Source organism: Malus domestica, chromosome 13 (assembly GCF_042453785.1).
Source record: "Malus domestica chromosome 13, GDT2T_hap1".
NCBI lineage: Eukaryota > Viridiplantae > Streptophyta > Magnoliopsida > Rosales > Rosaceae > Malus > Malus domestica.
The window spans coordinates 21,441,938-21,586,116 of record NC_091673.1 but is presented as its reverse complement, the minus strand read 5'-3'; the positions used below and the strand labels follow the sequence as shown (position 1 = coordinate 21,586,116).

The 144,179-nt window shown below is 38.9% G+C and overlaps 6 protein-coding genes, 1 non-coding gene and 2 pseudogenes across 7 annotated transcripts; 5 read left to right on the top strand and 4 right to left on the bottom strand.

Annotated features, from left to right (window-relative positions):
* Nucleotides 1–29,047: 29,047 nt before the first annotated feature.
* Nucleotides 29,048–30,967, top strand: LOC114820515 (ribosomal RNA-processing protein 14-C-like). Its single transcript, XM_029091372.2, has 2 exons — nucleotides 29,048–29,166; nucleotides 29,727–30,967. The coding sequence occupies exon 2, from the start codon at nucleotides 29,727–29,729 to the stop codon at nucleotides 30,783–30,785; it is 1,059 nt and encodes a 352-aa protein (XP_028947205.2). The 5' UTR covers nucleotides 29,048–29,166; the 3' UTR covers nucleotides 30,786–30,967.
* Nucleotides 30,968–31,734: 767 nt separating this feature from the next.
* On the bottom strand, nucleotides 31,735–33,426 carry LOC114820516 (membrane protein PM19L-like). Its single transcript, XM_029091373.2, has 3 exons — nucleotides 32,974–33,426; nucleotides 32,511–32,688; nucleotides 31,735–32,393 (listed from the first exon to the last, which is right to left on the bottom strand). The coding sequence occupies exons 1-3, from the start codon at nucleotides 33,101–33,103 to the stop codon at nucleotides 32,159–32,161; spliced, it is 543 nt and encodes a 180-aa protein (XP_028947206.1). The 5' UTR covers nucleotides 33,104–33,426; the 3' UTR covers nucleotides 31,735–32,158.
* A 4,553-nt stretch (nucleotides 33,427–37,979) lies between these two features.
* Nucleotides 37,980–39,087, top strand: LOC114820403 (uncharacterized). Its single transcript, XM_029091017.2, has 2 exons — nucleotides 37,980–38,228; nucleotides 38,467–39,087. The coding sequence occupies exons 1-2, from the start codon at nucleotides 37,980–37,982 to the stop codon at nucleotides 39,085–39,087; spliced, it is 870 nt and encodes a 289-aa protein (XP_028946850.2).
* A 1,939-nt stretch (nucleotides 39,088–41,026) lies between these two features.
* On the bottom strand, nucleotides 41,027–41,671 carry LOC114820402 (uncharacterized). The gene has a single exon (XM_029091016.2). The coding sequence runs from the start codon at nucleotides 41,669–41,671 to the stop codon at nucleotides 41,027–41,029; it is 645 nt and encodes a 214-aa protein (XP_028946849.2).
* A 24,484-nt stretch (nucleotides 41,672–66,155) lies between these two features.
* Nucleotides 66,156–72,821, top strand: LOC114820745 (histone-lysine N-methyltransferase family member SUVH9-like). The gene is made up of 2 exons (XM_029091982.2): nucleotides 66,156–68,762; nucleotides 72,389–72,821. The coding sequence occupies exon 1, from the start codon at nucleotides 66,661–66,663 to the stop codon at nucleotides 68,701–68,703; it is 2,043 nt and encodes a 680-aa protein (XP_028947815.2). The 5' UTR covers nucleotides 66,156–66,660; the 3' UTR covers nucleotides 68,704–68,762; nucleotides 72,389–72,821.
* Nucleotides 72,822–73,076: 255 nt separating this feature from the next.
* On the bottom strand, nucleotides 73,077–75,829 carry LOC114820746 (uncharacterized). Its single transcript, XM_029091983.2, has 4 exons — nucleotides 75,471–75,829; nucleotides 74,361–74,431; nucleotides 73,954–74,089; nucleotides 73,077–73,563 (listed from the first exon to the last, which is right to left on the bottom strand). Exons 1-4 carry the CDS (start codon nucleotides 75,625–75,627, stop codon nucleotides 73,478–73,480), a joined length of 450 nt encoding a protein of 149 aa, XP_028947816.1. The 5' UTR covers nucleotides 75,628–75,829; the 3' UTR covers nucleotides 73,077–73,477.
* A 1,788-nt stretch (nucleotides 75,830–77,617) lies between these two features.
* TRNAS-AGA (transfer RNA serine (anticodon AGA)) lies at nucleotides 77,618–77,699 on the bottom strand. Its single transcript has one exon. It is a non-coding gene; the product is annotated as a tRNA-Ser (tRNA).
* A 52-nt stretch (nucleotides 77,700–77,751) lies between these two features.
* On the top strand, nucleotides 77,752–90,819 carry LOC103403670 (glutamyl-tRNA(Gln) amidotransferase subunit B, chloroplastic/mitochondrial-like; annotated as a pseudogene).
* Nucleotides 90,820–92,412: 1,593 nt separating this feature from the next.
* Nucleotides 92,413–93,340, top strand: LOC114820399 (mitogen-activated protein kinase kinase 9-like; annotated as a pseudogene).
* Nucleotides 93,341–144,179: the final 50,839 nt, after the last annotated feature.

Sequence of the window (144,179 nt, the reverse complement as noted above, 5' to 3'; positions counted from 1 at the left end):
AGACTTCCGAGTATCAAGGTGCAGTAGCATATGGTAGAAGTCCCCCAAGTCTCTGGTCGAGGGAGTTGACGAATGAGAAGTCTCACAAAGGTTGCTCATAAGAAGTCTCAGCAGTCGGCAGAGCCTCAGAAAGAGTAGGCACCGGAGGGTGATCATTCGGAGCCTTAGTACTGGGCAGAACCCTAGAAGGATGAGGCACTGAAGGTTGATCATTTGGAGCTTCATTACACGATACAGCCCTAGAAGACGAAGGTAATAAACGCCTTAACAAACCCACAAACCTCTGATGATCAAGTAAAATCTGACTATCAGATTCCTGCAGCTGGTCAAGCTTCCTCTTTATGTTTGTAGCATAGTCATGTGCGAATCTGTGCAACTGTTTATTCTCATGATTGAGCCATTTGATCTCCTGTTTGAGACTTATCACTTCAGCCGCCAATGAATCAATTTGGCGGGTTTGAGCAGGCGTTGGGCCATATTAGACACAGAACCTGCACACTGAACACTGAGAGCCAGAGAATCCTTAACAGCCAACTCATCAGACCGTTTGGAAAGTAGTCTGTTATCTTTGGGAGTGAGAAGGTTCATGGCCACCACCGCAGCGGTCATATCATTCTTCATCATAGAGTCCCCAACGGTAAGATGACCAGTAGGGGATAAGAAGGATGGGCGTCATATGTTGTCTTGAGAAGGCATGGCTGCCTCTTCACCAAAGTTTAAGTCAAAACAACGGTCGGATGGGCCAAACATTCTCAGAAATGATGAATGAGAAATGAGGTGCAATAAATCTCTGAAGTAAGGGGAAAATTCCTACAAGCAATAACTCTCCGAATGTACTTCTTGCACACAATTGGTGCCCTTATAAAATAAAGGGCAACATGGTCGTTGGTTCAAAAATCAAAGAGGCACCACTCTCCGGATTCCGAAGATGCATCACTTTCCACACGCAACATCAGCTCCTCGGGTACCACAGATAACTTTGTCAAAGATCTCTGACAAAGTTTAGACATATAAATTTTGAAGGTCCAGCTACCCTACTATTACCCATAAAGGTAAAGGAACAACACCACTGCTTGATAACTATAAAGTCCCAATGTGTGTCAACCTCCGTGCTCCTTGGCAAGGCAGACGAGAAAACACTCCCAACAGGATTACGTGCTCAAAAATCAAAGAGGCACGGCCCTCCGAATCTTGAGAGCCCAACTCCCAACAGAATTACTTTCTCAAAAATTGAAGAGACACTGCTCTCCGAATCTCAAGAGTCAGACTCCCAACAGGATTGCTTTCTCAAAATTGAAGAGGCACCGCCCTCCGAATCTTAAGAGCCAGACTCCCAACAGGATTACTTTCTCAAAAATCGAAGAGACACTGCTCTCCGAATCTCTATAGCCAAACTCCCAACAGGATTGTTTTCTCAAAAATCAAAGAGGCACCATTCTCTGAATCTCGAGAGCCAGATCCCCGACAAGATTACTTGTTTGAAAACCGTAGAGGCACTGCTCTTCGAACTTCGAGAGCCAGATTTCCTTGTATAAAGCTATGACCAAGAAGGGTAAAGGAATAGCACTACTACTTGTTGTTAGGGAGACTTCTATATATGTCGACCTCCATCCTCCACAGCCAGGTAAACCTGCAAATAAAAACAATGCTCAACTTTTCTTCACATCCGAGAGGGCACTCTCGGCAGAGTCTCTCAAAATACTCAGCTTTTTTTCCTCCCGATAATACCTCTGCAAACAAGCCACACCAGAGCAAAAGTATCTCATATCATCAGGGTTAAAAGCAAAAGTATCCCATATGATGCTTTTTCCCTGTCTTTTCCTTTGGCCTTGTTCTTACCTGCAAGACAAGGAGAAAGAAAGCAATCAGTCAGCACTTGCAATCAAGCTTCCAGTCAGAAGCTGACTGCTTGGAACCTCTTGCCTAATTACTTACCTGGCATTACTCTCGAGTACTTATCTTCAACATCTTATACTTCCAGAAAAGATACCACATCTGCCTGAGGAACAGATAGGGCAAGTGAGAAGGATACAAGGAAGCATGTGGAGATAAGCGCAACAAAACATGTGCCGATTCATCTATTACTTCGTCAACAGCAAAAGTATCCTATATCATCAAGGTCGAACGCACTCTTGATTTGATGGACTTGTTTTGACCCTTAAATTCTTGAGTCAGCCTTTTACTCTAGAGGAAACCAGAAAACCCTCCAGCCCAGTTCAAGAATAAGTCTATGGAAAGTTACTTATTCAAAAGCAAAAGTATCTCATATCATCTCTTCTCCTTTTGCTTTTCCTTATCCTTGTTGCGGTTTACAACACAAGGAGAAGGAGAACAATCAACTGGAAGCCGAAGTCGAACCAACGATCCAGGTTGCTTGCTTGGAAGTCTGATTGCTTACCTTGTCTGTTACCTCTTTCGGCAAATCTCCTAGCTCGGCGACTTGGGAGACTCCTACTATAGGGTTTTGTATTGCACTTGACCAAGCCCGAAACTACAAGTAAGCTTCAAATGAAATTGATACATTACCTTGTGTATCTTCATCGGTTAAAGATACCACCCCTGGATGGAAGAAAAGTAATTCCAGAGAAGATGCCACATCTACGTATGAGACAGATAAGGCAATTAAAAATGATACCACATTTCGGTACTTAGAAGTTTCATGATTACTCAATGGCTTGGATCTTGCAAGTCCCCAACCGATGAGCTTCCCTCACTCGGGAACTTAGGGGAGCACTGTTTGTACCATACTTGACCAATCCCGAAACTACTGAGCACCGGTCAACGTTATACCGTCAAGGACCTAGAAGAGTTTTTCTCCAACCAGGAGGCCAATCATAGCGCAACAGGTGTCATCATCAGAAGCCAATCATAGGGCGACACGTGTCAACACCAGAAGCCAATCACAGCCCAACACGTGTCAATGTCAGAATGAAAATAGGAGCTCTCTTCTATAAATAGAGATCATTCTCTCACAATATTTCCTAATGTCATTTGTACTAAATCATTCAATAGTACTCACAAAAGGAGAGCTTGAACCTATGTACTTGTGTAAACCCTTCACAATTAATGAGAACTCCTCTACTCCGTGGACGTAGCCAATCTGGGTGAACCACGTACATCTTGTGTTTACTTCCCTGTCTCTATCCATTTACATACTTATCCACACTAGTGACCAAAGCAATCTAGCGAAGGTCACAAACTTAACACTTTCTATTGTACCAAAGTCCTCACTGATTTTGTGCATCAACAACTTCAAATATTTGACTTTCTTTTTGTCAATTTACTCATATAAATACATTTAAAACGTATAAGTCGCACATAGCACGCTGTAATTCAAAAAATGCCTTCTACACACGCGTGAGAGCGTGCATGAAGGCTAGTCTATATATAAAGGCAATGGAAAAGTGAATAGTGATTTTGATGTCACCAAGCTTCAACAAACAAAATTGGACAAAAATACCCCAAAGACAAAAAAACGTCAAAGGCATCCCAAAATAATGTATCAAATAAGGTAAGGGCATTTTTGTCATTTTAATAGTTTTTTTTAATAATGATTTTTTATGCTTTTTTTTTGTATTTTTTAAATTAGTACCTCACAATAGGCTAGCAATAGTGTGATTCAATTTCTCTATTTTTAAACACGTTCAAAACATCTTAAGAGGCGTGTAATGCCAGTTATAAAAAAGTATTTCGCACGCGGATAATAATCTGATTAAATTAGTTGTCAAATGATTTTTGTTTAACAAACAATATTATCTACACTAAGGGAGAGGGGGTGGGCTTACCCTTACCCTCACAATGGACTAGCAATAATATGTTTCAATCAGTTGTTCTATTTTTAAACACGTTCAAAACATATTAAGAGGCATGTAATGCCAGTTATAAAAAAAGGTCTTTCGCACGTGGATAATAATGTGATTAAATTAGTTGTCAAATGATTTTTTTTTTAACAAACGACATTATTTACACTAAGGAGGAGGGGGTGGACTTAGCCTCACAATGAGCTATCAATAATGTGATTCAAACAATTGCTTATTAAATATTATTATCTCTATTCTTAATGTAAATTCTATAGAGACCGATTTTATTATGTGAATTCAGCTGCTTTAATTAGTTTATGAGGGGTTTCTTCTAGCATGATCTAAGATTATTCATTTACTTCAAATATTTGACTTTCCTTTTGTCAATTTACGCATATAAATACATTTAAAATGTGTAAGTAGCAAGTAGCATGCCATGATTCAAAAAATGGCTTATGCACAAAAACTTCAAAGGCATCCCAAAATAATGTATCAACTAAGGCAAGGGCATTTTCATCATTTTAACAGTGCTTTTTTAATAATAATTTTTTTGTGTTTTTTTTTAAATTAGTACCTCACAATAGGCTAGCAATGATGTGATTCAATTTCTCGATTTTTAAACACGTTCAAAACATCTTAAGAGACGTGTAATGCCAGTTATAAAAAAAGTATTTTCACAATCAGATAATAATGTAATTAAATTAGTTGTCAAATGATTGTTTTTTTTTAACAAACGATATTATCTTCACTAAGGGAGAGGGGGTGGGCTTAGCCTCACAATGTGCTAGCAATAATGTGATTCAATCTGTTGTTTATTAAATATTATTTTCTCTATTTGTAAGCACGTTCAAAAAATCTTAAGAGAAGTGTAATGTCGGTTATAAAAAAGTTTTTCACACGCAGATAATAATATGATTAAATTAGTTGTCAAATGATTTTTTTTCTTTTTAACAAACGATATTATCTACACTAAGGAGGATGGGGTGGGCTTAGCTTCATAATGGGCTAGCAGTAATGTGATTCAATCAATTGCTTATTAAATATTATTTTCTCTATTCTTAATGTAAATTCTATATATACCGATTCTATTATATAAATTCAGTTTATTTAATTAGTTTATGAGGGGTTTTTTCTAGCATGATCTAAGATTATTCAGTTACTTCAAATAGTTGATTTTCCTTTTGTCAATTTATGCATAGAAATACATTTAAAACGTGTAAGTCGCGCGTAGCACGCCATGATTCAAAAAATGTTCACGCGCGTGCATGAAGACTAGTTTGTTATTATGTAATTCAGAATTAATATGGTATAGGATTTAAGATTTATATTTTCTATGCAACTATCCTTCACACACAAATTATCATTTTAGAATACTTGCTAAAAGAATAATACATCATTCTAAAATATCTATTCACGCACTCCTTGTTAATTTTTACCCATCAATCTTGTTTAATTTATGCGATCCAGCGACAAGAAGTTGAGAGAAATGTATGGATGGCTCCACCATTTAAAATACTCACTAAAGGACTGTAGGATAAGGGATGACAAATTAAGTTGGAAGTTTTTTAATTTATTTTTGTTTTCTTTCTATTATTGGTATACCTATATCATATTCCTAGATGCATGTAGAACATAAAGAAGACTCCATAATACAATGTCATTTGGTGGTGCGCTCAAAATATAAAACAGAAGGCAATAGTTCATGTGCTGCTGAAAGTTGCATTAGTATTATACATGTTATTGTCATTACAAAAAAAAAAAAAAAAACAGCCTTTTTCAGAGAAAAAGATTTTGTCACGCCAAATAAGGTTTCATCGCCTAATTATTAGCTTGATGGATATTCGGCGGCAAATTTGGTCGAGCAAAAGTCATTGTTCAAACGTTTGCCCGACGTTTAATAAAATTTTATTATGCAAATACCATTTGCTTGATGAAATTACCGACGATGATTTCGTCGCACCAAGTGCGTTGACCAACTTGAACCTATGAACCAAGCTTGCCCAACGACAGTATTCACTGTGAAAACCCATTGTTGAGCTGATATAGTATCCTAAATGACGACAATCTTATAATTTTGGCCAACGAATTTTCATTACTTCATTGGGCAAAACTATATTTTTCGGAAATAAAAACATATATAATATTTTGCCGACGAAACAGTCGTCGGGGCAAAGATTTTAAAGAGAAAAAAAAATACAAAATACATGCTCAATAAAATAATTCGTCAAACAAACGTTTTACTTTTTTTGTTTAAGAAATTCGTAATTTGAATTATATTTAATTTAAATAAAGGGTTTTTATATTAACACCCCACAAAATGTTGAATGCACCCCACATTAAAATTTAATATTAAATGACTTATTTACTCTACTATGCAATGACAATTTTGACCTTATTAGGTTTAAAAAAAAATAAAGATTTATAAATACACCCCAAATCACTTTTAACGTATTATTTATCTTCTCAACTATCAAACATGTTGATTAAGAAAAATTGTTTTTGACGAATGGAACACGAAATCGATGTTTCAGAAGCTTCACATGAGGTAAGACTTAATAGTTTTCATTGTTTTAGTGATTTCGATGACATCGATAATTATTTAATCTTGTGTTTGCTGCATTATTTAAACTTCTATATTCATATTCATCTTTTAGTGTTCATATGGTTAGATTCAATCCTTGAAAATTAAAAATGAGTGTTATAAGATTTGAGAAATGTGGGGTGTAAAGAAAATGTGGGGTGTATGTACAAAATATAAGATGTATATTGAGAATGTGGGGTGTGGGGTATTATGGGAAAGTAAGTGGGGTGTATTAAGATAATTTTTAAGTGAAAAAACAAATGTGGGGTGTATTAAGTTTGTGGGGTTTATTCAACAATTTGTGGGGTGTTAATATAATTAGCCTAAATAAATAACTTAATTTTAATTATATTAATTAAAAAAAATACAATATAAAAACAAATTCTTTAATGAAGTTTGTTTGTACCATACTTGACCAATCCCGAAACTACCGAGCACCGGCCAACGCTATACTGTCAAGGACCCAGAAGAGTTCCCCTCCGACCAGGAGGCCAATCACCACTCGACACGTGTCAAGATTAGAACCAATCATAACATGACACATGTCAATGTGACAAAGCTACAAGTTTTTCTATAAATAGGGGTCATTCCCCCACAATATTGCCTAATGCCATTTGTGTTAAATCATTCACAAGAACTCACTAAATTGAGAGCTTGATCCTTTGTACTTGTGTAAGCCCTTCACTACTAATAAGAACTCCTCTACTCCGTGGACGTAGCCAATCTGGGTGAACCACGTACATCCTGTGTTTGCTTCTCTGTCTCTATTCATTTACGTACTTATCCTCACTAGTGACCGAAGCAACCAAGCGAAGGTCATAAAACCTGACACTTTCTGTTGTACCAAAGTCCTCGCTGATTTTGTGCATCAACAAAGTTAAAACTGATACAAATATATGTAAAATATCCTAAACTAACTACTCCTGGGGTGGCTGGTGGGATGGCAGGAGAACGTCATTCAAGATGGCGGGAGAAGGTCATTCGGAAGATCAAGGAGGCGAATGCCAGAGGCTACCATTGCTTGCAACCATCTCTCGCATGTACAGTTGAAAGTAATTCTATTGTTGGTTCGCAACTTCTTCTCGAGCTTCTTCTCGCTGACTCATAGCCTCTAATTTCATCTCCAACTGCTATAGTCTGGAAAACGTCCCGCTTCCAGGTTAAGAGCTAGATGAAGAAGATCCCCCGAGGTTCGAACCCTACCCGCTCCTAGGCTGCGGAACTCCTAGCCTTTCTGTTGCCCAACCCTGTCCATCAATAACTATAGAGACACATCTGGATTAGGTGTTAGCTGCTCCATTGGGGTTTTTAGTTGTTTCTAAGAGATGTTACCTAGGTATTCGTCCTTCTTCTGCAACATAGAAACCTACAAAAGAGACAAAAGAGAAACCAACTAAGATTATCGGTCAAAATTATAAAATTTTCAAGTGAAATGAAATTTGAAATTGAAATTTTGAACAAAATACTTACATAAATGTGGGCAACCACTTGATTTCCGTAATTGGCATGTGTATCCCCCATGCATTGACTTCAGGGAAAAACGAAGCCTTCTCATGCTGTTCGTTAACCGGATAAATAAGGGCGAGCACCAAAGTGATAGAGGTACTGCTTTGCTTCCTTGTTAGCCTTATTTGCCCTCAATTTCAGCTATGAACTAAAAATTTAATTTAATTAAAAAAAATTACCAAAAATTCCTTTACCTAATCTCTGACAATTTGTTTTTGATGATTTTTGGCGCATACTATCTCGTACTATATTCAAACAAGTTTACCAGTTAGTTTGTGAAAATTAGTTTCATAGATTGTGTATCCCGTCAAAACAATACTAGAATTTATTTTGTTTGTACCATACTTGACCAATCCCGAAACTACTGAGCACCGGTCAACGTTATACCGTCAAGGACCCAGAAGAGTTTCCCTCCAACCAGGAGGCCAATCACAGCGCGACACATGTCGACATCAAAAGCCAATCATAGCACGACACGTGTCAACATCAGAAGCCAATCACAACACGACATGTGTCAATGTCAGAATGAAAATAGAAACTCTCTTCTATAAATAGAGATAATTCTCTCACAATATTTCCGAATGTCATATGTACTAAATCATTCACTAGTACTCACTAAAGGAGAGCTTGAACCTATGTACTTGTGCAAACCCTTCACAATTAATGAGAACTCCTCTATTCCGTGGACGTAGCCAATCTGGGTAAACCACGTACATCTTGTGTTTGCTTCCCTGTCTCTATCATTTACATACTTATCCACACTAGTGACTAGAGCAATCTAGCAAAGGTCACAAACTTAACACTTTCTGTTGTACCAAAGTCCTCACTGATTTTGTGTATCAACATTTGGCACCGTCTGTGGGAACGACACTTATTCCCACACTCTTCAGCTTTGTTAAGCTGGTTTCCACCATTCGTACACTCTTTTTTAACCAGGCATCCCTCTCCAATATGGGAAGCGAATGAAGCCACAACACACAGAATGACACCCTTCTTGCACCTAATGCGAAGCAACGAAAGAATGAAGGAAAAAAGGTTGCTCTTCAAGCTAAGGTCGATGAGCTAAAAGCTCAAAACAACAAGATAGCAATAAAGAATGAGGTCCTTCAGGAGCAATATGAGAAGCTCTTTGAGATGATCCACGAAACTAGGCGTACTCAAACACGCGAGCTCGTTTCCCCTATGGACATCAACCATCATCTGGGTGCCTCCCAACACGGAGGATCACCTTCATTCGACATGGGTATCCCTGATGAGGGGCAAGCTAATCATTAAAACATTGATCAACATGAGACTTCTATCAACCCAGCTGCTTCGACCTGAAGCAGGTGAAGTAGAAGAGGACACCTCCTGGCATAAGGGTTGGAAGGATCAAAAGCCGTTTATCGTGACTTCCGAGACTTCCTAAAGCAACGTCGAGAGAATCCCCTCCACATATGCTCGAAGATCAATGACCCAAGGGTTTCTGAAAGACTCGGTCCCCTCCCACGACCCAGGCCAGCTGCCAATCTAGGGAATGAACGACAAGTCCCAGAGGAACATAAAGGTACAAGGGACTCTGAGGTATCCCGACAAACTCGCCCTAGAAGTTAGTACGGCGAGTCCAAGGAAAAACCACATGCCCTTGCTCAAACTTTCCTACTTCCAAGAGGCGATTGAGACTTACGAAAGAAAATTCCAGTGGTACATAACTCCACTCAGGACCCCCTTGTCATATAGCTCATTGAGGAAGTAAACAAGTTGACGGCCGAACGTCAGGCCGAGATACCTGACTGGAACCAACCCAGGCCTAGCCCTCTCACAAGAAGGATCCTCAACACCCCCTTCAAGCGAAGACAAAACAAAGGCGTGGTTTACAACTCTATACTGGAATGGAGGATCCAATTGAACACCTTAACCTCTTTGAGTCCACCATGGCATATCGGATGCACACCGACGAAGAACGATGTCTTCTCTTCCCCTCCACCCTCTCTGGCGGAGCTCTAAACTGGTATTGCCGTCTTCCACCTGAGACAGTAGACTCATTTGAGGAATTGAGGAAACTGTTCATCTTTCAACACATCTTCTAGACCGATCACTTGCATTCTGCAGATGACTTGTACATTATTCACCAGAAGCCGGACGAGTCATTACGAGAGTATGCCGATCGCTTCAGCCATAAGTATTCTCGCTGCGCTGAGGCAGATGACAAGACCACCCTCAAGGCCTTCACAGTAGGCCTACGTGATTGTTTCTTCAAGTACATGATCAATGCCAACACTTGGAAGACTTACTCTGAGGTGATGGCACATGCTTACAACCACGCCTTCGCCGAAGCAAGAACATACCAAGGGAACCCTCATATGGTTAACCCCTATCAACAAATGGGAAGTGGAAGTCAAGTTCTACCAAGTGATGAGATATTGGCCATTCAGACACCCATTGCATCATCTCCTGCCTAATTTAGCTACTCGCTAAGTCACCAAACGTATCTGTCTTTTGGTAAGAGGAAGAATTTTTACTCTCAGCAAGCCCATTACAACAAGAGGGATAAAAGTTCGTATCAAGACAACTAGGGATGAACGTACCGTCGACTATTATGACAATGGGGCCAAGCCTCACTCTTTCAAAGTGGAGGACTAGGTACTGAAGGAAATGCTATTATAAGAAGGCATACACATTACAAATGTTTTGACTCTCAACCGTTTGAGATCTTTTGTCATACAAGCCATTCGACAAATATTTAAAAAAAAGGAAATTCAAACGACTTCTTATGAGTCTTTGGCGTTCCTAGCACTGGAACACTTGGTCTACGCTGACGTACCCTTATACTCCAACTTAGAGCTTCAACATGTGTACTTTGACACAAAGTATGTGATACTAAGTGTTACAACCAACATGGTTCACATATCAAAAGCATGGATCCCTTCATGCATAGCAAAACATTCATAAGCATCACTTATATCAATCAACATAAACATTATACATTCCAACACATTCATACATAAACATCATACATTCCAACACATTCATACATAAACATCACACATTCCAACACATCTATACATAAGCCAACTGTGCTTCGAAAGGGTTCAACATACTTTGTGTCTTCGACACTTGCTACAATGTGCCTCGACACCTTGCCCTTATTCTCACCAACCAAGTGATGAAATGTGAAGAAGGAACTCATCTTCATGCCACCAACCAGGTGATGAAATGTACAACCCGTACTCTCTTTCATGCCACCAACCAGGTGATGAAATGTACAACCTGTACTTTAATATCATTTGGCAACTTGCCACTCATGCCACCAACCAGGTGAAGAAGGAACTCATCCTCATGCCACCAACTAGGTGATGAAATGTACAACCCGTACTCTCCTTCATGCCACCAACCAGGTGATGAAATGTACAACCCGTACTCTAATATCATTTTGTAACTTGCCACTCATGCCACCAACCAAGTGAAGAAGGAACTCATCTTTTTGCCACCAACCAGGTGATGAAATGTACAACCCGTACTCTAATATCATTTGGCAACTTGCCACTCATGCCACCAACCAGGTGAAGAAAAAACTCATCTTTATGCCACAAACCAGGTGATGAAATGTACAACCCGTACTCTCCTTCATGCCACCAACCAGGTGATGAAATGTATAACCAGTACTCTAATATCATTTGGCAACTTGCCACTTATGCCACCAACCAGGTGAAGAAAGAACTGATCTTCATGCCATCAACCAGGTGATGAAATGTACAACCCATACTCTAATATCATTTGGCAACTTGCCATTCATGCCACCAACCAGGTGAAGAAGGAACTCATCCTCGTGCCACCAATTAGGTGATGAAATGTGATGAAAGGTGATGAAGGAACTCACCTTCATACCACCAACCAAGTGATGAAAGCAACTCACCATTCATTCCACCTACCAGAAGACGAGTGGTACAACTTGTACATGTGAACTCCTAGCATTCACAAATAATAAAAAACCCTCAAGCTTGACAACTCAACTAGGGGAGCACTTATGCCCAACAAGAGTTATAGTCACCAACAAAGTCTTATTGCAAGCCAACAACAACTTCAGTACATGGCATACGAAGATCAAGCTATTCAGCCCTCTTACATCTGCTTCAGACATTTCCCCTCTGTAACAATGCAAACACCACAATTCTCAAAAGCTTCACACACTCTTAATCAAGACAGTGTGAAGCAAACCCAATTTATGGTACCAACAAGAGCTTCATCAATGGAAGGCAACCACAATTCTCAAAAGCTACACACACTCTTGATCAAGATAGTGTGAAGTAAAACCAATTTATGGTGCCAACAATAGATTCATCAATGGAGGGCAACCACAATTCTCGAAAGCTTCAAACACTCTTGATCAAGACAGTGTGAAGCAAAACCAATTTATAGTGCCAACAAGAGCTTTATCAAAGGAGTTCAACCACAATTCTCAAAAGCTTCACACACTCTTGATCAAGACAGTGTGAAGCAAAACCAATTTATAGTGCCAACAAGAGCTTTATCAATGGAGGGCAACCACAATTCTCAAAAGCTTCACACACTCTTGATCAAGACAGTGTGAAGCTTCACCCATCACAAAAGCTTCAATACAAAAGCTTCACCTACAAAAGCTTCACACTATCTTGATCAAGATAGTGTGAAGCAAAATCAATTCATGGTACCCAACAAAGCTTCAACCTCAAAGCTTCACGTACAAAGCTTCACCTATAAAGCTTAAAATATATATATATATATATATATATATATTCGGAAATTCGAAAATTCAAAAATTCAAAATTCAAAAATTCAAAAAAAAAAAAATGCCTAGACATCCTATTCTTTGGGCCTAACAACTTTCATAACAAATATATATGAAGGATGAGTTTTGGGCTACCACTTAGAAAGGAAAATGGTGAAGTTTTGTTACTTTATAAACTTGGCTACTAGCAAGACACCTCCTTCGTCAACTCCCTCGACCGGAGACTTTGGGGACTCCTACCATATGCTACTGCACCTTGATACTCGTAAGTCTCATGACCACTCAGTGACTTGGATTTTTTCAAGTCTCCAACCGGGAAGTTTTCCTCACTAGGGAAATTATGGGAGCACTGCCTCAACCTACATGTTTCACTCATAAAGCTTCAACATACAAGATTTAACAAAAGGAAAAATTCAAAGAACTTAGTGAAGAAGGCATTGGTGTATTTAACACAATACGTTGAAATGAAGCAAAGCTTGTTTATTGATATCTCCGATAAGTTACAAATATGTACATATACATGAATCAAAATAAACAAATAAGAGGGAGCCTTCACAAAGGTTGCTCAGGAAAAGTCTCAACAGTCGGCAGAGCCCCAGAACGAAGAGGCATCAGAAGGTAATTATTCAGAGCCTCAGTACTAGGCAGAACCCCAGAAGGAGGAGGCACTGAAGCTTGATCATTTGGAGCTTCATTACGCGGTACAGCCCTAGAAGACAAAGGCAATAAATGCCTTTGGAACAAACCCACAAACCTCTGATGATCAAGTAAAATTTGACCATCAGATTCCTGCAGCTGGTCGAGCTTCCTCTTCATGTTTGTAGCATAGTCATGTGCGAGCCTGTGCAACTGTTTATTCTCATGCTTGGGCCATTTGATCTCATGTTTGAGACTTATCACTTCAGCCGCCAATGATTCAACTTGGCGGGTTCGAACAAATAGGCATTGGGCCATATTAGACACAGAACCTGCACACTAAACACTGACAGCCAGAGAATCCTTAACAGCCAACTCATCAGACCGTTTGGAAAATAGTCTGTTATCTTTGGAAGTGAGAAAGTTCATGGCCACCACCGCAGCGGTTATATCATTCTTCATCACAGAGTCCCCAACAGTAAGAGGACCAGTAGGGGATAAGAAGGATGGGTGCCATATGTTGTCTTAAGAAGGCATGGCTGCCTCTTCACCAAAGTTTAAGTCAAAACGACGGTCGGATGGGCCAAACCTTCTCAGAAATGATGAAGGAGAAATGAGGTGCAATAAATCTCTGAAGTAAGGGGAAAATTCCTACAAGCAATAACTCTTTAAATGTACTTCTTGCACACAATTGGTGCCCTTATAAAAGAAAGGGCAACAAGGCCATTGGTTCAAAAATCGAAGAGGCACCACTCTCCGGATTCCGAAAGGTTAACATTTTCCACACGCAACATCAGCTCCTCAGGTACCACAGATAACTTTGCCAAAGATCTCTGACAAAGTTTAGACACATAAATTTTGAAGGTTCAGCTACCTTACTATTACCCACAAGGGTAAAGGAACAACACCACTGCTTGATAACTAGAAAGTCTCAATGTGTGTCAACCTCCGTGCTCCGTGGCAAGGCATACTGGCAAAAATGCCCAACCTTTACTCACATCCGAGAAAACACTCCCAACAAGATTACTTGCTCAAAAATCGAAGAGGCACCGCCCTCCGAATCTCGTGAGCCAGACTCCTAACATGATTACTTTCTCAAAAATGGAAAAGACACTGCTCTTCGAATCTCAAGAGTCAGACTCCCAACAAGATTGCTTTCTCAAAAATTGAAGAGGCACCGCTCTCTAAATCTCGAGAGCCAGACTCCCAACAAGATTACGTGCTCAAAAATAAAAAAGGCACCGCCCTCCGAATCTCGAGAGCCAAACTCCCAACAGGATTACTTTCTCAAAAATCGAAGAGACACTGCTCTCCGAATCTCTATAGCCAAACTCCCAACAGGATTGCTTTCTCAAAAATCAAAGAGGCACCGTTCTCTGAATCTCGAGAGCCAGATCCCCGACAGGATTGCTTGTTCGAAAACCAAAGAGACACCGCTCTCCGAACTTCGAGAGCCAGATTTCCTTGGATAAAGCTGGTCTACAATCTTCACATGCAACATCAGCTTTCCAAATACCACAGACCACTTTTTCAAAGTGCTCTGACAAAGTTAAAACACGTGAAACTTGTAGCTCCCACTACATTGCTATGACCAAGAAGGGTAAAGGAATAACACTACTGCTTGTTGTTAGAGAGACTCTTATATATGTCGACCTTCATCCTTCACAGCCAGGCGAACCTGCAAATAAAAAAAATGCTCAACTTTTCTTCACATTCGAGAGGGCACTCTTAGCAGAGTTTCTCGAAATACTCAGCTTCTTTTTCTCCCGATAATACCTCTGCAAACAAGCCACACCAGAGCAATAGTATCTCATATCATCAGGGTTAAAAGCAAGAGTATCTCATATCATGCTTTTTCCCTATCTTTTCCTTTGGCCTTGTTCTTACCTGTAAGACAAAGAGAAAAAGAGCAATCAGTCAGCACTTGGAATCAAGCTTCCAGTCAGGAACTGACTGCCTGGAACCCCTTGCCTGATTACTTACTTGGCATTGCTCTCGAGTACTCATCTTCAACATCTTATGCTTCTAGAGAAGATATCACATCTGCCTGAGGAACAAATAGGGCAAGTGAGAATGATACAAGGAAGCATGTGGAGACAAGTGTAACAGAACACGTGCCGATACATCCACTACTTTGTCAACAGCAAAAGTATCTCATATCATCAGGGTCGAACGTACTCTAGATTTGATGGACTTGTTTTGACCCTCAAATTCTTGAGTCGGTCTTATACTCTGGAGGAAACCAGAAAACCCTCCAACCCAGTTCACGAATAAGCCTGTGGAAAGTTACTTCTTCAAAAGCAAAAGTATCTCATATCATCTCTTCTCCATTTGCTTCTCCTTATCCTTGGTGCTGTTTACAACACAAGAAGAATGAGAACAATCAACCGGAAGCCGAAGTCGAACCTCCGATCCTGGTTGCTTGCTTGGAAGTCTGATTACTTACCTTGTCTGTTACCTCTTTCGGCAAATCTCCTAACTTGGCGACTTGGGGGACTCCTACTATAAGGTTTGTATCGCACTTGACCAAGCTCGAAACTACAAGTAAGCTTCAAGTGAAATTGATACATTACCTTGTGCGTCTTCATCGGTTAAAGATACCACCCCTAGATGGAGGAAAAGTACTTCCGGAGAAGTGCCACATCTACATATGAGACAGATAAGGCAAGTGAAAATGATAACACACTTCGGTACTTAGAAGTTTCGTGATTACTCAATAGCTTGGATCTTGCAAGTCCCCAACCGAAGAGCTTCCTTCACTCGGGAACTTATGGGAGCACTGTTTGTACCATACTTGACCAATCCTGAAACTACTGAGCACCGGTCAACGTTATACCGTCAAGGACCCAGAAGAGTTTCCCTCAAACCAGAAGGCCAATCGCAGCGTGACACGTGTCGACATAAGAAGCCAATCATAGCGCGACACGTGTCAACATCAGAAGCCAATCACAACACGACACGTGTCAATGTCAGAATGAAACTAGAAACTCTCTTCTATAAATAGAGATCATTGTCTCACAATATTTTCGAATGTCATTTGTACTAAATCATTCACTAGTGTTCACTAAAAGAGAGCTTGAACCTATGTACTTGTGTAAACACTTCACAATTAATGAGAACTCCTCTACTCCGTGGACGTAACCAATCTGGGTGAACCACGTACATCTTGTGTTTGCTTCCCTGTCTCTATCATTTACATACTTATCCACATTAGTGACCGGAGCAATCTAGCGAAGGTCACAAACTTAACACTTTCTGTTGTACCAAAGTCCTCACTGATTTTGTGCATCAACATATTTTATACTTCTATTAAGTAGAACTTAATATTTTGTGGTAGCCACTAGTGTATATATTTGTAATTGATGATCGAGTCTATTCACTGTATTCCTCTAAGGTCAAGGAGTGTAGTTGTAAAAAATCATCAAAATCATAGCTAAAATAATTGTTTAATCGTGATGATACATTTCCAACCACTGAAAGATTTCGTATAGTTACCTAATCCTGGAAACTTGCATTTGGGTTATTTTTGGCATAAGTCATCTTAGAGTATATATCAACTACAATGACGGTTGAATTGTTGAAATTAATTTTGCAGACTATGAAAGTTATTGAAGGAATTGAATATGTCAAAATGTCCCTCACCTTTGCCAGATGAAGTCTTTCATTTTGCCCGACGAACTGTAACCCTAAATCCTAAACCTTAAATTATAAAATATATCTTGCCTAACAAACTTTTTCCGTCGGGAAAAAGTACGCGCCAATTATTGTCATTGGCGGAAAAAATTTGCCCAATGACGTTTAATTTGTTCCTCAAAATGTTCAATTGTCTAAAGTCTCTGGAAGAAAAAGAAAAAAAAAAACCCAAATGTTGATCATTTTTGCCCAACTAAACATTTTTTTCGTCGGGCAAAACTAATGTGCCTAATGAAACTTGATTTGTTGAGCAAATGGTAATTTCTAATAGTGTGTATGCAAGGCAAGTGCAGTTGATCATTAGAGCATCTCCAATGAAGACCTTAACTGGAGTTCCTACAACCGTATATTTCCTAAATATAAGGACAAAAGGCTTCCAATGAGTCAGAATAGAAGTCTTCAAAGTATCTATATATAGAAAGACTCGCTGGAAACCTCAAAAAAAAAAAAATCAAATATGAGGATTGTATACAGGGACTCAAAAAGTGGGTCTACTGTTGATTTGAGTGGGAAACAACCCCACCCACGTGGAAATGCCTTCTCTTTTTGAATTTTTTTTCTCTATCTGGGAATGATGTACAACATCTTCTCTTTTTGATTTTTTTTCTTTGGTTTTTTCTTTCAACGTTAGAGATAACTTTTTTATTTTTATCAACTGCCACAATACTCCAACGAAATGAACAATGATGTTTTAAAATTTTAGTCCCTTTATTTAGGGATTATACTATAAGGATTTCTCTTTGCAGAAAATATTCTTTTAGGACCCGAATATTCCTTTAAAATCTCTAAATGAGTCCTCAAAATTGATGGTGAAAGTCCCTAATATATATATATTGGTTTTTTGGTTCAACGGGAGTTCCGAATATTGGAGATACTCTTAAAAAGCCTTTTGTCTTGTTCTATTTTTCTTTGACCAGCGGCCACTTGAACACTGAGACTTGAGATGTTGATTAATGAAGGTAGGTAAACTTGATTAAGGTTAGTGCACGATGATATAATTCTGAACTTAATTAGTTCTTAGTTGTACCACAGAAACATTAACCTATCTGGATTTGCATATTTGACTTCAAGTCTACGGGCTGGGGTTGACCGTAGCTGTCTTGGCCGGTAAAAAGCAAGCAGAATAAATAGTTAATTAGAATTAAAGAAATAATGATCAGCTTTAGATATGAAACCATGGCAACATGGGTCAAACTGATTCTCAACTTGCCATCCTGCTTGTTCCTTTTGACCCCAAACCATGGCTTTCGGTGTTTCATGCAATAATTCAGTTACTATAGCAGCAGACCTTTTTTTTTTCTTTTTTTTTTTTTTATCAAACTATAAATATGTTAGATTAAATGTTAGATTAAGGAAGCGACAGAATTCGAGCTCACGCCGTGGTATAAGGGCAATACTTCTCTCCACCACTGTGATAGAGGGCTACTTGTTGCAGACCTAATTTCCCTAACCCTAACCCTAATTGTGTGTGCTCCTAAGGAAAAAGAAAAAACTTTAACTTGGTGAAATTTCTTTTTGAGCATTTTTGCTCACCACTTTAAGTACCACTATATTTATCATCGTTGGATGAGTTTGAATTTTGAGATTTGTGCATATCTACTACACAAATATTGAAATTCAAACTCATTTAATAGTGATAAATAGAGTGATGAGAATACACTATATTTTATGTTGGTGTGCAAAAATGTTCCCAATTCTAATTAATGCTTAGGTCATTTCCTCAATGCAATTTAAGCATACATTATATTTGAACAATAATTGGCTACTCAAGGATGAGTAGGAATTCCTACTCAAAATTTCTCAAAATTGTTCATTGTCAATTTATAGAATTTAATGTTTATAATCAGAACCGTTCATATTATAAATCACCATATAAAGATCGCCTCTACAAAAAATCAAATAAAACTAAGGTCGTTTAGTCATCAAACTATTTAAAAACAAATGAACGGTATTGGTAAAAGCATTATGAACCGTCTATGTATTTGTTACAATAGATTGACTAAACGACCTTAGTTTTAATTTATTTTTGCAGAAATGATCTTTACAATGTGATTCATAGTATGAACGGTTTTGATCATAAGCACAAAACTCCACAATTAAAACACAAGAATTTTGAGTAGAAGTTCCTACTCATCTTTGAGTAGCCAAGTATTGTTCCACTATATTTTATGTTGGTTAGCAAAAATACTCCAAATTCTAATTAATGCTTAGGTCATTTCCCCACTGCAGTTTAACCATTCATCAATCACCTTGCATTTCCTTTCCAACAAAAAAAATCACCATCTCTTTTTTTTTTCTTTGCAATTTGTAATCTAAAGTTATAAACTATATATTAATGAAACTCTTTTTGTCAATAAAAAAAGAGTGAAAAGACATTTTTGTCTTTTGACACAACAAAATTATGGACAATAAAGTAATTTTGCACAAACTAAATTTTACAATTTTTTTTTTCGAAAAGCATCACCTACATGTGATCCCAACAAATCTATAATTTAAAAAGTAAAAATAAAAACAAAAATTCATCCTCATTTTCATGTTCGCTCTTTGTCTCTTTGTCTCCCTCTCTCCTTCTCATTTCAAAAAACAAAACAAAAAAAAAATGTCCACACACACAAAGTGTGGGCACATGCTAGTTGTTAATGAAGACTGGAAAAAAAAGGTTGGAAAAGTAGAATTTCTGAGTTTTTTCTCCATTCAAAATCAAGGTGTACTAGAGATTTATTGGCATCACACAACTGTCATCACTCTTCTTTTATAAAAAAACATAATGAATAAAAATTCATACATACGAGTGCAAATAATCTTTTTGAATTGCCAATACAACTTCTATTTTTATTTTCTAAATTTAAACTGGATGTGGGGTGGGGAAATCTATCCCACCCCTACCACATAAAGAGAGCCCCACGAACTAGCTATGGAAAATTACCCTCTCACTTGTGCAAATGGTTTGAAGTAGAGATAAATTTCCGACCAATCAGATTGGAAACAAAGTTCAATTACCAACCAAAAACTTTGGAATCAAACTTATACTTTGTGATTTCTCATTTTTTCTCTCCATTTCTTCAAACTCAAAGGGTAATCCTTTGACATTTACACAAGGTAGGCAACAAACTCACAATACCACTTGTGAAACATCCAAGATTTAACTGGGATCAACAACTTACCATTAATATTGGGAAAGTGGGCATCATATATATAGCGTGGTGGGCAATATATAGGTCAATAATAGCCAATGCAAGGTTTTGGGACTTTTATTTTGCTATTTCAACTAAAAGTGGAGCTTGAAAGCGATATGCTCTAGTGGAATCAATCCATGGAACCTAAACGAACAATACATATACCAACTAATTACACAGTTGACGAACTAACTCGGTGTAATGGTAGCAATAGTAAAAGATGCCTTAAATTGAATCTCCCATTTTGTTGAGCACTTTACTTATTCCACTTCTGTCTTATTCTAGCTTAACTTTGAAACAGGTTTGAATTCTAAACTTAATTTACTTCTGCTTATATTCCTAGTGGTTTTAATTTTGAATCAGGCGCAAGCAGTGGCGAATGTACATCGAGACTAAAGTGGTCTTAAGAGGACTACTTAAAATCTAAGAAAATATACATGTGAAGGTCTTTCAATGACCTTTCGAGTGTTTGATATGAGTCCCTTTTGTGTCCACCAAATATTTAATGTAATACCTGCTAAGCATATCTCGGCAACACTCGATAGGTTGTGTTGAGTTTTGAATCGAATCCAATGTGTCCCTTGTTACTACCCAAAGGATAAGTCATAGGTGGAAATGACAAGATTGGGACTCATGACATTTTGTACCAAAAAAAAAAGCGTTGTGAAGGAGCATTACATCCTTTTTCAATTGGTCTACATTGGTCATTGTAGAGAATCTATGTCCTGTTTTCTGAACCAGGATCCTCTCCTGAGCAGTTCCCTAGGGATCCCGTAATCTTGTCCTTTCATTTTATATCGTGCGGTCAGTTTTCGTTAGATACTATTCATATTTGAATTTTAAAATTTAAATTTTAAATAACTTCTGACCGCACGATATACGATGAACGGACATGATTGCGGGATCCTTAAGGAACTGCTCAGGAGAGGATCCTGGTTCCTGTTTTCCATATCATTATTTCCTCCATAAATATAAAATTTATCTTGCCATTTCCAGCGGCTTGTTTGTTCACTCGCATCACTCAACAAATTCTCTTTATAGTGCTCATCAAATTGCTTCGGCATAAATCGATATTTGTTGACATGTGCATAGCATGGTTCGGCTGACAACAATAAGCCCACCAACTATTCGACGAAATGTCTCAGCGACTAAATTGATTTTTTTTTTTTGCGCGCTTTGCGCTCTAATTCTATTAAGAAACTTAGATCTTTAATGTTATGATCCCAATGTTCCAATATTGGATCCGCCATTGGATGCAAGCACACAATTTTTGTTTGAAAAAACAACATATCAAAAGCTTGTCATTCAAACTATATTGTTGTTGAAATTGAATCCCAAATAGAGGCTGTTTTGGGGGAAGTGAAATGTGCAATCACACAGGACCTCAAATTTGAAAGGCCCCAAAAACTTTTTCCATCTAAACTTATGTGTAATAATGCTATATCTTAAAAAGAATTGTTTTTATTAGCACTGCACTCATTATAAATGGAAAAATTTTCCTTCCTAAATAAAAAAAAAAATTGGATTGCGTAATGAGATATTTGGAGTGCCAATAACATCACCTTGAAATTTTTTTTTTTTCAATTTTACTATATAATAATGCTATATATTGAAATAAAACTTTAAAGTTATAGTTTTTGAAGTTTTTTTTTTATTTGGTTGTTTAAGATTGAGCTGTTTTTTATTATTTAGTGAAGGTTATGTATGTTGCTCTTTTTATTTATTATTCAATGACATTTGTAAACTTAGAATCAGTGAGTTATAAAGTTTGTTTTGATTGAACTTATTTTTTCTAGTATCAATAGATTGTCATACTTTTATTTTTGTCAAATGACATATTTTGTTAGATTAAATTAGATGTTAGATTAGTTACTGATGAGATATGAATCATGGCCGTCATGTAAGGGCCACTTGCATTTGTCATACTTTTGAAAGAAAAAAAAAAATCCTACCTTGGACACTTTTATAAATTCGCACAGAGCCCAAAAATCCCAAAACAGCATTGATTTCAAGTTCTGTTCTTTTATATTTTGCCCCCTCTCTTGTCTTTGGAGCCAACCCTTATCTTAATGCATCGACATCAAAAACTTTTGGAAGAAAAGGCTGATTAACTAAACTTCTTGTCCTAGATCAATCACAACACCATCAACTTCATTGCCACCTAATCCAACATATGTCAGGCTTTACTTTCAAACCCTAAAAGATGTCAACAAAAGCAGCAACACCATCCCTAAAAGATTAATTAAATAATTAATCTCTTAATCCAAATCTTTCAATAAGCATTAAAACAATTTGAGTGCATCTGTGTTCAAGTTCAAGCTAGCAACTACTTTAACCCCAATTACCTTTCTAACCTAAACTTTTTGACTATCTAGTATCTACGAATCAAAACACCAATTATGCTCTAATTCTGGTCAATCGGTCAGCCCTTTGGTTAGCTTATATATTGTATACCGCGCACGCTTGAGTAGGCATGCATTGCCATCACGGTCGTCAGTCGTCACCAAGTATTTACTTGTTAATGCAGCATCAAGCGTCATCTATATCTCTTAATTTTTCTGTACCTTGTTCTATTATTGTTTCCCCATAGAAGATAAGTCTTATATATATGTAATTGTATTCAAGCTGTCATCAACGTTGTATTTCATCTGGAGGACTTGTTGAACTCATTTTTTTTTTAATTTTGTTGATTGTAATTGATCAAGTGCCCTTCAACATCAAGCGCTATCAACGATAATTACTATTTAATTCAAATTATATTACACGTTGCTCATATATTATTCATTGATGATGTCGTTAATGTCAAGCACTAACTTTGTCTAATTAAATGGGATTAGTTTGGAGATTAGAGCTCTTTAGATTACACGAGAGTGAAATCTCACTTTAATATTTGTCCAGATCATCACTCAATGCTTGTGATTTAACATATATCTAATTTTTAAAACGTTAAATGGTTCTTTGAAATGTTTTTAAAAGGTTACGACTATAATTTGAAACTACCCCTAAAAATTTAGGTAGTTATCCGCACTTAACCTTAAAGAAAATTAGATGGAATTATAGAAATTTGAGACGGCATGTTTTAGTGTTTTGAACTATGAATATATGGTAATTTACATTATAGTAAGTTTCCTAAATTTTAGTTTTCGTACTTATAGTTCTTTTTTTTGCCTTCGCCCATGAGCGGTAGGTCTCGGGTTCGAGACTTTAGAGCAGCCTCTCCATAAATGGGGGTAAGGCTAGCCGACATTCACCTCTCCCAGACCCTGCGTAAAGCGGGAGCCTTGTGCACTGGGTACGACCTTTTGTCTCACTTTTATAACCACACATTGATTTCTATCACTTTCATACATCTATTAACTTGACCGTTAACTGATGGTATGACAAGACTTTGACCCATTAACTCATCCTCTATTGTGAGATAAGCTGAGAATAAAATGAGCTCACAAGAATTAATTTGAAGATAGTGTCTGCTGAGAAGGACTTACCAGGAACGCATGGGCGGAGCCACTAAGGGATTAGAGTGGTTTCAGGTCTATCATGACCATTGTATAAGAAATTTCTAGAAGCTTCAAGCCTACAATTGTAGAACCATGAGACATCAAAAAGAAGATGAATTGTCCTCATGAAGAATTTGAGTCAAACAATGTCGTGTCTTATATTTTTCTAACAATTTTGTTTGTTTCTTGTGGGTTAGTGAAACTCAGGGATGGAGTTTTAATATCGACTTTAATGTTATTTCAAGTATTTTGGTTCATTAACACGTAAGCCCCATGAAAGTATACCAGTATACAAAGGCAGATTCGCTCAAGGACCCGAGACCACATGGAAGGCCGAAGAAGCGTCTGTGAGGATCTTTGAAGACCACTCAACGTCTGGGCAGGTGGTGAAAGAGAGAAGATCACCATGGCTATGTAGATGTCGTGCAACAGAAGATTTGGAAATATCTAATTTTAGACAAAAAGAAACACAGAGAAGACTATCATGGCTTTATTGTTCTTGGATCTTGGTTCCGACGATGAAGAAAGACTTTCTCTCTCCATTTCCCATGTGACCAACTCCCCATTTTTCTTTTTCTTTTCCTTTTTAATTGTTTTCCAGTCAGGTTGTGTCACTTAGCATTTTAATTAACAAAACTTTTTATACCACATGTTTGACACCGTTATTTCTTTTAAAATTCACTATAAATTCGTACGACTTCTGAAAAGTATTTCATATAGTGTTAAGCCTGCCGCCTGACCAACGTCAATCGTATCTTGATTAGGATCACCTGATGTTAAATTCTAGATATAAGTTATTGTCGTTTATGGTGCCTCAGTGTTCCAATAAATTTGGCAGAATCTCATTAACACATTGTCTTGGCTTAATATGGCGCTTCATCATCAACTGCAAAGCTCCAAAAATTTAATGGTTGTGATATTTCTTTTTCATCACTGTTAAGCATATATGGAAATTATTGTCTCCACGTAGTAATTATTGTTAATAAGTTTAAAAATAACTTACAAACAATTGACATTGAGTGGCATGGCTGATTTGCTAGGGGAAGATGGAAAGGTGTTCACTTGAATTGGTTGGAGCTTTCAGTTGTTATATTGTGCTTGCTGTCAATTTTCTGCTGTTTGGTTTTCATGTTTCAAAATTTTTCCTTGGTGGTGGCTCTCTGATCGGTTTATGTTGCAATCATTCTAGTTTCAGATTTCATGGTTTCCACTGCACATAATATGATGATTTGTGCTGTCAAGTTTAATTTATTTCAGTAAATTTACCTTCCAATAGTTTTAAGTGCTCTAGTTTTCATTTCAATTTTCTTTTCTTATTTTCGGATTGATTTTCTTCTTTTAAGGGCTGGGTTCATATAGGGTTTTGGGGTGATTGAAATGTTATTTTTTATCCACTATTATTTTTAAAATAATTTTAATATGCTATTTTTTCATCATTATTATTTAAAAAAAAAAAATGCTATTCCCCAATAATGAAGTATCATCCGACGGTAATTTATCAATAATGAAATGGTCCTCCAAATATTCTGCTAATGTATGATTAAGCACTCCAATAACTACAATTAGTATTCAATCATCATCAGTTGCTAGCTTCTTACCTTTTAACTGGAAAGGGCATCCACACTTTATGGTTTTAGAATTCCTTCTATCGTCATCTTTATGTCTTTTTGGTGAATTCGGCTTACATATTGTCCATTTCTTTCACAACCCATTGTAAGTCTAGGGCTCATGCTACCTTTTCGCGCCTATCTACTATTATTATATATCTTTTAAGGTCTTTATCAACCATTCTACAAATGGACAAATTGTAATGAAAATTTTCATTAAAAAGTTGGTAGGGAGATAAGACACTGAGTGGGAATAACCATTCTAAAACTCTCCTTATCAAAACTAACTATTAACAAAATTCCATTTGTTAATTGAAAAAAGGTGACATGACCGAATTAACCATGTCAACAAAACTTAAAAATAACCAAAATAAAAGTTATTGGCAACATGTAAATTAAACACAAAATAATTTTACTGTTCTCCTTCAAAGCCTCACAGCCAAGTGCTAAGGTCCAAAAATGTCACGAGCAAGCCCAACCAAGTCTCGAGGCCCAATTGTCATGCAAGCTTTAAGTCAACCCTAAATAAATGCAAAGGTGCGGGATCGAGAAATGAATATATTCATAACCATGCCACGCTACGGTAATTAAGTCAGATATTTATATAAATCACGTCATACCCATGCATATTCGTCACGCTAAGCTTTGTCATGCTAATCTCTATTCACGCTAAAATAAGCCCAAGTCACATGCTCGAGCTTGTTAAGTGAATTATGGTGTGGATGGTTATGAAAGTTTACCGGGCCTATGTGGAGCTAAGATTATGGAAGATTTTGGGCTGCTTGGGGCCCAAAGATCCAAGCCCATAACTTTTGACATCTATGTAGGTAAGCTTGGGAGGGAATCCAAACTTAGTTTTCCCTTTTCCCTAAGGAGTTAACCAACTTAGTTAGAGAGAAACCAAATCCCCCAACCTTGTAATCACGTGAATGCCTAGGGAGAAAAAGGAGAAAGAAACCAAGCCACAATTAGAGATTCTTTGGGAATTAATCATTCAACTACAAATATAGGTCATGAGCTGGAGAAAGGATCCATCGTAACAGAGAGCCTAAAAAATCCCAGGAGGCATCAGTCTGTAATTTTAGTATTTTCCATAACCTTCCTCTAAGTATTCCAGCCATCAAAAACCTTATTACCACCCTAGGAAACCCATATTATCCAACCTAGAATACCATACAACCATGCAAACTCTCTCCCTTTCATGCTAATAGCTTCTACATCACACTTCTCTTGATCAAGTCATTATTTGCCTAATCATGCTATCTTCGAGTCATTAATCTAACATGGATATTTCTTAAGACATGCTCATTCTTTCGAGGTATTCCGGGGTTTGGTACGAAACCGAACCAATGGAGACAAGAGGATGTTCTCAAAGCCCAAGTCCACCTTGACCTAAAAGTCCCCCAACACCAGGTAACCATATCAGTTGCTCTCATTACCTCTTCCATGTTTCTCTTCCAAATAAAATAAACTTTTACTCTAAATAGTTATCCAGAAACAATCGCTAAAGATATGAACTGGCTCTTCAATGATGAAATCATTTGAAGGTCGTCACCCAAAAGTTTTAGCAACCATTTTATATTTTCTCTCGTTGTAAATTTTATTTTAAAAATGTTAATAAGCACATCAATAGAATGTGTACAATTGCTAGTAATAGTAAAACTAAGGCCTAATTAAATAAATAGTCCTCATGACAATAGGGTAGTTGGAAGGTAACCCTCGTGATAAAAGCATTAGGACTTAAACCTTATGGTGAAATCCGTTAGAATTTAATCACAAAAGCAAAATTTCCATTAACTCTTTGTTAACCCCTTTAGCCATGGCTCCACAGTCAACAACCAAGCTTCCTCCGCCGCCACTGTCAATTTCGAAGGGGCCAACCATAGTTTAGAATCAACTTATTGCCTCCATGTTTTCCACTTGGGATGCTAACGGTTGGAGAGGAACACAAGAAACAAAGGCTAAATCGCGAAAAAGGTCCCTGAGATTTGTATAACACATCACTTTGGTTCCTGAGATTTCAAATCAATAGAAGTGGTCCCTGAAATTGTCCACCATCCATCATTTTCGTCCTTCCATTAAAAACTCCGTTAAGTGTCCCGAAGCTTTTGGCTGAAAGTTTGGGCAATTTTCAAAGCTTCGTAATTCAATCGTTTTTTAACCAAATTTGACCCATAATATATCAAAATGAAGATAGGAAGGTGTAGAATAAGATTATACATATTTAGAAGCCTAGTGGTCACCGGAGATGGCCGGAAAATAGCCTCAAACTTGACTGGTCCGAGGGAAAACTGGAAAACTCGCCAGAAATTGGGTAAACTTTAAACGCTCATAACTTCTTCAATACTCAACTAAATAAAGTGATTCAAAAACAAAAATCATACTTCTCAATGAGACGAAGAAAATGGTATCTTTTTTAGTGGCTAAATCGCCTTAGTTTGGCCGGAAAACGGCTTGAAAGTGGTTGCCTTGGTCTCGAGTCGAGCCATTTTTCGGCCAAACCACAGTGAGTTAGCCATAAAAAAAGGTACCATTCTCTTTATCTCGTCGAGAAGTATGATTTTCATTTTTGAATCACTTGATTTCGTTGAGTATTGAAGAAGTTATGAACGTTTAAAGTTTACCTAGTTTTCGGCGAGTTTTGTAGTTTTTCCTCGAAACAGTCAACTTTGAGGCTATTTTCCAACCATGTCCGGTAAACATTGGGCTTCCAAATATGTATAATCTTATTCTATAATTTTCTATCTTCATTTTGATATATTATGGGTCGAATTTGGTTAAGAAACGATTGAGTTACGAAGCTTTGAAAATTGTCCAAACTTCCATCCAAGAGTTCCTGGATATTTAATGGAGTTTTTACCAAAATAATGGATGGTGGACAATCTCAAGGACCACTTCTATTAATTTGAAATCTCATAGACCAAAATTAGAAGTTATGTAAATTTCAAGAACCATTTTCACGATTTAGCCCAATAAAAAATAATTCAAATCTTTGTACATCTCTACCATATATCCTTGCTCTGAAATTGTAAGTTTTATTGGTGGAAAAAAAAACACACACACACACACACAGAAAAAGTCACATGAGCAAAAATGGAGCTGAGCTCTCTCGATTTTACTAAAGAACCAGATTTACTGTAGATTATTTTAATATATTAGTTTTAGTTGCGGTTGTAAATTTTTCAGTCGGAGATTTTTTAGGTTCTACTAATAAAGAAAAGATCTGGATTCAATTCATCTATTTATCAAATCAAGTCATTTGTTTAATATAGAAAAAAGGACAGATTTATTAAGTCAGTGTTCGAAGACTTTGATTACTGTTGCTCTCGAATAGGATCATTGGAATTAAAGCTTGTTCTTGGTTATATTGTGCTAGCATGTTTCGGGAACAACGTTGATGAGAAACTTGTTGAAGAGGTTGCACTATCTAACCCCTCTACTTAAAAAAAGAAATAAAGAAAGAAAGCTTAATTGAGAAACTAATGAATATTTTGATGTTGGACTTAATTTCTAATGGATGTCACCATAGGAGTTTAAATCCAAAACTTTTTACCACATGAGCTATCTTTCGAATACTATCATCATGAGAACCATTTATCTAACTAGGCGTAAATTAATTTAGTCCCAACATTATAACGATATACAGGTTTTCTTGTATCATACTGAAAATGTCTCTGCTTTCGAGAGGGAAAAAAAAAAACCCTCTGCTTATCAGGCCGTCGAAATGTCAGCAAAAACGGCCCAGTCCATTTCCATTATAAATAAAAATATGATTTTAGCCCACTAAAAGCCCATCCCTCTAGGGTTCTTTGTAGTTTTGTTTCTATGAATTAACCATTACGACCAAAAACAAAAAAAAAAAAAAAAAAAAAAAAAAGGCTTCAGCTACTGATTTCTGTATCGACGCCGCGGCATTCACCACGGTATCTTTCTCTTCATCTTCTTCTCTCGTACACCCACAGATTATTGTGCAACTTAGTTCTCTTGATTTTTATTTAGCTTAAAAGAACTTCAGTAATCTCGTTTTTTTTGCTTAAGTTTATGGGTTTAATTTGGTTTCGTGGATGGTTTAGGGCATTGGTATTTACTTGTCATAAGAACACAGTTATTTTAATTTTTTTAGTGATTTTGTTTGTATGCTCATAATGTAAACTGGCCTTATCAGATTGCATAGTTCCATTATGTTGTAATTTATTTCTTTTGCTGAATGCTGATTATTCTAACTGGATTTCTGTTTGATTTGTTTGAAATCTTACTGTTGCTGGGTTTTCATCAAATTTTATAAGCCGTTTTCTATTTTGCTTTGTTCATCATGGCAAATGAAAAGTTCTTAGGTAGTGGTTTGGTTGTATAGTGGGTGTGTGGTGGGAGGGAGAGGGAGACCCATAGTATTCTTTGTGCTGGTTTGATTCCTTCAGTTGGACATCCGTTCACAACGGTTATCTGGTGCTCACTATTTACCTCAATTTTGATCACTTTGCAGATGAAGAAAAAAAGAGGAAGTCATATCAGTGATTCCAATCCAATTCTCAATTTGAAGTCTATTATCCATCAGCATTCTCAATTCTTCGACATGTTAGTTGAGCTCATACCTGCTAGGTTCTATCTACCCGTTGATGATGATGATAAGCCATGGTTTCAAGGTCTCAGCAAGACTGCAAAAGCTTCAGCAAAGAAGGAATCAAAGGAAAACATTAAGAAAGCTCGAAGAGAACGGTTGGATCCAGAGAAGTCTTCTAAGACAACCCTTGATTTGCTAAAGCAAAGTTTGGAAAAGAAGTCAAACGATGAGAGTGATAGTGACGAAATAGAGATCAAGCCTGTGGTGCCTGGCCTGGAAGATGATGAATGTTCAGTGGAAGATGACGAACGTTCAGTGACATATGAACAACTCCAGCAACGGCTTCGTCGTAAACTTGATGAGTTTCGGGCTGGTCGGCATTGTGAAGGTTCAGAGAGAGCAAGGAAGAGGATTGAGCGAAGGGAAAGATATGAGAAGAAACGGAAGAGAGAAGCCGTATCTGATGGTAAGAAATCTACTGGTGATGATTCAGCGGCTAAAGTGGAGAAAGATGTTGCAGAGGCTGCAAAGGAGCTGACATTCGGTTATGTCAAACTTGGGGACGAAGATGAGCTTGGTAAGACAAATAAGAAGAAAAAATTGTCAAAGTTGCAGGAGCTTGAGAGGGCAAAACAGTTGCAAGAAGCCAAGAAAGATCCAGACAAGGGTGAGATAATCTCGCAGAAGCATTCTTGGAAAGCAGCAACAAGTAGAGCTGCTGGGATCAAGGTTCACGATGATCCAAAGTTGTTGAAACAAAGCATTCAGAAGGAGAAGAAGCGGCATCAGAAGAATGCCGAGAAATGGAAGGGAAGGGTTGAAACCACGGAGAAGATGAAAGCAGATAAACAGAAGAAGAGATCAGATAACATATCGCAGAAGAAGCAAGAGAAGATAAACAGGAAAATCGCGAAAAGAGAGAAAAAGCTCATGCGGCCAGGGTTTGAAGGTCGCAAGGAAGGTTTCATCACCCAAGGTTAAGCTTGGAATTGCGTTGTTGTCAGCTTATTTTCGAAAGAATTAGTCTAAACATCATGTAAAAGTCCAGGGGAAGTTGATTTGATGGGTTTCCCTTATCCTTCTCCTTAAGTTTTGATTCCCTTGTGCTTTGAAATAGTTGCTGCTTAAGAGCTGATTCTTAATAGATGAATGTGATTCGAGCATGGCAGTGTTGCTGAGTTTTAGCTAATTTTTCTTGCGAACAGATCTTTATTTATTGTTGCTTGAGCTTCTGGTATTCTCTTTGATTCTATATTACCACATTTTGGTTGAAGGAAAGGGATATAATTCTTCTGTTTCTGGGCTTAATCAAGTTTTTGAATACTTGCTAATACTCGTTTACCATTAACAACAAATTTAGAGGTATTCCAATTGATATCTGCTAAGATCATGAATTCAACATCGGAATATTTAAGGCACCTTGCTTTCGGAAGTTTACAACCAGGCAAACCATGGTAGCTTTCTTCTGAGAAAAAACTCAAGAACGTTGTAAAACTTTAGTAGCTCGGCTCACCCACACCCATCCCAATTAAGTTTAGTAGGCCATTACTCACTCCAATTTGTAGGCTACAAGACTTCGGAGCTTTTGATTTGTTGACTCACCCTCTCTCCCTCTTTACCTCACCCCCTCTCTCTTTTGGTCATGTGACAAGCACATGACGAGAGCCCAAAACAAGACAAAAATTAGTTATTAATTTAAATCAAATTTCCTAAACTAAATAATGTAGTTATTAATTAAGTGCTAATTAAAAATATTTATTTTAATAATGACACATTATTTGGTTTGCAAATTCAATTTAAAATTTTAAATCTCTAGCATTTCGTATTTAATTTTACTTCCTCATCACCTAGCTAGGAACCGAATCGGAATTCGCATTCAAAAACACCCAACACAAACCGATTTATATCAAAGAGGATGCTAAGCATGCACTAACTAAAACCATGCATACATTTACATATGATGTACACATACATAATGCTGAATATTGAACCAATTCCCACATTACAAGTCCGTACACACACGCACGCAAACCCACAGTTGGTCACCGCTTACATCCCTACCTATACAACCCACAAAAGGAATTGGATCCTCTCTCTCAGATCCTCCTGATAAAGACATTTTAATCCAACAGTTACAATTATTATAACTTTTAAAATATCCCTTATTTGTATTCGTTTTGTCCTAAGCTCAGGAGAGGATCCAATTCCCCCACAAAAAACCACAAAGTAAAATACTTAAAATTCCACATTAAATTATGAAGTACAAAACCTTCCCAGAAACGGAGAGGAAACAAGAGACGGTTCACTCCCTTCGCAAGTGGGAGTCTCACTGCTATATATGCTATCCATATGCCTTAAACAACCCTAGAAGCAGGGACTCCTCCGGTGGTGCCCTTGTGTATCGGATCCCGGCCAGTAACTGGGTAGTCGGTGTCACGGTAACCCGGGCCGTACTTGCTGCTGAAGACGCCCGCATGAAGCATCAAGAGGTACAAGAGCTGAGTGAACGTCAGGATTATTATGAAAGCCTCCAAGACCTTCAGTCTCCATCCTCTGTATCCTCCAATGTTTATTTCCTTGCATGCTAACCTGTTAACAAGCAACACAATTAATCATCCGACTAATTAACCACACGATGAGTCTATTAAACAACATTAAGCGTGCTTAAGTGCTATATATGTGATCGAGTCAGAGTTTGAGATTTACCCAAAGGCCAGTGCAGTGAGAGCCCATGCCACGATGGCGGATGATCCTGCTGCAGCTAAGCTATCACTCCTCCAAGATCTGATGTGGTTTGCTCCGGCCAGCTTTGATGCTGTGCCCATCACTCCAGCCAATATGGAGAATACCAAAAAGAACATAGTCGCACCATTTCCTCCAAAACCTGCCCAAATTTTTACAATATGAAATTCGAGGCTACTCAAAAACCACAAAAAAAAAAAAAAAACACAAAAAAATTGGGAGTCTGTGTTCTTGACAAGATGATATTCGAGGCTACTCTGAAAACACCTAACTACGACAAGGGAATTAGTTCAGAGACTAGAGCTAAGTTTTAAAGGGCTCATACTCTCCTAACTAACTGGTAAAATCTGCAGTAACTCGGAGTTAAAGTCACCATTAAACAAGAAAACCAACAAATCAAAGAGAGGCAGATGATGAAAAAACTTACTAGGGTGGTTAGTCTGGCCATTGATGAACTTGTTGAGACACCAACTAGCAAAACCGACAACGATCAAATACATGATCAAGTTGAGAAACAGCAATGGAGCTGCCACGTTCCTTCCCACAGTCTGAGCCATCTCGCCCTCAAATTCCACACAAACAGAAAAATCAGCAACAAATCAAACAGCTCTCTCGGTATTTCTTACAAAATATCACTGAGTGAACACACTTGGATAACGAAATTGTTTTGGTAAGAGCAAAGAGGCACTCTTTATAGAAGAGGCAACCGATGTCAATGGTGTTTTGACAGCCATGCGATACGTGTAAAGCAGTCAGATTTGCATGTGGATCATTGGTTTACAGGTGGTGCGACACGTGCCTTGATTTGCTCATTCTACTGCCCAAGAAACCCTTTTCCTTTGTGAGTTTCAAACTTTAAACAAACGGTGCATCATCCACAACACCAGAAATATCTTAAAGGCATGTCGGCTACACTGCATAGCCATGTCCAACACCCCTGTGGGCCCACGCATCAGCGGTGGAGATCATGATAACCATGAATCGACGGTTGTGATGCTGAGTATTTCAAAACAAAGCCGTTTGGGTCTGGGTTACTTTTAAGATCCTCATACTTCTCTGGTCATCATAAAAACTTGATGTTTATAGCCTTTGGACTTCTAGTATGTAAATATCTGGCAATTAATAGTGGCAAAAAGTTTATAAGATCGGATAGAGCTTTCATTTTCTAGTATGATTCTTGTTTCGTTCTAGGGACTGGAACATCTTTATTAAGTTGTTATCTTTAACTATATTCAAATTCCTTCGGAATTAAAAGACTGCTTTGATGAGAAATCTATAATCATTCAATTCCAAAAATGAAATGTGATAATATATAGACAATTTTTTTTTAAGAAAATCGATATCATTAACTGAGAACCATTACACCATTTTTTGGATGAGGAGATCCAAAATAACACTCGGAGGCTCCTCGATCCAGACTCCTCGAGTTCCAGTAGACACTACTACCTTTGTCAAGCAATGGGCAATACCATTATTATTCCTACAAATAGAAATAAACTTTGAAGCAGTAAAAGAAGCTGCACTAAATATAATATCTCCCACCAGCAAGTCCATAGTTGAAGCCCTATCCACACAAGAGTTGACAATGGACACTGCTTGAAACAAATCACTTTCGACTTGGACCTTGTGAATACCAAACTGTTGAGCCAAATCCACCCCATGTTTCATTGTTGGCAATTCTGCCTGAAGAGTCGAGGAAACATTGGGCAAAAAACATGCCATTGCAGCCACGAAACCACCATGCGCATCACGGACCACAGCTCAAGTTCCACCCACCCGTGCCTGCAGCTTTGTAGCGCCATCCACTTTCACACGCACCCAGTCCTCCGTCATCTCCCCGTCCATCAAACCGCCACCAACCCACTACCCAGCTTCCGTTGCCAGCTGCTGTACCACACGAGCACGATCATCCACCACCTAGAATTCCTGCATCCATGCCACGACTCTTTGGGCCACCAAACCAGGTGGCTCATTCTTACCGTTCCAAATACGATCATTCCTCGCTCGCCAAATATGCCAGACCAACATGCATATAACGTCAAAGACATATTGCTTAGTTTGTAGTACCCATAAGGACCACTCCTTAGCCGAACTACAAGGAACAGAATCAGCGAGAAAACTACATGGGGTCGCAAACCACATTGCTCTTGCAAAATGACACTCCTTGAGAACATGTACCTCTGACTCCGGGGCTCTATTACAGAAAACACATGTCAAGTCCGATGATACTCCTTTCTTCGATAAAGTCTCCTTTGTCGGGAGAATATTTTGACAAGCTCTCCACACCATATTCCGCACTTTCAACGAGACTTTGGCCTTCCCAATAGCCTTCCATACAGGAGTAAAAGGACTTCCTCCAGAAGCCGAAGAATATGCACTTAGTTCTTGTGGCTTAATGGACTCCCAAGCAACCCAATACGCACTCTTAACAGTGAAGATACCCCGATCATTAAAGTGCTAAATTAGCTTATCAGGCGGAAGCCGAAAACTAAGAGGTAAAGCAAGAATAAATTCCTTGTCTTCCTCCTCAAAAAGCTCATTCAGCACCGTGTCATTCCACATTTTCCTATCCACATCAATGAGGTCACAAACCTGCAACTCCTCCTGAGAGGAAGGCTGCAATGTTATGGGATGAAAAGTAGACAGTCAAGGCACCGATCTATCCTTCTAGACCTGCACCGATGCTCCATCCCCAATCAACCATCGCGTACCTTTCTCCAACACCACTCTAGCTTTAAGAATATTAAACCAACAATAGGAATAAGACGACAACACTGATGCATCCCAAAAGGAAGTATTGGGAAAATACTTAGCTTTCAACAATCTTGCTGTTAAGGAATCAAGGAATTAGGCAATTCGCCAACCTTGTTTCACTAACACCACCAAATTAAAAGTATAAAGATTCTAGAAACCTATACCACCTTCCGATTTTGCAATGTACAATTTATCCCATGATTTCCAATGGATCTTCCTCGAATCCGGATCACTCCCCCACCAAAAGCGAGCTATTAGTTGATGTAACTCATCATAAAAAGTCTTTGGAAGTAGAAAACAATTCATAGCATACGAAGGTAACGCTTGAGCCACCACTTTTATATGCAATTCACGTCCTACTCCACTTAAACACTTCCTTTTCCATCCACTCAACCGCTTATGAACTCGTACCTTTATATAAGAGAAGGTTTGGCATTTATTCTTCGCCACAAATGTAGGAAGATCCAAATAACGCTTATGCCGATCCACCAACTGTACTCCTAGGAAGCTAGCAAGCCTTTGTTGCTCTCGAACCCTCACATTCGCACTGAAAGCAATGTTACTTTTCTCCAAGTTTACTTCCTGCCCAGACGCTTGGGAGAACACATCCAAAATATGTTGGACCTCGACACATTCATCCAAATTAGCTTTACCAAACAAGAAACTATCATCAACAAACAATAAATGATGGATACTTGGTGCTCATTCACAAATGTGAATCCCACTAAGAGCACCTGTCTGCTCCTTATGCGTAAGAAGTGCCAACAAACCCTCAATGCACAAAAGGAATAAGTAAGGTGATAATGGATCCCCTTGACGGAGACCCCGGGATGGCTACACATACCCACATGCATCACCATTGACCAAAAACGAGTACGACACAGACGTCACACACATTATCACCACCGACACCTACTTACTGTCAAACCCCAACCTCAGCATCATAGCTTCCAAAAAAAACCACTCCACCCTATCATATGCCTTACTAAGGTTTAGTCTAAGAGCGAAAGAACTCTGATGCTATCAAATGACCAGGCACAAACGCACTCTGATGCCGGAAGATTATTAAGCTCAAATATTTCTTCAAGCTATTCGCAATCACCTTTACTCTGATCTTATAAATAACATTACACAAACTAATCGGACGCAACTGTGACATCTCCTGTGGCTAACTCACTTTGGGAATCAAGACAACATGAGTAAAACACACCTCCCGGAGCAGTATACCTGAAGTGTGAAAAGACCGGACTGCACTCACCATATCATGCTTAACCACATGCCAAAATTTCTGGAAAAATAGAGGTGACATACCATCCAGTCCCAGAGCTTTGGACGGGTGCATCTGGAAAAGGGCCACACGAATCTCCTCCTCTGAGTACGGCCTCAGTAAGTCCTCATTCATATCGGTAGTAACTTGTGGTGAACAAGCTCCCACAACCTCTTGCACCACACGGTCTAAGACGCCCTGAGACTGGAAAATATTCTGCCACTGTGTCCTCAATGCCAACCCTCGTATCCTGCCATACCCTAGTCGAATATCGCAACCCCTTAATATGATTCTTCTGTTTACGGTTAGACGCACGTAAATGAAAAAACTTCGTATTTATGTCCCCCTCCTGTAACCATTGGACCTGAGACTATGCCTTCAATAAGTCACCTCCCTTCCCAAAAGTAGATACAAACTCTCTATCAATTCACCCCTAGCTTCATGAACCGCAGTCGAATGAGGTTGCTCAAAGAGCACTCCTAACTTATCACGGACCTTTGCAATCTCTGCCTTCGTAGACCCAAATAGCTCATTTTTCCAAGCAAGCAAAGCGTACCTGGTGAACCGAATCATCTCGCACAATTGGAAGAGAGGAAGACCCACCACCAGTTTACTCCATGTCGAGCTAACAGTCTCCTCACAACTCTCATCCCGAAGCCACATCTCTTCGAACCTGAATCGTCTACCCCTCATTCTACTAGGCAACTCCATCGCACTCCTAATTTCCACTAAAATAGGAAGATGATCCAACTTCGAAGGATTGAGATGACACACCCTTGTCATGGGAAATAGATTAAGCCACGGTTAGGATGCGAGAACCCGATCAAGTCGACATCTAACCTCGTCCTCCCTGTTATCCATCTAAGTATACTCAGTCTCTACAAAGCCCAGATCAATTAACTGACACGCATGGATTGCCTCTCGGAATCCATCCATTTGGCTTTCCCTATGTTGATTACCACCCAATTGCTCTTCCACACTAAGGATTTCATTGAAATCCCTCATACATATCCACGGCAAGGGACTTCGTTGACCCAAACTCTTAAGTAATGCCCATGAAAGATGCCTATTTGATGTGACCGGATGACCATAAAATCCAGTTAATCTCCACTTCTGCTCTGCCCTGTGAACCCTACATTCCATTTCTATATGGTTCATTGAAAAAGATAATATCACAAGCTCCACCTCATTCATCCAAAAAACCGCCAACCCCCTAATCTCTCATTACTCGCCACTGCAAAAAGAATTATCAAACCCTAAACTACGTTGCTTCTGTAAAATCACACTCTCACTACATTTTGTCTCAGAAAGAAAGACAATAAGGGGACGATGTTATTGGGTAAGCCCCAACAAAGCCTGAACTGCATGAGAATCCCCTTTTGTTGGAATTGAAGTAGTGGAACATTCAGTTGATGAATGAGTTATTTTCCCAAGAGGAGTTGGATCTAATTGGTGGCATTCCTCTAAATCTACAGGATAGTGAGGACCGTAGGGTTTGGCACTACGAAGGAAATGGGAAATTCATTGTCCGGAGTGCATATCATGTTGTACGGGGGATAAATGTAGCAAATGGTGAAGGAGTAACTGGCTCATCATCTTCTTCTAGTATTGTTGGCGAGCAGTTTTGGAAAAAGCTGTGGAGTGCTTGTGTTCCGAGGAAGGTCAAGATTTGTGTGTGGCGTGCATGTGTTAACATTCTGCCCACGAGATTGAATCAATCTTTGTAAGCGAAGATTGATGACATATGAGGTATGTGTAGTTTGCGGAGGTTCGGTGGAATCAACATAACATGTTTTCAGAGCTTGTTATGTGGCTAGAGCGGTGTGGTTTTGAGGCCTGGGTGTTAGGGTGGATGGTGTGCAGGGAGAGTGTTTCATGAATTGGTTAGCTAATTTACAGCTTAATGGGCCTGCTTCGGGGTTTGATTTAGACTTAATGTTGAGTTGGGCTCTGTGGAAGCATAGAAATGAGAATCTTTGGACTAGCAAAGCACTACAACTACTTGACATTGTACTTCAGACGGAGGGCTGGATGCAAGAATTCCATAAGTGGCATAAGCCAGCGACAAAGAAGAAAAACCGGGAGGTTCAGAGATGGGGAAAACCTGCGGAGGGGTGGATTAAATGCAACTTTGATGGAGCTTGGAATAAGGGAAATAACCGAGGAGGTTTTGGGGTGGTGATTCGAAATCATTTGGGGAAGTGTCTTGCTGCTGCTGCTGCTGGTCTCGTTGAGAGGATTTTTTCAGCGGTGCATGTTGAGCTCTTTGCAGCTTGGAGAGCTGCAATTTTGGTCTGCTCTATTGGTACGGTGGAGAGGAAAGTTCAGTTTGAAGGTGACTCGGCGGTGGTGTTGGCTGCCATGCGGGGGAGTAAAGACGACCACTCAACCCTTGGTCTTATAATTAATGATCTTCGGTGTCTTCGCATGGAGTGGGTGGAGTCAATGGTTAGTCATATTCAACGGGAAGGGAACTCGGCAGCCCATCGACTTGCTCGGATGAGAATTAATAGTGTTTAGGAGGTAGTGTGGTTTGAGGAACCCCCATATTTGATCCAAGATATACTCCTTCAAGAGAGTGCGTAATTCTTTTCAATTGTTTATTTGAGGATAGTTCTCTTTTGTGCGGGACGCTCTTTTCCTTCGACTGGGTTGAAATCCCCAACAAGGTTTTTATCGAGGCCCATTATGCACACTATCCTCAGTTTGTACGAATTTGGTCTTACTTAATGAATATCGTACTTTTGATAAAAAAAAAATGGGATGAACATGAGGCGGAGGAAGAGAACAAAAAATACACACAGGCAATATAATAATCATATTGGTTTTAATTCCGGTTCAGTGGTATTTAGTTAACTGTTTGTATGAAATCATCATCATTTTTACTCTGATTCTAGACACATAAACATGCCATAAATGTATTAGTTCACATCCGTAGCTTGAGAAGGAGCAATTAACTTAATATCATTACTTAGGTGAAATAATATTGTATTTGTCTATTGTGTATATAGTCTAACAAGTTATGTTGCAACTTTTTAATATGACCCATTGAGCATGTTAAGTAATAGTCGTTCTTATCTATAAACCTACTTTAATAGTGTAACAAGACATCCGTGACTAGGGATGGGCAAAATACCCGCGGTTATAGGTAACCGTGGTTACCCGCCTATTTAAACTTTACGGTTACGGTTATGGGTAACCGTTTAGATAAATAAACGGTTATGGGTATAACTGTTTGCCCGTGAAATTTAAATAGATGGTTATGGATATTAACCGCGGTTATAAACGGGTAACCATTTACCTATTTATTTTATATATGTAAAGTTGAATATTTTAAAAATAAAATTATATATATGCGGCTGTTTGACAGGGGATGAGAAGTTGTGTTATTAACCCAACAATCACATCTCTTCAATTTGAATGTTGCATCTTTTGATTGTTGCCGAAAAGACATAATTCATGGTCAACAAGTGTAAACATTCTCCTAACCATATTCTCTATCGGACAAAACTTAGATCAATGTTGTTGACTATGGTGCATGGTTTATATATCTAATTATAATATAATGTAGCTCATTATATATATTATGTTAATACTTTACATTATGGGTTAAATAACCCAAGAATATTATCTTCTAAACAGTTTTCGTAACCCAAGAATACTTAGCAAATATTATATTACCTTTATTGGTAACAGTTAAAAATATCGTCCGTAAACTATTATTTCAATTATTGGAATGATATAAGGACTTAAAAAATTAAAATACGAAAATGTATGATGAATGTACTTATAACAGTGTTTAATTGTCAAAAAAAAAAAATTATGACAATTTTTTTTTAATTTTCAAGTTGTTAAAAAACATGTAGACGGGTGAAAAAGAGGTAATGGTAAAAAAAAAAAAGACAAACGGGTTAAAAAGAGTAAATAGGTAAACGGGTATAAACGGTTACGGTTAAATGGGTAAACGGTTATGGATATGGTTAACCGTTTATAAACGGTTATGGGTATGGGTATAACCATTTAGGCAATTACCCAACGGGTAAACGGTTATGGGTAAACAACCACGATTACCCGCCCGACATAACCGTTGCCCATCCTTATCCGTAACGTAGCAATCAACGTTGTTGCATTAATAACAATGTCATTTTGTAATTTGAGAATATTATGTAATATTAGACACTAAAATTTACAGTTATAATATTATTCTACATTCTGGTAATTTAAATGTTGAATCACATTGAAACTTTTTTTTTTTTTTTGGACAAAGAGGAACCATTCATAACAGCAAAAGCCAGCAGCCAAGCTACAAAACAAGGAAAGGAAAGATTACAGGAACCAAACAGCAAAAAGAGTCAACGAGGACTCACCCTAGAGTTAAGACTAGGAGAAGACAAAGCACGACACAACAGCGGGGCTAAGGTCCAATATGCACTTCTCCACAGTCTCAACTCCAGGGGAATTAAGGAGGGCAGGGGAGACCATCTTTGGACAAAATATGAACTAGAGAGGATGGGGGTCGAATGACCCAAACATCAGAACACATCCCTCTTTTACAATGCGACGCAACCCAATCGGCTGCACTATTCGCTTGACGAGGAACCCACCGCCAATAAATCGAGCAAAACTGAGTAGATAGATTCCGAATTTGGATTAGCAAGGGAAAAATGGTCCAATTGGCTTTCTTGAAATCATTGTTTAAGCTCCCGATAAGCTCCTTCGAGTCGGATTCAAAAACCACATCGCTAAAGTTACTATCCAATGCTGAACGAACGGCAAGAAGAGCAGCCTTAGCCTCCGTTTGAAGAGCTGAAGAAGAAAGGCAAGGGGAGGAAACCCCATTAAAAATCGACCCGTTTGATGAACGGAAGACAACGCCCAATCCAGATTGAAGGGAATTTCTTGACCAAGCACCATCAAAATTTGCCTTGATAACTCCAAGCGGGGGGGCTCTCAAGCATGGGGATGAGAGACAGTCAAATTCGGCAAAGGAGTACTGGGGTCTCCTTGAGACCCAGTGATCGTGAAAAACTCCGCCGCAGCCCGAGAAGCTTTCTCGGCTGTATACTCCGGGGAAGGAACATAACCATGAAAAATACAATGACATCTAGATTTCCAAATCTCCCAACATATGAAGGATGCCACGGTGTAAACCCAAGAGTGCGAGTTCGAATTAACGCCCACCGTCCTCTTAAGCGCAGACCACCACGCATCAAAAGAAGTGATGCTTGATCGGTCTAACCTGTAGTTTAGGGAGCTAGCAAACCAAACCCCAATCGTCCAAGGGCAGAGAAAGAGGACATGCTCCGCTGACTCAGGAAACTCTTTACACAGAGGACACAAAGGATTTTGGACAACCCTTCTATTGAAAAGGCCCAGCATCGTAGGTAAGCAATTAGTAGCCACACGCCAAAGAAATAATTTGATCTTGGGCAAAGATTTAATACTCCACAAAGACTTCCAGAAATCATTCCCAGCTTGGTGAGAACTCTGAGATTTGCCCCTACATAAGACTAGCTCCCTTGCCCTGGGGATATAAGAAAAATTATAACCACATTGAAACTTAATGTCATGTTGTAATAGCCTTAACGTGATAGTTGGCGTGGGGCCCAAAATGGAATAGTAATGAATCTCTAATATGATGATGTCCACACATAATATCTTACGTTCACACTGTAGTGTGACATCCACTTTGTAAAAACTAACGTTGTTAATGTAATAACAATAGTATTTTGTCAAAAAAATATTGACAATTATAGATTTTGACAATTATAGTGTAATATTATGTTTCTTCTAATTATAACATTGAATCACATTAAAACTTAATGCCTTGTTGTAACAGTCTACGATTAAATACTGTGGGCCCAAAATTAAACAACTCCTTGATGTTCAGTCAAAAGTATTTAACGGTCAAGATAGTTCACTAAACTTAATCAAGGGAACCATAGAATTTTCTCGAATGTTTTAGGTGGTATGTTAATTGTATAGAATCTCACTTTATTGATTTCAAATTTTACTTTTATTATATTTTCAACCAATCTATGTTTTACTGTCGGTGCCTTAAGCCGCATGTCGAACAAATGCAACACTACTATTAGGATTAATTTGGTTATGCATCAAATTAGTAGGATAACCAAGCTAAACGAATTTGTTTAATGACTGGTTCGATTATTTCCTTTCATAAGCAATGAAGAACATATTCCTCGGTAAAAGGCAAAAAAATAGTTCGTTTTGTACCCAACACATAGCTCCGATTAAGAATATATCCTATATACTCTTACATATATAGAAATTTGAACCAAATGTTGAACAAATGATACCATTGAAGTGAAGAAATTTTGAAAGTGATATGACTTATAGGAAGCTTTTAAGGGAAGAGATCCTTTTTTTTTTTATATGAAAATAAGATTAGTTGGGAGGTCTACATCAATTCGAACTTTAACAAATCGAACCCGTCTATTTTTTAAATTGCACCTCATATATTATCCTTGAGTTCAAAGAAATTGACAAACACTTTGTGTTCTAAAAAGCATTGAAATTTCATCATGATAATTAAAAAAACAAATTGTTTCAAATTGAGTTGAATTTTTGTAAGGATGATCTATGAATGGAGACTTATAAAATAGACGGTTTGGATCGTTGAAGTTCGATGTGAAATGGATTCCACAACTAATTCCCATTTAAAAAAAATTGGAATCCCTTTAGATAAAGGCCTGTGACTTAATTTTACATCGGTTTAGTGATGTAGTTTTTGGTATTAATATGTGAGATAAAATATGTTACTTTTATGGATTTTGAATTGCTTATGTGCATATGGTCTAATAGTTATAGGGTAGCTTTTGAGTTTCTACCCATACGTTTTGGATTCAAAACTCTTCCTTCTCCTAAATTAATGTAATTGTTTAGAACTATCACCCTCCCTTTAATAATAGTAAAAAAAAAAATGGTTAGATGCTTTTAGAATAGGCTGAATCTAACTACATATACATGTACATTGAATATGTCATCCTTCCAAGTCCCATTTGGTGGATGGATGAGATATGTTGTGATCAATTAAAATGGATTTGAGTTCAATTCGTTGTTCATTGTGTCAAAATTGAGATGAACATAATGTTGATGCACAAAATCAGTGAGGACTTTGGTACAATAGAAAGTGTTAAGTTTGTGACCTTCGCTAGATTGCTCCGGTCATAGTGTTAATAAGTATGTAAATGATAGAGACAGGGAAGCAAATACAAGATGTACGTGGTTCATCTAGATTGGCTACGTCCACGGAATATGGGAGTTCTCATTAATTGTGAAGGGTTTACACAAGTACATAGGTTTAAGCTCTCCTTTAGTGAGTACTAGTAAATGATTTAGTACAAATGACATTAGGAAATATTGTGAGAGAATGATCTCTATTTATAGAAGAGAGTTTCAAGTTTCATTCTGACATTGACACGTGTTGTGTTGTGATTGGCTTCTGATGTTGACATGTGTCGCGCTATGATTGGCTTCTGATGTCGACGCGTGTCGCGCTGTGATTGGCCTCCTGGTTGAAGGGAAACTCTTATAGGTCCTTGAAAGTATAACGTTGACCGATGCTTAGTAGTTTCGGGATTGGTCAAGTATGGTACAAACAGTGCCTCCCTAAGTTCCCAAGTGAGGGAAGCTCCTCGGTTGGGGACTTGCAAGATCCAAACCATTGAGTAATCACGAAACTTCTAAGTACTGAAGTGTGGTATCATTTTCACTTGCCTTATCTGTCTCATATGTAGATGTGACATCTTCTCTAGAAGTACTTTTCCTTCATCCAGGGGTGGTATCTTTAACCGATGAAGATGCACAAGGTAATGTATCAATTTCACTTGAAGCTTACTTGTAGTTTTGGACTTGGTCAAGTGCGATACAAACCCTATAGTAGGAGTCCCCCAAGTTGCCGAGCTAGGAGATTTGCCGAAGGAGGTAACAGACAAGGTAAGCAATCAGACTTTCAAGCAAGCAACCTGGATCGGAGGTTCGACTTTGACTTCCGGTTGATTGTTCTCCTTCTCCTTATGTCGTAAACAGCAACAAAGATAAGGAGAAGCAAATAGAGAAAAGATGATATGAGATACTTTTGCTTTTGAAGAAGTAACTTTCCACAGACTTATTCTTGAACTGGGCTGGAGGGTTTTCTGGTTTCCTCCAGAGTATAAGGTTTACTCAAGAATTTGAGGGTCAAAACAAGTCCATTAAATCAAGAGTGCGTTCGATCTTGATGATATGTGATACTTTTTCTATTGACAAAGTAATAGATGAATCGGCATGTGTTCTGTTGTGCTTTTCTCCACATGCTTCCTTGTATCCTTCTCATTTGCCCTATCTGTTCCTTAGGCAGATGTGGTATCTTTTCTGGAAGCATTTGAAGATGAGTACTCGAGAGCAATGCTAGGTAAGTAATCAGGCAAGGAGTTCCAGGTAGTCAGTTCCTGACTGGAAGCTTGATTCCAAGTGCTGACTGATTGCTCTCTTTGTCCTTATCTTGCAGGTAAGAACAAGGCCAAAGGAAAAGACAGGGAAAAAACATGATATGGGATACTCTTGCTTTTAAACCTGATGATATGAGATACTCTGGCTCTGGTGTGGCTTGTTTGCAGAGGTATTATCAGGGGGAAAATAAGCTGAGTATTTCGAAAGACTCTGCTGAGAGTGCCCTCTCAGATGTGAAGAAAAGTTGGGTATTTTTTTATTTGCAGATTTGCCTAGTTGTGGAGGATGAAGGTCGACATATATAGAAATTGTCCCAACAGCGAGTAGTAACGTTGTTCCTTTACCCTTCTCGATCATAGCAATGTAGTGGGAGCTGTAAGATTCACGTGTTTTAACTTTGTCAGAGCACTTTGAAAAAGTGGTCTGTGGTATCTGGAAAGCTGATGTTGCATGTGAAGATTGCAGATAAGCTTTATCCAAGGAAATCTGGCTCTCAAAGTTCAAAGATCAGTGTCTCTTCGATTTTCAAACAAGCAATCCTGTCGAGGACTTGGCTTTCGAGATTCGGAGAATGGTGCCTCTTTGATTTTTGAGAAAGCAATCCTATTGGGAGTCTAGCTCTCGAGATTTGGGGAGCGGTGCCTCTTCGATTTTTGAGCAAGTAATCATGTTGGGAGTGTTTTCTCGATGTGAGTAAAGGTTGGGCATTTTTGCCAGTTTGCCTTGCCACGAAGCACGGAGGTTAACACACACAGGGACTTTCCACTTATCAAGCAGTGGTGTTGTTCTTTTACCCTTGTGGGTAATGGTAGGGTAGCTAGACCTTCAAAATTTATGTGTCTAAACTTTGTCAGAGATCTTTGGTAAAGTTATATGTGGTACCCGAGGAGCTGATGTTACGTGTGGGGATTGTCGACATATTTTACTCAGGAAAATCTGCTTCTCAAAATTCGGAGAATGGTGCTTCTTCGATTTTTGAACCAACGGCCTTGTTGCCCTTTCTTTTTTAGGGGCACCAATTATGTGCAAGAAGTACGTTCAGAGAGTTATTGCTTGCATGAATTTTCCCCTTATTTTTGTACTTTAGAGATTTATTGCACCTCATTTCTCCTTCATCATTTCTGAGAATGTCTGGCCCATCCGACCGTCTTTTTTACTTGAACTTTGGTGAAGAGGCAGCCATGCATTCTCAAGACAACATATAACGCCCATTCTTCTTATCCCCTACTGGTCATCTTTCCGTTGGGGACTCTGTAATGAAGAATGATATGACCGCTGCGGTGGTGGCCATGAACCTTCTCACTCCTAAAGATAACAGACTATTTTCCAAACGGTCTGATGAGTTGGCTGTTAAGGATTCTCTGGCTCTAGTGTTCAGTGTGCAGGTTTTGTGTCTAATATGGCCCAACACCTATTTGCTCGAACCCGCCAAGTTGAATCATTGGTGGCTGAAGTGATAAGTCTCAAATAGGAAATCAGAGGGCTCAAGCATGAGAATAAATAGTTGCACAGGCTCGCACATGACTATGTTACAAACATGAAGAGGAAGCTTGACCAGCTGCAGGAATTTGATGGTCAGATTTTACTTGATCATCAGAGGTTTGTGGGTTTGTTCCAAAGGCATTTATTGCCTTCATCTTCTGGGGCTGTACCGCGTAATGAAGCTCCAAATGATCAACCTTCGGTGCCTCCTCCTTCTGGGGTTCTGCCTAGTACTGAGGTTACGAATAATCACCTTCCGGTGCATCCTCTTTATGGGTCTCTACCGACTGCTGAGACTTTTCCTGAGCAACCTTTATGAAGGCTCCCTCTTGTTTGTTTATTTTGATTCATGTCTATGTACATATTTGTAACTTATCGGAGATATCAATAAACAAGTTTTGCTTCATTTCAACGTATTGTGTTAAATACACCAAGGTTTTCTTCACTAAGTTCTTTGAATTTTTTCTTTTGTTGAAGCTTGTATGTTGAAGCTTTGAGAGTGAAGCATTTATGTTGAGGTTATGCTCCCTTAATTTCTCGAGTGAGCAAAACTTCTCGATTGGAGACTTGAAAAATCTAAGTCACTGAGTGGTCGTGAGACTTCCAAGTATAAAGGTGTAGTAGCATATGGTAGGAGTCCCCCAGTCTCCGGTAGAGGGAGTTGACGAATGAGGCATTTCCTTTCTAAGTGGTAACCCAAAACTTCTCATTCATATATATTTGTTATGAAAGTTGTTAAGCCCAAAGAAGAGGAGGCCTAGGCAATTTTTTTTTTCGAATTTTTGAATTTTCAAATTTCCGAATATATATATATATATATATATATATATATATTTAAGCTTTGTAGATGAAGCTTTGGTGTTGAAGCTTTGTAGGTGAAGTTTTGAGGTTGAAGCTTTGTTGGGTACCATGAATTGATTTTACTTCACACTATCTTGATCAAGATAGTGTGAAGCTTTTGTAGGTGAAGCTTTTGTGTTGAAGCTTTGTAGGTGAAGCTTTTGTGGGTGAAGCTTTTGTGGGTGAAGCTTTTGTGATGGGTGAAGCTTTTATGGGTGAAGCTTTTGTTGGTGAAGCTTTTGTAGGTGAAGTTTTTGTGGTGGGTGAAGCTTTTGTGGTGGGTGAAGTTTTTGTGGGTGAAGCTTTTGTTGGTGAAGCTTTTGTGGGTGAAGCTTTTGTAGGTGAAGCTTTTGTGGTGGGTGAAGCTTTTGTAGGTGAAGCTTTTGTGGTGGGTGAAGTTTTTGTGGGTGAAGCTTTTGTTGGTGAAGCTTTTATGGGTGAAGCTTTTGTAGGTGAAACTTTCGTGGTGGGTGAAGATTTTGTGGGTGAAGCATTTTTTGTGGGTGAAGCTTTTGTGTTGAAACTTTGTAGGTGAAGTTTTGGAGTTGAAGCTTTGTAGGTGAAGCTTTTGTGTTGAAGCTTTTGTAGGTGAAGCTTTGGAGTTGAAGCTTTATAAGTGAAGCTTTGGAGTTGAAGCTTTTGTTGGGTACCATGAATTGATTTTTCTTCACACTATCTTGATCAAGATAATGTGAAGCTTTTGAGAATTTGTAGTTGTCCTCCATTGATGAAGCTTTTGTTGGTGAAGCTTTTGTGGTGAAGCTTTGTTTGGTACCATGAATTGATTTTGCTTCACACTATCTTGATCAAGATAGTGTGAAGCTTTTGAGAATTTATAGTTGTCCACTATTGATGAAGCTTTGTTGAATTTCCCAATTTTTTTTTTTTTTTGGAAAACTAGAAATTTGTTGAATTTCCCTTTTTTTGTTTTTTTGGGGAAACTAGAAATTTGAAAATGTGGGAGAGACAACATATACAAATTTTTCTTCCACACTGTTGAGTAAGAGATTGTGATGCAAGCCACACCTTGTAGTAGTCGAAGGTTTGGACGAACCATATAAATTATATTTGCTTCGAACAGTCTTGATCAAGAGTGTGTGAAGCTTTCTACGAGTTGTAGTTACCCTTCATTGATGAAGCTTTTGTTGGCACCATAAATTGGTTTTGCTTCACACTGTCTTGATCAAGAGTATGTGAAGCTTTTGAGAATTACGGTTGCCCTCATTTGATGAAGCTCTTGTTGACACCATAAATTGGTTTTGCTTCACACTGTCTTGATCAAGAGTGTGTGAAGCTTTTGAGAATTGTGGTTGCCCTCCATTGATGAAGCTCTTATTGGCACTATAAATTGGTTTTGCTTCACACTGTCTTGATTAAGAGTGTGTGAAGCTTTTGAGAATTGTGGTTGCCCTCCATTGATGAAGCTTTTGTTGGCACCATAAATTGGTTTTGCTTCACACTGTCTTGATCAAGAGTGTGTGAAGCTTTTGAGAATTGTGGTTGAACTCCTTTGATGAAGCTCTTGTTGACACCATAAATTGGTTTTGCTTCACACTGTCTTGATCAAGAGTGTGTGAAGCTTTCTATGAGTTGTAGTGTTTGCATTGTTACATAGGGGAAATGTCCGAAGCAGATGCAAGAGGGCTGAATAGCTTGATCTTCGTATGCCATGCACTGAAGTTGTTGTTGGCTTGCAATATGACTTTGTTGGTAACTATAACTCTTGTTGGGCATAAGTGTTCCCTTAGTTGAGTTGTCAAGCTTGAAGGTTTTTTATTATTTATGAATGCTAGGAGTTCACATGTACAAGTTGTACCACTCGTCTTCTGGTAGGTGGAATGAATGGTGAGTTGATTTCATCCCTTGGTTGGTGGTACGAAGGTGAGTTCCTTCATCACCATTCATCACATTTCATCACCTGGTTGGTAGCACGAGGATGAGTTCCTTCTTCACCTGGTTGGTGGCATGAAGGAGAGTACGGGTTGTACATTTCATCACCTGGTTGGTGGCATGAAGATGAGTTCCTTCTTCACTTGGTTGGTGGCATGAGTGGCAAGTTGCCAAATGATATTAGAGTACGGGTTGTACATTTCATCACCTGGTTAGTGGCATGAAGGAGAGTATGGGTTGTACATTTCATCACCTGGTTGGTGGCATGAATGGCAAGTTGTCAAATGATATTAGAGCACGGGTTGTACATTTCATCACCTGGTTGGTGGCATGAAGATGAGTTCCTTCTTCACCTGGTTGGTGGTATGAGTGGCAAGTTGCCAAATGATATTAGAGTATGGGTTGTACATTTTATCACCTGGTTGGTGGCATGAATGAGAGTACGGGTTGTACATTTTATCACCTGGTCGGTGGCATGAAGGTGAGAATAAGGGCAAGGTGTCGAGGCATATTTTAGCAAGTGTCGAATGACACAAAGTATGTTGAACCCTTTCGAAGCACAGTTGGCTTATGTATGAATGTGTTGGAATGTATGATTGAACGAATATATTATAAAGCTGTTCGTTTATTTGTATAGTCTTGTTGACATAGACTTTGTTTCATGTTGGAAGCATTCATGTTGAAGTTTTGAATCCGAGTGTTTCATTGCTAGGAATGTAAGAGGATTAGGACCGAGTTGTCTAAATCACCTCTTTATTGAATTCATGCCAAATAGTCTTCGTTACATAGGATGCCGAATGGCTGAAGCTTAACACTTGTACAATGTGAGTTTACTTGTAATAGTATTTCAAGTGATCAGCGTTCCATAGATGGCCAAGGGTCTTGCCATCAGAGCTTTTAAGCTTGTAGGAGCCAGGGCGACTGATGCCAACAACTTCAAACGATCCATCCCAGTTTGGACTAAGTGTTCATTCACTCGGAACTCTGTCGCAGAGTAATCTTTTCTTCATTACCCAGTCCCCCACTTAGAAAGAACGAGGTTTGACCCTTGAATCATAGTAGTTGGAGATACGCTGCTTGTAGGTGACATTCCTCAAGTGAGCCTGGTTTCTGTGTTCCTCGACTAGATCTAAGTTGACGATAAGTTGTTTGTCATTTTCGCTTTGGACGTAGTTCTGGACTTGGAACGTTGCTTGCTTAAGCTCAACTAGGACAACTGCCTTTGTATCGAAGGCATGTAAGAATGGGGTTTCTCCTGTTGATGTCCGATACGAAGTGCGGTATGACCAAAGAACTTCGGGTACAAATTCTGGCCAACAACTTTTAGCCTTGTCCAAGCTGGTTTTCAAAGTTTGCTTGATTATTTTGTTGATGGCTTCAACTTGTCCATTAGATTGGGGATGAGCCGGGGAGAGGCAAAACATAAGTTGATGTTGAACTTAGAGCAGAACATCCTAAACTTATTGTTGTCTAACTGTCGCCCGTTGTCAGTGACTATCACATTGAGAATGCCGAATCTACAAAGGATGTTCTTCCATACGAAGTCTTCTATTTTTGCCTCAGTAATGGTTGCCAAGGGTTCTACTTCAGCCCATTTTGTGAAGTAGTTAACTGCAACGATTTCATAATGGACCTTACCCTTCCCTGCAGGCATTGAGCTGATCAAATCAAGTCCCCATTGGGCAAAGGGCTAAGGGCTGATCATAGGAGTGAGCGGCTCGGGAGGGGAGTGAGGAATAGTTGCGTCGCGTTGACACTTATCACATGAGCGAGATATTCTGATGGTATCTTGGTGAAGTGTTGTGTGCTAAGGATCGAGATCCAGCATGATCTCCGCATACTCCTTCATGTATTTCCCAAAGGACAATTTTTGCCTCTGAGGGCGTAAGGCATCTTAGGTATGGTAGGTTAAAACCTCGCTTGTAGAGTTGTTCATTAATGATCAAGTAACGGGTATCCTTGTATCGAATATGCTTAGCTTGGACTTTATCATTTGGAAGGGTGCCATGAGCAAGGAATCTATAAATCAGGGTAATCCAATTATCTTTCTGTTGTAAGTAGCACACTTCCATAGTCATGGTGTTTGGTGCTGCCAACAATTCGACCTGAATTTTTCTCCCAATCTTGTCTTTCACAGCTGAGGTAAGGTGAGTCAAAACATCTGCATGACTGTTTGCTACTTGAGGAATTTGGGTGATCTGGTAGTGGAAATGTTTGAGCAACAATTATGTTTGTGCCAGATATGCTGCCATGGAGCTATCCTTAGCATCAAAGTTGTTAGTGACCTGGTTAACCACCAATTGGGAGTCACTAAAGATATCAATTCGTTTAACCCTAAAATGTTTGGCCAAACGTAAGCCTGCTAGGAGGGCTTCATATTCGGCCTCATTGTTCGACGCTTTGAATTTGAAACGAAGAACATACTCCATTGCCACTTTGTCAGGGGTCGTAAGGACTAGTCCTGCTCCACAACCTTGTTGGTTGGACCATCAACATATAGATTCCATGCTGGGGCTGTTGGTTCTATTTTCTGAGCTTCCGAGGGTAATGAAACCATTTTTTTAGGTGTAAAAATAATGTCAACAGGATATGTGATGTCGGCAATGAAGTCTGCCACTGCTTGGCCCTTCTCATCTGGCTTTGGTTGGTAAGAGATGTTAAACTCACCCAATGTTATCGTCCATTTGATCATTCGCCCAGAAGTGTCAGGACTTTGGAATATCTGTCGAAGAGGATGATTGGTAAGCACGATGATGGAGAGTGCTTGGAAGTAAGGGCGAAGTTTTCAAGCAGACATGACCAATGCTAGAGTCAATTTCTCAATGTTGAAGTATCGTCTCTCCGCATCTTGTAAGGCCTTGCTAGCATAGTAGACAGGCCATTCGACATTACCATCCTTTTGAATGAGAACGGAACTTACTGCTGAAGCTGATACCGACAGATAGATAATGAGAGTGTCACCAACCTCAGGTTTGGAGAGCAAATAGGCTTTACTCATGTAGTCTTTGAGGTTCTTGAATGCCTCGGCACATTCATCAGTCCATGTAATGTACTTCTTACTTCCCTTAAGTTCTTGAAGAAAGAAGTACATCTGTTTGTGGCCTTAGAGATGAACCTAGTTAAGGCTGCCACCTTGCCAGTAAGGCTCTGGATGTCTTTTGAAGTTACCGGTTCCTTCATGTCGATGATTGCTTTGATCTTCTCGAGATTAGCCTCAATGCCTCGTTGGCTTATCATGCAGCCTAAGAATTTGCCAGAGTTTACGCCGAAGGCACATTTGTTGAGGTTCAACCTCATTCGATACCTCTTCAGAATGGTGAAAGTTTCAGATAGGTTGGTGATGTGTTGGTTAGCATGTTTGCTCTTGACTAGCATATCATCAACGTAAACTTCCATGCTCTTCCCAATTTGTTCGGCGAACATTGAATTGACCAGTCTCTGATAAGTCGCTCCTACATTCTTTAGGCCGAAGGACATGACTTTATAGCAATATAGTCCCATGTCAGTAGTGAAGGCTGTGTGTTCTTGGTCTAGAGGGTTCATGAGGATTTGGTTGTATCTTGAGTAAGCATCCAAGAAGCTCATAAGTTCACACCCTGCCGTAGAGTCTATAAGTCTGTCTATGAGAGGAAGAGGAAAGCTATCATTCGGGCATCCTTTGTTTAGGTTGGTGTAATCGACACACATTCTCCACAAGACTTTTTGGAGCAGGAGACTTTCTTTGGTCAGATTCTTCTTAACAAGGACAACATTTACAACTCACGTTAGATAATTGATTTCGCCTTTGAGTTTTTCAACTTCTGCCTTCATTGCCTCGTACCGTTCAGTGTCATAAGATCTTCGCTTCTATCTCACTGGCTTGGTCTTAGGGTGAATACTTAAGCGATGATAAATGATATCGAGCGAGATGCCTGGCATGTCCTCGTATGACCAGGCGAAGACCTTAATGTTCTTTTGTAAAAAAGAGATCAATGCCAACCGAATAGGTGGTGACAAGGTGGTGCCAATCTTCACCATGCGATCTGGATAATCTTTTGAGATAGAAACCTTCTCCATCTCTTCAGCGGGTTGTGCTTGTTGGGTGAAAGAGTCATCTTGAGGATCGTCAGGTTGACTGTTGCCACCGTGAAGATCCAAGTTGACTTCGTCCGGGCTAGTCTTTATGACTTGGTCATGTATAGAAAAGGTTTCCTTGGGCACAAGCAGATGTTATTGCTTGATCGAAGTGTTGTAACATGACCGTGCACTAAGTTGATCTCCTTTGATGTAACCATTACCATAAGGGGTTGGAAATTTCATCAACATATGTGTGGATACCATGGCCTTGAGATCATTGATGCATGTGCGTCCAAAGATGACATTGTATGTCGTTAGGCAATCAACCACCAGGAAGTTAATGGTAATGGTAGCTATGTAAGGGCCTGTACCAATGGTGAAAGGTAAATGTATGCTCCCTAAAAGTTGCACGATATCATCGGAGAAGCTTATCAGAGGAGAAATCGAGCGATCGAGCAAGTGTTCAGCTACATTAAGTGCCCTGAAAGCTTCAGCAAACATGATATTAACGAAAGCCCTCGTGTCTACCAGGATTCGTCGTACTTCAAAGTTAGCTATGTTAGCTTCCACGATCAGTGGGTAGTTGTGAGGATAGATGATACCTCTTTCTTCCTCAGGGTAGAAACATATTGGATCCCAGTTAGGCTTTTGATACTTGCCTCCCTTGCTGTCTTCCATGTGAAACATTTGGTGGCCAGACCTTAAAGCTCGTTCGCTGTTTTTCATGGCCCTATTGAAAGATTCAGATATGGGTGTGCCGCCGTTTATGGAATATATCACATTCACTTGGCGTTGGTTGAAGGGTGAAGAAGGAATCGATCAATTTTTCCTTCACGCGCCAAAGCTTCAATATGATCACGAAGGGTGATACATTTCTCGCCGTCATGGCCGTTATGCTCGTGGTAGCAGCAAGACGTGCCCATGTTCTTCGTGGGCTTGTAACCCGACTGCCTCGGCATTGGCTTTGGTATCAGGTGTGCTATGTTGGGGTAAATGGCCACGTATATGGCGTTCAAAGGTGTGTATGTCTCATACCTCGAGGTAGGGCCTATCCTAACACGTGCTTGGCCCACTGTGTTGACTGCTTGGAGGCAGGCATTATCGTGGCGATACCCTTGGTTATCGCGATAGTGTCCTTTACTCCTTTTACTAAAATGAGACTGGTAAGGATGGAAATCTTTCATTTTGCCCTGAGGTTGATATGTCTGTTAACTTGGCGAAGTATTAAGTAAGGTAGGGGGAGGCATCATTGCCGTTTGGAAGGTCGAGGTCTTCTCATTTGGTTGGATCTGGCTTCCACTCCCTACTTGTTGATAAAGGGTGGCTGTGGGGGGTTTCCCTTGATATGTCCTTGCCTCGGCGGATGCATGGTTATAAGCCTATGCCATCACCTCAGAGTAAGTCTTCTAAGTGTTGGTATTGATTATGTACTTGAAGAAACAATCACGTAGGCCTGCCGTGAAAGCTTTGAGGGCAGTCTTGTCGTCTGCCTCGGCACAACGGGAATACTCATGGCTGAAGCGGCCAACATACATACGTAATGAATCGTATGGCTTCTGACGAATAGTGTACAAGTCATCCGCAAAGTGCAAGCGATCGATCTGGAAAATATGTTGAGAAACAAACAGTTTCCTCAATTCCTCAAATGAGTCTATCGTCTCAGGTGGAAGACGGCAATACCAGTTTAAAGCTCCGCCAGAGAGGGTGAAGGGGAAGATAAGACATCGCTCTTCGTCGGTGTGCATCCGGTATACCATGGTGGACTCAAAGAGGTTAAGGTGTTCAATCAGGTCTTCATTTCCAGTATAGAGTTGCAAGTCAAGCTTCTGCTTTGTCTTTGCTTTGAGAGGGCTCCTTGTAAGAGGGGCCATGCCTAGGTTGGTTCCAATCAGGTATCTCAGCTTGTCGTTCGACCTTCAACTTGTTTACTTCCTTAAGGAGCCATAGGACAAGAGGGTCCTGAGTGGAGTCATGTACCACTGGAGCTTTCTTTCGTAAATCTCTATTTCCTCTTGGAAGTAGGAAGCTTTAATCAAGAGCATGTGATTTTTCCCTATACTCGCCGTACTGACTTCTAAGGTATGTCTATCGGAACATCTCTGAGTCCTCTATACCTTCGTGTTCCTCTAAGACTTGTTTCCCCTTCCCCAAATTGGTAGTTAGCCTGGGACATGGGAAGGGACCGAGTCTTTTAGAGACCCTTGGGTCATTGATCTTCGAGCTTACAAGGATGGGATTGTCTTGACATTGCTTTAGAAAGTCTCGGCAGTCGCAAAAGACGGCTTTCGATCATTCCACTCATTCTGTAAGGAGGTGCCTTCCTCCACTCCTCATGCTTCGAGTCGAAGCAACTGTGTTGAGAGAAGTCTCATGTTGGTTGCCATTTCGATGAGTAACTCGCTCTTCAACAGGAATACCCATGTCGAGGGCAAATAAACCTCCGTGTTGGGGGGCACCCAGTACCTTCGTGTTGGGGGGCACCCAGTTGATGGTTGACTTTCACAGGGGTGATGAGTTCGTGTGTTTTAGTATATTTAGCCTCGTGAAGCATCTCGAAGACCTTTTCATATTGCTCTTGGAGGATCTCATTCTTCATCGCTATCTTGTTGTTCTAAGCCTCCAGCTCATCGACTTTAGCCTGAAGAGCAAACTTTTTTTGTTCCTTTTTTCGTTGCTTCGCACCAGGTGCAAGAGGGGTGTCATTCTGTGTGTTGTGGCTTCCTTCGCTCCCTATGTTGGAAAGGGATGCCTAGTCAAAAGAGAGTGTACGAATGGTGGAAACCAGCTTAACAAAACTAAAGAGAGTGGGAATAAGTGTCGTTCCCACAGACGACGCCAAATGTTGATGCACAAAATCAGTAAGGACTTTGGTACAACAGAAAGTGTTAAGTTTGTGACATTCGCTAGATTGCTCCGGTCACTAGTGTGGATAAGTATGTAAATGATAGAGACAGGGAAGCAAACACAAGATGTACGTGGTTCACCCTGATTGGCTACGTCCGCGGAGTAGAGGAGTTCTCATTAATTATGAAGGGTTTACACAAGTACATAGGTTCAAGCTCTCCTTTAGTGAGTACTAGTGAATGATTTAGTACAAATGACATTAGAAAATATTGTGAGAGAATGATCTCTATTTATAGAAGAGAGTTTCTAGTTTCATTCTGACATTAACACGTGTCGTGTTGTGATTGGCTTCTGATGTTGACACGTGTCGTGCTATGATTGGCTTCTGATGTTGACACGTGTCGCGCTGTGATTGGCCTCCTGGTTGGAGGGAAACTCTTCTGGGTCCTTGACAGTATAACGTTGACCGGTGCTCAGTAGTTTCGGGATTGGTCAAGTATGGTACAAATGCATAACATAATGAGTAATGAATCCACAATAGAGTAAGTTATCTAACCTATTTTTATACATAGATTATAAGTTTCTGCTAATTCAATTGTATCTCTAAGATCCAATCTCATCCGGCCACCAAATGGACCAAAAAATATGGAATTTCAAGTTTACCATCAAATTATTTATAAGTTCGATAATAAAGCTTCAATGTCAAAGGTAATATGGTAATCGAACAAATACTTTTCACAACCAACAATTTTCTCTCAAAAGAGCACGCTTGACGATAAATTCCTACGCATGCATAGCATGTAGACATAATTCTAAAGCTTATTAATTGTTTTGCCTTTGAAATTGTTATTTAGTCCTATTTTATCTTTTAAACTTGATTTTGTCTCATTCTACTCTTGAAACTGTTGTAGGCCTATTTGACTGAACCATATTAAGGAGTAGAGAGAGATGGGGGCGGTGGAAGCAAGAGGGAGAAGAGAGAGATTTAATTGTGAGGTGTGTGTTGTATCATCTCATTGTACCTTTATTTATAGTAGTAGGATAGGTAAAAACCTTACCCTTTTAGGATTACATCTCTTAATAGCTAATCAACTCCTAATAGGAATATAAGAGATATTCCTAGATTTACTAGGATTTACACAATCACATTTCTATTCTAAATATAACTGCAACAGAAACAACCATTTTCGTCTTATTTATTTTCAATTCACAACATTTTTGTCCATTTCGTTACATAGACATTAAATTCAAAGGTAGTGTGGACATTTCATTTTTGACATACCTTTCAACATACAACCTGCCCGCTAATTTAATGTTTATTTGATAGAAGGAACAAAAATGGTTGAACTAAGACTAAATAAAATGAAGACGACAATTTCAGATCAATCGGACTTGATCAGCTTTTTCTCTCTTACTGCGAGCCCCTTCTCCCTAGAGTGAATCTGTGGGTGTGATTCAACAACTACCCAACCCAAAAACCATAACCTGTCCTCCCTCACACATAGATCTGTCGAACTTGACCAGCTCATTCTCCCTGGAGGGACACCGTGGGCGAGCTTCAACAACTACCCAACCTAAATCGCACCTCTAATTGGAGAAGCCTCATCAAGGTTGGACAAAAAACCATAACTTATCATCTCTTACCCAAAGCTTTGACGGATTTGATTAGTCACGGTCGTGAGCACAAAACCCTTATGTACTCTACCAGTCTTCATTTTCCTTTAATACCCACCATAATCACAAACCTACCAGATTTAATTCCCCAAACGGGTGTGAGTAAATCAGACCCTTGGGGTTCATGGGGTTTATCCCCTGGTAGCTGACCAAGAGGTTGCTAGCGGCAGAATTAAGAGAAACAGATCTGCAGGAACCGGCAAAAGGATGGGGGATGTGTTGCCCCAAACAACTCCAATAATAGATGAGGAAACATAAAGCGCACCTACCTGCGATTCGACAACTAAAAGCCCTAGGAATTCAATTTTCTTCCAACTGCCTTTATTGTGATGCTGGTTTACTTACAAAAGGCACATGTGAAAGCATTTGAGGAAAACAGAGGAAGTGCGATCTAACTACAATCTTACAAAATGAGTGTATTGTGTACCCATTGCACCTAACTGTGAGAACGAGACAACCAACATGAGAAGCTAGGAGACAAATGACTCATCAGGAAGTGGAGGAGCTCGTGGTCCACCTTAAGCAATCAATGGATTTGGCGTTAAGAGAACAAGGAATGAAATTGGTGGGTACGGCTCTAGTAGATAGGAATCTGAACAAATAGGGAGTTAAGAACATTCTCCGATCTGCTTGGAAAGAATTTGAGGAGGTGGACATCAAGTGGGTCAGGGATAATACTTATGTCATTACGGTCCAAGATGAAAGCATGGCAATAAAGATCCTAGCTCAGGTTACGTGGGCAGTGATGAAGCAAAACTTTTTTGTCAAGAAGTGGCCCCCGGAACTCGCCTTGGAGGAAGTCAAGATAGAGGTTGTTCCATTTTGGGTCCAAATTAGGGGGGTCCTTCTAAGCCTCACTTCGGAATCAAATGTCAAACTCCTAATGGTGAATGCGGGGGAGTTCATTGAGCTGGAGGACCATGACAAAGCTTGTGGATTTCTAAGGGTTAAACTCAATATCAATACTTCGAATCCTCTAATCAATGGATGATGGTTGAAAAAGGAGAACAACAAAGATACGTGGGTGGAATTTCGTTATGAACGCCTACAAGATTACTGTTATAGATATAGACGTATAGGCCATGCAAACATTAAGTACTTTTTTTAGCCAAGCAAGGGATGTGTAGTAGGCTATGGAGAGTGGACCAAAGCAGGGCCGACCAGGGACGAGGTGGAGACCATAAGACCATAAGACATGCGGGTGCAGTGAGATTTGGTTCACTGCCTAGTTCACAAGGAAACTTCAACGATACTAGATCAGGTGGACATGGGGAAGATAATAGCAATGTTACAGTCCCCGATTACATTGAGACAACACCTCTATAACATCATGGGAGAAATAAATGACACAGGAGGCCATACACGGTGGCTGGGACAGGGAACCCTTGGCAGCAGTGGATCGTGTTGATTGGGAAATGGCAAGCCTCTTGGGACATTGGGCAATAGAGATACTCGCAATCACCCAACATAACTCTACAAAGGCAAATAAGGAACAGATAGACGATTAGAATTGAAGAAATCGACACTATGTAGAGTGAAGAAGAATGGGGTAATAGAAATGAGGAGACTCGAAGGTAGGAAATGGCAGCCACCTATACCCAATAGGCCGAAGCCAGTCATGAGAAAAGAAAAGTGGATATACAGAGTATGGAAATGGTGCAGTCTCTACAAAAGAAAGTAGAGCCTTGGTAACAAAGAGGAAAAAAAAGGAAAGATGACAAAGAAACTGAGAGGTATGAGTATCAATGAGCGATGTTTGATGGTAGAATGAGCTATATATGAAGATGAGGAATTATAGGAAGTCTCAATCGAGTACCAAGACATGTGGGAGTATATAAATGAGGTCTCTACAGTATAGAATAATGCAATACTGGCTAAAAGAATGAGTAAAGTGGCTCGGGGTGGTGGTGGCGGCTGGCTCACAACAACGGTACATTTGCCATGATACACCTATTCTAGAACTGCCAAGGTCTTGGGTCAGACACGGTAGTTCGGGCCTTTCATGGGCAAATAAGGAAACTCAATCCCTCTATGATCTTTCTATCGGAGACAAAAATGAAAGATCATAGAATTGATGGAGTAAGGAGGCGTATGGGATTTTCAAATGGGTTTAATGTGTCACCAATTGGGAAAGCGGGTGGATTAAGTATGTGGTGGGACGAATCGGTGGAGATGGAAATTATCTATTCCTCAAACACATAATCAACGCTCGAATAAGGGATGAGGGTGCACATCCTTGGGTGCTGGTTACTGGAGTTTACGGAACATCATATAAAAGTGAAAAGGAAGAGTTTTGGGGATGAATGAATACTCACTTCACACCTTTAAGTATTCCTTAGCTATGCGAATGGGACTTCAATGAATTCATTTGGGAGTTGGAGAAATCGGGCGGAACATAGGTGTTATATAATCGACCCTGATACCTAGAGGAATTCATGAACTCCTCGAATTTGCTGGATCTGGACTTCAATGGTCCAGCCTTTACATCGAGAGGCATGAGAAACGGGACGTTGGTGGATGAGCGTTTGGATATGGGACAGATTAATAGGTAGTGGCAAGACCTATGGCCAAACACTACGATTACTCACGAGATGGTTTTGGGATCAGATCATTGCCTAATTATTATCCAAATCGAACCAGGATGTAGGAGGGGTAGGAAAGTGTTTCGGTTCGAACCTTCTTGGGCAAAGGAGGAAGAGTGCAAAGAGGTGGTGAAAAAGTGCTGGGAACGAAATGAAGAAGGGAGTGTCCTGGTGAGATGGTTGGAAAAGGTTAACGACTGTCGCTCTTAACTTATTAGGTGGAGTCATAACAAATTTAAATTGAGGGGCCGACAGATAAAGGATTTTATGGGTCAACTGGGGGTATTACAAAAATCTGGGGGAATTACAAAAACTCTAGGGAGCAAATATTGAGGAGATAAAGGAAAAGTCAAGAATGATTGATGGATTATGGGCGCAAGAGGAAAGCAGCAAAGGTCTCGGGTGAAGTGGTTATATGAATGAGATACAAACACTAAGTTCTTTCACCAATCCACGTTACAATGTCGCATGAGGAATAAGGTTATAAAAATTAAAGATGAAAATGGTGATTGGGTGGAGAACCCCAGTCGGGTCCGAATGCTGGTAGATGAGCATTTTATCAACACTTTCAGGTCCGGAGGGAGTCAGAACTGGGGGACAATACTTGACAGCTTAACCTCGATTGTGACAGAGGAGATGAATGCAACGTTTACAACACTATCTTGGAGGAGAAGATAAAGGATGCAGCACTACAAATGGAGGGAGGGGAGGGCTCAAAACTCCAGGTCCGGACAGATTTCAGGAGGTTTTCTACCAAGCATTTTAGGAGAATATTATGGGAGATGTGAACGACCTGGTCCGATCATTGACACATGGGCAGGACAACCCAAGCAAAATAAACTCCACCCACATTGTGTTGATTCCAAAGGTGCAAAACCTGGAGGCGGTGACGTAATTTTGGCCTATAAGTCTTTGCAACTACTCCTACAAGGTATTATCTAAAGTTCTGGCGAATAGGTTAAAACCTATTTTGTCGGACCTTATCTCTCCTATGCAGAATGCATTTATTGCAGGTAGACAAATATAAGACAATATTGGTATTGCCCATGAGGTGTTTCATTTTCTCAAAGTCTAGAAAACAAAGTACAAGTTTGAGCTTGGTATCAAACTTGATATGCAAAAAACTTATGACAGGGTGGAATGGGACTTCCTAGATGCAGTCATGGAGAAGATGAGGTTTAGTGTTATGTGGAGGAAGTTAATCATGGGTTATGTGACTTCGGTGAATTTCGTCGTTATCCTCAACAGGCAACCAGGAAACAAGTTCGCTCTATGTCCACTGAGTTGGGTAAGATTATGGGCATGCCAGTGGTGGAGAACCCGGACACTTATCTGGGGGGTACCTGGGTTCGTTTGAAGAAATAGGGACTTACTTATGTGAAAGGTCGACTTTTGGAGAAATTACAAGGCTGGAAGCAAAGTACCTTATCAAAAGCGGGGAAGGAAGTGATGATCAAGGCCGTAACCCAATCCATTCCCCGCGTATCCAATGAATATCTTCAAGTTTCCAGTGGTGGTGTGTAAGGAAATGGATGCTATGATTGCTAAATTTTGGTGGGAGAATGGTGGGGTGAGGCGGAAAACACACTGGGTTTCTAAGAAGACCTATGTCTTCCAAAACATATGAGAGGTATGGGTTTCAGAAACTTTCAGGAATTTAACGTTGCTATCCTTGCTAAGCAGTGTTGGCATTTGATAAATGAGCCAAACTCGCTGTGGGCTAGGGTGATGAAGACTCGTTATTTTTCAAACTGCTCATTTTTTTTATGTAAAAAAAGAGGTTGTGCCTCTTGGGCCTAGACAAGCCTACTTGTGGGAAGGGAGTTGGTATTGCAAGGGGCTCACTGGCAGATTATGGGAATGAATGAGGTGCGTGTTTGGGTTGATAGGTGGCTCTCCTACTTACAGGTGGGACATCCTACTCCAACCAGAGGGGCCGCGGTGACTAGAAGCACTCGGGTCAGCTTTCTAATTTGCCCGATATCTCGAGAATGAGATATTGACTTTCTTCATCCTTTCCCCTCGATGGAGGAACGCACGGCAATCAGGGAAACTCCAATTGGAAACCCTCGGAAGAAGGATAGATTGGTTTGGGCGGTGAACATAAATGGCACTGTTTAAGAGACGATCTTCCCCCACCCTAACCTACCCAATCTGCCATTGTCAAGATGAAACTACTGAGCATCTCTTACTCCTCTGCCTTTGGGTCGAGACCATTTGGTTTGGTAGTGCGCTGAATTACAAAGTTGACCGAGGAGGCATTTGTAATTGGGTAAAGTGGCTGCATTATGTCTTCACATTTAACATGGGATCTACGGCGAATGGTGACTGGGTGTAAGCGTATGTGGCCATCTTTTGTTGGTATATTTGGAAATCCCAATGTGATTTTGTATTCAACCAAGTACCTATCAACCCAACAAAAATGCTACTGGCAATCTCCAACTTAGTAGGTGAGTTTGCTGATGCTTGGACAATCCCTGAAGCCACAAGGATGGTGGACCCATGACTAGAAAGGCAAGTGATCAGTTGGACTTCTCTAACCTCCACATTTGCAAAAGTGAATGTTGGTGCAAGTTGGTCCAGGTTGACTAAATTAGGTTTTGTTGGAGTGATGACGTGGGCATCGGGGAGGGGGGAATTTATTGCAGCGGCTAGGTACCCTATCACGGCTCTCAGTGTCGCAATGGCGGAAACATTAGCACTGCTTCATGGATGCAAGTTAGGGGCCTCTTTGGGTCTTAGCTTGGTAATCTTTGAATCTGATTCACTTGAGTTGATCTTGTGCCTTTCAAATTTGATAGAAAATGGCAGTTGGGAGGCTTTCCCTATCTTGGCGAAAGTTATGGAATTGGGGGAGGCTTTTCCAGAACTGTAGCTGGTCTTGGGTTCCAAGATCAGCCAATATGGTGGCGGATTCTCTTGCGTCAGTTTGTAATCCGGATATGTGCAATGTCGTGTGGGTCGATTGACCCCCATCTTTATTGGTGTATGATCTGAACAACGACGGTTTACCTTGTCCTCATTAGTTTTGTTTCGGCAGTGTAGGGGGCGACACCTTCGCATGGTTGCAGTGTCCTCTTTATTGTACCCCTCTACACTGTGTTAGTTACTGCTTATGTGCTTGCCTCTGTGTAGGCTTTCAGTGTATGTTTTCTAGCATCTCTGCCTTGGAATAGAATTCCCAGTTTACCAAAAAAAAAAACAGTTCTTTCGAGGGGCATCAATTAATGTTAATTGTAAATCTACTTTAATGCAAGTGGAACCCAAATTTGTGATGTTGTGATACATAAAATATATTTAAAAAATGTAATATTAATTCAAACTAGTTGCCTTCTTCAAAGAACTTAAAACACATTAATCATAAAAACAACTGTTGATTAAAAATAAATAAATAAATAGAACATTATTTATAAGTGCAACGTTTTATATTCGATTTTAGCCAAATACAAATTGAACCACATTATTGCTAACCCTTGGTGATGCTAAGCGCATCCCTTTCCCTTAATGTAGATAATATCGTTTGTTCATAAATTAAAGAAAAGGACAATGTTAGTTCAATTTTTTGCTTTCATATGACATTAATCATTACATATATGAAAGAGAACTTCAAAGTGTAAATTGAAAAACAGCTTAAAATTTTCTAACGGTTGGAGTGGAGAAATTTTGAGACTGTTGGGTTCGATATTTTTGTTTGGATTAAAGTAGTAAACGGTTGCTACTTAGTACCACAGTCTTGTGATATTTATCTTCACTTGTAAATGAGATGTCTTATATTTTATTCTCGTCAAAAGAATAATTTGAACAATATTATTGATATCTCATTGCGAAACTAAGCGCATCCTCTCTTTTTAGTACAAATAATATTGTTTGTTAAAAGAAAAAATATTAAATGGTTGATATTATTATGTGAGACAAAAAATGATAGTAAATGATGTAAACTATTTTGGAATAAAGATGAACAGATTCCACTTTTTTCTATAATTTTTTTATTTCTTTCCTTTTGTCTTCAAACTTGAGAAAACAAGTTACCTTGGAATAAAGTCGATAAAGATCAACAGATTCCACTTTTTCTATAATTTTTTTTATTTCTTTTTCCTTTTGTCTTCGAACTTGAGAAAACACCGAATGGGCCTTTAAACTTTAACACGTGGTCTTGTTTTGGGCATGCATGCCTTTTGATGCATTTTCCTGTCAAAAAAGTGAACTCCGCTATTACTAAAACCCCTCATTTTTTATGAGACTGACTAATATATTTTCCTTTGTGAAAATATATTGTTCAACACACTCATAACAAAATGTCCAAAGTGTAAAAAGATTATAAAGGTTTAGTACATTTCACAATATTGAGTTTTGGAGTTGGGTTCAAAATGAGCCCCAAAATTTCCAAATTTTGACATTGCAACCGACGTTTGATATTTAACTAGTTCACACATTTTCTTTAGATGGAAGTGATTTTCACACTTTCATTTTATCACCTTACATTCCTTTTGTATTTATCTTCAAATTGAATAAAACAGAAAAAGAATTAAAAGGTCAAATAAAAAAAATGAGTGCAAAGTGAGAAAACGAGTGTGTAAAATCATTATTCATCTCTAAAGCAACCTTGATATATTCTTTGTGGTATGCTTGATGGATTTTTTTTTTGGGGGGGGGGGGGTCTTGCACATTTCTATGCATTATTAAATAAGGGACAACATGCGACGATGAGCTCGTTTTATGTAAGTCTTTCTTCTCATATTAACACATCAATATGTAACAGTCAACATGACTGTCAACCTAACAAAATGTGTAAATTGAATAAATGTCAAAGTGACGACTTCTAAGACCATCTCCAATCCTGACCTAAAACCTAAAAATATTTAGCCCAGAAAATTTAGGTTTTAGCCCAGAAACAGCTTTTCTACTCCAACCCTTTTGGCCTAAAATTTTAGCCCCAGATTATCAAAAAAATGAATTAAGGCTAATTTTTTTTTAAATTAACTTTAAAAAAAAATTATGTAGACTATCCTAAATTAATTTTATGAACATTTTAACCTAAAAATATTTAAATTCCGATAAATTTTTAAAAATCACTAAATCAATACATGAAAATCATGATAAACCACATCAACTTAAAAAAAAAATTATTCTAGCCATTGGAAAAAAAATATTTAAATTCCGATAAATTTTAAGATTATTCTAGCAATTGGATTTAAATTTGGACCGTTAGATCTTTTTTTTACCGTTAAATTTGATTATATTCGATTTAAGCCGTTGGATTCAATAAATATATAAATATAAAAAAAATTTGAATGTGGACCGTTGGATTAACCAACGGTCCAATTACCACCACCACCCGATGAAGAAAAGCAGCTGTTGGCTACAGGACAAGGCCCACTTTTCACTCTCATCCGTGGGTCCCAACAGCTTTTGTGGGCTAAATTTGTGACCTATATTTACCTTCATTTTAAGTTTTAGGTTTTAGGTTTGGTTTAGGTTTTGGGTTGGAGTGGATTTGGGGGGGGAAGGGGAAAATTTAGGTTATAAGCCACCATTGTAGATGGTCTAATGTGAGAAAGTTATGATCTCGTGAATAGTATTCATTTTGAAATTGACCACAAACTTAAAGGGCATGTATAATACTTAATTCAACATTTAATATTGATAACTTGGTTCGATTTAGATGATAATTACAAATTTTGGCCATATTTTATTTTATAATTTCAATCCTAAATTTAAAAAGGGTAACATATAATAGTATAATTAAATATCCACAACAAACTTTTTCTCTTGAAAATCCACAATTTTTCTCTATTATGTGGTAATTTATCCTATTTACGATAATTTTTTACACGTGCATAATATGCTCTGATATTGATAGATCTAACACAGTAGCACCCATCAATATAATGATGTAACACATGAACTCAGCCCATATTGCTTGTTGGAATCGTCCATCCATGCTGTCCTAAGCATTAGCAATCGGTAGCAAGCATCCAATGCTCTAAGACCATTTCCAAAAAAATTTAATTTTTAGGGTGTGAGGGGCAATTCCGTCCAAAAATAGTAAAGTTGCATACAATTTGCTACCAAAAATGGACGCGAAAATTTGACACACCTTTTGTCAAAATTTTCATTTCAAAATCCGCCATGAAAGTAGCTCCTCCAAATTTCTCAGCAGAACCCTAAACCAAGAAAAGGCACACCCACCACCGCAACCGCAAACTTCCATGCCCAACCTCCACAGCCACTACACTCTCCTCCCACTCAGACCCACTTCATTTCTGCTGACGAAATGGGCTCTCTCATCCCAATTTTAGACCTCAATAACCTCCCAGAATCCGCCGCCGGCTCTACCCCAAACACTACCATCTCCGCCGTATCCATGAAAGTCCCCAAAATCGAACCGAAGCTCGAACCTTTCGACGAACCACTCGATACCCACCTGCCCCAACTGCCTCCAGAACCCTTCATTTCCACTCCTACCCCCAACTCTCTCACCAATTCCCAAATTAACCCTTTCTCCGACCAGAACCACACCCCCGTATCTGATTCCTCCGCCGCACCCTCCGACCAGGAGAATGTATACTCGGAGTTCCATCGAATTTCCGAGCTTTTCCGAACTGCTTTTGCTAAAGGGCTCCAGAGTATCGGCGACGGCGAGGTCGAAGTATTGGACCCGGATGCGCGAGCAATTGTGCCCGTTCCTCAAGAAACCCAGATATCAGAGGCCGTCGTCGCGCGAAGGAAATACCCCAAGCGGTCCTCCGAGCTCGTCCGGGTGACCGATCTCAACATCGAGGACCAGAGGTACTTCCGTGACGTGGTGCGGAAAACCCGAATGCTTTACGACTCGATTCGGATACTGTCAGTGGCGGCGGAGGAGAAGCGGAACCCAGGAAACGGGAAGCGAGTCCGCGGCGACTTGCAGGCCGCCACGGCGCTCAGGGATCGTGGGTTGTGGCTCAATCGCGATAAAAGAATCGTGGGTTCGATTCCTGGGGTGTACGTTGGCGATCTCTTCTTTTTCCGCATGGAGTTGTGTGTGGTGGGTTTACATGGCCAAGTCCAAGCTGGCATCGACTATCTTCCAGCGAGTCAGAGCTCGAATCACGAGCCAATTGCAACCAGCATTATTGTTTCGGGTGGCTATGAGGACGACGAGGATGCTGGCGATGTGATTATCTACACCGGTCATGGAGGACAGGACAAGTTTAATAAACAATGTGCTCATCAGAAGCTGGAAGGTGGGAATTTGGCATTGGAGAGGAGCATGCATTATGGGATTGAAGTGAGAGTCATCCGAGGAATCAAATGCCAAGGTGGTATTTCACATAAGGTTTATGTTTATGATGGCTTGTATAGAATATTTGACTGTTGGTTTGATGTGGGGAAGTCGGGGTTTGGTGTTTATAAGTTTAAACTTCTGAGAATGGAAGGGCAAGGCGAGATGGGTAGCGCCATTCTTAAGTTTGCGGCTAGCCTTAGGGCCAGCCCATTGTCTGTGAGGCAGTCCGGGTATCTCAGTCTGGATATTTCTAATAAGAAGGAGAATGTTCCAGTTTTTCTGTTCAATGACATTGATTCTGACCAGGACCCCATGTATTATGAATACCTTGCGGCAACTGTGTTTCCAACACAAGTATTTCATCAGTCCGGGAAGGGGACCGGGTGTGATTGTGTTGACGGTTGTTTTGGTAACTGCTTTTGTGCTTTGAAAAATGGAGGCGAGTTTGCCTATGATGACAATGGGTGTCTTTTGAGAGGGAAGCCTGTGGTTTTTGAGTGCGGGCCCTTCTGCCATTGTCCCCCGACATGCCGGAATCGTGTCACTCAAAAAGGTATGAGAAATAGATTGGAAGTGTTTAGATCGAGGGAAACAGGTTGGGGAGTTAGGTCCTTGGACCTGATACATGCCGGGGCCTTTATATGTGAGTATACAGGGGTTATTCTCACTAGGGAAATGGCTCAAATATTTGCAATGAATGGTGATACCTTGGTTTATCCACATCGGTTTTCTGATAGATGGACAGAATGGGGAGATTTATCCCAGATATATCCTGATTATGTACGTCCAACTTATCCTTCGATCCCACCATTGGATTTTGCTATGGATGTATCCAAAATGAGAAATGTTGCTTGTTATATGAGCCACAGTTCCACTCCGAATGTGATGGTGCAGTTTGTACTGTATGATCACAATAATTTGATGTTTCCTCATCTCATGCTGTTCGCAATGGAGAACATCCCTCCTATGAGGGAGTTGAGCCTTGACTACGGGGTGGCTACTGTGTCTGAGGCTGATGAATGGACAGGAAAACTTGCTATCTGTAACTAATTTTGATGGGGCGATGATATTAAATCATGCAGACAGTTACGGGAGTATGATATACTAAGGTAAAACCAACTCATTTCTCCGTAAAAGCATTTGTATCTTTCTTATTTTTTGGTTATACACCAGATCAGCTTGCCCTGTTTTCCCATGCTTTGTTGTGGCTCTTGTTCAAACTTCAATGTCACCTTGTCACCTATTCATTGGTGCTAGGTATGTGATTCTTTGTGCAATGATATACTCTAGTAATCATATGGTGAAGCATACTATTCGGAGGAAGGGGCCTTTATATTTCTCTGCTGGAGGTGATTCGTCTTGTTACATATAAAACCTAGTCATTCTAGTCTATTTACTTAGGATTAACATTTTCCGTTTGTGTTCCTCTGGAGCAAGATTGTTCAGTAATTTGTATTCTAGGGTAATATCATGATTCATGGACCATGATTCTGGCTATAAATTATACTCAGGGATTTTGGTTTATAATATTCACCACCCCCTTTTTTGGGTTAGGATGAAAGGGATTTGAACCATTGACCTAGCCTAATCCCAACCCATTTTCTGACCCTCTCTCACGACTTGGCTATCCTAACCCCAACGGAATAAAAAATTCTTATCATTAAGACACAACTATTTTGGTTTGTTTTATTAAATATTTCTCTTGCCAATAAGTTTCAGCTACAAGTTTTGTCGAATGCACTTTTGCATATTCTTTTTTTTTTTTTTTGAGAAGAAACAAAACATTTTATAGAAGAAATGAGAAATACACTGGAGTGGATAAGAAATCCACCATTAACAAGAAACAAGAAAAAACTCTCACTAGGATTTGGCTACAGCAACAATAGCTAGACCTAACTCACTTTACTGCTGCTAACAAATCCCACAGTAATTGAGAAATAGAGTAATTATTAAAGACATTTGAGACTGAAGCCCAAAGGGCTGCCCAATATTTTACTCTTCCCCAAAGTACTTCTACCCCCACACCTGTATAATCCTCAAAAATTCTTTTGTTACGCTCCAGCCAAATGTTCCAAAAAACTGCCGAGACCAGACAACCCCACAAAGCTTTAGCTTTCCTCCCACTTCCTAGGGCCTGAAACTTGGTGCTTAGAAGCTCGAAACAACCCTTTGGAATGACCCAACTAGCTCTAACCTCCTGAAACAGTTTCCACCACAGCTGAATCGTGTAAGAACAATGGAGAAAAATGTGGTTTACACTCTCCTCCTTTGCTTTGCACAAACTGCACCATTGTGGGGATAAGCAAATAAAAGGGCTTCTCCTTTGAATTTGGTCACAAGTGTTGAGCTTCCCTTTGGCCGCCAGCCATACAAGAATCTTAACCTTCGGAGGAACTTTTGATTTCCAAATCTGTGAATGGGGTGGGAAGTATTGCATCATCCCATTGTTACTCAAGAAGGAACAATAGGATTTGCATGTGAACAATCCTGATGCTTCCATTTTCCACCTTCTGTTATCCGTTCTTGATTGAGACAATCGGATCTCTTCCACTTTCTGTAATAATCTAGCCGCCTCTTCTATCTCCGCCTCATTCAAATTTCTCCTGAAATCAAAATTCCAACTTAAAGAATTGGTAGAAAGATCTACAAAGCTTGAAATGTTCTGATTGTGCTTCCTCGATAGCAGGAATAATCTAGGAAATTGCTCTTTCAATGGTCCTCCATCTAACCACCCATCCTCCCAAAACCTCACCCTCTCCCCGTTGCCCACCTCGAACTTACAGCAGTGAAGAATTTGCATATTCTGAACACCGAATTATGCTTTGCAAAAGGATTACATGTGGTTTAGGATGGCAGACTTGTTTTCGATTGCTAGAAGAGTTAAATTATGTGCTTTTCAGTCCTGATTAATGGTACTCTCTGTTGTACATTCAAACACATTAAAATAAAAATTCTGACCCCAAAATATATAGTTTTCAGTATACAATGGTAATGACTCTTTTCTGGTATTTTATTTTGCTAGGGTTATAAGTATTGGTGCTTGTAGTCATTGCCCCATTGCTTTCCATTTGAGTCTCCATGTCATTCTATTACTAATGAGCACAGATGGAACAATATGGGTTATGGGTAGTGAGTGCACCGTTGGGTCCTCAAACCATTTGGGTTGGAGTTCATATTTGGCATATGTAACCCGAGTGTTGTGGCAATTTGTGGAATAATTGTACCTTGAAGCAATTACGGGAGAAACTTTTAAAGAAGATAATTTTGTTAGCAAAATCTATGACTTTGTTCTTGTACTTTTTATATTTTACTATTGATGAGAGGTGCAATCAAAGGCCACATGGTATACAGTCCCTTGTGAAAAATAACCGAAAACTTATAATACAACAACCGACAACCAACCCACCCCAACCCTAAAGAGAGCGGGTCCACAGAAACTGCAATGAAAGTAATACAGTGCACTTCCCAATCCCTTGAACAGAGAAAGAAGGGGGCAGTCACTAAATCCAAATGAAACTGAAGCCCAAAGTGATGTCTAATATATAGCCTTGTCCAATGAACTTGGAATCTATTATCCTGCAAATAGGAGAAAGAAACTATTTAATTAGTGTAGTATTTCTTGAAGTGGAGTTTGGTACATGGAAAGGGAGAAGAAATTCATGTTGAATAGATATGTGAAAGTCCAGTGAAGGGAAAATGCCATGGTTTACCTTTGAGTTATGGTTGACTTCAATAAAAGGCAATAATTTGGGGACACTTTAATTTTACATTCTTTCCCTAGGAAATTGAGTTACTTTAACCGCCCTGGAATTTTAATTGATTGACAGGAAAGAATCTCGAATGCACTTCAACTGGCCCATTCAGTAATCATTAAACATCACAGGAACAATAGTGAATCATATTTCTTGCTTAAAAACATTCTAGAGGCATCAGATTAGATTTAGATAGCTATAAATTGTACCTATAGAACTCCTACTTGTGTTATTTTAAGAGGTTGCAAGGTACAGACGCAAAGTGCTTTGAAACCTGCATTACATACAATAAGACTCATGTTGTCGAGCTGATTTGGTGTTTGTATAGGGTGTTTTGAAGTTTTTACTTCAGTTGGCTGCTTTACAGACACACACGTCTCATGCACTTGCCTGTTCGCATGAATAGAGAGAGACACACATGAGCACACGCATAACTTGTTCCTGGTGTATATCTTTTGTAAAATTAGGCAGTTTATTGAATATGGATAAAGTGAGGGAGCCGTGCAAATCTTGTCATTTGAAAGAGAATTATGTGTTTAGAAAGGGAAGTTTAGTAAAGTACAATAAGTTGAGCGGCTTCCTGGAGTTCTCTTTTGTTTATTTCTGCAGTTCTATATTTATTTATTGTAAAAAATTTGAACCAAAAATTTTCAAATGGAAATGTACTCTCGGCAGAAAAATGATGCACTAAATATTGTATCTAGTGACTGTTTCTCTGCTTTTTGTAGTCGTAATTAGTTCATTAGATTTCTGTGTATGATACATGGTGCATACTTGAAATCTTACCGGCCTGTGCTGCTGTGCAACTGGATGGGAAGCCATTGGGTTATATGGTCCACATAATTTTCTGTTATCATGTTACGCAGGTGTATACATGGAAAAACAGAATACTGGATGTGTTTGGTTATTGTCGCGATTGCTTTTATAAAAATGGCATACGCAATGGTCCTTGGAGCTCTCTAATTTGTTTTCTTATTATGTAGGTGGGCATTCAGACTACGAAGCTGTGTATCTGGCTTCCGAATTTTCTGGTCCATGAATGTTTCCTCACAACTAGATGCCGAAAATGTAAATTTTTCAATCAGGTTATCCAAAAGCATTGACGTGGCTCATGTACATGGCAATTGAAGTCGCGGGCTGGTGAAAAAAGAGAATTGAGAACTCGCAGACCGAGCCACCAGATGCTGCTGTGATGATTTTCTCTGACATTTTAGGCTTTCCCGGTTTCCTGGACTTTTCGGACCAAGTCTTCATACACGCAACTGATGGTAGGCGTCTTTAGGTTTGTTAAAGTTTGCAAGAACAACTGTACTAATCTTCTGTACTTGTAGCTTTGTATATGTTATCACAACCGAAATGGCTAAACTTTGTACAGAATTGTATAATTCGTGCCTACACGTATCGCGTATGTTTGGATGGATTGGTTTTCTTTAATTCCTTGATTTATTCATTTATAATGGAGTATGATGTTGATGATTGAGGATTTAGGATTTAGGGTAACAGGTAACTTAAAAGCAAGAATAAACTGCTGCACTCATAAATGATCGATACTCGAGGCAAACCGGCATGTCGGAAGAAATTACGTGCCACTGCGCTGCCTAAACTGCTATGTTGATGACAAATTATGGAGGTGTTGGTTCAAATGAAAGCTTCTGAACCTAGACGTTAAAATAAGATTGCGATAATGGTTCATATTTACCCAAATGCGCGTAAATACAACATTTGTAAATGTAGAGGCTCGAAATCCACTGACATATTGATGCAAGAAGAAAAGGTCACCAGACTACGAAGGTGCCGGTGCTGCTCAAACTAGGTTTGATTGTTTCCTCCTTAAAAGGAAAACAATGATACAAGTGAATATATAACATAATACGAGTATTGCAACCGAGAGGGCTTTTGACTACATCTTTATAAGCATGACCATGACTGTCAAGTTCTTTTGGTAAACTTTTGTATCCTCATATATATAAACCTCGTTTGTTATACAATCAGAGTTGTAATATGCACATTTCGGGATGACTTGGTATCTGAATTTCAGTGTGTAGTGAAGATTACTTTGTGAAGAATACGGCTCATGCTTGAGTTGCGAGTGTTCCATTTTTCTCTAGTTGACGTAGTCTTGCTCGTTCCATCTTTCGTTTACGCCACTCTTCCAGGGCTGCAGGACATTATGCAAATTGGGAAAATTAGCTCATAACGATAAACACAAGTTGACATCTGAACAAAAATATGCACCAAAAATGCTATGAATCTTTCTTGCACGTACTAATACTAAAGTCAGAAAAATAATTTGACCAAATTTTAATGAAGCAGCACATAGTCATTGCGTAGGCTACTATTTACACAAGAAACCATAACCGATGTATCCATCTGCTCTAACGTTTAAAGGGTGAAGGATGTTTGACGAGTTCTCTAAGATTGGTTCACATCTAACTTAAAATGTGAGCAACTATCTGATTTTCATAAACAACTGACACACACAAATAACATACAAGAACAATAGCCCATTTCAGCATTTCAGAATGGACAAAAAATGACATATTTTCACCTTTGAAGCTGGTTGCATCATTAACAGAATGTAGATCCTTCAACCTCTTGGAAAGGCCAACTGCAACGGTCTGCCGTGTGTCATTCTCTTTGACTGTTTCTGGTTTTGCATTTGCTTCTTGTTGGATTTCCTTCACCTGAAATAGGAAAAAATTAAATGAACATCCAATTGTACACAAAACCATGAATTATACAAGGTTAACTATTTGTGTGATACTGAAAATTTTTATAAACAAGAAGTTCCAATTACAATTGAAAGTGCACATAAACATCAGACAAGCAAACAGTAAGTATTGGTTCAGTTTGTACACGGACACTCTCCGTTTCGTTTGTTACTAGCTGTAGAAGTTTATTTTAAGTAGAATTATAATCGATGCATAATAGTTCTAACACTGATTCCATACTTACTCTTTTTATCAGTTCCATGGGTCGCATAGCAAAACGAATTTCTTCAGATTCTCTTACATACCTAAGTGCAGCTGCACATACACAGGAAAAAGATTAAAGAAAACCAAATTAAAGTCAAGAATTATCATATTAGAGCATATGAACAAAATATCCCTTCACAGATTCATGAATTAGTATATTTAACTTTCTATAACGAACACACCATAGTTTAACAATCACCATGGTGCTTAAATCAAAACTGGACCTTTTAGTCATTCAAATATAGGTTTCATGCTATTATAATGCTTCGTTCACGAAATGCCTGCTTAAATCAAAACTGGGTCTTTTAGTCATTCAAATATAGGTTTCATGCTAGTATAATGCTTCGTTCACAAAATGCCTTCACAATCACCATCTTGGACCACTTTTTCCATTAAAATTTGCTCATAATTACCCTCAAGTTAAAAGCCATCCTCCGGTTCTAAACTAGGGTCATATAGATGGAAAAGGAAGATTAAGATTAAGAAATAAAACTATACTGCGTCTAAGCGAGTAAACTATGTTACACATGGTAAAAAATTCCTGCAAAGAAGTGGTTGCTTCTCTCATTGCCTCATAGGAAAAGAGTAAGACACCAGTTGCACAATTTTAATCCTAAGAGTTTAATTCAAGGCTCCTCAGTTCTCAAAAACCTCTATATGGGATTTAGTTTTCAAAATTGAACTGGTCCGAATCCGAACTAGGAAGATAACCTCATGACATTGCAACTTAAGGATAAAATCCCAAAAAAAAACCACTGTGAATTGCACTAAATGAAAGACCTCGATCACAAAATTCTCAAGCCTAAAATACTAAATTTCAAGCAAATTCGGAACCTTCGAAGATCAACATAAAGCTGCACAACAAGATAACCATACAATTAAACCACTAAACCCCGCATTAGAAATCCTAATTCCCTAACCTCAAACGAAATGGGTCACCAATCCAATCAACAAGAAGAAGCAAATGATGGGTTAGCAAGAAAAACCCAGAAAATTTTCAAAAAGTGAGGAAATTTAGATGATGGGTCAGCATGATTTGCAAAGATAAAGAAAACTATGAGCAAGATTGTAGAGAGAGAGGGAGGGAGACCTGAATTGAGGCGAGAGGCGGAGAGTTTGGAGCGAGAAGTAGCGGAGGAGAGAAAGCCCTGAAGCAGTAGAAGCGCCGTGATCAGGTTGAGCAAGCACATCATTATGGTGGCGCTCCTGAACGAGAGCCTCGGCCGCCATGATTGCTGTCCCTCCATCGTTTTCTTCTTCTTCTTGATTGCTGTATCTTTTGGTAATTCGATGCTAATTGAGCCGGTATAAATTAGCAGCAGCGAGAGAGAGAGACGAAGATCGACAAAGAGAGAGCGCCGTCCCCGGCATAATTTGCGACTCCAAAATTGTCCTTGTTCACTTTCACTTGATTTCTACTCAAGGTCAAAAACACTTCCAAATTAGAGGTGGGTCCTTCTGCTTTGGGAGAGGAAAATCAAGAAAACAAAACAAAATTAAGAATCAGTCTCCGTCTTTTAAGGCTCGTTTAGAAGTGCTTTTAAAATTACAAAAAACGCTTCTAGAAAAAATATACTTGGATTTCAAAAGCACTTAGAATTATAGAAATCCTAAACCCTAAAGGGGCATCAGTTATGTGCATCTTTCAGAAACACTTCCAAATGTTTTTTTATGATTTACTTGCGATTTTACTAAGAATTGGTTTCATAAACATTTTCACAAAAAATGTTTTTAGTTATTTTAAAAATACTTCCAAATGAGCCCTTAATCTAGGTAGTGTTATTGCACTTCAATTTTACGTGAAGACATTTTAAGTTCGATTCTTGTAAATACGAATTCGAATTAAATTATTATGGCTTGTCCAAGGTGGTTGAGCTCATTTTCCTATATCGTAATCTAGATAACGTCCTATGTTTTAAAAACTGAGTTACCGTCCAGAAAGAAAATTAAGAATCAAGAAACCTAGGTCAGCTGCATTTTTGTCCTTGGAAAATTTCCTTTTTATTCTATTGTTTGTATTATTTTATGTTGGTGATTATTTGAGTTTTTTAATACAAAATTTTAAGTTTGGATATTGGTTAGATAAGTTTCCAAATTGGAATTTCATGCTTCATTCGTATTCATTTGGATTTATTCCAAAAAAGAAGAAAAAGGAATGATGTACCATTTTTTCAATTTTTTTATGACTAACTTAAAAAGTTTTGAAGAAGTTAGGTTTCATCATAAAATTAATTGACAATATAGGAAGTAGTCCAACCACTTATAAGTCAATGTAAGGTCCCACTTCTCATTTAGACTCATTCTCAACACGCCCCTCAAGTGTGGTGAATTTTCAAGCTTAACACGTAGACAACACAACAAGATGATGTGGACCTGTGGTGAATTTTCAAGTTTAACACATGGACAACATAACAGGGTAACGTGGAGCGCATGTGGCCGTTTGGCTTCACACGTGGGATAACTTGCTCTCATACCATGGAGAAGTTGAGATTCCACCATAAAAATCAATTGACAATATAAGAAGTAGTCCAACATCTTATAAGCTTATGAAAGGTCATTCTTCCCATAAATATGAGATTCATTATCAATAGGTTTCCTATTTTCTTTGGCCTTACGTCATGTAACAATTTAGAGAGTCATACTATGTGGTAAATTACAAAACTAAATACAAAAATGTTATGATGACCCACATTCACAATCTTATCTGCTATATTTTAATTTTATGCGAACTATGTGTCACAAATGTTGAATAGTAAACTCTTTCAACAATTTTTTAATATCATTGAATTATTCTTCAAGAAGGTGGATCGTGTTACAAAATATAAGATGAAAGAACCCTTTGTTGAGAATTTGCAGTGAGTGCAAGAGTATAGATTTTTTCAGTACAACTGTTTATTGAAATGGTAGGAAATGGGATAGTCTTTGCATTTATCAAAGTCCCTTTATACACAAAAGTTTACAGCCATAAGGAGTAAACGTTATGAAGCAAAAGTTGTCATCTCATTTTCTATCTCATCTTTTTAATGCTATCCTACCTAAAATCTTGAATTGGTGTCACCAAAATCAATGTGACTGCTTGTTTCTTCATGTATTTCTATGTAAGAATTCACATCAATTTCACAACGGATCATTTGTTGTTTCTAGCAAATTGAACCAATAAAACAAAGGAGAAAAACCTTGCACTATTGGAATTGAGGGAGTAATTAACTTAAAAATATTTATAATAAAAACGAAAAACGTGAGCGGCAGGATTCGAACCTGCGCGGGCAAAGCCCACATGATTTCTAGTCATGCCCGATAACCACTCCGGCACGCTCACTGTGACGATGCTGAAACTCCAAATTTGTATTAATTTACGCACACGCTTCTCGATAACCCATGTTTCAAGTTTCAACTTCCAGTTTCACATCCTAGCTCTTCTCTTCTCCCACCACATGATCCTATGGTAGCCACTCCACTCCTCCTCAGTCACTTCTCCTCATCCGCCATTGTTGCGGCCTAACCTCTCTTAATGTAAGAACAGTCCTTTTTCCGTTCTTTGTTGTGTTCTTGGGATAACTGTGATGCCCACCAGCTGTTTGACGGATTGTCTCGGCTGGAAAATCTTGTTTTTTGGGTGATATTGGAAGTGGGTTTTGTGTTTCTGTTTGTATTTGATGGATTAAATTGGATTACGATGTGTTTTGATTCAAATATATTGTTCGGATAGGTAATTGGCACGGTTAGAAACTAAATATTAAATATTCTCTCTGAAAAATATCATCTTTCATTCAGTTGTAGCTGTTAACTTACACTCATAATCTTGTTTTTCGACTAATCCATGCATTTCATAATGTTTGGGAAGACAGCCTCTGAATTGTTTGATATCCAACTGGATTACGAAGATGGCTTCCACGATCTTTAGAAGCCTTCACACGAACCCTTGTTTGCTCTATCGAACTGCATTGCTTAGAAGAAAAAATGCCTTTTTGTATTGCACAATGAGGAGCGCACAAACCCAGACGGCCACCACACAAGAAAAGGTTAAGTCACAAGTGAAAGTAGCACCGAATGTTCAGAACAAAACACTTGAGAAAGCCTCAAAGGACTATGAAGCTGTCATAGCTGTAGAAGCTCATGTCCAGCTCAACACTCTTACCAAGGCCTTTTGTAGTTGTTCTTATAATTATGGTTCTCCACCAAACACCAGCGTCTGCCCCATATGTATGGGTCTGCCTGGCGCTTTACCGGTTTTGAACATGAAGGTCATTGGGTCTTCAGTTAAAGTGGGACTTTCACTCAATTGCAAAATGTCATTCAACTCAACGTTTGATAGGGAACAGTACTTTTACCTGGACCTTCCGAAGGGTTACCAAATATCACAGTTTGATGTTCCAATTGCCACTGGTGGCTACATTGATGTGGATCTTCCACTAGAGTTTGGTGGTGGGCATAGAAAGTTTGGCATTACAAGAGTTCACATGGAAGAGGATGTAGGGAAGCTGCTTCATTCAGAAGGTGGACGTCACTCACAGGAAAGTGCCTTTCCTTTCATATTTTTCCATCAGCATTGTTCTAATTCTTATAAGTTATAAAAGAGTGAACTACATTCTGGTTTTGTTTCTATAGTTTCTAAATGTCAGGGTGATGGTGCTATTTATCTTGTTTTGTTTGTGCCCTTGCGGACTTCTTGTCCGTGCTTTCTTTGGAATAAAAAATTGTTTCTTCTTGAAAAAAAAAAAAACTACATTCTGGTTTTATTCTCTGTGAAGTTTCTTTGTTTCCTATTTTCTTCTATTTGTTTTACTACTTTAAAGGCTTAATTAGATTAGTATAGTGTTATGAATTCTGCGTAAATATGTCCTTTGAAATTTACTTTTGGAATAACAATAACTATTTATGTATATATATATAGTAATCTACTTGTCATCAGTTATGTAAGATTATCAGAGGCTGAGGTTAACGCTATCACTTTTCTGGATACTTTTTGTTTATTTCTTGCAGGTTGATTTAAACAGAGCCGGGGTGCCCTTGCTTGAGATTGTTTCTGAAACTGATATGAGAACTGGTATTGAAGCTGCAGAATTACAGAGGTTGGTTCGGTACTTGGGAGTGAGTAATGGGAATATGCAAGAGGGTTCACTTCGTTGTGATGTGAATGTCTCTGTTCGACCAATTGGGCAAATACAGTTTGGGACAAAGTTAAGTTACTTCACGTTTTCTGTTTCTTAGCAACTATAAATCTAGTGTAAAGAGAAACACGGAAAAAAAGAGATACCAAAATGTCATAACTTCAGCTCTGGCAAATGATTGAAATTGTCAACCTGGTAGGTTCTTGGAATAAAATAGAATTTGTTCTTTGCAAATAATCGGGTAATTTTATCACATTTTAATGGAGTTACGGATTCTTTTAGAAAAAGTTAATGGTATTGGTACTTCTCAATGCGTTCTCAAATTAAAGAAACGTTATTTCTAAAAGTTTCCTGCATTGAAGAATATCCAGAGTGTTATTCTTTTTATTCTCTGGTGACATTTTCTCAGAAGGGAAGCATTTTGTGTTTGACAAAGATCTTACCTGAATGACATACTGAGATATGAAAAGTAGATTTTTTTACATAAAGAGATGCACTATTAAATAGGTTATATTCAGCTTTTATGTCATAACTGTCAAAGTCATAGCCTTGGGACTAGAAATCCACAGTTATAGCACATACACGCCCACTCACCATAAGAAAGACAGATTGGAAGACAGCAAAACGTTACAATATAAATCGAATGTAATGAGTACTTTTCTATTTGACCAACTTTTGCTGCAGTACAATTATATATTATTTTCAGCGACTGATATAATTCTTCCTATTACATATTGGCAGGTGGAGATAAAAAATTTGAATGTTTTTCATCTGTGAGCAGGGCAATAGATTATGAAATCTCCAGGAGGTGCTTCTTCATAGTCAAGGCCAGAACAAAGAAATTGTACAGGAAACTCGTCTATGGGAAGAAGGAGCACAGGTGATAGTACCTTTATCACCCTTATTGTGTAAAACGTTCCTTTGTGTCCAGCTACATGCTCTGTTAACTTTATTGTGCTGTTCAGAAAACAGTTACAATGAGAAAGAAAGAAGGACTTGCTGACTACCGATATTTCCCAGAACCAGACCTTCCAGGAGTCTTCCTCACCCATGACTATGTTGATGCTATTCGTAATACATTGCCTGAACTTCCAGAAATGAAGCGTCGGAGATATGAAAAGATGGGTCTGAGCATGCACGATGTTCTTTTTCTTGCAAACGACGTAAACGTAAGATCTCCGTATTATTGTTCTGAATGCTTGCTCTGTGTGGGAGTTGCTCTATATTTCTAGAATTTGAGAGTTAAAGGAACAAACAGAAGTAGAAATTATGTATGCTTGCTCTCTGGGAGTTGCTCTAAATTCCCAAGGTCATGTAATTCACACAAAGTAAGAAAGAAAGAACAAAAGAAAAGTTAATGTTTACTCGCACTGCTAGCAATTGTACATGCCGAGCTTGATGGACTGGCCATCTTTCTCTTGAGTGTCTTATCAATCTCTTACTGTGTGTTTGAACCAGATGTTTTTAGTGTCAGTGGATGTTTCCCTAAGAAATTACTTCAAGAAAAGCCTTTAGTCAGTCATTTCATCCATTCAATGTTCAAGTACAAATGGTTGATCTAAATGGCATAATATGCATGCCTATTATTTTTGTTTTCATCTTAAAAAATGGCATCATATGTTATATGTGAATTGGGGCTGATTGCTTTATGTATACCTTAGGTTGCAGAGTTTTTTGATACTACTATTACAAAGGGTGCCGATGTGAAGCTAGCTACCAACTGGATAATGAGTGATGTTGCTGCCTATATGAAAAATGAAAAATTGACCATCAATGAGATTAAGCTTAGCCCCCAAGAGTTGGCTGAGTTAATAGCTTCCATTAAAGATGGGACTATTAGTGGGAAAATAGGAAAAGAGGTAACTGGTTTTCTTTTCTTCTTTCAGACTACATTTGCAATTTTATGTATTTCTAAGATCAATGGAATTTGCAGATACTGTATGAGCTTCTAGCCAAGGGTGGTACTGTGAAGGGACTACAACAACAACAACAAAGCCTTTTCCCACTAAGTGGGGTCGGCTATATGAATCCTAGAACGCCATTGCGCTCGGTTTTGTGTCATGTCCTCCGTCAAATCCAAGTACTCTAAGTCTTTTCTTAGGGTCTCTTCCAAAGTTTTCCTAGGTCTTCCTCTACCCCTTCGGCTCTGAACCTCTGTCCCGTAGTCACATCTTCGAACCGGAGCGTCAGTAGGCCTTCTTTGCACATGTCTAAACCACCGTAACCGAGTTTCTCTCTTCTTTCCTTCAATTTCGGCTACTCCTACTTTACCTTAGATATCCTCATTCCTAATCTTATCATTTCTCGTGTGCCCACACATCCAACGAAGCATCCTCATCTCCACTACACCTACGTGTTGATGCTTCACCGCCCAACATTCTGTGCCATACAGCATCGCCGGCCTTATTGCCGTCCTATAAAATTTTTCCTTGAGCTTCAGTGGCCTACGACAGTCACACAACACGCCGGATGCATTCTTCCACTTCATCCATCCAGCTTGTGTTCTATGGGTGAGATCTCCATCAAATTCTCCGTTCTTTTGCAAGATAGATCCTAGGTAGCGAAAACGGTCGCTCTTTTGTATTTCCTGATCTCCGATCCTCACCCCTAACTCATTTTGGCCTCCATTTGCACTGAACTTGCATTCCATATATTCTGTCTTTGATCGGCTTAGGCGAAGAACTTTAGATTCCAACACTTCTCTCCAAAGGTTAAGCTTCGCGTTTACCCCTTCCTGCGTTTCATCTATCAACACTATATCGTTTGCGAAAAGCATACACCAAAGAATATCATCTTAAATATTAAGTTTGTGATCTTCGCTAGATTGCTCCGGTCATTAGTGTGGATAAGTATGTAAATGGATAGAGACAGGAAGCAAACACAAGATGTACGTGGTTCACCCAGATTGGCTACGTCCACGGAGTAAAGGAGTTCTCATTAATTGTGAAGGGTTTACACAGTACATAGGTTCAAGCTCTCCTTTAGTGAGTACAAGTGAATGATTTAGTACAAATGACATTAAGAAATATTGTGGGAGAATGATCTCGTAATCACGAAACTTTTAAGTACCGAAATGTGGTATCGTCTTCACTTGCCTTATCTGTCTCATAGGTAGATGTGGCATCTTCTTTGGAAGTACTCTTCCTCCCTCTAAGGGTGGTATCTTTAACTGGTGGAAATGCACAAGGTAATGTATCAATTTCACTTGACGCTTACTTGTAGTTTCAGGCTTGATCAAGCGCGATACAAACCATGTAGTAGTAGTCCCCCAAGTCGCCGAGCTGGGGGATCTGCTGAAAGAGGTGACAGACAAGGTAAGCAATTAGAGCTCCAAGCAATCAGTCTCAGATCAGAAGTTTGATTTCGAGTTCCGGCTGATTATTATCCTTCTCCTTATCTTGCACGCAGCATGAAGGATAAAGAGAAGAAAAGGAGAAAATGTGATATGAGATACTTTTGCTTTTGAAGAAGTAACTCTCCACAGGCTTATTCTTGAACTGGGTTAGAGGGTTTTCTGGTTTCCGTCAGAGTATAAGGTCGATTGAAGAATTTGAGGGTCAAAACAAGTCCATCAAATCTAGAGTACGTTCGACTCTGCTGATATGGGATACTTTTGCTGTTGATAAAGTAGTGGATGTATCGGCACGTGTTCTGTTGCGTTTGTCTCCACATGCTTCCTTGTATCCTTCTCACTTGCCCTATTTGTTCCTTAGGCAGATGTGGTATCTTCTCGGGGAGCGTAAGATGTTGAAGATGAGTACTCGAGAGCAATGCCAGGTAAGTAATCAGGTAAGGGGTTCCAGGCAGTCAGTTCCGAACTGGAAGCTTGATTCCAAGTGCTGACTGATTGCTCTCTTTCTCCTTGTCTTGTAGGTAAGAACAAGGCCAAAGGAAAAGACAGGGAAAAAGCATGATATGGGATACTCTTACTTTTAACCCTGATGATATGAGATATTCTTGCTCTAGTGTAGCTTGTTTGCAGAGGTATTCTTGGGGGGAAAGAAAGCTGAGTATTTCGAGAGGCTTCGTTGGGAGTGCCCTCTCAGATATGAGGAAGGGTTGAGCATTTTTGCAGGTCTGCCTGTCCGTTGAGGATGGAGGTCGACATATATAGGAGTCTCCCTAACAACAAGGAGTAATGCTATTCCTTTACCCTGCTTGGTCATAGTACGGTAGTGGGAGCTGCCAGCTTCACGTGTTTTAACTCTGTTAGAGCACTTTGAAAAAGTGGTCTGTGGTATCTGGAAAGTTGATGTTACGTGTGAAGATTACAGACAAGCTTTATCCAAGGAGATCTGGCTCTCGAAGTTGAGAAAGCGGTGTGAGTATTACAGACAAGCTTTATCTAAGGGGCTCTCGAAGTTGAGAAAGCGGTGCCTCTTCGGTTTTCGAACAAGCAATCCTGTCGGGGATCTGTCTCTCGAGATTCGGAGAACGGTGCCTCTTCGATTTTCGAGAAAGCAATCCTGCTAGGAGTTTGGCTCTCGAGATTCAGAGAGCGGTGTCTCGTCGCTTTTTGAGAAAGTAATCATGTTGGGAGTCTGGCTCTCGAGATTCGGAGGACGGTGCCTCTTCGATCTTGAAGCAAGCAATCTTGTTGGGAGTGTATTCTCGAATGTGAGTAAAGGTTAGGCCTGTTTGCTAGTCTACCTTGCCACGGAGCACAGAGGTTGACACACATGGACTTTCCAATTATCCAGCAGTGGTCCTGTTCCTTTACCCTTGTGGGTAATAATATGGTAGCTAGACCTTCAAAATTTATGTGTCTAAACTTTGTTAGTGCTGTTTCTTTGCTATTCTTTTACCCTTCTTGGTCATAGCGATGTAATGGGAGCTGCAAGCTTCACGTGTCTAAACTTTGTCAGAGATTTTTGGCAAAGTTATCTATGGTACCCGTGAGCTAATGTTGCGTGTGGAAAGTGGATGATTGAACAGTAACATTCACGTGCTTTCTACTTCACCAGAAATCTTCGACAGAATGCCCGTAATTTCCGTAAAGTTGAGTGTGCATGTGACAGGTGCTGACAAGGTTGAAAAGTGTTGACAAGGTTGAAAAAGCAGGTGCCTCTTCGATTTCTGAGATCGGCCCTCGTGGTCTCTGAGCAGCCCAGCTTTTGAGAAAGCAAGCGCCTCTTCGATTTCTGCGATCGACCTTCGTGGTCTTTGAGCAGCCCAGCCTTTGGGAAAGCAAACGCCTCTTCGATTCCTGAGATCGGCCCTCGTGGTCTTTGAGCAGCCCAGCTTTTAAGAAAGCAAACCCTTTTCGATTTCTGAGCAGGCGCCTATTTGATTTCTGAAGCTCCATCGAGTGCAGATTTTTATAGAGGCTGGTATTAAGTTCCAAAACACACTTGAATCTCCACCAGTAGAAGCTCCCTTCTTACATTTCTAAGATCTTGATTTGTCCGACCTTTTCTCTCTTCAACACCTTTGAAAATGTCTGGCCCCTCCGACCGTCGTTTTGACTTGAACCTTGTTGAAGAGGCAACCACGCCTTCTCCAGACAACATATGGCGCCCATCCTTCTTATCCCCTACTGGTCCTCTTACCGTTGGGGATTTCGTGATGAAGAATGATATGACCGCTGCGGTGGTGGCCAGGAACCTTCTCACTCCCAAAGATAACAGACTACTTTCCAAACGGTCTGATGAGTTGGCTGTTAAGGATTCTCTGGCTCTCAGTGTTCAGTGTGCAGGTTCTGTGTCTAATATGGCTCAACACCTATTTGCTCGAACCCGCCAAGTTTAATCATTGGCGGCTGAAGTGATGAGTCTCAAACAGGAGATTATAGGGCTTAAGCATGAGAATAAACAGTTGCACCGACTCGCACATGACTATGCTACAAACATGAAGAGGAAGCTTGACCAGATGAAGGAATCTGATGGTCAGATTTTACATGATCATCAGAGGTTTGTGGGCTTGTTCCAAAGACATTTATTGCCTTCGTCTTCTGGAGCTGTACCGCGTAATGAAGCTCCAAATGATCAACCTCCGATGCCTCATCCTTCTAGGGTGCTGTCCAGTACTGAGGCTCCGAATGATCCCCCTCCAGTGCCTTCTCTTTCTGGGGCTCTACCGACTGCTGAGACTTCTCCTAAGCAACCTTTGTGAAGGCTCCCTCTTGTTTGTTTATTTTGACTCATGTATATGTACATATTTGTAACTTATTGGAGATATCAATAAATAAGTTTTGTTTCATTTCAATGTATTGTGTTAAATACACCAAAGTCTTCTTCACTAAGTTCTTTGAATTTTTCTTTTGTTGAAGCTTGTATGTTGAAGCTTTGTGAGTGGAGCATGTAGGTTGAGGTAGTGTTCCCTTAATTTCCCGAGTAGGGAAAACTTCTCGATTGGAGACTTGAAAAATCCAAGTCACTGAGTGGGGTCGGCTATATGAATCTTAGAACGCCATTGTGATCGATCATGTGTCATGTCCTCCGTTAAATCCAAGTACTCTAAGTCTTTTCTTAGAGTCTCTTCTAAAGTTTTCCTAGATCTTCCTCTACCCCTTCGGCCCTGAACCTCTGTCCCGTAGTCGCATTTTCTAATCGGAGCGTCAGTAGGCCTTCTTTGCACATGTCCAAACCACCGTAACCGATTTTCTCTCAGCTTTCCTTCAATTTTGGCTACTCCTACTTTACCTCGGATATCTTCATTCCTAATCTTATCATTTCTCGTGTGCCCACACATCTACCGAAGCATCCTCATCTCCGCTACACCCAGTTTGTGTACGTGTTGATGCTTCACCGCCCAACATTCTGTGCCATACAGCATCGCCGGCCTTATTGCCGTCCTATAAAATTTTCCCTTAAGCTTCAGTGGCATACGACGATCACACAACACGCCGGATGCACTCTTCCACTTCATCCATCCAGCTTGTATTCTATGGTTGAGATTTCCATCTAATTCTCCGTTCTTTTGCAAAATAGATCCTAAGTAGCGAAAACGGTCGCTTTTTGGTATTTCCTGATCTCCGATCCTTACCCCTAACTCATTTTGGCCTCCATTTGCACTTAATTTACACTCCATATATTCTGTCTTTGATTGGCTTAGGCGAAGACCTTTAGATTCCAACACTTCTCTCCAAAGGTTAAGCTTCGCATTTACCCCTTCCTGAGTTTCATCTATCAACACTATATCGTCTGCGAAAAGCATACACCAAGGAATATCATCTTGAATATGTCCTGTTAATTCATCCATTACCAACGCAAAAAGATAAGGACTTAAGGATCAGCCTTGATGTAATCCTACAGTTATGGGGAAGCTTTCGGTTTGTCTTTCATGAGTTCTTACGGCAGTCTTTGCTCCTTCATACATATCCTTTATAGCTTGAATATATGCTACTCGTACTCATTTCTTCTCTAAAATCCTCCAAAGAATGTCTCTTGGGACCCTATCATACGCTTTTTCCAAATCTATAAAGACCATGTGTAAATCCTTTTTCCCATCTCTATATCTTTCCATCAATCTTCGTAAGAGATAGATTGCCTCCATGGTTGAGCGCCCAGGCATGAACCCGAATTGGTTGTCTGAAACCCGTGTCTCTTGCCTCAATCTATGCTCAATGACTCTCTCCCAGAGCTTCATTGTATGACTCATTAGCTTAATACCCCTATAGTTCATGCAATTTTGTACGTCGCCCTTAATCTTGTAAATAGACACCAAGGTGCTCTTTCGCCACTCGTTTGACATCTTCTTCGTTTTCAAAATCCTATTGAAAAGGTCAGTGAGCCATGTTATATCTGTCTCTCCCAAGGCTTTCCACACTTCAATCGGTATATCGTCTGGGCCCATTGCTTTTCTATGCTTCATCTTCTTCAAAGCTACAACCACTTCTTCCTTCCTGATTCAACGATAAAAGGAGTAGTTTCTACATTCTTCTGAGTTACTCAACTCCCCTAAAGAAGTACTCATTTCATGTCCTTCATTGAAAAGATTATGAAAATAACCTCTCCATCTGTCTTTGACCGCGTTCTCTGTAGCAAGAACCATTCCATCCTCATCCTTAATGCACCTCACTTGGTTTAGGTCCCTTGTCTTCTTTTCCCTTGCTCTAGCTAGTTTATAGATATCCAACTCTCATTCTTTGGTATCTAGTCGCTTATACATATCGTCATAAGCCGGTAACTTAGCTTCTCTCACAGCTTTCTTCGCCTCTTGCTTCGCTCTTCTATACCTTTCACCATTTTCATCAGTCCTATCCTTGTATAAGGCTTTACAACATTCCTTCTTAGCCTTCACCTTTGTTTGTACCTCCTCATTCCACCACCAAGATTCCTTTTGGTGTGGAGCAAAGCCTTTGGACTCTCCTAATACCTCTTTTGCTACTTTTCGGATACAGCTAGCCATTGAATCCCATCTTTGGCTAGCTTCCTCCTCTCTATCCCAAACACACTGGGTGATTACTTGCTCTTTGAAAATGACTTGTTTTTCTCCTTTTAGATTCCACCATCTAGTCCTTGGGCACTTCCAAGTCTTGTTCTTTTTTCTCACTCTTTTGATATGTACATCCATCACCAACAAGCGATGTTGATTAGCCAAGCTCTCCCCCGGTATAACTTTGCAATCCTTACAAGTTATACGATCCCCTTTCCTCATTAGAAGAAAATCTATTTGTGTTTTTGACGACCCACTCTTGTAGGTGATCACATGTTCTTCTCTCTTCTTAAAGAAGGTGTTGGCTAAGAAGAGATCATATGCCATTGTAAAATCCAAGATAGCTTCCCCATCCTCGTTTCTCTCCCCAAAACCATGGCCACCATGAAAACCTCCATAGTTGCCTGTCTCTCTGCCCATGTGTCCATTTAAATCTCCTCCTATAAATAACTTCTCCGTCTGAGTAATTTCTTGCACCAAGTCTCCAAGGTCTTCCCAAAATTTCTCCTTCGAACTCGTATCCAACCCTACTTGAGGTGCGTACGCACTAATCACATTGATGAGTTCTTGTCCTATTACAATCTTGATTGCCATGATTCTATCTCCTACCCTCTTGACATCTACATCTTGTGTCAAGGTCTTGTCCACAATGATGCCAACACCGTTTCTCGTTCTATTTGTGCCCGAATACCAAAGCTTAAACCCTGAGTTTTCTAGATCCCTTGCCTTAAGACCAACCCACTTAGTTTCTTGTAGACACATAATATTTATCCTTCTCCTCACCATAACTTCCACTACTTCCATAGTTTTTCCCGTTAAGGTTCCTATATTCCACTTTCCTAAACGCATTCTACTCTTTTGAACTCTACCCTTATGTCCTAGCTTCTTCACCATCCCCCGTCTAATAGGATCAAAGTACTTCTTTTGTGTGTCCTGTGTAAAGTTGATAGGAGCATAAGCTCCCAAACAACTTTGAGTGGAGTCGTTCGAAAAGAAGTTTCTATGACCTCCTTGCTCATTTAACACTGCATCTGGGTGCCGATGGAGATACAGCGACCCTTACTCACTTATCACTGTGCTCGGGCCACACAGCGCGCCACTTACGGGTGACGTCCTAGTTTTAGCGCGATTTCGTTCTAGATTCATTGTCATGAGGATTCGATGTAACTGTGGAGTGCCGGCTGTCGACTACCTGACGCCCTCCCCCTCCTCCTTTATCCGGGCTTGGGACCGGTAATGTAAGATAAACTTACACAGGCGGAGTTGGTACTGTGAAGGGACTGATTGAAGAAAAAGATTTAGTTCAGGCAAGTTCACTTTATTTCCAGGCTTGTTATTTTTAAATGTTCAAATGTGTGAAATGTTGGAGAATAGAATCCCACAATGGTTATATGACATAATAATATACAATTATCATATCGGAGTTTCCACCCCTAATATCACCAAGGCCTTTTGTGATAGAACCCAACACCTAATAATAGGTGGTTAAGTTGGAACAATATTGGTGATATTGATAGTGGACCAAGCTGGCCTATAAAGTTGGTCATGAGATGTAATCATTCTTATAAATGTCTATTTTTTCTGTCCAATTATAGTTGTCTGTCGCTGCTTTTTAAACTTTTATTGCTGTTATATGTGCTGCTCAGTAATTTTATCTGATACTCTGATCCTATGCTAGATTAAAAATGTGCCGAAGGTTGAGCACCTTCTCAAGTATCCTGTGCCTTGGCCTAATATAGCATTCATTCCTTTTTTGTGTCAAATTCAACACCTATCACCACAATGGTTCTAAAAATAACAGTGTCGTCTGGACTCTGGATTATTTCCCACTTACCAATTGGTAAAATTGGTGGTAGTGTATCTTATTTTTGGATGTTTCGCAGATGTTATCTAGTTTCAGAAGTCAAAAGACACTATTTTGATTTCTTTATGTGCCCCCTACTTTATGCGAGTTAAAAAGTTAGGATAACAATGGAGATCCATTTTTTTTTTCAAATACAATATGAATCATGTCACCCTAAAATAACTGATTGATCCTACTAATTTGTTCCAATTAGAGTAAATACGTTAGATGTTATCATATAGAATTTATGCACCGCTGCAGCCAATAACAGTGAAATAAAATCATCTTATGATGATAATATCGTATAGAACTTTGTAACAAATTACAAGTCCTCTAATGACTCAGGTTTGTAACAGATAGTAGATCCTGCTGAGATTGAAAAAATGGTAGAAAAGGTGGTGTCAGAGAATCCAAAGCAGCTGGAACAATATCATGGTGGAAAGACTAAACTGCAAGATTATTTTGCTGGGCAGGTAAAATTTTATCAAACTGTAATCCATATGCTCAGTTTTCTATTCATGATTAAGCTATTGATAATGTTTCATAAGTTGAGTGAAATGGTTTTGAACATTTTAACTCTTTGCAGGTAATGAAACTATCAAAAGGAAAAGCAAATCCAGGGCTCCTGAACAAGATTCTTTTAGAGAAATTAAACGCCAAAAGCTGATAAAGGTCTAGATGATGCAATATTGTGGCCACCAATGGCAAACCAGCATTGCTGAATACTAAAAGCATTTCGACATTTGTTGCTTGAATTATGTCTTGCCTGCGGTAGAAGCATATCTTGACTTTGACGTGTTTGTGGTCACTTCTGAGTTCTGAACCAGCATTCAACAGCTGCTTGAGATTTGACCTGCCATATCTGAAGTATGGATCAAGAGTATCTGGAGCTTGAAGAAACGATTTGCCTCTAATTTTATACTTCCTGCTGCAGTTTGATTGCTCTACAATCTAAAATGCTGGATAGAGAGACATTGAATTGTAACCTCAGCTTCTTCCGGTACATAATTCATTTTCCAGAATTCAAGCTCTTAATTTTGGTGTTCAAAGATTCATTTGTACATAAAAGAAATGAGATCAATTACATAACACTTACATTTTGTGTACTATCTACCGCTCACCATGGATTAGGAACTATCCAAAAGGGTGGCGGATCAACTCTCCACTTCCGAAATTCATAAATTGGCTTCACAACTTTGTTAGCTATGTTGTATACTCCCACATCGTGACCACCATAATCATAGTCGTGATCTCTACCGACGTCTAAAGTGATCTCGTCCCATCTATCGTCTGTGAAGTAAATTGAGTTTTCTTCGCATTCTGGAAAATCATGAACGGATACTGACATCGACTGATTCCCGCCTAAAAATAAGGCACGATCTCGCAAAGACTCAACTTTCTCCCACTTAGTGGCTGTGAAATTCAACTTAAGGACATAAAACTGCAATGTTCTATAGGGACAGAAGCAACCGTACTCATCTAAATCCCCCTCACAAATAGCCGTGCCCTCATGGTTGACGAAGTTGCCGATAACTCGCCCCACCGACAAAATCTCACCCAAAGACTCCACCAAGTAAGTTTGAGTAGAATATTTTTCCTTGGACAAGTCTTTAGTTATACGATTCACACTTTCAAGTTCTAAAAATGGTTGATGAAGGTTCATGGTTTTGATAGGAGTAGAAGATTTTTTGAAGTCCCAAACTTCGACCGAGCCGTCCCCTGCCAATGCATACAACTTCTCTTTGTGGAAAATAACATCACAGTATTCTCCATGCACACCTTCTAAACCTCTCCATCTGCTGCCCTTCTCCCCATACTTGCAAAACCCAAGTTTTGAAGGTAACGCACCATAAATTATCGCAACAACAAAGCTGTCGTTGTGAGAAGGGTCGGATGAGAGGACAGCTTTGGCAATAAAATTCGTGCGCAATTGTTCAATGCTGTCAGGATTGATGGGGCAATGCAGAGACCAAATTTGTGGGAGTTGAATTCTACGCCGCGAAACTGGATTCAACAGATGCGGGATTGAATTGTTGTCCATGATCACCAGCCAACCGTATGATGAACCAACGCACCAAGCATCATGACATTCTTGTAATACGCTCTTGATAGTGTAAACTTTTTCTTCTCTAAGGCTGTAGAAGCAACGAGTGTTAACAACATTTTCTTCATCACTGGGAAGCATGAGCCATGGAGAAGTTTGAGGAAACGATGTGGCATAATAACATTTCTTGGCGTGATTCCAAGAAGAACAAACAGATTTAAATCGTAGCTTGTCGGGGAAGGAGAAATTTTTCATGAATAACTCTAATATTTCAGATTGGAGGTCGGGCCAATTTGGTGATATTGATCTTCTCGTTTTGTGGCGACGGTGATATACTTTTCCGAACATTATTGTTGAATGAATGGTCATGATGCTTTGTAAATAGTGAACGTAAAGAGCAGACCCCATCTTTATATTGGACTTGAGTTTGGGGGAATCCAGTTTGAGTTCGGAAATTAAACAAATTCATAATTGTTTTAGGAATACTAATCCAGGTTGCATTAGGAAATTAGTTAATCCCGGGTATCCTACTATAATTACTAATAATTTTAGGAAAGCTATATATATCAATGCCCTAGCTACTCAACTACCATAATCCATAAACCTAGCTACGTACTCGAGTCGAAACCCTACCTAGCTACTCAAAACCCCATACGCCATGGCTCTCATTCGACGTCGGCAACTAAAGTCCTTGGCCCCTCTCTCCGATCACCGCCTGCGTTTCTCTCTTCCCCTCCATCCGCCTGAACTCATAGCCGCCGCCAACTACTCTTCCGCTTCAATCTCTGTCGCCGATCTCGAGACACTCGAACTCCTCGGCCAAGGTAATGGCGGCAAGGTCTACAAGGTTCGTCACAAGTGACTTCCACCACCTACGCTCTCAAACTCGTCAGCAGTGACTCAAAGCCCACCGTCCAGTGTAATCTCTTCCGCGAGATTGAAATCCTCCACCGCACCGACTCTCCCCACATTGTCCGCTGTGAAGCCTTCTTTGAACAGCTCTTGGGAGACATCAAGATCCTCATGGAGTTCATGGACTCGGGCACCCTCGAAACTTTACTCATAGACAATGGCGCGTTCTCTGAGGCCAAGCTTGCCCACGTGCCACGTCAAGTTCTCAGTGACCGGAACTATCTTCACACGCACAACATCACTCACCGTGCCAATCTTTTGGTGAACACTAACATGGAAGTGAAGATCCCCGACTTTGGCGTAAGCAAGATCGTTCTCTTAACCTCCGACGGCGCCTGCAGTTCTCCCATTGGTACTTGAACACATGAGCCCTGAAAGATTCAACAAGGAGAACTGCGGCGGCAGTTACAATGGTTACGCCAGTGACATATGGAGTTTCGGCTCACCATCATGGAGCTCTACGTGGGTCACCATCCGCTGTTTCCTCAGGTCAGAGTCCCGACTGGCCGTCCCTCATGTTGGCTATATGTTTCGGAGAGCCACCGAGTTTGCCTGCTGGCGCTTAGCACGGGTTGAAGAGTTTTATTGGGGCTTACTTGCAGAAGGAAGTCGGAAGAAGGTGGACAGCCGGTCAGTTGTTAAGGCATCCCTTCGTCACCGATCTTTCTTTTTGAACGTTAGTTTCTGTTGTAGTGTTGTACATTGACTGATTGATTTCCACGGAAAATCGAAATGCGATGAAAAATTAATTTTTATATTCCCATTCTTTTCTTATGCAATTTTAGGGAAAAAAAAAAATGTTGAATCAAATTACTCGGCAGTTTGCACTCAAATTTAAATTATTTCGTAGATTAAAGACTACTTTCAATTGTTTTGTGGAAAACAGGGTGACTAGAGAAAAAAAAAAGTATAGAAGGAAAAAAAAAAAAAATGTGAATGTCTTCCCAAAATAAAATCGGAGCATGACTAATGCAGTCTTTGCAGACTCTCAAGGAACTTCAGGAGCTTTTTTCTTGCCAGAACAATGTGGCACTTGACACTTGTTATGAATAAGAGGTTGAAACAATTTTACGGCACTTTATGAGAGAAACAAAAATAGAAAAGAACAAGGGGTTTTGAACATTAGTCCTTGCAAAAGATTAAAATTTAAAAAAAAACCTGGTGTTAGATTACATATTCAATTTAATCCCTTGAAGTGTACTTTTATCAAAATTTATATTCAATTTTTGTTATTTAATGTGTATTTTTTTTAATATCTCCACATCAAATTTTAATTTTATTAATATGCACACATTTAGTTCTTTAATTATAAATGAACATAAATGAAAAAATATTAAAACAAGTTTGTGATACAAAAATATATAAATACATAAGTGTACAGAAATGGTTGTGCCGAAATATATATAATTAATTTTTTTGTACCGAAATATTTGTACTGAAATTTATTATAATGAACCTAAATGTATGTATCGAAATGTATTATATTGAATTAATGTACTTAAATGTCAATACCAAAATGTATGTACCAAAATGTGCATACCGAAATGTATGTACCGAAATATAATATATTGCATTAATGTACCTAATAGTCAATACTCAAATGAGAGGTATTAGGTTTGAATTTCGTGGATGACGAATTCGATACCAAATTAAGTTGTCATTTGTGTGGTTTAGCCGAACACCACCCCCCTGTTTCCTAAATGTAGACATTAAAATATATTATGATAAATGAAATGAAAATTAAATTTAAATGTAATTAATACATTAAAATAGGAATAAAAAGATAAATAAAAAATCAAAATATAACTAATAAATGAGATGATTAAATGTACTAGGGACTAAAATTGGATTTTAATCTTACAACAGGTTATATTCTAAAACTCATTGTCATAGCTCGTCCCGAAATATTATAATTCTAGGTGTGAGATTACTTAATTACCCTTGGTCGTTTTGTGTGGTTTTATGGGTGAGGTCTTAGTTGGACAAATTCTAAATTTTCCTAAGTTTTGGAACACTTAGGACTTAAAATGTTTTCCTTGGTTGGTTGGTGACTCACGTGGACCTCACACACACACGAACTATTCCCCTCTCTTCTCACCCGTGCTTTCTCTTTCTCGAACTCACTCTCTCTCCTTTCTCCCGTAAGGACGAACTTCGAACTCAAGCTTCCACGCACGGATCGACATTCAAAAGGTAATATTCTTGTTCCCTACAAGCTCCTGAGTTCATTCGTACCATTTTTAGATCTTGAAACCCTTAAAATCCCGAGAAACCATAACCTTCGATTTGGTGCACTGTTCATGCACACGTAAATGTGAAGGTTTCAGTGTATTTTAAGCTCAGAGGGAGCTTTAGAAGGTCTTCACGAAGCTCGGAGAAGAAAAACGACGTGTTTTGGACGTCGGGAAGTCGAGATCGACGAGTTTCAAGTTTGGCTGGACTATCGAGACTTCCCCGATGAGATTTCGTGAATTTCAAAGCTTGAAAGTAGTAAGTTTGTGTTCTACTCACTCTAAGCTTCATTTTGAGACAAATTGCATGGATTTTGGTGCAAAAATGAGTGAGAAATAAGGTTTTTTCAAATTTTCCAGTTTCTGGCGAACGGCGACCAGCGAGGCTAGCTGGAGAAGAAGATAGAATATTCCGTCAAAGTTGACGGAATATTCTGACGCCGTCAGATAAAATTAACAGATTCCGTTAATTTTAACAGAATATTCCTAACGAGGTTAAGGGATTCCGTTAGGTTCCCTGCGCGTGGCCGCGCGTGTTGCCGTGCCTTGGCTGGCGCGTGGGTGGTCGAAAAATTATTCTAAAAATATGGAGATGTTCGTGAGGTTGTGTAGATCACGTTGGTATATTCAAACACCGCATTTGAGCATTGTATGAGAAGTTATTAGCTAGTTTTGGCTATGTGCTTTAAATAACGTTTTTATAGTTAATTTGCATATAGGTGAGACTTATCCCGAGGACGAGCACAATCAAGGGCGACTCGGGGGCTACGACTTTTCGACATACTAGTGAGTGGGCTTTTGATTTTCATTATATACTTATATACGTGATATTTTCCCAGAAAAATACGTTTAAATTAAGTATGCCTTGAATGCCATGCATATAAATTTATATTTTGTAAATGAAATAGTATATGATGCATGATATATATAATTGTGGTGCTGTGGACGCTCAGGTAAGCTCATGTGAGTTATGCATTGTGATGTGATTTAAAGTTGTGATTAATTGAGAAACATAGCGCTTATAAACCTGCACCTAGGGTGATTGTGATTTAGCCAGAGATATGGCACATGCTTGTTTATGATGTCACCTCCCGCACCATATGCTCACATTGGATCCAATTTAGGTGCACAGTCTTGTTGTACAGACCATCATAGGTGGTTTCGACTTGTAGGTGACTAGTGATTTATCGCCCAGCTATTATGAGAGAGTAGTATGAAGGAAATTTTGTGAAAAACATATTCATTTGAGCAACATATATGGCATGCAATTAACAATTAAAGGCGGAATCATGCTTGTATGCACTCAAAAACAAAACATTACCCATGAAATTCAAAGCCTAGTAGAAGGGTGAACCAAGACTCAACTCAAAACAAAGTGAGTTAAGAAACTTTATACCTTTGTTGATTCCTCTTTGCATAAGCAAAGGCTAATCACCCAAGGAGGGGGCCTTCATTCTTGCTTTTTAGCTCCATGGATTTCTTGGATGAGGATGGTTGAAAGGATTCTCCAAGTTCCCAAAGTTGAGAACCTCTAAGTCTCCACGCCAAGGTAGGACTTGAAGAAGAGATGAGTGACCTAGAGGAAGTAAGATTGCTAGCTAAAATACTCTAGGGTGGCCGGCCTCTTAGCGAGAAAAATGGAGCTTGTGTTCTCATCTTTTCTCTAAAAGAAACCCTAAGGATGAAATGGCTATAAAGTTGCATTTATACCACCTCACAATGGAGTGGCAAACTTGCAATTAAGCCAAGTTCACTACCCCTCTCTATATGGCCGGTTTTCCCAAGCCTTTGGGCTATTTTGGGCTTCTTGAATTTTGTATGTTAAGTTGTCATACAACTTAAGCTATTGGGCTTGACGATTCGAAGCCCAATTTGGGCTTTAAGGCCCAAAACTAACTCAAGGTTTAAAACGAACTTATTCGTTTGATTAATTAACATATTAATTAATTATTGCTATAAACAATTAAACCATTTAATTGTCCTTACTCATCTCCGTTGTTTCTTCAATCTCTACCTTACATGGTGTACGATCCATTAGGTTCCTTTTAGTGAGGCAGTGGGCGATTAGAACTCTTTCAAGTCGATTGTGAATTGAAACTTACTTTCAATTCTCCCTTTAGTGATTATACATGTTTAGGGCTCCACAAACCATGAGTGACACCTAACAGTATGTCATGGTTACCCAAGCTAATCAGAAGAGGTGGAGAACCCATTTAGTTTAGGATTACAATGCAATACGGTCTTTCCCTAATACAATACTCTTGACCACATTGTTTGGTTTGATAGTTTATTCATGTCTACTATCCAATGTGATTCTCTTACTTATATGATTACCTTGAATGTGATTTAGAACGACTTCCTAAATCTTATTCATACTCTGGCTAGAGATTCTGAATCATATCATAGAGTATTCTCTCTCAAACAGTTTGAAGGTTAGGGATCCCTTGTTACGCATTCACTTGCCTTCATGGCTAAGTGGCTTAACCCCAACTATGTCGTGGACACCCTCTGACGGAGTGACTTTGACATAGTCAAAGATCAAGGACCTAACCACAAGACAACTATGATGCCTCAGGTCAAATGACTACTTTGCATTATTCCAACCATGAGTTCTCACGTGACATGAGTATGAGAACTCCTTGTTGATCGTGTTCAGTGGACTCATTCTCTATTGAGCACCTACATGCTTGTCTTGGTGTCAGTCACACCAATGACTCGAGACCAGTCACTCTCCCTAAGAGAAGACATAACACGTACTGATCTTAACGGACTGTCAATGCCCAATTGGCAATCCTATGATCAGGAATGTTTAGGATATGTATACGGAAGAGAATGGTCTCATAAATCTAACTTCTTTAGATCGCATTCTCCCAATTACATATTCCTTAGACTTATCGTTTAAGCGTATAACATTTATATGAGATGGCTTCAAACAATAATCTTTGCCCTTTAAATTAAACTATATTAGTTTAACATGTGAAATGTCCGTAAAGTATCATCATATGATTGGTTTTAGGGCACATTTCCAACATAGTATTGAGCATAATTATATTACACCCAATATTGTCGTACAGACCTTTTCATTGGTTCTGACACGTGTGCAGTATAGTGCCGTATAGGTTATTGTAGTGACTCTGGCTAGATTGACTTTTGAGCTATGAATTTAGCTGTACAGACTTATGTAGGAGTTCCGGCTAATATGTTATTTTCCATGAATTTATTCTCACCTGAATTACTTACTCTGTTATATCTTGGCATGGCATACTTATGATTATGAACATGTGATGCATGATTTGAATTGATAAATTTACATATATATTTATGCATATGCTTATATTCTATTTCTGGGAAAATTATATATGTTTTACGGCGAGGAGTTAGAACTATTGAGAAATGAAATGGTTTTGTAAAACATTTGTTTTTGCCCACTCACGCTTTCTGTTTTGCGCCCCTCCAGGTTTTAGATAAGCTTGCTATTGGTGGCCTTGAGGACTTCGGCAGTTTTGACATAATAAATAATTGTAGGACATCTTCTGGTACTGTATAATTTGTACTTGTCCTACTGGACTGCACCTAGACTTTCTATGCTCTAATTAGGAGTTTTTACTTTTATATCTTACTCCTAACACTTCCTGTTTATTAGTGCACTTTAGTAGCTCTCGGTTTTTATTTATTCATATATTTCTTATCTTATTTACTTCCGCACTGTGCACATGGCTACGTCACCTTCACGTAACGGCCAGCATGCCTTGATCTCGATCGGGGTGTGTCAACTCATCTTTTTTAAGGATTAAAATGAAGTTTTCTAAAAGAACAATGTAACACTTGCATGAGGAATCTTACACTAATACAGTATAACCCTTTAGCCTTGTAGACACTACGAGATTTAACAGCTACCGTGACGAAATGAAGGCTGTTTCACAGAGAAGAGTTTTAGCGTCCAAAAAATTGCAATCAAAGCTTCGTTGCCATCATGTCATCGCGCAAAGCTCATGAAGTTAGGGTTTGCATGACGAAGACATGAAAATTTGTCACGCAAACACTTTTGCATGACGAAAGTGATATTCGTCGCACTAAGTTTTAAGGGACAAAGGCCTTCGTGGCGTAAGATTTCAAACCATGAAGGATTGTTAGTCACACTAAGTTTTAAGGGACAAAGCCCTTTGTGGCGCAAGATTTAGAACTACAAAATATGTTGTTGCATTGAAATAATGACGACAAAAATGTTTCCTTAGGTATGTACGTACTTGCGCGACGAATACTGTTGTTGTCCAAATATTAGTGCAAGGACATTTTATTATTTTCCAATAATTTAAAAGTTATTAAATTATAAGTAATTTGTTGTTCAGTATTTTGCACGATGAATTATTTCCTTTCCTTTACTTTAGTGCTACGAAGGTTTGTCGTCGCGCGAATTGTTTTTGATATATATATATATATATATTAATTGTTTAGAATTTATTTTTAACAACTAGTTGATATTTAATTTGAATTAGCATAATTAAAATTTATTTAATAAATAAATAATAAACTCTCAGTATGCTTGGTATATAAGGATTGATGATTTTCAGTGTATTGAATGATACATAGATGCTTGTATTTATAGTGAGCATATGTCTGTTCGAAACATACATGTTTTTGGGAGGCATCTGTTCAACGCAAAGGGTGTGTTTCTTCATCTGTTTCTCAAATATGTTCATACGCTCTCAGACTTCATCTAAAATGATGAGTCTTTTCATAAAAATAATTTAATTAAATTTAAAATTAATTAAAGAATTTAATTTTCAGAGCCCTAAGGACCAATGCCCATCTTTTGATGATTAATTATCAATTAATTATTACACCCCAAAGCCTAACCCCAAGGGTGAGCCCAATTCTATTCTCCAAAGTCCATCACTCCAATCACTTTTTATAAGGGATAAAGCCTTATAAAGTGAAGAAACCTTATGGTGGTGAGCAATGTGGGACAATGAAATTCTATTCAAAATTTCCAACATTATTTAATCATTTTTGGGCATTTTATGTTGCATCTGTGTTACAGATATTTGTGCAGCATCAGTTTTTATTGATTATTAGATTTACATTTTAAAATTCATATATATATATATATATATCTTATTATTTATGTGCAACATCAGTTTAACTTTATTTTTTGTGTTTTTTGGTGTAGATCATGTCCATTGTTAAAGTGTTGAAGTGTGTACATGAAAATTATGCAGTAGTTGTGCCGCTTTATCTACATATTAGTTATGAGGATTTGTGTGAGCAATTAACTTTGAGGTTTCCAAGTTTGTCATTAAGATGTTTTCTGTTGAAATACTCATTAGACGGAGGTGAACCAAACTGTTTATTATAGTGCAATGAAGATATTCAGACCCTTCTACTGGTGAATAACTTGATTTCAAATCCAGTTGTTGATGTTTATGTTCAAGCTAAGAAGGAGATGTATATTGTTTCTATCAGTGGTGTGTTGTCTTGCCTAAGTGAAGCTACTAGTATTGGAGATGAGAACCAATTTTTGGGTAAGTATGGCTCTTATGGACCTCACCATTATGTAACAAATGAGTGGTAGAGTTATATTTCTTATAGGGTCAAAGTTATGAAGATGGTGTAGTTGAGTTTCGTAGAAAACTTACACAATACTCTATTGAGGTTGGTTTTGATTTCAAGTTCACTAGGAATGATTGAAAGTGTGTTACTGCTGTTTGCTCAAAGAAACTATCGAAGGGGTGTCAATGGCATGTTCATGTTGTTGTGCAACAACCTAATAGTTGTTTTATCATTAAAAAAATTAAATAATATTTATACTTGCATTGAACACATTCGTTAAAAGGAGAATAAAATGTTTGGTCCTTTTGTTTTATCCTTTTTGTTGGCTGCCAAAGTTCGTTCGAATCCGTCTATTAAGACAAATGATGTTAAGAGAGAAATAAAGAAGAATTATGACCTTGATGTTAAATACCATGCGGCTTGGCATAGCAAAGAGATTGCACATAATGAGATTAATGGTGATGAGGCTTTCTCATTTGGATTTTTGCCTTGGTACCTTGATGAGTTTGTGCGTGCCAACGATGGATCCTTTTGTGCACTAGAACTTGATAATGATAGTAATCGGTTTGAAAGGTTATTCATATCTTTTGGAGCTTATGTTAAATGATTCTTATGGTGTAGACCAATGTTGTTTCTTGATGGTATGTTTTTAAAGGGAAAATATACTGGTATTCTTTTTGGTTGTTGGCAAATAATGGTAAGTATTTTTAAGTTTATTAAAATGCAGCATCAATTTATTAATGTGCAGCATTCTGTATATTAAAGTGGAGCATCAATTTATTAAAGTGCAACATCAGTTTAATAATATGCAGAATCAGTAATGTTATGTGCAGAACCTGTTTTATGATATAATTATTAATTTTTTTTATACAGAGATTTTCCCTGTGTGTTATGATATTGTTAACATAGAAAATGAAGAGAATTAGACGTCGTTTGTTGAACATTTGGCTAGGATATTAAATTACCAAAGAAGGAAGATCACGTTTATTACTGACCAACATCATGGGCTTTTGAATGCTATTCAAAAGTACTTCCTTACTGCTTCTCATGGTTTTTGCATTATACATTTGAGGGAAAATTTAGAGAGGCAATGTGTAGATAATAAGTTTTTGAAGGATCAATTGTGTGAATATTTCAAAAATTGTGCATATGCATGTAGTGTTGAAGATTTTGATAGGAATATTGAGAAAATGAGAAGTGTTGGCGGAGATATTTCTGAAGAGCATCAGATGCTTATTCTTGATTTGATTGAATCAATTAGGGGGAGGTTGATGGTCATGATATTCGACAGGAGGCGTGTATCAGAAAAGTGGTTTTTTTTGTATTATGTCAAAAAAAAAAAAATGATCTTAGAGGTTTTGTTCAAGAAAGTAGTCATTGGATTGTTAGCAGGTTATATGATGATATGTTTGAGGTTCAGGAGGATATGAACTCTTTTGTTGTTATGTTGGATCAACACCAGTGTTCAGTGTTCATGTGTTCAATGAAAGCATAAAGGATTTTCTTGTGCTCATGCTTTATAAGTTATTCTGCATAATCATCGTGATATTGAGGATTTTGTGGATGACTACTGGAAAGTTTCTTCTTATAAGCTAATCTATTAGCTTCCTATTGTCCCAGTTTTTGACTTGAACAAGCTCACTTTTGATCTCCTAAATACTCCTGTTAAGCCCCCTCTTACAAGGAGACAAGGTGGTAGATCACGTATTCATTGCTACAAGTCTAAAAATGAGACCAGATGTGTAAGATGTAATCGTTGTCATCATATTTCACACTATAACAAGCAGACATGTCAGACTTTAATTTTGAGTGTTGTATTTTTTTTTTTTGTATTATGGAAGTTTGTTATCAGATTAGTTTTTTGTTATTTTTCGTTCAGAATAAGTTTTTGATTTTATGCAGAATCAGGTTATACGTTTTGTATGCAACATCGGTTTTTTTGTATTTTGGAATTTTTGGTCTCCCAATTTATGAAGAATCAATATTTAGCAATTGTGTTCATGTTTTTATGGATAGGAGACATAATATTTTTCAACATAATACTTGTGCGGTATTAGTTTTATATAATCAATATAATACTTGTGCATCATTAGTTTAATATCAACAATATTTTTCAATATAATACTTGTGCAGTATCAGCTCATAGAGTCTTGCAAAATCGGTTGGCATGAGTTTTGGGGTGTGGTCCCCCAATAAACATTTTATAATTTTCAACGTAATATTTGTGCAACATCATTTTTATATAAACATTTTGGCATTTTGTGTTATAGACAAGTTTTTATAACAATGAGTTATTAGGAAGAAGCTTTTTGTTCCCAATTTTTGCAAATTTTATATCATGGAGAAAATGAATGAACAGATTGAAAAAACGATGTAACATTTGAAATGGATAAATTCAAAACGAAATGTAACGTTCAAAAAACATAAACATATGTAATATTGTTTTTTGGGAAAAGTAAGTTATAACAATGCAATTTGAAGCATCAAAGTTCATAACAATTGAAACGTCAGTTTAAGATGATTTTTGTTTGTCCTTTACTTCAGCTGCTTGTTTTTGCTCCCCAAACTTTATGCTCCAGCTCAATCTATAATGAATTATTTCAGATGCAATATCACGGTGCATATAGTTGACTTCCCGCTTGGTTAAAGACTTTTTTCATCTTTCCGCATGTTGCTATATTTCAGATGTAGTACAGCACAAATACACCCCAATCATCTCTGTAAAATAAGTTTGCATAATTAGCATGCAACATCAGTTAAAGCAGGCTAATGCAGCATCAGTTAAAGCAGGCTAATGCAGCATCAGTTATGGAAGAATAAAATTATTATGCAGCATCAGATAAAGCAGACTAAGTATACAACTTGAGTTATGGAAGAATATATCTTCAGTATGCTGCATCAGTTATAGTAGACTCATTCAGTATGCAAAATTATTATTTTATACGGAATCTAATGATTGGTGTAGAATCATTTTATCACTGAGCATCAGTTATACCAGACTTAGTATGCTGCATCAGTTATACCAGAATTAGTATGCAGCATTATTTTACTATCTTATTCATTGCAAAAATTAATCTAACCTTAAATATGTAACCAAGGTTAGTAATTCAATTAAAATAATCAAAATACACAACTATACTTACGATCTAAGCTGAATAAGACATTGTTTATCTTCATCTATCTGAAAAGATGCATTTGTAGGGCTCATTCGGATGTAATTATTTATTGAACTTTCATTTTCATTCAATTGAAAATAGAATAATCTATCTATGTTGTTGTACCATTCTTCAATCATTTTGACCTGTGTACAAATTAAGCGTATGTTTAAAAAATGTACTAGGAAATCGTTGAAACTATAAATGATAATGAATTTAGACTTACAACTTTATATGCATTATCATTGTGGATGTTTGTTTCACCTTCTTGGAGGTTTTTTCTATTACAGTTGTAAAAATTGAAATGCCTCTCCTCTGTGTTGAACACAAGCAATGTGTAATGTTCGTGATTTAAAAGAGGTATAAAGACTTTTCGTGCAATTCTCATTTATTTGTTTAATTGCTCCCCCAAACTCTGCTTTAATTCTTTTATTTTGGCTTTGTAATTTTCATAGTTGGTGAAGTTCATATGTTTATCCATAACATAATTAGTATATGGAGAATCAGTATGCAACATCAGTATGAATCATCAGTGTGGACATGTGTATGAAACATCAGTATGCAGTTTCAATGACATTGAGTATATTTTGTCTAAATTCAATATTTATAACTTACAAAGAGATTGACCGAGAAGTAGAAGTTTTGATGATCTAAATTGCTTTCTTGGTCCCTGAGAATGTAGTTGTGTGCATTAATACAATATTTGTAACTCTCTCATCTCTAAGGAATCCATCCATATCTTCTTTTATCACAAAATTGTCATAGTAGCTGAACTCATTTGCAGTTGATGACAAATATATGTCCCTGAAATACAATATATATAGAAATATGTTAATGCAGAATTAATATTTTGAAGTATAACATAAATTATAGATTTAGTTGTAAATTTTTCTTACACTGGTTCTTTTTCTTAGAAAAGGTTGATGGCTTTTTTGTTCATTGTGGGTAGGTGTCTTTCTAGCTTTTTGCTTGATGCGTCTGACCATTGTTCGAGTTTGAGGTTAAACATGTGTTTGAGATTCTGTTGGCACTTCTTCTGGCGTTTGTAGAATCTATTTTGACTGGATATCTAGCTCTTGATCAGAGGCGATTACGATTTTGTCCTCAGATTCGCTTTCAGTTGCAGATATAGTAGCAGAATCTTGATGAACAGGTTTCTCAGTTTTCTCTTCTTTTTTTGGTTCAACCTCATTGATGAAACCCAAGGTCTTGTTTAGCTTAGAAATTTCTTCTTGTTGCTTCTTCACCAATTCTTCAAGAGAAATCTTCTCAACTTGTAGAATTTGAAATTTCTCTCTTATTTTGTCTCTTTTTCTCTTATGTGTTCTATTTATTGATTCCATCAAGTATCTTGCTGTTTCATTGGCCTCGTTGTACTGATTTATGTTATCGATGGAGTTGCAATTCTTGGCTAAACTCCAAGGGAGTTTCCCTGTTGAGCTCCCAAACAGATTTGTGTTGAGCAAATATAGAATTATAAGGCATGCTGCATCTTGATCCTCTTTTGTTATTGCAATATTAAATGCAACTTGAATTGTTTGTGCAATTTCTCTTCTACCAATTCTTGTCATTTTCAAGAAGTATTTATCAACAAATCTGTTTTCTTTCGGCTTTGGGATTCTTGAGTCTCTTGTTGACTGAAGGGCTTCTCTGCCTCGGTTTGGGATCCCAAATATGTGTTGGACATCATCAACATTTACTTTGCAATATCCATTTTTGAATTTGAACATTCCCTTTTCAACGTCATACCAGTTCACTATATGTATGACATCCAAGTCTGATTTCTTTATTTGTAATTCACCTTTTATTTAAGTTTTCACTAGTCTGCCAAAATGTGACTTATATATGAATGCCAAGACTTCTGGTTTTTCTTCAAGTTTTGGCTTGAGCTCTTGTATTAGTTTTGCAAAGGCCAAGAGATTCAATCTTATTTGAGTATAGTTCTCATCTGTTGCCTGACGCTTTACAACAGGGGGTTTTGCAGTTGATTTCTGTTTGATTGCACAATGTTTTACTTTTGTCTTCATCTTCATAAAAAAAAATGAAACAATCATGAGTATAATAAATTATCAAATAATAAGAAGTCATATAAATGACAAACTAGTTGTGAAAGGCAGATGCTTAGTACACACGCTAGATGTAGCATCACTAAGCATACAAGTTAGATGCAACATCATTAAGCACACAAGTTATATGCAGCATCACTTAGCATGCAATCTATATGCAACATCACTTAGCAAACAAGTAAATGCAGCATCACTAAGTACACAAGTAGATGCAACATTACTTAGCGCGCAAGCTACATGCAACATCACTTAGCAAACAAGTAGATGCAGCATCACTTAGCGCACAAGTAGATGCAGCATCACTTAGCAAACAAGGTAGATGCATAGTTAGTTGTTAATGCACAATGCAGATGCATAATTGTGCATAACCGATTTACAAGCAGAAAGTAGAACCAAAATTAATTTACAAAATGCAGCATCAGTTCAAAGTGCAGCATCAGCTCAATGTGCAGCATTGAAGCTAGGCGGTTAATGTTTTTACTCACTAAATTTAGACGCATATTCATTTTCTTTTTCAAATGTTTAAGAAACAATTTACAAACAGAAAGTAGAACCAAAATTAATATACAAAGTGGAGCATCGGTTCAAAGTGCAGCATCAAAGCTAGACGGTTAATGTTTTTACTCACAAAATTTAGACGTATATTCATTTTATTTCTTAGATGTTTAAGAATCAATATACATATAAACTAAAAAAGAGAAATTGAAACATCTAAAACACTGAAATTGTTTTTTCACGAACTGGAACATTGAATTTTTTGTAAAATCAAGTGCACTTGATAATGCATGCGTTTTTTTTTATAGCTTTCTTTTGCAAAAACAAGTGCAAAAATACTTGATAATACATCTAAAACTTTGATAATGCATTCGTGTTTTACAGAGTTCGAAATATAATCATGCAAAATGACGATTTTGAGTAGTAGGAAAACCTTTGAAACACTGATCTTTCTGGAAATCCGCTTGAACTTTGTGAATCACTTTACTGAAAATCCGGCTTGAAAGTGTCGGAAACTATGGAGATTTTAGGGTTTTCTTCTGGGGAAGTATCTTTTACAGGATAGGAATTTGAAATGATATGTTTGGTTTGGGGAAGAGGAACGTGGGTATTGAGTGGAAAAGGAAAAGGAACCAGTTAGATTTTATGATTTTTGTCGTGTAGTGGTTAACGTGGCCGTTTATTAACAGTTATAGTCGAGTGACATGGGTCGTAATTTAGTTGGTCCGTTTCTTTTTGGGTTGGGCTTGGTTTTTTGTTATTGGGTTTTTTGTCCCTCCTTGTAATGTTTTAAAAGGTGTGGAGTTGTGTGAAACATGGTATATATTTGTGTCTCTATAGACTATAAGTAAGGCTCCCTAAATTATATTCATAAAAAAATAAAAGGGTAAATTACATAGTAACCCCTCAAGTTTGAGGTCTATTACAACCCCATACAATATCTTTAAAACATTTCACTTTCATACCTCAAGTACTATTTTATTTCAATATAATACATCCGTTAGATTTTCCATCCATTAATCTATTAAATGCTGATGTGGTTGCCACATTTGTGCCACGTGGCTGCCAAATGTGTGCCACGTGGCCAAAAAATTAATTTTTTTAACCTAAATCTTCTAAATAAATTTATAATTAAAAAAAAAAAACCAAAAACCAAACCCCACTTCGTCTTCCCTCCCTCCCCCCCTCCCCAAAAAAAACCCAACCTGCAACCCAGAAGAATAAGAGAAAAAAAAACCCCCCAAACCCAGATCCCATCACTCCCTCCAAACGATTATCCCTTCCCCAAATCCCCCATCCCACCCCTAGTGATTATCCCTCCCCCTAACCCCCCCTCTGCGACCCCAGTGACTCACCTCACTCAAGCCCCCCCTCCACACTACCTGCAACCCATAAAAGAAAGAAAAAAAAAACCCATCTCCCTTTCCCTGCAACCCAAATCCCATCTTCCCCAATGGGTATGGATTTAAGGAGTGGGGTGTGTAGAAGAGGGAAGAAGGTGGGTACAGGGGGTAGGTGCGGAGGAGGACGTGGAGGATGGGTGTGGTGGGTTTGGGAAAGACGGGAGGGGGGAAGAAAGGGGTGGGTTGCAAGGAAGGGGGTCGGGGAAGATGAAGTTTTCTCTTCTTCTTCTGGGTTGCAGGTTGGGTTTTTTTTTTGGGGGGGGGGTGGGGGAGGGAAGGAAGATGAAGTGGGGTTTGGTTTTTGTTTTTGGTTTTTTTATTTTATTTTATTTTATCTTTATTTTTATTTATTTAATTATAAATTTATTTAGAAGATTTAGGTTTAAAAAAAATTAAAAAAATTTTTTTGGCCATGTGGCACACATTTGGCAGCCACATGGCACAAATATGGTAGCCACGTTAGCATTTAATAGATTAATGGATGGAAAATCTAACAGATGTATTATATTGAAATAAAATAGTACTTGAGGTATGAAAGTGAAATGTTTTAAAGATGTTGTATGGGATGTAATAGACCTCAAACTTGAGGGGTTGCTATGTAATTTACCCAAAATAAAATTGTAGATACATTATTGTTGGAAAAAAAAAGGTAAATTTTTTTTATATAAAATTGTACATACATTATTGTCACAGTAGGTAAATTAGTTTCATATAAAATTATAAAGCAAAATAAAATTGCGGAAACATTGTTGTTAAATCAGAACATGTAAATTTTTATCTTAAAATTTGAACAACAGATAAATTATTTTTGTAAATACATTATTTTTTTTAAATTAAACAATACGTACATCAGGTAAATTATTTTTGCTAAAACTAAACAATAAGTAAATTAGTTTTGAAGATACATTAGTGTTGTAAAAATTAAACAATAGGTACATTATTATTCCACAAATTTTATACGATAGATTATGGTATAAAATTATAGGTACATTATTTTATTGATAAAGATTTTAAAAGATAGACCATTTCACTAAAAAAATATAGTGTAAATTACACTAATGCTTGGTTTGGTATTGCTGTGTTTTGAAAAAAAAGTTGTTTTTGTTGTGCTGTAAGAATAAGCAGCTGTGAAATAAAGCAGCAGAGTGTTTGGTAAACTTTTATGTAAAACAAATGTGAAAAAAAATCGGTTTTTCAAAGCTGGGTTTTGCAGCTTCTTGTTTTTGGCTTTTTTTCACCCCAAACTGTGAAAAAAAACTGAAGTTGAATGTTTACCAAACACAAAAAAGCTCTCAGTTTTTTTTTTAGAATCACCTCAGTATCAAACCAGGGCTAAATCACCTCAATTTTGGATTGCACCACACCTCAATTTTGGATTGCACCACAATCTCATACCTCGTCTTTTGAACATTGCAATGGCATACCTCATCTTACGAATTCGTTGCAATATCAAACCTTTGTCAATTTCTCTGTCAATTTTCTCTGTTAACTGCTGACGTGGTAAGTGCAGGACCTACTGATTGACACGTGGACTGACATTCAAATAATTTTTTTCTTTTTTTTTTCTTCCCTTCATTTTCCCTTGGTTTTTCTTTCTCCCTGTTTTTCCTTTTCTCTCCCGACCTCTGCAAAATCTGCAACGGTGCCCATCCCTTCGATCAGCACCCCCCATCTTTAACCAGATGCCCCACCTCTCCAACCCCAAAGTCTTCGCCGCAATTCAACACGGCATCTCCAATGTCTTCCAGACTCGTTCCGTCCTCAAATCCCTCAATGACCGACCTGACCACGCGCTCGTCAACTCCACCCTCTCGATCAACTTTAATCCTTGCCACCGCAAAAACTCAAAATGCCATTCAAATCACATCCTCCAAAAACCCTAACCCTCGCAAATTAATGAATTACAGAGAATTCGATTCCATCGAGGACCGCCACGCCACCCACCAGCAATTCAAATTTCATCCTAACTAAATTCCCACCTCCCACCAGCCTCCATGATAAGCAGGTCGCTAAGGAGAGATAAATGGGTACGGCTAAGAAAGAGAAAGGGAGAGAGAGATGTGAAGGGAAGGAAGGAAGTGGGTGGTGTGCCACAGGAACTCAGGTAGAGAGGTGAAGGGGAAGTTGATCTAGGTTGTTTTTTTTTTTTTTTCATATTTAAAAAAATATTAAATGAATTGAATAATTTTTAATAGTTAAAATATTTTTTTTATTACTTGTTTGGCCATGTGGCATTAGTTGGGTGACATGTCAGCACAAATGTGGGATTCAATGTCGCCACATCATCACTTAACTGCTTACTTAACAAATTTTTTAACGGAGGTTTGACATTGTAATGTTTAACATATGAGGTATGAGATTGTAATGTGGCTTAAAGTTGAGGTGGTTGAATGTAATTTACCCAAAAATATATTCAAATTGAAAAATATTGTTAAGATTAAGAAATCTTTCCAAATTAATTCCTATATCAAATTAGAAGCAAATTTTATGGAATGAGAGAAACATGAATCAACCAAATTAATTACAAAACGTGAAAATGCTAAATTCTCATATAACATGCAATGCATTTAGAATATTAGTGCTTTTTTATTTTTGTAAAATTATTAATCCTTCTTAAAATCTGCATATGTTTAATTGTGCACATGAAAACATGCAAAAAAGGATATTTTAGATATTGGGAAAATTTAAAATGTGTAAAGTCAAATGTAATTAATAAATGTGGTTATGTGGAGTCTGATCATTAGATTTTATTTGAATAAAGAGGTTTTGTCGGATTTTATATAAAAGAAATTGAATTTGAGAGGTTAAAGTTATATTTTAAGTATTTTTAATTGTTGCACATATGAATTGCAGTTTGATCTAAAAAATTGTTTTACTTATCATTACTCTTAAGTTTTAGATAAACAGTACTTTAATTAAACAATTGTTTGGTGGAAAAAAGGGGACTAGGGTAAAAAGTACAGAATGGAAAAAAATAAATAAAATGCGAATGTCTTCGTGAAATCAAAATCTGAACATGATAATTAATGTCGTCTTCGTAGATTCTCAAGGAACTTCAGGAGCTTTTGCATATAATTGTTTTCAACTTTGGAAAGGGATCCTCTCCGGATCATTTTCTCCTAATCCACTAAGTTCGAAGATCCGAACCATTAAAATTTAATCTACCGACTACAAATAGGGGCCCACTTTAGAAGTTATAATAACTTTAGCGGTTGAATCAAATTTCAATGGTCTGGATCCCCAGATTTGGTAGATTAGGAGGAAGGGATCCGGAGAGGATCCCTTTCCTTCAACTTTAATGTTGGGTGAAGGTAAAAAAGTTTCATATTGGTGAAAGAAAAAACCTGCTTATAAGAGGTTGGACTACTCCCTATATTGCCAATTGGTTCTATGGTGGAACCCTAACTTTCTTCATGTATCAGAGCTAGGTTAACCCTACGTGTGAAGACCAATGGTCACATGTGCTCCACGACACTCAATTCATGTTGTCCACATGTTTGGCTTGAAAATTCACTACACGTGAGTCAATGTGTGAGATGTAAAGGTAAAAGAATCCCACGTTGGTAAAAGGAGAAACCTTGCGAGAGTTTTAAGTTAGAACTTTAACTTTCTTCAAGAGGAATAATACTAAGATATTAATTTAAATCCACAGTTTTTACTGCCAGATTTTTACCCTTCACAATTTATCTATGCAAGGTTTTGGAGGATGCCACATCAATTTGTTGCTATGTACTACAATTTTTAGGAACCGGATCCCTTTCGGACCCATTAAAGCTGAGCCTGCTAAGCAAGGGATTCGGGTAGTTGAAATTTGATCCAACGGCTACATTTATTATAACTTTAGAGGGCCCCCTTGTTTGTAGCCGTTTGATCAAATTTCAACGGCCCGGATCCCTTGATCAGCAGACTTAGTTTTATTGGGCCCAGAGGGGATCCGGTTCCCAATTTTCCCATCGTATGGTGGCACTGTTGGTGTTGCCGCTCCCTCACCAAAATTTTTTTTTATTGTGACGGGAACACGAATGGTATACCACGTGTTTTTATATAAGTGTTGAGAAATTTTATTTTTTAAGTTATTAACTTTTTAACACATATATCTTATCATTTGTATAATGACACGTGATGTACCACCTCATCTGTCGGTTACACTAAAAAATCTCTCCCCTCACCGTCATTCGAAAGAAACCGACAACAAGAACTTTACCTTTTTCAAGTCTTTCTCTTCAGATGCTGGCTATGAAATTCCAGACATGTAATAGGTTTGTTTACTCATATAAGAAATTTCTCCTCACCGGGAGGATTGGATCCATCATTAATTGGAGACCAAAAGTTAGCCCCGTGGTGGGGTTTCGTCCACAAACGTGAAATTAATTTCCAAACACTATTAAGGAGCTCAATAAAGTGTTACTTTTGGGCAAAACTTTTGTTTATATGATGCGTTTTGATTAAAATATGACATTTCCTTAATTAGATTTGTAACTATTTTTGTGTCTTATTTAATGTCGCATGTTATCCGACTTCGTCAAATTTGAAAGAAAAATAATTGAATGATTGACGTGACATTTTCTTGAAACTTTTTTGCTCTAGTTTCTTAATAGTCACATTAAGGATTTTATTGAGCTTAATCTAGAGTTGAGACATTTAATTAAACTACATATACAAAAGTCACAGTTTGCAAATTGAAGAAGAAAGTTAAAATATGGATGATGCGAATATGTCACAATCGTCGCTATATAAATTAAGGACAGAAGAGAGTATGTAACGAATATTTGTATATGAAGTGAGACTTTTGATTTTAAATTTTCTACGGGTTTTGATTGCACTCGGAGTTAGCGCAATTCATAACCTGGGAAACTTTTGTCTACTGGAGGAACATGAAATAAAATAGACGGAAACATGACAAATTTGATCACAAACTCGAGAGACTACAGAAACTGAAGTTAAGGGACCAATTAACCAATTAAGCCAATAACATCGAGAGACTACAGAAACTGAAGTTAAGGGACCAATTAACCAATTAAGCCAATAACATCGTCGTACCCAGTGCACAAGGCTCCCGCTTTACGCAGGGTCTGGGAGAGGTGAATGTCGGCTAGCCTTACCCCCATTTATGGAGAGGTTGCTCCCAATTAAGCCAATAACATAATCTTTATTATTTCATTATTATTATTTCTCATGCAGTATACGCATGCATGGAGTAGTACAAAGAAGAAAATAACATATTTTAATTATTTGGATCCCTGCTTAAGGGCAATCCAAACGGCTCCAAGAATAACAGCAAGGGCAAGAAGCAGCGGGAGGGCCGGCGGGTGCACGGGCCCCATGAACAGCGGTGCAAAGAGGATGACTGCCGCAACAGCAAGAAAGAGCAAAACCGACCCAGTATCCATCTTGTTGAAATGATGACTCTGTTTTCTTACAATTAATAGTGATCCAGTACGTACAGTTGATGGATGATGAGAAATGGTGGCGGCAGTGGGGTGTGTATATTTAACGTGCATGGTGTCTGACTGTGTAGGGATACAACTATTTGGAAACGATGGCAATGCCATACAAATTAATGCAAACCCTGAGAGACTCTGAGTATAAGGAATCGTTGCCTTGGATACGGTGGGGTGCATCCTATAACTCTATCACGGTGGTGCCTCATTGAGTTAGAGTTTAGAGACGTATTCCTTCATGAATTAAACTCACATTTTATATATTTAAAATTTTATTTTCCGATTCAAAATTATATATAACAAAACGCATTTTATTTGAAGAACACAAAGGAGATGCGTCTTTCGGGACAAAAGAGACAACTCTCTCTCTCTCTCTCTCTCTCTCTCACACACACACACACACACACACATCCATCATTCACATCCGTCTCATACCTCGATCTCTTACTCTCACTTAGCCCAGATTTGTTGGATTAGTTTACAGCATTTCTCGGTTTTGTTGCTGAACAATTGTACTGGTTCAAGGATCAAATTTGGTGCAGTTACCTTCATTTCTATGCCTGTTTTCTTTATAGTTTAGTGGTATGAATTGTCTTCCTTATTGGATTTTATATTGGTGGAACTTAATTATTATATAGTTATTCAGTTTGAGTATTTGAAACAGTAACATGATGCTTTGCTTTTTGTTTGATATCTAATTTCTTTCTGATCTTATTTATGTTGGTTTTCTTCTATTGCTTTGGCCGTATTGGGAGATAATTGGATTGAAGATTTTTAAGGACGGTAAGAAAAACTTTATTGGGAGATTAATCTGAAGCGGTCTCATGTGGCTGACGTTTTTTTTTTATTTTGGTTGAGGTAGTGGCACGTGCGAGGAATGGACAAAATAACCTCGGTTTTCTTCAGAAAGAGTTTATCGCCTATTGATTCTTTTTGGAAGTTTTGTATTTACACAGGGAAAAAAAAGAGCCAATAACAACAAATTCTTCTTAATTATGAAAAAATGTGTAACGCTGTGAAGAAATGAAAAAAACCGTGAACAGAGGCAGGATTTGAACCCTAGTCATGCCCGATAACCACTCCGGGACGCTCACAATCTTTATGTTAATTCTCGCTTTTTGGCTAATTATCCATTAAGCAGGCTAAATCTATCATTTTAGCTCTCTATGAAATCGACTTCAGGACTAAAATAGCAAGTCTGAACGAAAGCCATAACTTCTTGAATCACACAAGAAAGTGGTTTCAGATTTTTTTTCCTTGTATTTTTGGGGATTAAATCTTGTTGAGTAGTAGTTCTAGTGTGTTTGTAATGTGAAGAGTAATTGCATTTTGATATTATAAGCTCTCATTCTTTACAATAAAATTGTGGATTTTATTTAAAAAAAAAAAACATAAGCATGCAAGCAGGAAACATGTGGAGTTGATCACAAACATGTTATTTGTATAGTAAGAAATACAAAAGGGGGGAAATTACAGAAAAGACGTCGAGATGAAGAAGAGAGGAGGCAATAAAAATTGTGAAATGAATAGGTTATAAAAGAGAGGAGGCAATAAAAATTGTGAAATGAATGGGTTATAAAATTAACAAGGCACTTTTTGCAAGTAAATGGTTGATAATATTATATTTTTAGAGAAAACATTGCAAACTCAATATTTTAGAGAAAAATTAACTTATTTTGTAACACTAAATAAATTTCACAACTAAAAATCATTTTGAGCATGACAAGTGAATTGATGAGATTTTTTTTCTATAATTTTTTTTTTCACAAATATTCCACCATTTTTTCTCATTTTGCAACAATTACTTCGCTTACATGGATAGCATATATATATATATGTTCGGATTGGTAGTTAAAAATAAAGAAAAACTTATAATAATATTTAATTTTAGGGTAAAAGACGGTTTACTACCCTCATGTTTCATGGTTTTCAACATTTAGTACATCAAATTTTTTTCGTCTTAGAGTCATACCTAAAGTGTAAATTTTGGGATAGTCTCATACATCCGTTAGTCAAACTGTTAAGTCTCCCGTTAACTGTGACGTGGCGCCCATGTGGACAATGACTGGGCGCCATGTGTCATCCATGTGGAAATTTAAAAAAAAAATTTATAAAATAAATAAATACAAAAATATATATATTAAAAAAAAAACCTTCATCTTCCCCAGATTCGGGGGAAGAAGAGGAATAAGAAGAAGGAGAAGGAAGAAGAAGGAAGAAGGAGAAGAAGGGGAAAGAAGAAGGAGGAAGGAAGAAGGAGAAGAAGGAGGAAGAAGAAAAAAAAAAGTTGCAGTCGGAGGAAGAAGAAGAAGAAGAAGAAGAAGAAGAAGAAGAAGAAGAAGAAGAAGAAGAAGGGGAAGGAAGAGGAAGGAAGAAGGAGAAGGAGGAAGAAAAAAAAAAGTTGCAATCGGAGGAAGAAGAAGAAGAAGGAAGAAGAAGAAAAAAGAAAAAAAAAAGTAAAAAAAACGTGGATGACATGTGGCGCCTATTCATTGTCCACTTGGGCGTCACGTCACAATTGGACGTGATACAACGAATTGGAGATGCAATTTAATTTTTCTATGTTGAACGTGATACAATGAATTGGAGATGCAATTTCGGCTTTCGGAGAAGGATCTTCTACAAATTCAAAGGCTTATTCGTTTTTTGCTACTCATGTACGCTTAAAATAAAGGAAGATATTTAAAACGACCCATGAAGCATGAAAACATTCCCCATGATACATGAACCCCCTACATTTATATTTACCTTCCGATATATATTGTATATGTTTCATATATTTGTTTCATGCATTACACAATAATTGCTATGTGGAAATTGTGAGTCAAAGAATCGAAATAAATTAGAAGCATATTAGGGTTTTCCTAAACCTTAAAGGATTTGAAAAAAAAAAAAATAGGGGAATCAGGACATGGTGCCGCACACCACCGCACCATCATTGTGCAAATAATCACCAAGCCTAGGCCTGGATTTATCTCGGTAGGGCCTGTAGCCCTGAGCCTATGCATACTGGCCTTGGCCCACAACCATCCAACCTGCCCAATTGTCTGGGCTGTCCTCCCATACACACGCTGCAACCTTTTTGGTTGCTGGGTTTTGTTGCTCTGGCCCGTATACATATAGCCAGCATATGCTGGGCTTGTCCCTATGCCACCCATACCTAAGCCCGTGACCTGCAGTCACTATGGGGCTGCTTTCACGCAGCCAGCCTTCGCTGGGATCCCCGTGACAACCCACAGGCCAACATGAGCTGGACCTGCCTGTGAACTCCCCACAACCCAAAACCGACACCCAGTTACGGCTGGGGTTTCGTTCCCTACCCGGTGGCCTGTAGCCATACCCCGAGGCCCTTTTGGGCCTTGCCGTTTTTACTTAAGGTACCCCGTGCCTTCCTTTTTTTTTTCACGGCACCCATGCCCAAATTATTTTGGGGCATTTTTCAACCCACAAGCTATTATTCTAGCATTCTAAAATAATTTAACCCGTATGTTACTATTATTTAGCTTCTACAATCGACCCTGTATGGCCCGATTTATTAAATTAATTAAAAGTGACCAGCAGTCCATTAATCTGATAATGAATCCAAAATTATTGACCTAAAGATCACTTTTGGACATTAACGATTCAATAATTTATTTCTCTTCTTTGAACAGTCATATACTTTCATAGTAACGAATCTCTCACACTTGAGTTCCCGAAGACAACTCACCACTACACTAAGTTAGTATATTGCATTCTAAGTTTCTTGCAGGAACCTCTCTTTTATGAACTAAATGTTCATAAACTAAATCGAACCTGTAGTTTCGAATTTAGTGCCTTTGAAACCAGAAGTTTTCATAAAACAATACACCCATGAAAACCCGACGTTTTTCATGAAAACCATGTCTTAGAACTCGAATGTTCTAACTTTGATGCTTATGGATGATTCATTCCCATAGCACCAATCACAATCTCGTTCCCTCAAATTCAGTGAATTGTCGAACCGTCACAAGTTTGATTTTTCTGATTTGGATGTTTCTAATAGAAACCACTATATGTGGGGTACAAGATGTGAATCTCCACATGACTATTAAGAAGCTGAGAAATCATTGAAGCCAACAATGGCATGGAAGAGCTGAATAAGCGTCTGCCATGATCTTCATTCGAAGACTTATGCTCAAAGCATTACAAATGGAAGTACCTCTCGAACGAGGATTCCATGGCTCTTTGGCTCGCTTCTACGGATCGTCTAATCATGAAAGATATTGCCCAAAGAAAACCATGATTATGTCCATGAATGAGTACAATTCTGAAGTTTATAAATCCGATCGAATTTTGACTGGAGAATACTTTTCTCGTCCTTCCTTGTTTCTAACTTGCCCCTGAAGCAGCAGTGTAGATAGCGGAAGTTTATCAAATTCTCGGATCTGATTACTACCACAAACGTGAGAGAAAGGTATGGACCCAGTTTGGTCAAAACCTACCAAATGGTGATGCACTGCTTCGGCAAGGATACACTGAATGGCATACTCTCTCACAATCCAATTTTGAGTTTGTTTTGACAAACATATGGTAGAATCAGGGCCTGCCAAGGTGTGGCATCATGCCCGACGCGTGATCCTTGGCACCCAAGACCTAAAACTTCAAGAATACGGGATAATATTCCCAAACCTTAACCTTGCAGAATCTATTTCCGTCTTGATGGAATAGACCATTGGTTATGCACCTGTTCGTGCCCCTACCAATGTTGTTGAGGAGTACCATTCTAGTAGTCAATATGTGAGATTGATTTTACTCCACCGAATATCGTTGGAATAGTAAAATTGTGACAGGAATGGCCTTGTTGGCCGAATCCACCAAAGTAACTTTGGTTTACTTTGTGAACATTTTTCCATGTTCTTGGATTCAAGTTTGGTGTATGTTTTACTTATGGATAATCTTATTGATATTGTCCTCGAATATGAGTTAATTGAATCATGTTTCTTGAATACATGTGACCAATTCAATTGACCACGTGATTAGGTGGGAATGTGGGAAAGTTAGTTGTCTGGATGAATGCGTACTACGCACACTAACTTTACACCTAAATCACATCTCTAACAACGACTTCAGGTATATCCAACCTGATTAAGAGCATTTGGCACGCTCCTCGTTGTATGTATGGTACTGCATCACCATTTAAGGGACCTTAAATTTTCCCTGACGTTGAGTTTTTAAGGATATTCAAGATGACAATGATCATAAATGAAACCACTGAAGAAAATAGAGTGAAATATCTTTGCACCACCTCCAAAAAAAAAAAAAAAAAACACTAAGCCTGAAGCTTTCATTAGGAGCCAATGGGTTGTCTCCCAACTGGGAATACACCACATATGGCCGGCCTAGAGCTGGGTGATTGAGCAATTTACTTGTTTTGGCACGACCTTTTGGGACACTTAGGTCAAACAATGATGCTACAACGCATCTCCTTACCCGAAGTAAGGATCTTGTGCCTACAAGCACACTTTGCCAAGCATGCTCATTAGGGAAATTGAATTTCTAAATCATTCCTAGCAAAGATACGAAACAACTCAATTTTCGCAGTGGATTCAAGGGAATATATGTGGACTAATCCAACCAAAACGCGGACCATATAAATACTTATGGTTTTGGTTGATGAATCGACAAACTGGTCACATGTTTGTCCACACACATTGCTGCTAAACCTCCTGGACGATTATGGGTTAACCACCCTACTTATCCCTTAAGGTCCCGGAGACTGGATAATGCCAGAGTGTTTAGATTGACGGTTTTCGATAAGTATTGCATGTATTTTGGGTTTCTAATTGAACATCGAATTCCCATGTTCACCCCAAATAGCCTCGCCTAGTGATCATAAAGCGCAATTTAAATGATCGCCCGAATTTTGGTAAACGTACCAAGTTTTCAATTTCTGCCTAGGGCTATGCAATCCTTGTACGCAGTTATGTTGGTTCGCCTTGAGGCCCATTGCCACCCAACCTATATGACGTTACAGTTGGTTACTGGGTACGAACCTGACGATTTTCGTATTTACACATTTGGGTGTGCATTCCATGTGCCAAGTTGCGCCGCCGCCACATACCACCTTGGGTCCTCAAAGAAGGATGGGAATCTTTTGTCGATCATGATTCTCATTCACACTAGCTCTATTCGAGCATTTGCACACGATCTCTTTACCGTTCATTTGAGGGTTGTCACTTTAATGAGACCGTCTTCCCGCCGTTAGGGGTAGATAAAAACGTCAACGTTCCTGTAGAACGGCGCTAATTTGCATGGACGTTGCCCACTATGTCTCATCTCGATCCCCATACCACACAAGTGTGATAAGCAAGTGTGATGAATTCTAGATTTCAGAATGTTGCTCCAGACGCATTCATTTGATTTAGCTAAAGTGACGAGATCATATACCAGCTGCAAACATGCCTGCAAGGATAGACGTACTTAACGGACGTCGAGTCAACATCCCTGGAGGGTGTGCCGCCCCTGTTGGACGGTTTGGACGCTCCTGTTAGACGGTCCGGTACACCGGCGGATAGTCAATCAATCTGTCTTGGCCTGGAGCACGACAGATCATTCGGTTCGTAGGATTCACTTCCCTAGAAGAGGAAGACATGACACAATAATGAATCTAAACTCGATTGCTGTCTCAAATCATTTCCATCTCATGAGATTAATCCAGATTACTCCCGAGACTTGAAGTTCTTGGTCCAGTATACTAGTTTGGATGAGAAAATGGAATTGAAATGAGATTATCATCGATGATGTTTTCACTTATATGGTAGCTACCGACATAAATGAAAAGCGATGATATCGAACCGTGTTTCGTTGATTAAGTGACAACGTAGAACTGATTGGACAACTAAAGTTACAATCCAGGTCAAATTCCTTACGAAAGTGTGTATTGGACCTGTCGTTCCTACACTGCCCAAGGTAACTCCGTTGTGTTACAAATGGGAAAGGAAGCGTTATGAGATGAATGAAATAGTGCGATATGATGCACACCTTACACCGCAAGATTTCTCTAAAACGTCATGTGATTGATAGCAGCATTATGAAATGTGGTTAGTGTTTCTCCATGGGGATATTGATACGGAGAATTACATGTAAGTTCCCGAAGAATTACATGGATTGGTTCAAATAGTTCCAAAACCACGGAACACCCGCTTAACTTGTTTGAGGCGTTCACTTACAATCCGACAGATATGGTATACCCGTCTTAAGTGATTATTTGATCAGTCAGGGATGAATTGTGCCCTTGCGAGTTAAACTATGAAGTCTTATTCCAAATTGCTAGAGTTACAGTTTATGTCGTTAAACACGAATCTCACTAAGACTCTGGAAGAGCTTGAGAAAACTGACTCGCACCTGAAGATGGAATTTGAGATGAAGGATCTTGGGAAAACTCACTTATGCCTTGACCTGAAGTTAAAGCATTGTTCTGACGGTATTTTGGTCTACCAGTCGAACTACACCACGAATGTGTCACCTTTAAGTATACCTTTGACCGTCCACACGTTATATGCAAATGAGACCCTTGAAGAGGTTATGGAATTCGAAATTCCTTATCTAAGTTCAACTTTGCACGTCGTTGTACTTAGCTCATTGTATTTAGACAGGACATCTCATTCGCTGTTGATCTTGGTAAAGATGCAGCACCGCGCCTACACGCAACCACTGAATTGGTATTAAAGACATTCCCTGAAGGTATTACATGGGCAAATCCCAACACATCTTAGCAGATCCAAACCCCTTGATCCTCAGAATAATGCTTGCCTTGTTTGTTATGCTGACGCTGGTTACTTATCAAACCGCACAAGGTAAAATCCCCCAATGGTTATGTCTTTACCATTAGGGATATCGTAATATCTTGGAGGTCCACGATATGACCTTAGTTGCGAAATCTTCGAATCGTTCCAAGACTCACCTCACTTCACTACGCCACAAGTGAGACATGGTTAGGAGTTCTTGTTGAGCATATCCGAAGTACTTGCTATTTTTCATCTATCGTTGAGTCTCAACAATGATCCATGAAGATTATGCCACATGTATCAACCCGACCAAACCATGATACATCAACGAAGTTAACGCCAAGACATATTGCGTCTACATCTACATCAGCAAAGCATCAAGAGATTGAAGTCATGCAAACTGATCCCAGACAACCTTACCGACCTCTACACGACGTCACTGCCGCAGTCAACCTTCCAGAAGCTTTTCCGAGGAATTGGTATGCCTAATTATTTGAGTTGAATCGCTTGTAGTTCTCTTATTTAGAAGTTATGTCTAACTTAGGGGAGTATCTAGAAGTATACTTACATGATCTTAATGTGCTCTTTTCCCCCACGATTAGGAGCATTTTTCCCACTGGGTTTTTGCTACCTAACTAGGTTTTAACGAGGCACCCATCCTGGGATGATCATACTCTATTGAGTTCACTACCTTCGTCCAGTTTGACGATTGTTTTAGACATTATGCATATTTTCTTACTTTTCTCCTTAGTCTATGGGTTTTCCCCATTCCTTGGGTTTTACCATAGTGAGGTTTTTGTGAGTTTTTACAAATGCATACTTCAAATTAAATTTGAGACTCGCGATCACCCGTTGTGCCGATGACTTCATCAACTATTCTACCTTATCTGCTAAAGATCTGATGCGATGGTTTGTTGAGTATTTAGACACTCAATGAGGAGTGTTGCAGTCATATTTAGAATAGGAATGTGATTGTGTAAATCCTAGGAAATCTGGGAATGTATCTTATATTCCTATTAGGATTAGATTACCTATTAAATGTTGTAATCCTAAATGGAAATGTTTTACCTTTCCTACTACTATAAATAAAGGCATAATGGGGTGGAATAACACACACCTCACAATTACACATCTCTCTCATTTTCTCTATCCATGTCGCACCCCTCTCTCTCTATGGCCTCCATAATTGTTCAATAAATTATGCCTACAACAGAAAACTTATAATAATATGTAATTTTAGGGTAAACGACTGTTTACTACCCTCATGTTTTGTGGTTTTCAACATTTAGTACATCAAGTTTTTTTCATCTCAGAGTCATACCTAAAGTGTAAATTTTGGGACAGTCTCAAACATCCGTTAGTCAAACTGTTAAGTCTTCCGTTAACTGTGACGTGGTGCCCATGTGGACAATGACTGGGCGTCACGTGTCATCCATGTGGAAATTTAAAAAAAAATTATAAAATAAATAAATACAATATATATATATATATATATATATATATTAAAAAAAACCTTCGTCTTCCCCAGATTCGGAAGAAGAAGAAGAAGAAGAAGAAGGAGAAGGAAGAAGAAGGAAGAAGGAGAAGAAGGGGAAAGAAGAAGGAGGAAGGAAGAAGGAGAAGAAGGAGGAAGAAGAAAAAAAAAGTTGCAGTCGGAGGAAGAAGAAGAAGAAGAAGAAGAAGAAGAAGAAGAAGAAGAAGAAGGAAGAAGGAGGAAGAAGAAGAAAGAAGAAAAAAGAAAGAAAAAAACTGAATCTGCAACCCAGATTTGGAGAAGAAGGAGGAAGAAGAAAAAAAAAAGTTGCAGTTGGAGGAAGAAGAAGAAAGAAGAAGAAAGAAAGAAGAAGAAAGAAGAAAAAAGAAAGAAAAAAACTAAATCTGCAACCCAGATTTGGAGGAAGAAGATGAAGAAGAAGAAGAAGAGGAATGAAGAAGGAGGAAGAAGAAGGAAGAAGAAAAAAAAAACCTTCATTTTCCCTAGATTTGGAGGAAGAAGAAGAAGAACAAGAAGGAAGAAGGAGAAGAAGGGGAAGGAAGAAGGAGGAAGGAAGAAGGAGAAGGAAGAAAAAAAAAAGTTGCAGTTGGAGGAAGAAGAAGAAGAAGAAGAAGAAGGAAGAAGAAGGAAAGAAGAAAAAAGAAGAAAAAAAACCGAATCTGCAACCTAGATTCGGAGGAAGAAGAAGAAGAAGAAAAAGAAGATGAAGAAGAGGAAGGAAAAGGAGGAAGGAGGAAGAAGGAGGAAGAAGAAGAAAAAAAAAACCTTAATCTTTTCCAGATTTAGAGGAAGAAGAAGAAGAAGAAGAAAAAGAAGAAGGAGAAGGAAGAAGAAGGAAGAAGGAGAAAGAAGAAAAAGGAAGAAGGAGAAGAAGGGGAAGGAAGAGGAAGGAAGAAGGAGATGGAGGAAGAAAAAAAAAAGTTGCAGTCGGAGGAAGAAGAAGAAGAAGGAAGAAGAAGAAAAAAGAAAAAAAAAGTAAAAAAAAACAAGGATGACATGTGGCGCCCAGTCATTGTTCACATGAGCGCCACGTCATAATTAACTGCAGATTTAACAATTTGACTAACGAATGTATGAGACTGTCCTAAAATTTATACTTTAGGTATGACTCTGAGACGAAAAAAACTTGATGTACTAAATGACACACCCTGACCTGTAAAAGGTCGAAGCATGCTGGCCATCACTGTGAGGTGACGTAACCATAAGGGTAAGTGATGCAAGAAGTGAATAAAATTAAAACTAATTAGAACTAAACAGTGAAAGAGTGCGCAATTCGTGGGTTGAACCCACTACAATTATCCAAAGCGTAATAGACAGTGAGACTACATAAGAGTAGTCAAAGCAACCAAAGTACATTTATTACATGATAGCGATAAGTTCGTACATCTAAAATAGAAGGAAATGTCAGAACTGCCGGGATTCCTCGAGTGCCACAAAGAGTACAACTATCTAGGTCTTGGAGGGGCGAAAAACAAAGTTGAATGGGTCAGCAAAACAATGCTTGTTGTTGATGCACAAAACCGGAGGTCTTGGAACAACGTAAATCCGACCGTGAGTCTGCATGAAATGTAAATAACACAAGATGTATCGTGGTTCACCCCAAGGTTTGGGCTACGTCCACACTGATTGTATATTTTTGAGAGTATTTGTGAGGGAGAGAGTGAGAGCTTTGCTCTAGATAGGAGAGGCTTAGGAAATGGCCTCCCCTCATTGTGAGGGTGATGAGTCATTTTATAGAATAAGAGCTCCTCACTTATTACATATTCGCCCCTTCCTTTCTTACATAATTACATTTAAGTCCTCCGAGTATTTGTATGAGATCTAAATACGGAGGCCCTAAATATGGTATAAACAGTAGTCCCCTAAGTCTTCAGTCAAGAGAGTCTTTTGGCTGGAGACTTGAAATTCAGTCCATGTGTGGGCCGAAGTAACTAGATGTTGTCTAGGACTGATACTCGATATGAGGCGGGGTCCAATCCGAAATGATACTCAACTATCACATGTTGCAAGACTGCTCGGCTTGTGGCTTATGTTGCCTTGGTTGGCTCGGCTTGTGGTGTTGAAGTTGAGGGAGTCCCTTTTATAGAATAAGGGCTCGTTCCTCAATACATAAATGATGGGTTAGAGTTGATGCTCGCGGTGAGGCGGTTGCTCAGTAGGAGGCCATGCTCTCTAATGGTGGTGAGGGAGTCCCTTTTATAGAATAATGGCTCACTCCTCAATACATAAGTGATGGGTTAGGAGTGATGCTCGCGGTGAGGCGGTTGCTCAGCTGGCGACGTTGCTCTCTAATGAAGGTGAGGGAGTCCCTTTTATAGAATAAGGGCTCGCTCCTCAATACATAAGTGATGGGCTAGGAGTGATGCTCACGGCGAGGCAGTTGCTCAGCTGGCGGCGTTGCTCTTTAATAAAGGTGAGGGAGTCCCTTTTATAAAATAAGGGCTCGCTTCTCAGTACATGAATAATGGGTGCTCTCTAATGAAAGTGAGGGAGTCCATTTTATAGAATAAGGGCTCGCTCCTTAATACATTAATAATGGGCTAAGTCCCCTAAGTATTTTTCATGAGGCCCAGTTGAGGCCCAATATATGGTACATAATGTAGTCCCCCAAGTCTTCGGTCAACAGAGTTTGTTGGCTGAAGACTTCAAATTGAATCCATGTATGGGCCGAAGTGGCGGTTGTTCGGAGGCGGTATTTGTATAACCTGCACTGAAGCTTTGTAGGTGAAGCTTTGCAAGTGAAGCTTTGAAGCTAGAGCTCTGTAAATGAAGCTTTCGAAGCTGGAGCTTTTGTAAATGAAGCTTTTGAAGCTAGATCTCTGTAAATGAAGTTTTTGAAGTTAGAGCTCTGTAAATGAAGCTTTTAAAGCTGATTGACATGAGTGATGCTCATGAATGTTTATGTTGATTGACATGAGTGATGCTCATGGATGTTGTCATGAGTGATGCTCATGAATGTTAACATGAGTGATGCTCATGAATGTTGACATGAATGATGGTCATGAATGTTTATGTATGATTGTCATGAGTGATGCTCATGAATGTTTATGTATGAATGACATGAGTAATGCTCATGTATAATTTCGAGTATTGGGCGTACTTTTGATCACCTGGTTGGTGGCATGAATGGCTAGTTGCCAAATGATATTAGAGTACGGGTTGTACATTTCATCACCTGGTTGGTGGTAATAGCGGCGGGTTGCTAAATAATTTTGGAGTACTGGGCGTACTTTTGATCACCTGGTTGGTGGTAATAGCGGCAGATTGCCGAATAATTTTGGAGTACTGGGCGTACTTTTGATTACCTGGTTGGTGCTAATAGCGGCAGGTTGCCGAATAATTTTGGAGTACTGGGCATACTTTTGGTCACTTGGTTGGTGATAATAGAGGGCTTGGCTTTTTTGGGCATATGGGCCTTCGCTCTCCACACAACATTCCAGCCCATTTATTTTGGGCTTTGCCGTTTTTATTTTTATTTTTTTTATTACCCTCTGATGGGGTTTATACAGATGTCTCTGAAAGATAAGAAAAATAAATCACATTATACAAAAACAAGAAAAGCAAATCACATCATTCTGGTGGGGTGTTTATTCCTTGCTTTTGCTTTCTCTTTTGCTTTCTCCTTTCTTTTCTACTTGGCTTTTGCTTTTGTTTCTGTTTCCCACTACATTTCTTTGCTCAAGTAGACATATCCTTCGGGCCTTCAGAAAGTAATTTCACATGGCTACCACCCTATAAAGAAGATGCTCATTGAAGCAGGAAAGCAAGAATGGTGAAGCTGGTCAGCTTGGTTATGGATCCAACGGCTGAGAAGCACAAAGATGCTCATTTCTTTGTATCCTGCTTTATCGGGATGTGTGGCTACTCTGCTTATGCGTAGATTGAGCTGACGTTTAACATACGTTACTGCCATGGCCCAACTCAGACATTGCAAAACATCCCTTGATTGCATAGTTCTCAGTATCACTTAGCCACTTGTCGTGATGGCGCTTTGTGTCGAAAAGTTGAATGGCACCGCCCTATAAAAAGAAATGGACACCAAGCTTGATAGCAAGTGAATGATAAAAAATCCCGATAACCTTGAAAAATGCAAACTTTGGAGTCGACAAACGCAAGTCCCACCTGCCTGCCTCTACGCCATATAATTGCATGTTGTTTGGCTATGGGCACATGCAAGCTTTGCATAGTTGCAGCAGATAATTGCAGTGGAGATAATATATATAACAGGTGAGTGCATGGTTGGAGTTCGTGGAGGACCCGTTGGTGGTGTCCGTGCCACTGCTAGTGGATGATTGCCTTTGCCTGTTTTTTGATGATGGTGTCTCTTTCTTTTTGAGTTGGTGGTCGACACATTAATTCATAAGATAAAATAAAATTCTTAACTTCTTTCATCAGCTTTCTCTGTCCACCACGACATTGAACCTTAGCTCCATGATATGGGTCCATCTGAAAAGCAACTTAGGATTGATTGTATGATTCAAAAGCTAAGTCGTTTAAGCTGTGTAAAGCTTGGCGATGTGAACTGGATCGGAGAATCTGGGAGTTGAGGAGCTCTGAGCAGGAGTTTGTGCTGGATTGGCAACTATAGTCGGTTGCAGAGCATAGAGTGTGGAACAGCTTGAGTCAGCAACACATAAATAAGCACAGTGTTGTATGTGCTTAGGTTACAGAATGAATACAGTTGTCGTGAGCCCCTTCCTCAACTTCTTCTACTATAGTATCATTGAATGCCTGCAGCTGCGCCTTCACTGTATCAAATGTTTACATACTAATAAACAAAACAATCACCTTGATAGCGCTAATGCCATGTAACCCAACATGCATTTCTTATCGCACACTATTCAGTTGACGTGACAATATGCCTGTGCTGCCTACTAAGCGTGCCTATTTTAACTGTTGACGCACTTATCATTGCCATTGTGCTCATCCAAACGCGCATGCCACATGCTTGCCGCACCTATCATGTGTTACACCACACTGTACTGAGCAAGCTGTAATGTGTATGCACATATTAACTGTTGCTGTAGCAGTGCTTAATGATACTTGGCGCTAGAATGAGGGCTATGCGTGAATTTCAGCACTAACATTGGTACACATAGCAGGAGCAAAAGTGTGGACAGAAGGAGGGTGGCATATATTCGGTATTTGAGTCGGTTGACCCGTTGGATGGGTCAGACTCGGACGGAGGGAGAGGATATATGCTGCACCTGCTTCATATATGCAGATAAAAGATGTGGCGTAGATCCGTTATTTTAGTCGGGTTAACCCGTTGGATGGGTCAGACTCAGACAGAGGGAGAAGATATATGCTGCACCTGCTTCATATATGCAGATCAGAGATGCATCGAAGACCGGTTCCTCTTGGATCGTCTTCGAGTTAGGCTTCTTGACTCAGTCTTACTCTCCTTGTCTTGAATCACCAACCCAGGATCGACAAAAGAAAACTCAAGATCTGCAAGCCGGAAACTCCTTTTTGGGTTCTCTCTCAGCCCATAAATCAAACCCTTTTCCTCTCCTTCTTCTTCTTGTAAATGTTGCTCTTCTTCTTTTGGTTTTTCACCGGAGGAGGAAGACGAAGACGAGTCAGACTCAGTGAGTTGGTGGGTTTTTGGTGGAAGAGGAAAAGTTGCGAGGTGAGGAACTCGACTGGCGGATGAGGAGGCATCAAAGGGACGTCTTTGGTGATGGATGTGTTACCAGCTTGGTGTTCTTCTGATGGAGAATATATTGAGTGCCTATCTCCAGTCCAAGATCGATCGTTAAGAATTTGGGGGTCAGTATGCCCATATGCAATGGCGATCATAGGCCCACATGCAATGGTGATCAGATCGCCAGGAAGGTAGGCAGGCGGCGAGTCGTCTCCAGTCACAAGTAGCGTGCGGATCATGTGTAGAAACATGGATGACAAGTAAGAGATGTTCTTCATGAGAGAGAGAGAGGTTTAATTCCCTGGGTTTCCTGAATACGAACCCAAAACCCAAAAAGCAACGACCTTTATCTTCCCTATGGGCTTGTGAGGAGTGTTTGAGATTTGGATATTTTTTGTTTTTGGGTTTTTGTGATTTTGCAGATTCACGGTGGAGGTGAAAAAATGAGAGAGAACCGACACAGCTTTTGGTACTGATTCCCACAGACGGCGCCAAATGTTGATGCACAAAACTAGAGGTCTTGGAACAACGTAAATCTGACCGTGAATCTGCATGAAATGTAAATAACACAAGATGTATCGTGGTTCACCCCAAGGTTTGGGCTACGTCCACACTGATTGTATATTTATGAGAGTATTTGTGAGGGAGAGAGTGAGAGCTTTGCTCTAGATAGGAAAGGCTTAGGAAATGGTCTCCCCTCATTGTAAGGGTGAGGAGTCTTTTTATAGAATAAGGGCTCATCACTTATTACATATGATAGGAGCATATTTATGCGACTTAGTTGGCTTGTTCTTAAGCATTTATGTTGTTTTTCTTTAGTTATTTTAGTGTTTAAAGTCATTTTCGTGCAATTTCAGGTTTAGAGACGAAGTATGCAAAGAAGTGCAAAATGGAGCATTTTAGAGCAAAATTGAGCTGGAATGGAGTGTATGCTAATGGAGCACAAGGAATAGACGAGTTTGAAGGTCAAAGGAGCTTAAGAAATGAAGAAATGAAAGTGAAGAACAAAGAATTCAGATTTGGAAACCAAAGTTTCTAAAGTTGGAAGTTTCTATACTTGCAGGTTTCCATTTTCGAGAGTTTCTATTCTTGGCTTTGGGCTTTTAGATGACCTAAACCCTAATTCCTTGTGGACCCTAACCCTAGCCACACCTAGGCCTCTAGAATATGTGATTTCCTTGCCTTGCAAGGCATTCTAGAAGGCCCATCTCTAAACCCTAACCCTAGCCGCACCTTAGGCCTTATTCCCACTAAAAATCTGATTGTTTTAACCTAATTTCTGGTGGATTTGGGCTTCTAGAAACCCTAATCTGATTGCTAGGGTTTTGAAGTGCCTATATATACTCATTAAACCCTTTTGGCCGGAGATATCACCTCCCATATACATCATTCACGTCAGAAACAAAGAGGCTCTCTTTGCTGCACCTTTCCACCACCATATTCCATATTTTCTGCCCAAAATCATCCCTAGCCGCACCACCCATCAACCCTACACCTTTCCATACCATTCCCCATCCATTCTACACCATAAATACCACCCAAAACCTGTTCTAAAGTTCTCTGCCGTAGCAAGGAGGAAGGAGAATTCTTGGATGCGCTTGCTGCCAAGTTGGAGCGTTCTAGGTGTTTTCTTTCTTTGGATTTTAATTTCTAAATTTATGTATCTTTTCTTTGCGAGTATGAGGAACTAAACCCCCCTTGGCTAGGGGGGGATTCGAAACCATGTTTATGCTTGCTATATGATTTGATTACTTCTAATTGCGTTTCATAAGTTGTGAATTCAATTTACTTATCTACAAGAATTAAAACTGATTTGTGTATGTTGGTTGAGGGTCGACACTTAATTTGCATGCATGAATTTGATGCTAGGATATAAGGAAATTTCACCTAATCGTTATGGACTTATATTCATAAGTAGTAAAGGTTGATGATCTCAATCGCGTTAAGTAAATTCTTGGCATAAGTTTCATGCAATCATAGTAACAAGTGCTTCGTCAATGCTTATGGTTTTCATAGAACTTAATGATTCTTGCTTGTATCTTTATTATGCAATCATGTAGGGAACTTGTGGGGAATGCTTTGGGTTGTCGTATGCAATCATCCAATTCAATAACGTTAGAAAAATCTGAAGGTTAATTTAAGCGGACCTAATTAACTTGGGGCGTTAAGAATTCATGGGTTATTGAAAAGCAATTGGAAATCGTTTTGAATGCAAGTATAACATGTGTGGAGATGAACCCCTTAGCTAGCTTTCTATCCATTCAATTCAATCAAATTCGTTTTAAAATCTGTTTTGATTTACAAGTTTATGTTTTGTTTTCAATTTCGTAAAAACCAAATCCCCCTTTGTTTTCATGTGTCAAATTAGTTAGAGAGTGTGTTAGTTTGTGTTTTTAAGTGTTTTGAGTCAAGTTAAAACCTATTTTCGTCAAAATCTTGTTTAGAGTTCAAAACTGCCCAGAAAGTGGTTTTAAGGCAGTTTTGAGTGTTTTTGTGTTATTTTGAGTCTTTTGGTTTGTTTTGGTGTTTTAAGTTATAGTTTTACATTCTTTGAGTCTAGTTTAGTGTTTTAAACTTTGTTTTTACGTTTTTGAGTCAGTTTTTAAGTGATTTAGCAATCCCTCATAATCCCCGGCCTAGAACGATCCCTACTTACATACTTACTACAATTGATAAAAAGAGGGTTAATTTGAGTGCTAGTTAATATCATATCAAATTTTGGCGCCGTTGCCGTGGATTAGCAACTTTGCTAATCCCTTGGATTGTTATTTTCGTTTTTCTTATTAGATCAGATTCTTATGTTATTTTGTTTCTTGTTTTAGGTACTTGTTCATGACTCAGAGTTCTAATCCGGTTCACGAACATATTTTAGACTTTGACGACGATTTTGAGCGTGAGTTGAGATGAAAGAGGAAGAAACCGGAACCTAGTGAATCAAGTGCAAGTTCCGAGTCCGTTTCTGAATTTGAAGAGGAAGTGGAAGACATGGCAGTGGACAACCGAACGATCAAGGAGCTTTCCGCTTTGGGATTGGATAATGCCGCACTTCTATGTATCCAATACCCTAGGGCGGCTCCGGACAAAACTGCTGAGTTCGAATTGAAGTCAAGCTTGTTACATCACATTCCGAAGTACCATGGGCTGTCCATGGAAGATCCGAACAAGCACTTGAAGGAGTTTGAAGTCGTTTGCTCAAGCATGACTCTGGTGAACGTGGATGAGAGCATCTTGAAGATGAAGGCCTTTCCCTTTTCTCTCCTATAGAAGGCGAAAGATTGGTTGTACGAATTGGCTTCCGGAACTGTCACATCATGGGAGAGCATGAAATGAGCTTTCTTGGAGAAGTTTTTCCCAACTTCTCGAGTCATCCTCCTACGTAAAAGGATAAGTGGCATTCAACAAGATGAAGGTGAATCCTTTCCTACTTATTATGAACGTTTTAAATCTCTTGTTGCTTCATGTCCATAGCATCAAATGAAGGAGGAACTACTTCTACAATACTTCTACGAGGGACTTCTGCCAATTGAATGTCAAATGCTAGATGCCTCAGCGGGAGGAGTATTGGTGGACAAGACCCCTACGGCTGCAAAGATGTTGATTGCTACTCGAGCGTTGAACGATTAACAATACGAAGGTGTTGGACAAAGGAGCATGCCACGGCAACATCAAGTCAATGAGGTACGTGCCATAACCGAACTTCAAAATCAAATGGCTAACCTTACTACGTTGCTTTCTCAAGTGGTGGAAGGTCCAAAAGTCAAACCTGTAGCTTCTTGTGGCGTATGCTCCATGCAAAACCACAATACGGACAAGTGCCCACAATTGATCGAGAATGGAGGGTGGGAGACACTCAATGCCATGGGATATGGCAACCAATACCAATCACGTGGTGATCCGTTTTCCAATACTTACAATCCCGGTTGGCGTGATCATCCGAATTTCAAATGGCGAGACCCCCAACAAGGCCAACAACAAAGCGGATTTAGGCAACAACCCCAGGGTTTCTATCAAAAGCCGTTGGCACCACCACAAGCCCAAGCACAACCTGCCCAAAGCAATGCAGGTGATTCAAGTGATAATGATAAGATTTTTCAATTACTTACTACTTTGACGCAGGAAGTCCAAACTCAAAACAAAGAGAGGCAAATCCAAGACAAAAGGGTGGACAACTTGGAGAAGCAAGTGGGACAAATTGCCGAGTTCATGGGGCAATTTCGTGAGCAAGGAAGGTTGCCTAGCTCAACGGTGGTCAATCCGAAAGGTGGATTCGAATCTGCAAAAGCTATGCATTTGCGAAGTGGAAAGCAAGTCAGATCTGACCTCAAACCATCCAAGTCACGTTCCAACGAGGAGGAATAGTTGAGAATTGAAGAGGAAGAGCAAAGGCCACTCACGGCCAAGGTGGAACCAACAATGCCGCAACGACCCAAGCATTCCAATTCGGCCACCATAGGTAAGGAAGGTCTAATTCAAGTTAATTCTAATGTCATTCCTCCGAATGTACCATTTCCTAGCAGATTTTTGCAAGCCAAGAACGAAGAAGAGGAGAAAGACGTTCTCGAGACGTTTAGGAAGGTGCATGTCAATATCCCACTCCTTGATGCTATAAAGCAAATTCCGAAGTATGCCAAGTTTTTGAAGAAGCTTTGTACAACAAGGAAACGGATACGGGAGAATAAGGTGGTACACGTAAGTGAGAATGTATCTGCATTGTTGCAAAGAAAGTTACCACCTAAATGCAAAGATCCAGGTAGTTTCACTATCCCTTGTGTTATTGGCAATACGAGGTTTGATCATGCTATGTTAGATTTAGGTGCATCTATAAATCTCATGCCATATTCTGTTTATGCATCTATGAATCTAGGAAAGCTTAAAAATGATGGTGTTATTATTCAATTAGCCAATCGATCTAATGCATATCCCAAAGGAGTGTTGGAAGATGTTTTGGTGCATGTAGACCATTTGATTTTTCCTGCAGATTTCTATGTGCTTGATATGGAGGACTCAACCCACTCTCCACCATCACCACTCTTACTTGGATGACCATTCATGAAAACGGCTCAAACCAAGATTGACGTGGCCAAGGGAGCAGTAACTATGGCCTTTGGTGGTGATATGATTAACTTTAAGATTTCTGAATCGGTTGAGAATACTAATGATGTTCGTTCTTGTTGTGCTATTAATGTAATTGAAAATATAGGGCAGGAATATTCAACATTAGTCAACAAGAATGTACCACAACCCACCATCGAGGAAGGAATTGGAGTGAACAACAAAGAGTGCACGGCCCCAACCTTGAAATCACCAAATCTGGCCGAGTGCACCCCTTGTGCATATGTCCATAGTGCTACCACTTCTTTGCCGTACAAAGGTAAGCCACCTATTCCAAATCCGATTCCCATTTCAACTAATAGGTTGTTACCTTGTATGGTGCAGGTACCTAATCGAAGACAACGTAGTGGGAGAGTTCGTGTTGATTTAGAGAAGCAAAACATGACAATAAGAAAGGATCATTATCCCATCCCATTCAAGGACCCAAAGAATGAAGTATTTCGTAGGACAGGTTGTGGAAAAACCCCTCCATGCCATGGGGTTCCATAAACCTTCAATGGAGCATCGTCCGGCTGCAAGACGTTAAAGAAAGCGCTACTTGGGAGGCAACCCATGCATTCAACAAAGGAAGACCGAGAAAGCACTCCAATTCCAGATTTACGTTCCTAAACCCTTCTCTTTGTTGCTATTTCGTTTCTGCCATATTAGGTTGTTTAGATGTTGTTTGGTTTGTTTGTTTGTTATTTGTGTGCATCTATGCTTGAAACATTGAGGACAATGTTTGATTTAAGTGTGGGGGGGTAACCAAAGTGTTTTGATGCAAATTCGTAGGGTTTATCACTCATAACTTCTAAATGTTGTTCCTTGCTGTTTTTAAGTGTTTTTAAGCTGTTTTAGTGTGTTTTGATTCAAAAATCCGAAAATCCCATAAAAATTTGAAAAAATTGTTTTAAAAACCCAAAAAGAGTTGTTTTTGTGTGTTTGTTTGTGTCTTAGGGTACCTTCCAACACAATGATGAGGATTCGGTTTGTAATTGCATGATTGTTAAAGCGAGTTATAAACATGGATAAAAGTTTGATTTACTCTTTGGTTTATACTTGGTTGTGGTTATAACTTATGAATTCACATGTAATCATAAAGAAAAAAAAATTAGTTTTTGTAACATGCTTGAAGGAAGGAACTCAAACAAATGCTACAACCTTGTGAGACTTGAGCCTAAACGTTTATTTGGAGAGTTAAAATCTGTGCATTGTTGTTTTCTAAAGTCGTTGCATGATCTCATTATTCTTTGCTTGGTTATTACTTAGAAGGCGTTTCATCATTTAGTTCCAAATGCTAGAACTCATGCCAATTTCATTCAAAACATGTTATTGAATTACATAACACATATTCAAGATGAAGTTAGTAGTTACCACCATAGCCAAAAAGCCTTCATTCCATGCAGTCGTTTTTGTAGGTTTTAACCCCGTTGAGCCTTGTTTAGCGTATGTTTTCTTCGTTAACCCACATTATCCTCACCTAGCCTAGATTAGGACCATCCATACCTTCGTTCTTGAAGCATAGTAATGAATGACTCAAAATGAATTCCTTTTGGTCATTGTTGGCAGAAAACAAGTGTGGGGGAAGTGAGTTTTGTTGTGGGTGTGCCAAAGTCTTGAATGAGGCACGAAAAAGAAAAGAAAAAGAAAAATTTCGTGGAAAAAAAAAAAGAACGAAAAAGTTGTGAAAATAATGAAAAGGAGTTGAAAAGATGTGAAAAAGAGTTCTTAAGTGTTGTTTGTTGAAGGAAGGGCCCAAAACAGTGAATTCGGCCCTAATTGTTGTTGAATCTTCCCTTTGTGTTTAAAAGTTAATTTCTGCATGCTAATGGGAATTCTGAGTACGATTTCATTGTTTTGCTTACTATTGCTTAAAGAACGTTTGTTTTCCCTATCCTTTCGTTGTTAGCCAATTCCCCTAGCCCCGTTACAACCCTTGACTTTAATCTTGAGTGTTATGTGTTTCAATTTGTGGAGTTTAAAATTGGTATGAGCATATGGTGTCACTGGTTCTCGCATCTAAGTAGTAGCATTCCATTCATAAGATTATATCTAAACATGCTTATTAACTCCGAAAAGTGCTTTCTTTTTTATACATATATGTGAGCATTCGTTTTCATATTTACATCAATCTTCTCACATATAACTAGTATAGGGTGTGTAGTCAGAAAATCTGAGTGAAAATTGAGTGCATATCTAGTAAGGAATTGAGCACATTCTCTAAGGCATGTTACTACATTCAAAATCATGTTTTAATTGGTTAAATGTGAACTAGTACGTGGTGACTATGATTAAGTATGTACTTAAGTGTGAAGATGACTAAAATCTGTGGGAGTGATGATTTTTAACATGTCATGTGCATTGGAAATCCCTGAGGCAAATGTTGGAAGGTTTAGATTGTGTTTTTGTTTTGTTTTGTTTCTTTGTTTTGCTCGAGGACTAGCAAAAGCTAAGTGTGGGGGAATTTGATAGGAGCATATTTATGCGACTTAGTTGGCTTGTTCTTAAGCATTTATGTTGTTTTTCTTTAGTTATTTTAGTGTTTAAAGTCATTTTCGTGCAATTTCAGGTTTAGAGACGAAGTATGCAAAGAAGTGCAAAATGGAGCATTTTAGAGCAAAATTGAGCTGGAATGGAGTGTATGCTAATGGAGCACAAGGAATGGACGAGTTTGAAGGTCAAAGGAGCTTAAGAAATGAAGAAATGAAAGTGAAGAACAAAGAATTCAGATTTGGAAACCAAAGTTTCTAAAGTTGGAAGTTTCTATACTTGCAGGTTTCCATTTTCGAGAGTTTCTATTCTTGGCTTTGGGCTTTTAGATGACCTAAACCCTAATTACTTGTGGACCCTAACCCTAGCCGCACCTAGGCCTCTAGAATATGTGATTTCCTTGCCTTGCAAGGCATTCTAGAAGGCCCATCTCTAAACCCTAACCCTAGCCGCACCTTAGGCCTTATTCCCACTAAAAATCTGATTGTTTTAACCTAATTTCTGGTGGATTTGGGCTTCTAGAAACCCTAATCTGATTGCTAGGGTTTTGAAGTGCCTATATATACCCATTAAACCCTTTTGGCCGGAGATATCACCTCCCATATACATCATTCACGTCAGAAACAAATAGGCTCTCTTTGCCGCACCTTTCCACCACCATATTCCATATTTTCTGCCCAAAATCATCCCTAGCCGCACCACCCATCAACCCTACACCTTTCCATACCATTCACCATCCATTTTACACCATATATACCACCCAAAACCTGTTCTAAAGTTCTCTGCCGTAGCAAGGAGGAAGGAGAATTCTTAGATGCGCTTGCTGCCAAGTTGGAGCGTTCTAGGTGTTTTCTTTCTTTGGATTTTAATTTCTAAATTTATGTATCTTTGCTTTGCGAGTATGAGGAACTAAACCCCCCCTTGGCTAGGGGGGATTCGAAACCATGTTTATGCTTGCTATATGATTTGATTACTTCTAATTGCGTTTCATAAGTTGTGAATTCAATTTACTTATCTACAAGAATTAAAACTGATTTGTGTATGTTGGTTGAGGGTCGACACTTAATTTGCATGCATGAATTTGATGCTAGGATATAAGGAAATTTCACCTCATCGTTATGGACTTATATTCATAAGTAGTAAAGGTTGATGATCTAAATCGCGTTAAGTAAATTCTTGGCATAAGTTTCATGCAATCATAGTAACAAGTGCTTCGTCAATGCTTATGGTTTTCATAGAACTTAATGATTCTTGCTTGTATCTCTATTATGCAATCATGTAGGGGACTTGTGGGGAATGCTTTGGGTTGTCGTATGCAATCATCCAATTCAATAACGTTAGAAAAATCTGAAGGTTAATTTAAGCGGACCTAATTAACTTGAGGCGTTGAGAATTCATGGGTTAGTGAAAAGCAATTGGAAATCGTTTTGAATGCAAGTATAACATGTGTGGAGATGAACCCTTTAGCTAGCTTTCTATCCATTCAATTCAATCAAATTCGTTTTAAAATCTGTTTTGATTTACAAGTTTATGTTTTGTTTTCAATTTCGTAAAAACCAAATCCCCCTTTGTTTTCATGTGTCAAATTAGTTAGAGAGTGTGTTAGTTTGTGTTTTTAAGTGTTTTGAGTCAAGTTAAAACCTATTTTCGTCAAAATCTTGTTTAGAGTTCAAAACTGCCCAGAAAGTGGTTTTAAGGCAGTTTTGAGTGTTTTTGTGTTATTTTGAGTCTTTTGGTTTGTTTTGGTGTTTTAAGTTATAGTTTTACATTCTTTGAGTCTAGTTTAGTGTTTTAAACTTTGTTTTTACGTTTTTGAGTCAGTTTTCAAGTGATTTAGCAATCCCTCCTAATCCCCGGCCTAGAACGATCCCTACTTACATACTTACTACAATTGATAAAAAGAGGGTTAATTTGAGTGCTAGTTAATATCATATCAACATATTTGCCCCTTCCTTTATTACATAATTACATTTAAGTCCCCTGAGTATTTGTACGAGATCTAAATACGGAGGCCCTAAATATGATATAAACACTTGTAAGAAAACTTTTGTCTTTGAATATACTAACCCCTCGCCGTAAAACAAGTATAGTTTCCTTAAAAACTATTACGTAAGTATGAAATCCAATATAATAGCAATATAACCAGAAATATGCCAAGTAAATGATGTATCATATGCCACAGTAATAATCATGTGATAACCAATTATAAGTAAGTGCTCATCCATCTAAGCTGACACACAAGTTCGAACAGATGGTTTCTGACATGAACAAGACTGGGTGTAATCAATATGCTCTAGTACTACAATCATGTGAAGACTGGTGCAAAAGCACATCACATACAAGTCGGATTGCCCAGAGCAATCTACCCGACAGGTTTGGCACCTAAACTTGGATCCAAGGTGAGCAAACGGTGCGGATGTGAACATACACGTGAAGGACTGGCCCTGGCCCTAAGGCGAGTACTAACACCGGGTGCAACAAGATGAGCATGTACAAATATGTATGAATGCCATGACAGTAATATCACAACCATATAGCAGCATTTATCACAATTTATATCACAATAATGATACTAGGCAATATAGGCGTAAAAGTGAAGTCAATATGCATTTATGGAAACTCTAAATATATATAGGTATAAAACAACTGCCCACTGACAAGTACGTCGCTGGGTCGTAGCCCCCGAGCCTAGCTTGACCTCTAAAATCCTCGGGATAAGTTTCCCCTATATGTGAAATAACTAAAATAACATTAATTAAAACACATAATGGAAACCTAAATAAAACCCCCATAGTTTGCTCAAACCTAGGGTGTAAATATATAAAATCGATCTACTCGATGATACAAACACACATGTGTCAACCACGCGCCCGCCGGAGGCCGGACGCGTCCTCATGTGCCCCACGAGTACACTGTACTCGCCTTCCTCACGAAAATCTGTAGTTATGCAGATTTTTGGGCCAACTTCCAGAGCTCCTAATCAGCTCGATTCTCAACCAAATTCACTTCTACAAAAACCAAATTAAAGCTAGGAATGTGATGTACCAATTCCAATTAAAGTTATAATATAGTCCGAGTTAATCAGAAATTTGGCTTGAAAGTGGACAAACGACCACAGTTACAATTTTTCCAGAAACTTAAACTTTCTTCCTAACTTCCAGAGTTGATTTCTAACTTGCTACTTAGCCAAACTCAGTGATTCAAAAGCCATTTTGAAGTTAGGAATGTAGAGAACAAGTTTGTACCTAGTAGGAGTCTAGTTGGGGTCGAGGTTGACCAAAAAATCAATATGTCGAACTCGCCGAGTCGACCTTCCGAGTTGGTGAGTCAAAACTCGTCCACACTAGATTTGAAGGACATGGTTGTGATCGTGGGACTGAGATGATCACAATGGTATAATTTGTTTTCCACATTTGTGAGTTTTGGTGTGTTTTTGTGAAGGTTGCAGAGAGGATGAATGAGAGAAAGAGAGCGAGAGAGATGGGATGTTTTTTGATTGGGGGGACAGAAAAATGAGGGAAAGATGGGATAGGTGAGGGAGTGAAATAATGGAGGGTGCACGGGTAGGATAAAAAGGAATCCAATGGATAGGTTTTTAGATTTCCTACAGTACAAGGAAATCGAAATCTATCCGAAGTAGATATTTTTACCCCTTAAAATCTACGCCTACTCGTACTAGTGTGTACAATTTAAATGCGATAACGAGAATTAAAATGGAAAGCAATAAGGATAAGTCCATGTCACTTGCCAATAAGGGCATAATCATCAAATTACATATTTGGGGAGAAATTACATAGGAAAATTAGGGACGGGTTGTCACAATCTACCCCCCTTATAAAAATTTCGTCCCGAAATTTCAATACTGACTACCATCAAAGCCATAAAATAGATGTGGATACATATCTCGCATACGCTCTTCTGTCTCCCAAGTGGCTTCCTCCACTAAGTGGTACCTCCACAAAACCTTCACCATCCGCACGGTCTTGTTCCTAAGAACCTTATCCTTCCAATCAAGGATAGTCACTGAAACCTCATCATAGGTCAAATCTGGATTGATCTCCAATGGCTGAGGAGGGATTACGTGTGACGGATCAGAAACGTACCTCTATAGCATCGATACATGAAACACATTGTGCGCTCTCTCCAACTCTGGTGGCAATGCAGGTCGATAAGCAACTTCCCCAACTCATTCAACGATCTGGTATGGCTCGATGTACCTAGGGCTGAGTTTCCCTCTCTTGCCGAATCGCACAACACCTTTCCATGGCGATAATTTCGATAATTTCAAGAATACTTTTCTGCCTATCCTAGGCCACTTTTAGGTTAGCGTTTATCACCTGAATGTTCTGCGTCGTCTCCTCCACGATCTCAGGGCCCACTAAAACTCGTTCGCCGACCTCAGACCAACAAAGTGGAGTACGTCATGGTTTCCCATACAACGCTTCAAATGGTGCCATACCAATACTAGAATGGAAGCTGTTGTTGTACGCAAACTCTATTAATGGTAAACGCTTGTGCCAAGCATCTCCAAACTGTAGAACTGATGATCTCAACATACCTTCCAAAGTCTATATAGTTCTCTCTGACTACCCATCTGTTTGAGGATGTTAGGCGGTGCTGTAGAGTAACCTCGATCCCAAAGTTTCCTAAAAAGCTACCCAGAAGTTCGAAGTGAATTTGGGATCCTGATCAGAAATGATACTAATTGGGACTTCGTGGTACCTAACCACTTCAGAGATGAACCTTTCGGTCAACTGACTCAACGAGTAATTCTTACGAACGGTACGAAATGTGCTGACTTAGTAAGTCAATCAACCACCACCCAGATACCATCATAACCATTTTGCATACGAGGTAACTTGTACATGAAATCCATCGTAATATCTTCCCATTTCCACTGAGGTATTGGAAGTGGTTGCAGCAATCCAAACGGGTTTTTCCTTTCTGAGTTAACCTGCTGGCAGATTACATAAAAACTAACATACTCTGCAACTTCTCTTTTCATACCTGGCCAATAGTAAAAGTGCCGGATGGTATGATACATCTTAGCGCTCCTAGGGTGCATGGCATAAGCAGAAATATGCGCTTCATCCAATATGTCTTTCTTCAATTCCTCAACATTCGGTACATACATCTGATCACCTTGCATAAGCATGCCATCAGGATCTCTAATCCAGAGGTCCATCTTTTTCTCGTCTGACATTGCTTGTATCAATTCCTGAGATTCTGTATCGTTCCTCTGAGTTTCGAGAACATAATCCAACAGAACAGGTCTGACCTGAAAACTGGCAATTTAGGCCCCTGACGACCCTCTTTCAAAGCTACTCCAGTGGATTTCAGATCAGTCAAAAGAGGAATGCTACTCGCATAAAGAGCATTAAGTTGGCCATAAGACTTCCTACTAAGAGCATCAGCTACTGAATTGGCACGACCTGGGTGATACTCAATAGTGCAGTCATAATCACTGAGCAACTCTACTCACCTCCACTGTCGGAGATTGAGGTTCGGCTGATTGAAGATGTACTTAAGGCTCTTATGATCAGTGAAGATCTTACACTTTTCCCCATAAAGATAATGCCTCCAAATTTTCAAAGCAAAGATGATCGCTGCCAACTTTAGATGATAAGTAGGATAGTTCTTCTCATGAGGCTTTAACTGCCACAATGCATAAGCAATCACTTTATCATGCTGCATTAACACATAACCAAGACCATTTAGAGACGCATCACTGTAGATCTCGAAGTTCCCACCATTATCGAGAAGTGCTAATATAGATGCATGAGTGAGAAGATATTTCAACTGTTGGAAACTTTGTTCACACTCACTATTCCACACAAAAGGAACATCTTTTCTAGTCAATTTTGTCATAGGTAGTGCTATGGTCGAAAAGTCTTTCACGAAGCGCCAATAATAGCTAACAAGACCAAGAAAGCTTCGAACTTTCGTAACTATCCGAGGTTGCTCCCAATTTTCCACAGTTGCTATTTTCTGAGGATCCACAAGCACACCCTGAGCTGATACCACATTCCCTAAAAATGACACTTAATCCAGTCAAAATTGACATTTGCTGAACTTAGCATACAACCGATCTGCCTTTAGCATCTTTAGAACTAAACGTAGATGCCTGACATGATCAGTTTCATTCTTCGAATACACCAAAATGTCATTTATGAAAACAATGACGAACCTGTCGAGATATGGATGGAATACTCAATTCATCAGGTTCAAAAAGCTGCTGGTGCATTAGTCAATCCAAATGGCATCACTAGGAACTCGTAATGACCATATCGAGTTCTGAAAGCTGTCTTCGAAACGTCGTCGCTTCTGACTTTCAGTTGGTAGTAACCAGACCTCAGATCAATCTTCGAGAACACACAAACACTTTTGAGTTGATCAAAGAGGTCATCAATACGAGGTAACGGATAATGGTTTTTAATTGTCACCCGATTCAACTGCCTGTAATCGATGCATAAGCTCAAGGTTCCATCTTTCTTCCTTACAAACAGAATTGGAGCTCCACACGGGGAAATTCTTGGCTGAATGAAACCCTTATTAACTAACTCTTGCAACAGAGTTTTAAATTCCCTTAACTCTGCAGGAGCCATACGATAAGGTGTAAGGGAAATAGGATTAGTACCTGGAAGTAGATCGATGGTGAACTCCACTTCACGATCCGGGGGTAAGCCAAGCAGTTCCTCGGGAAAAACATCGGGAAAGTGTCTAACTACTCCGACGTCTTCCATAGATACAATATTCTCCTCCGCTAGCACAACATGAGCTAAGTAACCTTGAAAACCTTTATTCAACAGTCGTCTCGCCCTCATGGCAGTGATAACTCCATGCTTTAGACCACCATGCTCACCGATAAATGTGACAGTAGGCATGCCCAGTTGGTGAAAAGTAACAACTTTTTCATAACAGTCCAACCTGGCACGATTGTAGTGTAACCAATCCATGCCTAAGATAACATCAAAATCAATGATATCCAAAGGAACAAGATTAGCCAGCAAGACTACATCTTCGACAAGGATAGGACATCCTTGATATTCCCAACTAACATAACAGATTTCACGCCTAGGCATTGAGAACTCCAACTCGTAGTCGAGTGAAGTAGGATGTGGTTGAGTCGTTTGAGCAAACTTATGGGAAATAACTAAATGTGTAGCACTATAATCAATTAAAACTTTAGCAAAATGGCCTAGAACATTCAACGTACCCATGATCAAGTCCGGATTAGCCTGAGCATCCTGAAGGGTGATATTGTTAACTCTTCCTTAAACTTACTGTCTGCCTCCACGACCCCTATTTGCTTGAGTCAAATTACCTCGACCCTGATTACCTCAGCCCTGCTAGGGTGGATTTTCCTGTTTGCCTGAAACTCCACTGCTAGACGCCACGTCTAGGTTCTGTTACTGCCCTTCAGTATTCATCTGTGCTCCGTCGCCTTAATATGGCGTATAATCTCCCTAGAATTATGGATAACCTCCTTGAGTCTACTAATAGCCTCCTTGATAGTAGGGAACCTCAGGTGTATACTGGTATGGTCTTTCCTGATTTAGAACTACGCCCCCTTGGTAGTGGAAAGCTCCACCGTGGCCTAATTGTTGACGGTTACCAGGTGCTGGAAGCTGGAAGCTGCTGCAGAGGGACTGCAGGTGGTAGATTAGCAGGTTGATTCTTCTTATTTTGAGGGCAATTATAGGCCACATGCCCTGTTTGCCTGCAAGTGAAACATCATTTGCTTCATCTTTTACACTCACCATAGTGATGAGTGTTATATCTGCGACAAAATTAGACACCTGAACTGTTGGAGTTTCCTTTATTCTAAAAATGAGAACCACCAGCGGACCTGCCTCCTCTTTAAGGTTTACCGGAGTTGGAACCCCTGTTCGTGGATTCAGAATTGTTTCCACTCCTTTTAAAATTCTGAGCCCTTCTTGGGCCAAGTGACGATCACCTCCTGTTATTGTACCTCTGGACATTCCCGCCAACATCCTCATCCTCGTCATCAGGAGCATTCTCCGAATCTTCAACCGAAGCAAGATCTCGAAGAACTCATTCTTCTTACTATCCAAATACTCAGGAGGAATAAATCTGGTTTGGAATAACCGTTTGAAAACATCTCAATCTATAGCATCCCTATTAGATAAGGATCTCCTCTCATGATCCCACCAAGATTTTGCTCCCAATCGAAAGAACCAGGTTACTGTTTCGACCCATCTCTCTAGGGAAAGATTACCCTGCCTGTGCATAACTCGAAAAGTCTTCTCCACATGATCGAACCATATCTCTAACTTCTCTGATCCCTCATTACCAAAGAAATCATTAATCTTCAGGTGAGATACAATATCCAGAGTATTCCTCGGGGTAGGACGGAGTGAAGATTGAATAGCAGTGGCAATAGCCTCACCAAACTGCCGAAAGTCTGAAAAGTTATTCTCAGCTAGAGAACGTGGCTCTCTACGAGGTGGCATGGTTATGACATAAGAAAACAAGAGTTAAAACACACTAGGAACTATAGGACTATCTAAACCTATGCTCTGACACCAAACTGACACACCCCGACCTGGAAAGGTCGAAGCATGCTGGCCATCACCATGAGGTGACGTAACCATAAGGGTAAGTGATGCAAGAAGTGAATATAGAACTAAACAGTGAAAGAGTGCGCAATTCGTGGGTTGAACCCACTATAATTATCCAG

Excerpts from the sequence above, each read along its gene's own strand:
- LOC114820402 (XM_029091016.2), bottom strand. The coding sequence starts at position 41,671 with ATGTCATTGTATTTTTCATGGTTATGTTCCTTCCCCGGAGTATACAGC.
- LOC114820403 (XM_029091017.2), top strand. The coding sequence starts at position 37,980 with ATGAATGAGTTATTTTCCCAAGAGGAGTTGGATCTAATTGGTGGCATT. Across the intron at positions 38,229-38,466 it reads GTGCTTGTGTTCCGAGGAAG|CTTAATGGGCCTGCTTCGGG; the intron begins GTCAAGATTTGT and ends GCTAATTTACAG.
- LOC114820746 (XM_029091983.2), bottom strand. The coding sequence starts at position 75,627 with ATGGAGGGACAGCAATCATGGCGGCCGAGGCTCTCGTTCAGGAGCGCC. Across the intron at positions 74,090-74,360 it reads CCATGGAACTGATAAAAAGA|GTGAAGGAAATCCAACAAGA; the intron begins GTAAGTATGGAA and ends TTCCTATTTCAG. Across the intron at positions 73,564-73,953 it reads TGATGCAACCAGCTTCAAAG|CCCTGGAAGAGTGGCGTAAA; the intron begins GTGAAAATATGT and ends AATGTCCTGCAG.
- LOC114820516 (XM_029091373.2), bottom strand. The coding sequence starts at position 33,103 with ATGGCTCAGACTGTGGGAAGGAACGTGGCAGCTCCATTGCTGTTTCTC. Across the intron at positions 32,689-32,973 it reads TGGCCAGACTAACCACCCTA|GTTTTGGAGGAAATGGTGCG; the intron begins GTAAGTTTTTTC and ends AAATTTGGGCAG. Across the intron at positions 32,394-32,510 it reads CTCACTGCACTGGCCTTTGG|GTTAGCATGCAAGGAAATAA; the intron begins GTAAATCTCAAA and ends GCTTGTTAACAG.
- LOC114820515 (XM_029091372.2), top strand. The coding sequence starts at position 29,727 with ATGAAGAAAAAAAGAGGAAGTCATATCAGTGATTCCAATCCAATTCTC.
- LOC114820745 (XM_029091982.2), top strand. The coding sequence starts at position 66,661 with ATGGGCTCTCTCATCCCAATTTTAGACCTCAATAACCTCCCAGAATCC.